The sequence below is a fragment of the Aristolochia californica genome, unplaced genomic scaffold, assembly GCF_029961685.1.
Source record: "Aristolochia californica isolate CCGP_79_NKW_82.1479 unplaced genomic scaffold, dmAriCali1.0.hap1 SCAF_6, whole genome shotgun sequence".
Taxonomy (NCBI): domain Eukaryota; kingdom Viridiplantae; phylum Streptophyta; class Magnoliopsida; order Piperales; family Aristolochiaceae; genus Aristolochia; species Aristolochia californica.
Window position 1 is genome coordinate 5,146,673 of NW_027182257.1, and position 110,041 is coordinate 5,256,713.

The following is a 110,041-nucleotide window of genomic DNA, read 5'->3' on the forward strand; positions in this document are numbered from 1 at the left end:
TATTGGTCTACTATTTGACTCAGCGCGACTCAGTATTTTTTCTATGGCTAGATTATTATTTTGAAGTATTAACAGATTATTCCTTGGTCAGCATATTATTTGGAACAAATACTTGCATTGGATTTTTTTCATGGGTCATTTTTACAAGGATTATTTTGGTTCGTGTTATATGATCCCAAACCCATTTCAGCTGCTGCTATTGTGTCTCTTTGGACGAGACATTATTATTGAAGAAGAGGTGGCCTCATACCATCATTTATTTGTCCCCTTCAAAAATATCAAATGTCAATAGTTGGGATTCCATGACGGAGGAACTTAATACCCCATCAAAAATATCAAATATCAATAGTTGGGATTCCATGACAATGGAACTTAATACCCCATCAAAAATATCAAATGTCAACAATTGGGATTCAATGATAGAGGAACATAACACCCCGTCAAAAATATTAAATGTCAACTGTTGGGATTCCATGATGGAAGAACTTAATACTCCATCAAAAATATTAAATGTCAATGGTTGGAACACCATGATGGAGAAGCTTATTATTACATCTATGTTATACACCCCCCCCCCCCCCCCCCCCCCCCAAATTGACCAGTTGGGCCTCATGGAAGAGGGCACCAACGTGAGGGGGAGTGTTGGAGGATGGAAAGACTATCATTTTATACAAAAGATTATATATATCATTTGCAACAAGTTGGGAATTCATGATGTTCTCTCACCTGCAACTTGTGGGGGAGTGTTGGAAGATAGGGCCCTAACCCACACGACAAAGAAAGGCTCACATATCCAAGTGTGTTGGAAGATGGGCCCAAGCCCATAAGACCAAGGAAGACTCACACATTCAAGAGATGTGAAAGATGGGTTCAAGGCCTATATATCAAGGAGAAGGCCCATAGACACATACAATGATGGCAGGATGGTAAATAAAGGTCATCTCATAGAGATGACATTGATGTAATTAGGTTAAAGTTCTAGGGTTAAAGCCCTAAACCCTAAGTTCAGGGGTATTATTGTAATACAATAGAGGTTTAGGGGGAGTGATAGGAGATCAAGTCCATACCCTCTTCTTCCTATTGTTTTCTCTCAAGGATCCCTTTCTTTTTTTCCCAATGAGCTAAATCCATGGATTCCTAAAAATCAATAATTAGAGGTATATTGATTCCAGATTATGAAATTAATGTTTCTAATTAGGATTGAGGATTGATTAAGTTATGAAGTTTCGTATTATATTGGAATCAAGCAGGACAGGAAGTATAATTGGCTTAAGATCTGAAATTGAAGCCCTTATTTGGATTTAGAATAATAGAGTCCTGAAAATTTCATGTCTTGTTTTATAATAAGTACGACTAGAAGATTTTTGAGTTTGGATTTCTGAAATTGATATCTCTTATTTGAATTAAGGCTAAATTGTCTCTTTTGGAAATTTTTTTAATTTATTATGGGGAAGCATGATAGATACGTAATGGGATTGGGGCCTGAATCTTAAAGTCTTAAATATGAATTAAGCTAATAAGGCTCTGAAGTTCCATAGCTTGTCCCAATTAAGCATACTTGTAGGAATATTGTAATTTAGGTTTTGAAATTGAGTGTGTGTGGTTTGAATTTTAGGATGTTAAGAATTTGAGATTTCATTTATTATAATTAGAGCTCTATATCATTTCGAATTGGGCATAAAATGGAGTGATAGGATTTTCTATATGAGTTATGGAAAGACTCTTAGTGAGGTTAAATTTTTTATTGTTCCACTCTTATATACTTATTGATGTTCATTACCTTCAGTAATAAAATTTAAATTTGAGATTGTGGGAGTTACATGTTAATGCTTAGTCTTATTTGGGATTTTTGATAAGTTCATCTTTTAATTTATTATGAACCAATGGGAATGTCTCCCTCTTTATGAGAATTCTACAACCACTTGATATGTAGGTATGAATTCAAATTTGAATTAAATTAGAAGCATTTCAAGTTTTGAAATTTCATGGTTCCTTGCATTTTATGTATAACTAGTTGAGGGTAAATTTGGGATATTGAATTTGAAAATTGAGATTTAGGTTGGAGTGGCTTAAGTTTCTGGAATTTCATATACTCCTTCAGCTTAGGCATAATTAATTGGGTATTGAACATGGTTCTTGAAATTGAGGACCTAAAATCATTTATGCATGGTTAGGCTTCCTGAGATTCTTGGTTTTGTTTAGTTTGTACAGTATTAATTAGGTATAGAACAGGGCTATTGAAATTGAGGGCTTGAAATAATTTATGCATGGTTAGGCTTTCTGAAATTCCAAGTTCTAGATTTATTGGGTATTAAGCAGGATTATTGAAATTGAGGGCTTGAAATAAATTATGTATGGTTAAGCTTTATGAATTTTCAGGTTCTGTGTACTTTATGTTTGATTTACTGGGTATTGAGCTGAATGGTTGGAATTGAGGGCCTCATTTAAATTATGCATAGTTAAGGTTTCTGGAAATTAAGGTTCTATTTAATTTGTGCTTGGTTAGTTGGGTACTAAGTTTGGATTACTGAAAATCTAGAGTTTGAAATTGGTTTGGGATTTTTTAAGCTAAAAAAATCTCATGTTTTGTTCATTTTAGGCGTAGGTGGGTGTATAATGAATTTGAACCTCAAACATCAATGATCTTATTTTAGATCAGGATTAATAGGTCCTTAAACTCATGTTTCATTTTGTTTCAAGCATTATTAGAATATTATATCATTTTTATTCAAGAAATTGATAGTTTAAAATTAAATTAGGAATGGTTGTTCTGTAAATTCTTGTTTCATTTTGGGTATAGTGGTTCAATTTTTTAAAATTGTTGTTTTATAGGGTAATGAATCAGATAATTCACCAGAAACACTCTGAGGGCTTGATATCAACAAAAAGATGGAGTGAGTAATTTTGGTGGATGGATAAATTTTGGAGATAGTCTATGACATATGCTATTAGGAAGCCTCACAATGGAGATGGAAATTAAGTCTACGGCACAATGGTTGTTTGTGAATCATGTGATATATGTCTTTTCAGTATTGTCTTTAGTTTCAGGTGTATGCTATGAAAATGGATAAGATTTTGAAATAGAGCTGAAGTGAAGGATGCTACTATAATTTACTTTATTGTGTTAGAGGTAATTTTGGAAAGTGATAAAATGATTTATTTTACGCTATTAAAATTATGCCTACATGCCTTGTAGTAGACCACTCCTTCAGAGGGGTTAAATGTGACATAGTAAAGCTAGTAGTCTTACTTTGAGATTCTTGCATTATGATAGTCAGAGAAATGAGTTGGTGCCATTGATGTTAAATGTATGTGTGGTTGCATGGCCAAATTGATGAGTTGCCATCATTGAGGTTATTTGCATGTGTTATAATTACTATTATGAGTTCCTTCTTTAGTAAGTTTGGTTAAGAATGAGTGGATTTTTAATTAGGACGAGAATGAGTAGTTAGACAAAGGTTGATACCCTTCCAATTGGTTGTTGTTGAACTAGTTATTATTTGTTCCAGTTATGAGTTTCTTTATATATTATACCTTTATCAGAAAGACTATCGTGCCTTAATTCTACAAGTTTATAATCTTCATGTTAGGAGAAGATGCAAGTATACCCATATGTAAGAACTATTGAAGAACATGTATGAAAGAGTCTCACGTGACTCTCACAACAAGAAGTCTCATAGAGCCAAAATTCTTATGGTGGAGTCTTACAGAAGTCTTTTGGAAGGAGGTCTCAGAGAAGAGTCTCAGTTAAAGGTGTTTTAGTTATGTTAGTCTTCTATTTATATTCAATTATTTAATTGATCTAGGACTTATCTTTTAGTGTTTAACTTTGGGTGTAATTTGGACAATAGTAGTTTAATTGTAATTGGATTATACTTTTTTCCTCTATTATAAATAGAGGTTCATGTACTCAATTACATCAAGTTAGTGAAGTATTTCTCTTTTGTAGAAATTTAACACTAATGATAGTGTATAAAGGAAATTGGACATGTAGAATGACTAGGTTGTTATTCTTGTGTTGAATGAGACCTTTAACTAATTTTTTATAACAAAAATTGAGAATTATGGATTAGCAGTAAATTTTATGTCTCAAGTAATTGTTATCTGCAATATTGAAAACTACGTGTATATACATAACGCCCTCTTTTAATATATGTAATAATAGTGAATAAAAACATTCGGGACTTGGAGTAAGAATCTTGTTGAACAATCAATAGTGCTATGTGTGTTTAAAGGAACACAAGTACATGAGAAAAATGTTTAGGAATAAGGAATGGAGAGTTGACACGGGTTGTAAACACGAGTATAATAAGAACCCAAGTAGAGGGTAAGGTGCCTCAAATTAATGCATGTGGACTTGATGGAGTATTCAACGAGGGCATATCATGAGATTGTGTTATAAAATACAAGATCTTATACAACGTATATTTGAAAAGTTGAGGATGAATTGGATTCATGTTTATGCTAAACAATCTTCATGAGGTATCTATGTTGGATTGGTGTTATTATTAGACAGTACCCATGGTGTTAATGGAATGATACTTGTAGGAGTGTATATATAGAATTGCTTGATGGTTGGAGTATGCAAGAATTCATAGTTGGGTTAAATGGTTAAATTTTATAGAAGCGTGTATAATTTTTAAGTTTGAATATGTGTCATCTTCTGTAGTGATAAATAATCTTTCTTTTTGGGATTCTTATGTGACCAAGAGTGGGACATAATGTGCAATAACTCAACACTTATGTGGATACTTTTTAAGAAATCATAAATTGGAGATTAGGTACATGTAAGAGTTTGAGGTTGTTAGACAATTATATGCTTTTAAATTACAATTGGAGAGTTTGTACCCAAGATATCTGGAACAAGTACAAGTATGTGATGTAAAGTAAGGAGTCTAACACAATGTCTTTCAAAGTGTGTATATTTTTTTGTGAATTTAGGAGTATTTATTTTAGAGTATGATAATATGACAAGTATCAGAATGATAAAATTGTGTAAGTAATCAAAAAAAAAAAAAATTATCACCTTAAAGGAGTGTCATGTCAAATGTTCTATGAGTTCTATGATCTTAGCAACAATGAATTTGAATCTCATGTGTTTGATCATCTATCATTGTATAAGTGTTTAGGGTTTAGGGTTAAGGATTGAAATTTTTAAGCTATTTTTTCTTCATTGCTTTTAGCATTGTGAGACTAAAACAAAAGGTAAATACACAAGCACATACAAGACTCTCTCACATGCAAGGCGCCTTTTCAAAATTTTTAAAAGGTCCTACAAATATTTGGAGAGGTTCCAAATTTTTTGGTTTTGGAAATATTTGAATAAGTTGAGATGCCTACATGAGTTGTTCAATGAGTTAGACAAAGGCGAGTGACATGGCTTAGTGGCTTTTGTTTGAATGTCTTTATTTTATGGGATTGATAAGCCTGATTAAAGATATAATATTAAACTACCTGGACTTATTCATCCTAACTTTATATGTTTCTAATCCATCTGCATTAATGTTATAAGTTCCAAAACAAAATTTTATTTCAACCGGAAAATGTCACGTCCGTTGGCGGCCATTATTGCTTGTTTTGTAGAAAAAGTGAACTTCGAAGAACTTCTGTTAATAGGAATTCTCGCTGCTCCCAAATGCTGTCTTTGGAAACTTCGCGTCTAGATGAGGTAGCCTTATCGTGAGTTGAGATCCAACCCAAAGCAGATAACAACTCCCTTATCGTTTTCCATTAATTTTATCTCGAGAACCAGCCACTACCCCACTCGCACACAAAATGTTTGATCATTTTCGAACCACAGGAACCTCAATCAGTCATCAGAATCGTTCACAGAAAAAAAAAAAAAAAAAAAAAAGGGGGGATGACAGAGTTGCAGGCAGACCTCAAAACGTACTAGTGCTTTGTCCATACTCATTCACATGAGCTCCATTTCTTGTTTCAATAAAGAAGAAAAGAAATACTTGATCCCTTGCCTGTAATGTATCCGTTTCGAATCATCTGCGTACTTCCAGGAGAAGTTAGATTTGCTGCTGTTTTCATGGGAGTTGGTGGTGACAGGTAGTTTCAACCACAGGAGAAGAGACGCAAACTCGATCCCCTGTATTCTTTTAATTAATCCTTTGTTTAAGCGAAGATACGAGACAAATGAAATCGGGTTGACCCCACCCGGATCCCTGCACATCCGCCACTATCATGAAATTCCGAAAACCGAATTTGAATTTGCAAGAGATTATCATTATTGCCATGGAATTCAGGGGAGCGACAAGGAGCTGTGGTTTTTATAGATGACAGAGATGGGTTTGGTTTCTTCCTCTCTTATTGCTTTCGTTTTTGGCTCCCAGAGCGTCGAAAAGAAGAGTGGGCTCTCTTGGAATCATTCCACTTTTGAAAATAAAAAGATGAAATCATGAGACGTCCAATCTAATGGTGCCTGCCTGGTTCGCAGATGCAGTCGTCTACTAGCTAGTCGGCTTCCACTTCCACTTCCGTTTCTACTCGTTTCGGACTCGTGTTAGCTGTGGAAGAACGACAGAATGGGCCCCATTGACCTCTTGATCAACCTGGGCTTCCGGGCGGTCAATTCCAAGGCTTGACCTCGAATCAAGCCTTCCGCCATTAGAATTGCACCTCTGTTGTAAATCTGTCTCGACCGAGACTCCCGTGTATGATCATCAAAGACTCCAACCGGCTTTTAATTTTCTGTTTCAATGAAGTAGATTTTCGAGGTCTCTACAAAGACTGGTCCAAGTCTTCGATAATACAAATTTGGAAGGCGAGGCTTATCCTGATTTTGAGACTCCATGACCAGTGAAAAAACGAAGTTGACAAGGACTCCCATCTCTGTCTTTCGGCATGGTTCACGAGAAGAAGATCGTATGCAGGGTGTGTCTTAGTGCGTCCTCCACTAGAGTTTCTTCTCTTCGATGGCCAGCACAGCGGCATCTTTTGCCTCCTTAAATCTGAACGTCTTTCAGATACGGCAGCCCGTAGCATGTTTTTAAGTGGCTGCTCCTGTTCATGACGACCAAATACCTGCTTGGCATTTGCAGTAAATCATGGCCGGCGTAACTGCAGATTGCACGCCAGAGCTTTGTTGTTCAGATCGTGTAGTGAACCACAGACTGCTGAACTGCTGCATTACGTTGCGTGTTGTTTGTTGTTCGATGGGACCCTTGACTACCACAGAGAGCACTGACACAACCAGATGAGTTGTTGGGCGTTGGCCACTACGTTTTAACAGCCCCAGTGATGCATCTTCAAGATATAATAACAAGATAAGAGAATGTGTCACACTACGAGTAGGTGCTTGTGCAACACATCAAACATGGGGAAGTTAATTCCTTCCAAAAACAACAAATGTTTTCGCATTTGGGTGGAATGGAATTTGAGTGGGGAAGTTAATTCCTTCCAAAAACAACAAATGTTTTTGCATTTGGGTGGAATGGAATTTGAGTGGGGTTGTTAGACATTGGAATGAACTGAACCACACGTTTACAATTGAGTAAGGGTAGTATTTATATAATTTAGAATAAGCAAGACAAATACAACATGGGATAAATCTAATGGGTTCTTATCCGACATGAGCCACATCCAAATTTTTCATGTAATAAGGATCATCTTCTTGAAGCTTAGACTGCTCTAAAGATTAAATCTGCAAAAACCCAAATATGTTTATCCCTTATCATGCCCTCCTTAAGATAGGCCACTTGTTAGAAAGGCCAATTTTGTCTCGTAGTAATTGAAACTGAGAACATGGCATAGGCTTCGTAAGGAGATTTGTTTCGAGGTTTCTTGAAAGCAAAAGTATAGAAAAAACTAAACCCTAAACCCAATGATTGAGGTGAAGCTCAATGGCGATGGCGATGACATATGCAGAGCTGAGCGAAGGGCGGAGGGTCCGATTGGCGGCGATGACAGTGACGACAGGTGGGTTGGTGGCAGCGGGGTGGAGAGAGAACAGCAAAGGGTAGATGTTTTGGCTGATAGGGGCAACAGTGGAGGCGACAACAATGGCTGATCGGCGGTGTGGGATGCGTCATCGACGGGAAGTCTAAAGGACGATAGAAGGAAGAATGGTTGAGGGTGTCAGGGAATGATGTTGTGCAGGTCGGGCCCAGAGTTCAAGGAGAGGTTTTTTTCTCAATATCGGCGAAGAGTGAGGTGGATGGAATTGAGAGCGAATCGTCCAGGTGATTCAGCTTGGGAGGGTATGGCAGAGAGTGAGTTACAGGTGAAGAGGCAATGTAAACTATTAAATTTTGGAGGACGACAGATGCAGAGGGATTGACTTGCTCTAATACTATGTTAGATATTGAAATGAATCATATTGGAGTATGAATTGAGTCACACCTTTACAATTGAGTAAAGGTGGTATTTATACAATTTAGAATAGAGAAGATAAACTTACATGATAAGATAACAATAACATGGGATAAATCCAATAGGATCTTATCCGATAATTGAAGAGATTATACATATCTCTTATCAAGGGTGACATAAGCCACATCCAAATTTTCATGTAATAAGGATTATCTTCTTGAAGCTCAGACTGCTCTAAAGATTAAATCTACAGAAACCCAGATAGATCTCCGAGGGAATAAGTTCAGAATGGAGTTAATGTGACAAGAATTTACATCACTGGGATCTCTTGATGTGAAAACTCAGTCTATCTCGTCAATCCTTACCTCTGTATCCCCAGCTGATAAGAGAAATGTTCGTTGACCTGGTTCAGAGATGGCCAACAGCCGACACTGTTTTCTGCTACATATATGTGAAGATTCAAAAGTTAAAAAAAGTAGCAGAATTCCATCTGTCAACCTGTGAAGACATTAATTTCCTCAGGCCACCCGTAAGGAATATGTGGAGGGTGGGAGGCTTAACTCAAGGTCTTCTAACCAGGGGACCACCTGCTCCCGCTGAGGCAAACAGTGGGTCCTAGAGATGGATCCCACTGATTGCTGTGGTGAAGTTAAGGACTCACAATAGTTGAGTTTGTCATTAGCCCATTGTAGACCTATGATGTTTTCTTAGTAGGAAGAAAGATAGAAGGGAATAAGGCATAATTATGGATGGACTTTGAAATCTGGGTGTGTTAGGAGGGTCTTTTCAGAGAGAGAGAGAGAAGAGCTGCTAGTGAAGTTACTGGTGAGAGAGGGTGAGTGGACGATGAAAATGGAGGGGAAAAAGCATCAATGGAAATACATTTTGGAAGGATTAGAGAGCTTCATGATTTCCTTGGAAGGGCGACAGATAGGGAGTGGCAATACCTGGGACCCATCCACTCATTTCTCTCTGGACCATAAGTACATAATATTAACCCTAATTTTATTTATAAACAAAGAAGAAGCAACAATTCCAATACAAGTACAATAACGAGAATCAGACGTGGCTGAGAAAACCCATATTAATGGCCGGCCCTAATTCCATCTCTTGTTGAAAGGATTGATCTCTCCGTGCATACTGGAAGCGTTGCTCTATTCGCTGGGATACATTTAAATACACTTTGATTTAATTTGTCGGAAGTAGTAGTTTATCGTTTACTTAATACCGATAAAAGTTGGAACTTTATACTGTACATATATTAGTGTAAACTCGCAGTTTTTAAAACTTTTAAGAAGATCAATCGATTGTAAGAACACGAGAGGGAAAAACTAAAAATCAATTCTGATTTTGGATCACAATTCACAGCCGCCCCCCTATCAGCCTCTCGTCCCCTGCCGGAAACCTAGTTACCGCCAACCGGTCCTGGACAGGAAGCCATAAGTCTTAGTGCAGCGGGAAAGGAGAGAGAGAAGAGAGAAACGGTTGAAAATCGATGAGCTTGGCGATGATGGAAGGAGACAGAGGAAACCCACGTAGGTTCGAGCTAGAAGGTTCGTTCTCCTGTCCGCAGGAAATGCACGGGATGGAGTTGGTGCAATTGGAAGAGAATCAAGGTCTAAGTTTCGTGATTCCTTCTCATAGTAATCCTTATCCTCCCCAGGTTCCTCTACCCTTCAACAACCCTGTAGCATTCGTCGACGGCCATTTATCCAAGTCATGGAGTCATGATCAGGTGATCAAACGAGAAACCTAAAACAACTAACCCATATTCGACTGGCGAAATAACAAACAGTAGTACTAATGATCCATTAAATTTTGTTGGAAGCCTCTCTGCGATACGTCTGCTAAGGTTTTGCTCGTGTTTTCTCCAATCGTTTTCTTGTTCTTTTATTTGTTATCAGATTCAGAGCTTGGATCCCAAGGGTGGGAACGATCAAAATTGCACCAGCAACGAGGGAGGTAGTTCATGGTAGGACTTCCACTTTTCTGCTTTGCTTCGCTTTTCCGTTTCTTTTTGTGCGGATGTAGCTGTTGTAGTAGTTTACTAATAAATGTGAAACTTAAGCTCTGTGATGATTATCTGGGTTGAACGTGTTCTGGGTTTGTGGTTTTGGTTGACATTCAAGTCGGAAGCCGAAGATCTCTTTGCACTCTTTCCATATTGTTTCTGAGTGCTTGTTTGAAATGTTCCTCTTCGGGCCTCTCTTTTCAAAGCTCTGCATGATAAAGTCTCCACTTAGTTTCGCTTTTTCAAGAGCTGCTGCCTCTTCCTTCTCTCTACTCAACCTCATACAAAGTCTGCTATTTCTTGGAGGTGGAGAAACTCGTCCTCGGAGAAGAGCAAGGTGAAGGTGCGAAGAAAGCTTAGGGAACCCAGGTTCTGTTTTCAGACAAGGAGTGATGTCGATGTCCTTGATGACGGCTACAAATGGAGAAAATACGGCCAAAAAGTAGTGAAGAACAGCCTCCATCCAAGGTAACCTTTTTTCTGAATCTTCATTTTTTAACACAATAGGCCAGGAGCTAAATTAGCAGATTGAACTCGTCTACCCTTCAGAACATTCGACTGTAACAATGCTTTTGGCTCATGAATTCACGAAAGTTTCTTTAGTTTGGGATTTTCTGGGTCTGGTTTCACAGGTTCTTATGATCCTTGACGACTTTGATCTGTTCCACATTGTGAGGATTCCCATGTTTACAGTCAATAAAACTTCCCATCATTGATGAAAATAGTTTCTGGCCATTTCCATTTCATGAAACTGGAAAAACCCCATGCATTAATCCTCTCTTATAAGCTTTTATTTATCTCTTGAACCAATACCCATCTGGACCAGCTAACGTAACAGATGTTCAGAACTAAATGCTTGGAGATTCTTCCCTATATCAAACATTAATATTACAGTATCCACTTTAAGTTACAGAACAATAAATGCCTCAACTTATTCTAAAAAATTTCTCATCAGTGGAAAATGATGTTTCCACTTCCATGAAGAAGGATGAAGCATTTTCTTGAAAATGGTTAATTTCTTCCGGAAGTGCCTCTGCGAGCTCATAAGAACAACAATAGCTGCTGCTTATGTTTGTCCATTTCTACCAAAAGCTAAGTTGTCTTTTCCTCGATCGTTCCTTCCCAGTGAGTACTGTTTGACTCTAATGTCTTGTCTAGGGTTTTTATATGGATCTTAATGGCCATTTTGCAACAAAGGATAAGAAGCCAGGCTTTGGGTTTGCTTTGAGTACAGAAAAAGCTCCTTCATTGAGTTCCTTAATTATCTGAGTGAGGTTCTGGGTTCCCAGCATCTAACCATAATTGAATCAGCAAAAGTTTGAGATTGAAACATAAGTGATTATGAGACTGAATTCTTTGTTTTCTTCGAGGTTTACCAAAGAGATCAGCAATAAATTAACTAAAGAAAATGCATAATCTTTGCTAATGAAAATGAGACAAACTTCGAGAGGACAGATGAGAAGAGATTATTTTTGTACTTAAATCGTGGATTAAGTCATGAAGTGCTAGAAGAAAAAAGAGGCAATAATGATAACATGTTTCAAAACGTGTATTCTCTGCACAATATTATGCTTGTGGTGCTATGTACAAACTGTTTATCATGTGATAGTAAAAAATGGAATAGGGAATGAGCTCGCAATGCTCTAATTAACACTCCTCTGATGTCTCCAAGCAATATATCTTTCATTTTTAGCAGATCTGAGGATTTACTTGAACAAGCGGTCGACGAGATCTCATATTATCTTTAGAAAATACCCTTCTCTTCCTCTCATTCCCCGTATGTGACCGCCTAAGGCGTGGAAGTTGCAGTTATATTAGAAAATGAAAGGGGAAGGAGGCTGATCATACAAAAATAGGAAAAGGATATAAGAGTTTTTTTTTTTTTTTTTTTGGGTACTGAAATGACATCCTTGACATAGTTTTTGCACCTTCATAATTAGTTCTTTCATGTACATATATGGTTTATAAGGAACCTCTTATTTTGGAAGAAATTAATAGGAATTCTGATTCTGCTATGAAGTTGTTTATTGACTTTTCTGAACTCTGAGCTCTTATATAAATTAATCTTTTTCAATTTTTTCTAAAGAATTTAGGTATGATTTGGTTAATCTCCTTGGGCGACTATAAATCCATCACCATTGTTATCTCCTTTACACCTTGTGAAGCACTTGATTTCCTTATCAAATCAAACAAATTTGCATACACGACCTGTTTCTAGGTCAATTTTGAGAAATTTACATGAATGGGTGGGTGGCAGACAAGAGCTACCCTCCACTCTTGATGAAGAATGGCAAGGTTCACTTTTGTCATGATCCTCATGTTATTAACTTACAGTAGGTCCTAAGTAAGAATTAGTTTATCAATAATCTTTAGCTCTCAAGTTATCCTCTGAATTATGAATCACCTTGGATTGTAACTCTTCTCATTTCCAACTTGAATTTTCCAATTGGTTTCCACAATCTGCAGGTCTTTCATGGATGAAATATGGCCTGGGAAATTCATTTTATAGTACTCTCATGCATGATTACTGCTTATCAAGCTCTATTTCCCATTTGTTGTTAACATTTTCTTGAAAAACCAAATTATGCATGCTTATATGATCATTATTAACATTGAGATTACTATTACTAACCATTTTTAATACTGGGGCAATACACCAGGAGTTACTACCGGTGCACACACAGTAATTGCCGAGTGAAGAAGAGAGTAGAGCGATTATCCGAGGACTGTCGCATGGTGATCACAACATACGAAGGGAGACACACCCATTCTCCCTGTGACGACACACAATCCTCTGAACATGAATGCTTCAATTCATTCTAATGGTTCAGTTTGACTATACAAGCGACGCTGTAAATTTACATGAATTCCTGACTAGGTAGCCAAACGAAAACAAGTTGATAGCTCCATGGGAGGTAGAGCATCTGGCGTCGGGCTTGGAATGGAAAATTATGTATAAGATTTTTACTTTGTTCTCTTTGTCCTTCACGTTCTTTTGATCTCGAATGGGAGAGTTTCTAGCTCAATAAACATCGAAGTTGAAAGGTAAAGAGAACTTTTCTTAATATAATAAAACCAAGATAAATTGGAGTGTTGTTAATTATCAGATTCAGCTTTCTTACTTTGTTTGGAATGAGTTCAGAATTAGAAGTTCTCAAAGGAGGAGGAAGGAGGAGAGCTACCCTTCCCCCTTTCTGTTTCCTTCCCAAAGGAGGAGAGCTACCCTCCTCCAAACCAAGTAAGACAGAGGAAGGAGAAGGATGGCTGCCCTACTTTTATTAAAGCACAACTAAGACGACAACAACTTATCCTCCTCTTCTTTTAGTATTTTTAAAAAATAACTTAACATTTAAAATTGTTATAATCGTCAGTATTTTTAAGTTATATAACTAATAATAATTCTTCTAGCAAGTTTGAATAATAATTACTTATTATATGACAAAGATAAATTGAATTAACCATATTTATTAATTTTTTTTAAAATATTTTAAATAAATGGTTAAGTTATTATATTAAGTCACAAATTGGTTTGTTCACTTTAGTGTCAAATGTTACTCTTTTCATTTGGGCTTTGTGTGTCCTTACATTTTTGTGAATTCTTATTTTCTAAGTGATTTTAAACTAATATTTAATGTGAATACTACTAATCCCATAATTAACACACTAGATTTACATTTTTGTGTAGTTCATAATCCAAACTTAGGATGCTACATCAACTCTCAAGGCACTTGTACTTTAAACTTGAATCCATTATATCAATAACTTACAATTCAAGGCCTAAAGGCTAACTATAGTTTTTGCCCATAAAATGAACTTTTACAACTACACTCTAGGCTACACAAACCTAAATCCACAAATGGATTTTTACAACAACTTACTAGGACACAAAGGCCTAGATCTTCTAAAGGATTTCAACACCTCAACCTTATTCACAAAAGACTTTCTCAATGAATTTTGTTATGCTAAAGTCTTGGCTACGCAAGGCTTAACCTTGACACATATAAAGGATACTTGTTTACAATTCATCACATACATAAAATGTCTCTCAATTAGCTGATTTAAAAATTAATATTACAAAAAAAGTACAAACAATTTGATGCGCCCAATCTATGAGGGAGCAATTCAAATAGTCCTTAAATGACTTGATTTTAAAGTAAAACCCTTATAAAAAATTTAGAATTGGTTTTTCAAATTTGAGGACAGGCTAAAAAGCAATTCAAAATTGTTTCTATGTGAATTGGTTTTTAATGACTTGTTTCAATCTTAACTATCTAGTTGATTTGAAAGTAAGAAAACTCTAGTTCAACTACACTTGACCAAGCACAATTAATGGATTTTAAAATAAAAGTTTGTAAGTAGTTAGATTTTTAAAGTTAGCCCAAACTTATGTAATTCTCTCACATACATCTTGCTAGAATGAGTATGACGATTTGTACGTAAGAATGCAATGATTCTAGAAATTATAGAACCAAACATTGAAATATATACCTAGCTCCTTCAAGAATGGAGAAGTTATTATGCCCTTCAAAGATAGAAATCCAAACTCCATAAGTTGGTTTAAAATGAAAGGACACTTGTTGTAGAATTTAGGATCCCATGAGAAAAACTTTAGATCAACAAGGAAGAAGAAGAACAAGAGAGAAAAGAGAGGAGAAGAAGAAGAACGTAGAAGGAGAGAGTTTGGATTAAGGAAAGAAGGGTTTGTGTCAAATAAGAAAGAGGGAGGCTGGATGAATTTGTGGGAGAAGAGGAGAGGGATTCAATGCTCTACCTCTTAGCCAATGCCTTTATTTATAGTTTTAAAATGCCCTTAAGGCTACAACTTGATAAAACAAAAGACATAAAAGGAACACGTATTTACACCTTTATGCCATCTTTATGGAAAATACCATATTTTACACATATGCCACGCCTTTGACTTGTGGCCTTCTTGTCTTGATCTTGTGGGCTTCAGCCCTTCTTCCAACACTCCCCCTCAAGCTGGAGGAGAGATACATCATAAATACCCAACTTGCCACATATAAAAGATAGGATTTTAGATGTAACGGGTTTAGTGAAAATATTAACTACTTGCTCTTGAGATGAAACATGTTTGAGGGAGATTATTCCTACTTAAAACTTTTCCCATATAAAGTGACAATCCACCTCAATATGTTTAGTTCTTTCATGGAAGACTGGATTTGAAGTAATATGAATGGCTGCTTAGTTATCACAATGAGGACCCATGAAACCTCTTTTATAAAATCTTAATTCGGTAAGAAGGGTCTTAATCCATAAGAGTTCACTAACTGTATGGGACATAGCTTTGTTTTCTGCTTCAGCGCTAGATCTTGCAACTATATTTTGCTGCATACTTTTCCATGTAAACAAGTTCCCCCCAATAAGAGCACAATATCCTGATGTAGATTTCCTATCATCAGGTGATCCAGCCCAATCTGCATCTGAGAAACCTTTTATGTTAAAGTGCCCATTTTTTTATATAACAATCCTCTTCCCGGAACTCCTTTTAGGTATCGCAATATTCTCTCTAAGGCCTTCCAGTGGGTAATTTGTGGTTTGTGCATGAATTGACTCACCACACTTACAACATAAGATATGTCCGACCTAGTTACCATGAGATAGGTCAATTTTCCCACGAGTCATTGATATTTGCCAAATCAATATCTTCTCCAGTCGTGGCACACAATTTTATATTTGTGGTGTGTCAATTGATCGACAACCCTTCATTCTTGTTTCTTCAAGGAGATTCAAGACATATTTCCACTGAGACAATATTATCACATGCTTGAATTGAAGAACTTCTATGCCCAAAAAATATTTAAGCATACCCAGATCTTTAGTCTTGAATTCCTGACATATCATATTTTTCATTACTTATATGCTCTGAGCACCATCACCGGTTAAGATAATATCATCAACATATACAGCCAATAATATTTTTCCTTTGATAGTATCTTTAAAATATACTGAATGATCAACTGAGCACCGATGAAATCCAAACCGTAGAAGTACTTGACTAAATTTATCAAACCAAGCCCGAGGAGAATGTTTAAGCCTATATAAAGATTTTTTAACTAGCATATTGACTCCCCCTCAACCACATAACCAGGTGGTTGAACCATATAAATTTCCTCACATATATCACCATTTAAAAAGCATTTTTGATACCCAATTAATATACGAGCCATGATGAGTTAGCAGCAATAGATAAGATGATACGTACCAAATTCAATTTGTCAACAAGAGAGAAGGTCTCCTCATAATCTATCCCATAGCACTGAGTATAACCTTTAGCAATGAGTCGAGCTTTAAGACAAGCAACCGATCCATCCGGGTTATGTTTCACCGAAAACACCCATCTACAACCAACTGGTCTTTTACCTTTTGGGAGTGATGCTAACTAGGTTTGATTTTCATATAAGGCGTGAATTTCTTCATCCATAGCCGCCTTCCATCCTGGATGCTTCAGAGCCTCCTGATATGACTGGGGAATGGAAGTAGTAGAAAGAGAAGCAAGGAACTTAAAACACTCGGAAGACAAGCGATGGTGAGACATAAAATTGGAGATAGGATGTGAAGTAGTATAGGAACGACGTTTCTTTCTTAAATCAATAGGTCTAGTATCAAATTCAGGCCCAAGCATAGGAGGAGAAGGACTTACCTCTGGTGGATTCGACAACTCCACAGGTGAAGGTACAGTTGGTGCGTTAGGGGGTGGATTAATATCAACATTGAAAGGCACAAGAGGACACGAAGTGGTAGAAGGAAATGTCCATCCTGGAGGAGCATCATGGGTGGAGTAGAAGGAGGTGTCCTCAAAGAAAGTCATATCCCGAGAAACAAGAATCCTTCGAAGGGTAGGATTGTAACAGACCTAACATTTTTGGGTGCAAGAGTACCCCAAAAAAATACACCTCATAGACCGAGGATCAAGTTTATTTTTCTATGGAGAAGTAACATGAACAAAACATGTACATCCAAACACTTCAAGAGGAAGAGAAAACAAATCTTCACCATGAAATATAATAGAGTAAGGAGTTTTATTATGAAGAACCGGTGAAGCTAACCTATTAATAAAAAAGCATGATGTAAGTATAGCATGAGGCCAATAAAAATAGGGTACATTCATGGAGTAGAGAAGGCCCTGAGCAACTTCAAAAAGGTGACGATTCTTCCTTTTAGAAACACCATTTTGTTGAGGTTTTAGGCACATGATGTTTGATGGATAAACCCATTACGCTCACAAAATTATTTGAATTCATTAGAAGAATATTCCTTAGCATTATCAGACCTAAGGATTTTCATTTTCTTCCCAAATTGTGTCAATACCATAGCATGAAAATTTTTAAACAGAGAAAGAATTTCTGAGCGTTCTTTAAATAAATATAACCAAGTCATTTGGGTAAAATCATCAACAAAAGTGACAAAATATTTAACTTGAGAAATATTTGAGACACATAAAGGTCCCCATATATCAGAATGTATTAACTCAAAAGGAGTAGCACTTTTAGTTGTAAGACGAGGAGAATATGTACTCCTAATGTGTTTACTTAATTGACAAACCTCATAACTACAAGTAGAAAGTACTTTTAAAGAAGGAAGAAAAAAATGAAGTGAAAAGCTAAACGAATGACCAAGCCGGTTGTGCCAAAATTGGGCCTCAGATGTAGTAGATGATAGGGTAGCTAATGGTGGAAGAGTGAAGTAGTTCAAACCCCCTTTTTCATGGCCACCACCAATCACCCGCTTCGTAGTGAGATATTGAAATATACAAGAAGACGGCGAGAAGATGATAGAGCAATTCAACTATTTTGTTAATTGACTAACATAAAGCAAATTTAAAGGAAATTGAGGGACAAACAAAACATCTTGAAGAGGAATAGACAAGGTAAGAGAGGAGGAACCTTTCCCATGGACCTTGGTTTGGGTACCATTAGCACTAGTAACAAATTTCTGAGGAAGACAAAGAGCTAATGACTGAAACAAGTGTTTGTTACCAGACAAATGTTCGGAGGAGGCCCTAGAGTCAATGATCCAAGAGGAAGAAGATGAAGAGTAAGAAAGCATACCTGAGGCAATAGTGGTAGCGGCAGTAGATAATGGAGGAATGAAGGATTCCATTAAAGACTTTATCTTTTGAAATGCAACATAGTCTTCAGCAGTGAGAGTCACATTTATGGAATGGGAGTCGGCCTTTTCTTCATGTTTCTCAACATTAATAGAGACTGGGTTAGCCGTGGCCCAATCAGGCTTGCCATGAAGTTTCTAGCATGTTTCCACAAGGTGGTTCTGACCACCACAGTAAGTGCAAAGTTGAGACTCAGTATGGGTATTCGGACCAATTTGACCACCTCTATTTTTTGCGCCTCTCATATTTTTGCCCCGTCCTCGATATGAGGATGATGTACCTCAATTGTCAGAGAACATAGCTAACGGAGCATCAATAGGAGAAGGAGGGTATGGATCAGGGATCCGTAGTAACGTTGCACTGATGTTATCAGAGGATGGAAGAGCAAAGGAACTTAGAAGCTGGGTCTTCGTAACCTCAAGGTAAGGCTTAATATTTGACAAGCAAATAGCAGATGCCAATGCCTATCGTTGTCATTCTTGAACAACAATGTCAATGGAGTATGGCTGAGCTATTTTCCATTCTTCGAGTAGGCCCCAAAACCAGGCTAAAAACTCATGAATGTTATCTTAGTGTTTAGTATGCAGCATACTTTGTAAGACATCATATACGCTTTGTAATGAGGCAGTACTCGAGTAGAGCTTAGCACAAGTGTCTCAAATGTCCTTGGCTGTTTCCAAGTGGACCACATTGCTAGCTACATGCTCTTTCATACTATTGATGAGCCAACTGATAACCATGTTATCATTTTTAACCCACTTGTGGTAGGGATTTTGATAACATGACTTAGAAGGTCACAAGTAATGAGAACCCTCTGTACCGATTGTGACCAACTAGGTAATTGGAGAGACCTCTTAATGGAATCGTAGTAATGCAGAGTATGTCACTCTTATTAGTGGTGTGTCCACTCTTCATGATGAGGTAAGGCAAATGTGGAGGTCAAGGGCAAGGGCCTTCTTCAAATAACAATTACTATATGTAATTTGAAGAACCCGTGGACCAAATCAGACACCAACAATAGAGGGAAAAGGAGAAAAGAATTTCTTCACAAGAGTAAGCACCAAATTATCAACAAATTTGTGTTTTTGGCAAGTGAGAATAAGATCCAGCCATCACTCAATTCTTCTTATATTCTTAAAGGAAAAAACAAAGAGGAGAAGGTAGATGCAACTACTTAGACCTTAATCCAAACTCCAACACAAACCAAAATAAAAAAATATTTAGAAAAAACTTAGAGGCAAATCAAGACACTTGGAAAAAAATTTATCTTCAGCTCATAGGAATACTTCTAGATAAAAAAAATGCAATTGTTGGAGTTCAAGAGCAACAAAAATAATAGGGATAAGTGAGTGTTGGAATTTCATCAAACATATAATGAGCATCTAGCAACATAACACAATCCCATGAACAACATCAAGTGGGACAATTTACAGCAACATGTACTAGAATTTTACCTCAAATAAAATTGATCCAAGTTACATAAAGGTAACTGAATCTCAAAACATCAATCTTGATAAGACACAAGTAGTAACTAATCTTGATCAAGCTTGTAATTGTTCTACAAGAAGATCAAGATTATAACATCATTTTAGTCATAAAAATAAATCTTCACAACAAATGAAGATTATCTTGACTTGATGTGATTCCAAGTTCAAGAAGAAGGGAAAAAAACGTAAACAAGGAGTATTTAAATAAGAAGAAAAAAAATATAAAGAAGAAGAGAATTAACTTATCTCTTCATGGTTGAACCCCTTCTTTTACCAAATTCTTGGACATATTTTATAACTACTTCATCAAGTGGGATCCTAAACTTCTGGTTCTGATACCAAGTAGATATTAGGATCCCATGAGAAAAACTTTAGATCAACGAAGAAGAAGAAGAAGAGAGAAATGAAAGGAGAAGAAGAAGAACGTAGCAGGAGAGAGTTTGGATTAAGGGAAGAGGAGTTTGTGCCAAATAAGAAAGAGGAAGGCTGGACGAATTTGTGAGAAGAGGAGAGGGATTCAATGCTCTACCTCTTAGCCAAAACCTTTATTTATAGTTTTACAACGCCCTTAGGGTTACAACTTGATAAAACAAAATACATAAAAGGAACACATATTTACACCTCTATGCCATCTTTATGGAAAGTACCATATTTTACTCACATGCCACTCCTTTGGCGTGTGGGCTTCTTGTCTTGAGTTAGTGGGCTTGAGCCCATCTTCTAATACTTGTTAGTGGTCGTCGGTGCTTTGGCCAAAGAGTTATCATTTGTTTGGGACATAATCAACTTAAAAAGAGAGGTTCGCAATGTGTTTGAAACGAACCATTTAAATATGAAATGGACACTTTATCCTTTTGTAGAACTCGAGGAATTCTTCAATAAAAATCATGAGAAAATACTTTAAAATTTTATATTTGAGTGGTTGAACACATAGATAACTCACTGAACAAACCTTGGAAATCCTTCACCACAACTTTCTAGGCTACGTTATTCAAATAAAATATTTAAAACAAATAAAGTACAAACAAGATAGGCATTAAACTTGGAGAACTTGAGGAAACACAACCATGCTTTGTTGTAATGTGTCATTGATTGTAGAGTTGGCTTGCCCAAAAGCTCACTTCCTTAGTTTGACAAAGCCACCACCCCAACAATTTGAGAAACCGGTGATGAAGCTAGTAGTAGCAACATGTATTAATCACATTAACGAAGTGGAAATTTTTATTGCATTTCTGCCATTAGGTTTTCTCCCCTTGTGAAAATTATGTAAAAACCCTTTGTCTTCCCACTATATAAAATTTAGTTGACATGATAACATGCAATATAACAACTTGGATAATGGAACTCCATCAACCTAATGCCCAGATGCTTTTCTTTACCCAAAACTACAAGAAAATTGGTTTTCCCCAAAAAAGACTCTACCGACGGATTTATTTCACTGTGATAAGTCTTCCAATTCCACCAACGAAATTTAAATTTTTTATTGTAAAAAAAAAATAACCAATGATTTTTTTATACTAATAGAGTTCTACCTCTTCTAGTGTTATAAAATTCTTTCTCAGACGAATTTGTCTTCTCCTAGGAAAAACAATTACCAGCAAATTTTTGAATTCACTGGAAAAGAGACCTTTTTAGAAAAATTGGTTTTTACTGGTAGATATTTTAAAATCTTCTCCAATGAATTTAAAATTTCAATAAAAAAGGGCTATGTTCCAAAAAAAATAAAATTCTCTAATAGAGGAAATTAGGGTTTTGTATACACCCTTTGTTCCTTCCTTCTTTATCTCCACTTCTCTTCCTCCTCCTAGCCTACCGATGCAAAAGCAACTTCTTGTTGTAGTCACCGCTTGTTATGCCACTACACCACTCTCATTGGATTTCTTTCGTGCCACAATGCTCTCCTACTACTGTTGTACGCTTATTTTTTATCCATGTGCCACATTGTCCTTTGTTGCCACCTTGTTGTTGGGATAAAAATGGTTTTTTTTTCATTAGTGGAAGTCAAAAAAAAAATTTCTAACAGGGGCACTTGGATAGTGTAATGCATGAAACAATATGTTCATTCACTTAGAAGAGGTATGCATCAATTTGAATAGAAGGTTATGTATTATTTCCCACTTTAAGTAAGGTTACTTCTACTCATTAATGATGAATGAATTCTTCAGTTCATTGTAGTAGATGTATTTTCAACTAAATGGGGTAATTGTTTTAAGTACCTAGTATCTGGGATAGTACATAGGATTATTATTGAGGAGTGAACATTTTCACATTTCAAATCGTGATTCTTGTTGTCTTAGCTAGCACCATGAGATAATGATACATTTTGGTACCTTGGTTGATGAAGTCGAGTATGTGATGGTAGTACAATTAATCTAAAATTTTCTTTCCAGATAGATGTTTTGGCATTCACTCTTATAATTCTAGGACATAATGGTTTTGTGTAATTACACTAGGATAGAATGTAACGGTTTTGTGTAATTACACTGGGACCGAATGTAATGGTTTTGTGAAATTTTTTCCTATAATGCAATTAAAATGCATGATTAATCCTAGGGATCAATGGGCTCCACAGGTGATTAAGGTTTTCCTTTTCTTGCTTTGTATTGTTTCACTATATATTGTTTTACCACACACAAAGATTGTCCTAAATACCAAAGAATGTGTTTTTGTTGAGGCCATTGTTGAACCGTTAGTTATATAGTTAGTATTTTGTAGCACTCTTCATGGCCAATACTTTGGTGTTACAGGAAAGTATTTTTTTCCTCTAGGTATGGGGAGACTCTTGTGGCTCACTCCCTAGATAAATATAGATAAGATTTTGTTTCACTTTGTTGTTAATATTTAAGCACTATAATGAGACTTTGTTTGCTTCCTATAAGCTTTTTGTTTTGCAAAGATGGGTCCATGATTGTACTTTTTCAAATGTAGTGAGAGTTTTAGAATTGAAATAATCTTTGGCCTTAAGAAGTTTGAAGATTTTATGATTAAGAAAGAGAGAATTTATTTTTTTAAATAACTCACCTAGTAAAGCAAGAAACATAACAAACTTATGAGCAACAAATCAAGCAAGTATTATAATCCATTAACAACACCTCCTTGCAAGCTGGGTGGAAGACATGAGTACAAGTATTATATTATTGAACTAATTCAGACTCCAAAGTTGGTTTTCCCATTTCGAGGTTTTTTAGGACAATGTTTGTATACTTGGAAGAAATCGGTAATGGAGTAGTGTACTCCTCGAGTAGAGTGGGATGGTGTAGAGGAATGGCCTCAAGTGATGGCAGTTGGCTGTAAAAGAAGAAACAATTGGTTGCTATGAAGGTATTGTTTTGTTTTGTTTTTGTTTTTTTTTTTTTCCGTCAGGACAATTGGCTGTAAAAGAAGGAGCAACAGGTTGCTATGAGGATTTTTTTTTGGATGGTAACAAATTTTTAAAAAGATAATAAAAGGGGGAAAATAAGCTATAAATTGTCCAAGTCAAAACAAGAAGTGAATCAAAGAGCAAAGAAGGCCAATAATTTAAGCAAAGAAATCCAAAGAGAAAACAAGAGGTTGAAGAGAGATATCAGCTAGAGAATTAGCAACTCCTTGGGTAGACCGAGGGACATACACCCAAGAAACATCCAAAGAGGAAGTAATGTCCAAAATCTGGTCAAAATACCAATGAAAACTGCAAGTGGAATCTAATACATCTTGACCCCAAGATATAATAATCATTGAAGAGTCTCCTTCAATAACAAGAAGAAGGAAGAACCGACCTCTGAAAAAATGAGTACCTTGAAGGGTAGCCCATACTAATAGGGGTCAAATAGGAAAAAAGAATTTATCCTCCATGGTCTCTAATAACACCATTGATACCTCGCAACCTCAAATAGTTTCTGGCATCCAATTAAATCAAGGGACATGAATGGTACCCCCAAGAAACATTCAAGGAAGGAGTAAATTTCAAATTTTGGGCAACAAAATACCAATCAAGTCTCCAAGGGGAACCCAATATGTTTAGGGCCAGGATTCAACTACCGAAGAGTCTACTTCAATAATAAGAAAGGAGAACTAAAAGGCAAGTGCCTTGAAGAGCATCCTAAACCAATAGGGCCTAAAAAGGAAAGAAAAATCAATCCCCCGTGCTCTCTAATAACACCAGCAATACCTTTTCATAGGGAGAACTAGGGGAGGCACCCTCTCCACCAAGCTCATAGGGAGTGAAGAATAACAATTGGCTATGACCATCAGTTACAGTAAATACTAATAGTATCACTCACATAATCTTTAAAGTCCTTGAAATTGAGCCCTTGAGATAGTGAGTTGGACTTCTCAATGACAACTCTAAAAATAAGAGAATAGGGGAAAACTACAATCATTTCTTTTCAACCAAATGCTCCAAATAACAACAGCCCTTGCAGTACCAAAGAGGCTTGCCTAACCTAGGAAAGGGGAAAGGAGAAACCTCAACAATCTAATCAGCCACACATCTAGGAAATGAAGGAGAAAGTCAAACCTCCTACAATAAAATCTCCAAATATCAACAAAAAATTTGCATGCCACCGAGGGGGCTGAAAATCACGTTTTCTAAGCCGATCACAAGTAAAGATTCTCCTTTTCAGCACAGTCCAAAGGAAAGCCTTCGCCTTCGAGAGGTAATAAATCTTTGATAGTTACAAGGTGGGACCAAACCCACCATGACCACACGAGTTGGCATGATGAGTCACCACATGAGGTGGCATGATGAGTCAACAAACAAACTGGAATCCTTATCACATGAGTTGGAAGATTTGGCAATCTTCCTTGATTAATATAATTGATTTATATTCCCTTGATTTAATTAGATTTGGATAATCATGATTCATGTAATTAAGAATATTATGGATCGTAACTTATCTCTGAAGTTTCCCTAAATATGTAATGAAAATATTATAAATAGGGGTTGTTGAATGTAGGACCCCATGATTGAAACCTCGAGCAAGATGAGAGGGAGAAGAAAAAGGGCAAAGAGAGAGAGAGAGAGCTCAGGTAGAGAGGAGAGAAGAGAAAAGAGAAAAAAAAAGTTTAAGCTAGAGAGTGACTCTTCCACAAGTTGAGAATTGGAGAGCTTGATTGTTCAACCAAGACCCCTATTTATAATATTTCCATTACATATTTAGGAAAACTTAAGAGATAAGTTAGGATCCCTAATATCCATAATTACATCAATCATGATTATCCAAATCTACATCAATTAAGGGAAGATAAATCAATTACATTAATCTAGAAAGATTGCCAAATCTTCCAACTCATGAGATAAGAATTCCAGCTCGTGTGATGACTCATTATGCCACCTCATGTGGTGACTCATCATTCCAACTCGTGTGGTCATGGTGGGTCCCACCTTGTAACACTCCCCCTCAAACTAGGGGTGAGAAAACATCATAGATGTTCAACTTGTTACAGATGGTGGACAAGATCTTATGAGTGACTGATTTCGTGAGAATGTCTACAACTTGCCCTTGTGAGGAGATATGTTTGAGAGATAATATTCTGATTTGGAATTTTTCTCGTATGAAATGATAGTCTACCTCAATGTGCTTTGTTCTCTTTATAGAATCCCAGTTCAATAAGAAGGAATCTGTTCCATAGAAGCTCACTAACTGTGTGTGTCATGACCCTATATTTTGCTTCTGTACTAGACCTTGCAACTACATCATGGTCATTGCATCTCCATGTAACCAAGTTCCCTCCAATCGTTGTACAATATCCTGAAGTAGATTTTTGTCATCCAGGGATCTGGCCCAGTCTGCATCTGAGAACCCTTCTATGTTGAAGTGACCATGGTTCTTATAGAGAAGCCCTCTTCCTGGAGCTCCTTTCAAATATCACAATATTCTTTCTAGTGCTTGCCAGTGAGTAAGTTGTGGTTTGTGCATGTATCGACTCACCACACTTACTATATATGATATATCCGGCATTGTTACACAGAGATAAATGATCTTTGATATTTTTCAATATCCACATCTTCTCCAGTGTCTGTAGATAATTTTTTATTGGAATCCATAGGGGTTTCTGTTGGTCTACACCTCATCATTCATGTCTCCTCTAGTAGATCAAGGACATACTTCCTTTGAGATAGTATAATCTCATGTTTGGACTTTAGTACTTCAATACCCATAAAGTATTTAAGTAGTCCTAGATCTTTTGTCTTGAATTATTCACATATTTTTTCCTTGGTTTCCTAAATGCCTTTGGGATCACTTAAGACAATATCATCAACATATATTGCCAAAATCACTTTGTCTTTAGGTGTGTCTTTAAGAAACACGGAGTGATCTACGGAATATCTATAAAATCCGGCCTGTATGAGTGTTTGGCTAAATTTATCAAACCATGCACGAGGAGACTATTTCATACCATAAAGGAATTTCTTCAATCGACATACCGACTCCCCCTCTACCACAAATCCAGGTGGTTGTTGCATATAATTTCTTCCTTTATATCCTCATTGAGAAAAATATTTTTCACATCAAGCTGATAGACCGGCCAAGAAGAATTAGCAGCAAGAGATAATAAAATATGCAATGAGTTTATTTTGGCGACATGAGAGAATGTTTCCTCATAATCAATCTCATTACAATGTGTAAAACCCTCAGCAACGAGGCGGGTCTTAAGGCGAGCAATTGACCCATCCGGATTGTATTTAACTGTAAAGACCCACTTACAACCAATAGGTTTTTATTCTCATGGAAGAGGAACTAGAGCCAATGTCTGATTCTCATAGAGTGTCTACATTTCTTCGTCCATTGTCGCCTTCCACCCTGGATGTTTTAGAGCCTTCTGATAGGACTGTGAGACTGAGATAGAGGAGATAGACACAAGAAATTGACAACGTGAAGAGGATAAACGATGGTGAGACACAAAATTGGATATGGGGTGAGAACTAGAGGGTTTAGTGCAAGTTTTGGGTTATTTTCTTAAGTCAATGGGTTGAGTATCATATTGTGGTCCAAAAGGAACAGGAAAATAGGGGCTTACCTCGATAGGATCCGCAAACTCCGCAGATGTGGTGTTAGCCAGCACTTCAGGGGGTTGAATAGTTTCTGTAGCATAGGGCACAACCAATCGATGAGAGGTTGGTACAAAAAAGAGACTTGGAGGAGTATTGTCAGAGTAGTAGGAAGAGTCTTCAAAAAAAGTTACATCTCGGGACAAGTAACCTTTGGAGAGTGGGATTATATCAAATATAACCCTTTTGTGTGTGAAAGTATCCTAAGAAGGTACACTTGACAAAGGGTTCAATCAAGCTCTCCACTTCTCTACTCGTGGAAGAATATCTCTCTAGCCTAAAGTCTTTTTCTCTCTTTTCTCTTCTCTCCTCTCTCTGTCTCTGTCTCTCTCTCTTTTCTCTTTTTCTTCTCCCTCTCTCATCTTGCTAGAGGTTTCAATCATGGGATCCTAAATTCAATACCGATTAAGAGAAGGAACCTAGAGTCTTCATCTATATTTTTCAAAAGCTTGAAATATGTTAAGGATGTCGAGAATTTACATGAGGATTTTGGGGACCAAAACAAGTTTATCTTCTCCTTTGCCATTGTAATAAAACTATTAAATGAAAGAAATAAGCCTATCAAGCTCCTTTTGGTCAAGAAGTTTGTTGTCCACTCTCAATTCAAATGATCAGAAGTGAAAGCAGGAAATTTTATGGTATAGTTCAATAGCATGAATTGAAGAAAACATTGGTTTAAGAGACTTGTTATAGATCCATATGCCTTTCCAAAAAAAAACCCCAAATTTTCCCAACTGAACTCCAAATCTAATTGGGCTCTTAAAGAGATTTATATCGATACATGGAGCACAACAAAGAGTTGAGGTATTTTTGAAGGACAATAATAAAAAATAACCAACAATTTTGGGGAATATTATATTTGAAACAAATGATTCTTCTTCATAGGGCATGCTTCTTCAAAGTCATTTTATCAAAAATGCCTTATGAGGAGGCAATGGTGACAAATATCTAGCCATCACTTGTCATTTGGAGTGCAAACTTTATTGCATACACCCACATGCATAAAATAGGCCGTAGGTGAATTATTAGTAATTTAAGGCATATGTTCAATTGATAAGATTTAAACTATCTAATGAGAAAATCCTAGAACAATTAACCATATGTAATTTTCACACCTTCAATTCATATTTATGAATGTGATTCTTGTTTATGTGTGCAACAAAAAAAACAATATAAAATCACAAACAAATTTTGACATCATCCAAGTGAAAAATTTATGATTCATGTACATAAGAATTTATAATTTTTACTTTTTTCTAAAATATTATTCATATAAATGGCAAAATTGAATGTATACTAGCCAATATCTAGAAGGGGTATTCCTTGTTCGTAGGGTTAGGGTTTTCTATATAAGTCGCGCTCCGGCTCCCTACTTGTCTTTAGCAACGGGTTCTGTGATCAGCTGTGAAGCAAGAGGTTGATTTCCAGAGCCAGAGATGGAGCAGACTTTTATTATGATCAAGCCCGATGGTGTCCAAAGGGGCCTGGTAGATTTTCTTGTCTTGTGTCCTTTTTTTCTTCAGTTTCACGTTATTTTGTGCCCTACGATATCTGAAAGGTCTGGAAAAAAATTTCCATCTATTGTGATGTGGTTTGTTTTTACTAATTTAATTATTTTTGTGATGAACTAGGATGCGTAGATTTAGATTCTGACCTTGCACCTAATGGTATTTGGATTTAATGATCTCTTTCTTCTGTATTCACAATTTGTCGGAAATAAAATTGTGCTTCTATTTTTTAACAGGTGGGTGAGATTATCGCCAGATTTGAGAAGAAGGGTTTCACTCTCAAGGGTATTTACCTTTTGACTTTTGTTTTTCTTTGTTACTTGAATTAGTCTACCTCCTGGGACCTCAGTTACGATCATTTGGGGTCTGAATACAGGTCTGAAGCTTATTAATGTGGACCGTCCATTTGCTGAGAAGCACTACGAAGACTTGTCCTCGAAGCCCTTCTTCAATGGACTTGTGGAATACATCATCTCTGGTCCTGTGGTTGCTACGATTTGGGAAGGTAAAAATGTCGTTACAACCGGCCGCAAAATCATTGGCGCCACTAATCCCTCCGATTCTGCTCCTGGGACTATTCGTGGTGATTTTGCTGTTGAGATTGGGAGGTAAACAAATTCTTTTCAAGTACATGACTCTCTGTCTCTTCCCTCTGAGCTGCGATTTTTAATCCTATTAAATAATATCTTCTTAGCTTAAAATTCCTTTGGATTATTATTTGGGTGAGATTGGTGGGTGCTAATAAACACTTGAAGATATTTATGAATTGATTTTTCTCGAACCTTTTGTCACTTTTTTTTGTGCGCATTACAACACACTATTAGCTAGAAAAAGCAATACAAGTGTTTCATTGAATGTGAAGCAATTAAGAGGTGTGGAGAAAGTGATGGGGAGGATTGGGGAAGAAAGACAAATAGTAGATATGAAAAATGCCGTGAGGCTATGGTATCTTCACTAACACATTTGACTTGAGCGGAGCTCCTTACTTTCAAGAGTAATCTCTGTATCATTGGTCCTTGTTGGTATATTATTGTTGCTTTTTTACAATCATTATCTTTATGTCTTGGTCTCATGGGGTGACAATCTCACCCTATAGTTGATATGGGCATACTTAGCTATGTCTTCTTTTTCATTATCTCAACTGAAGGTAGCATGGCTCTGAGCGACCTTGAATGAAGCAATTTATTCTTATATTTATCTCTAGTACATTCACTTTCACGATGTTAAGGAATTGTCCCGCATAGATTTGTGAATAGAAAGATGTTGAGTTTATTAGTTTGGAAAAAGGCTTCTTAGGTTAGCTAATCATTTTGGAATGGGCCTTGGACCTAACTTCACACACCATATGGTTGGATAACCATTGTTTTTGTTATCAGCTTAGATTGTTGAGTATCTCCGGTACGTGCACATTCATCATGTTGTCAGAGAACTAGTACCTGCTTTGAGAAGCTTTTATGGGCATATCTTTGTCTTAAATTTCTCTGTTTTTGAACTATTCTTACAAGCTAGGTAATCTGCCTACAACTTTTGAGTGTGTTTATATCACTGATTGGGTTATTCCTAATGACATTGTAAACAGTTGATTGTTTTATAGCCATCTGAATATTTCAAATGAGTATGTTCCTTGATGCAGGAATGTCATTCATGGAAGTGACTCTGTGGAGAGTGCAAGGAAGGAAATCGCCCTTTGGTTCCCGGATGGGCCAGTAAACTGGCAGAGCAGCCTTCACAGCTGGGTTTACGAGTAAACCAACTAGTTACTGTTTTGGCTAGTTGTTTTAGAATGATCTTCTTCATCTTTGTTCTATGAGTACAAAACATGTTGGTAAATCCAGCTTCTTCATCTTCATCTTTTTAATTAAGCAAAAAAACAAAAAATGGCACTTATGCTTTCTAAATAAAAAAATGTAATAGTATTAAATAATTAATTATTAAAAAAATATTTTAAACATTAACTACTTGTTTACCCTAAAATTCGATTGTGTTTGGAAATATAACATCTAACTAGGTTGTACTTGAAATTACCCAAAATTTTAATTTTTAATTTTATTATTAAATTAACAAAGAAATGGGGCATAACTTTCTAATTTTTTAATTTTTTATTCTGATTGTTGTTTAATCATCAAAAGAATCTTATATTTCTTTTTTTATTTTTTTATTTTTCAAAAAAAAGATACTTAGATATATGTAACGGTTCAATTGGTGGGGTTCATTCTAAGTGCAATTTAAAAATTCAATAATCATGGTAACATCATTTGGATGTAGGAGTGTGTTTTAGTCTCTCTCACTATGGAAGGTCAGGTGTAGCTTTCCTCACCATTTGCTGGGGGAGAACCTTGGTCTGTTTCACTCTGGGCACCATCTTGTCGTTTTAGGAAGGGGATGGGATGTTGGATAAAGTGACGAAGATTGGTCCATCTCCTTGCACCACTGCGGTCCCATTACACAGGCCACAGTATCAACTCATGCACGAGACCACCTATGTCGACATATAGGGAGGAAGGTAATTTAAGAAGCAGTTGTCGATTTGGCTCTGGTTTTACCACGTCAATGTTCGAAGCTCTGAATAAATGAAGTGATGTCTTCTTTCACAGAGCCTCATTGAGATTTCCACGATATTGTAGTTCGGCTGACTGGTTGGAAGAGGAGACAAATGGAGTTCTGTTCTACTGGTGGTGTAGAGAAACTACTCGAAGGGACATTTTCATGAACAGTTATAGTAGGCTCTTTGCACGAAATGGTCTAGTCGTCAGATTATTTGTGCATTTTATAATTTGTATTAACAAATAGTCTTTAAAGATAAAATGAAATACGAGTCTACATTTATTGATTATGAAACAAAATCTTCTGCAAAAGTTAATAAATAATGATACAATTAAATATGTTACTTTTTGTTTCAAAGGTGATAACTAATTTTATGTATAAATAAATGCTTCCATAGTCTCTTCAGCCAAAGAAGTATGATGTCATCAATAACTCCATGACCCATACTAGAAGCAAATGCAGAATCAACATTCGTAATTGGAAGTGCAAAAGCATCTCTTGTAATATTTGAAAGAATTGGAAATTTTACCCCTGTAACCTTTCCACAACAACAACACATCAAAACCAGCCTATGGACAATGAATCTCATTGACACAAACATCTTGTAAAACAGAGTACGCTTAACCCAGGAACGTCTAAACAACAATCAAGAATAAGAAGAAAACCAACACTAATCTATCACAAATACAAGAAGGTTTTGTCCCACCACACACTCTTAGAAGAGCTTCAATGGCTTTTGGACTAAATAGAAATACAGGATAAGAAACTAAAACAAAACAGAGTAACAAGGAAGAGGTCTGATTCTGGATAGTTCATGCTACTTAAGAACTCCTCTATTTATAAGCATTGCAGCACTCAATGGCTGCTGCATGCTATGGCTGCTTCACGCAATGGCTGCTGCATGCAATCCAGTTGACCCTCATGAAGCTTCCCCAGTTCTAACTTGGGTGATGCAATCCCTGGACCCCGCCGCCAGGGGGCCAGCCCCCTTGGACCCCTGTCTTCCTTATTCATTTTACAGTTTCTTCACAAATAACCATTGCGGTCACAATTTGACCTCATCAGCATCTAAGCCGGATCCGCTAACTAATTTACTCACTATTGATATTGGCACTCCTCATAATTGGGAGTCAGAGAATACATTACATTAACAGTAACTTGTGAGAGGTGGACATTGACACACTAACAAATCACTCTTCATTTGTGATCCCATGTATGATCTAGTGCTTAAGAATTTTACAAAACCTTTTCTCAATTGCTTTCTTGCATCACAACCATCCTTATAATCATCAATTTGCTTCCCATAACTCTTAGCTAGAGTAAACGCCCGAAACTCTTATCCACTCTCACTACTCCTACCACAGACAAAGTTTTTGCTACTTCCTCTTATGACTTTTGGGTGTTTTTGTTTTGTACATAATTTTAATCCTAGTCAAACCTTACTTGATGCACGAGCTTTTAAATGTATTTTCCTTGTATATGCCAAAGTTCAAAAGGGATATATATTATTACCTGAGATTAATCTCCACCTATGTCACTTTTTTTAACATAAACCATTGTACTCTCGAAAAAAATTCTCCTTATGTAGGTTTTCATCCCTTTGAAACACCAAGACCTCTTGTGCCATTTGATGATCAATTACTTCATCCAAATACAAAACACACTTCTCCTCCTGTGGCTCCTCCATCACCTGGGTTGTTAGGTTTGAGGTAAGTCCTCCTCCTAGTCCTTCTGTTCAATTTGGTCCTCAATATGATACTTATCTCACTGCCCTCCAAAAAGAACCTCACTCATGTGTTCCTACACAACCATCTACTTCACATTCTATAACCAACTTTCTCTCTACTCACCGATTGTCTCCAAGTTATCATTTCTTCCTTGCAGCTAATTCTTCCATCTCTGTTCTTAAAGATTTTCATGAAGCCCTACAACATCCAAGATGGAAAACAGCCATGGAGGGGGAGATGTCAGCCATACATTGCAACTACACTTAAGATCACGTGACTTTACCATCCATAAAGAAGCCCGTTGGATATTGGTGGGTTTTTACCTATTTTACAGTAAACAAGGTCATCCATCTTTACTATTTTACAGACACTTGTTCCAAGTATACTTTGACTCAAAAATTTATCGTGTGAGTTTTGTCAATTAAACAAACATCATATAAGTGTTTTTTGTTCTCATTCAAATTACTCATTTGATAGTCCCTTTTCTTTAATAAATATGATCCATAGAGACCTCTTAATATATCAAATATAGTTCATTCTTGATATTTTTTATATTTGTTGATGATTACTTTTGTGCCACTTAGTTATTTTTAATGAAGGATCACTTTGAAGTACTTAACTATCTTCACCTCATTCCATGTCATGGTAGAGACTCGGTTCTAGAAACAAATAAAAATATTTCAATTTGGTAAAGCCAAAGAGTACCTCTCTCACTCAATTCAATCATTTCATCAATAAAAGGGCATTACTCATCAAACCTCATGTGCCTACAACAAAATGGTGTAGGTGAAAGAAAAAATAGACATCTTTTAAAAGTAGCTTGAGCCCTCTTATTTTATATGAATGAAGTTCTCACTACTTGTTATCTCATCAATAAAATGCCCTCTCCTATTTTACAAAAATCTTATCCACTCTCTCTACTCCTACCACACACAAAGTCCTTTCTACTTCCTCTTATGACTTTTGGGCGTGTTAGTTTTGTACATAATTTTAATCCTAGTCAAACCTAACTTGATGCACGAGCTTTTAAATGTATCTTCCTTATATATGCCAAAGTTCAAAAGGGATGTATGTTATTACCTGAGATTACATCATACATTTATCTCCACATGTGTCACTTTTTTTTTAACATAAACCATTCTACTCTCGAAAAAACTCACCTTCTGTAGGTTTGCATCCCTTTGAAACACTAAGACCTCTTGCACCATTTGATGATCGATTACTTCATCCAAATACCGAAGACACTTCTCCTCCTCTGGCTCCTCCATCACATAGGTCGTCAAGTCTGAGGTAAGTCCTCCTCCCAGTCCTATTCCATTTGGTCCTCAATATGATACTTACCTCATTGCCCTCTGAAAAGAACCTCGCTTATGTGTACCTAAACAACCATCTACTTCACATTCTATATCCAACTTTCTCTCTACTTGCCAATTGTCTCCAAGTTATCACTTCTTCCTTGCAGCTATTTCTTCCATCTCTGTTCCTAAATATTTTCATGAAGCCCTACAAGTTGACATATCTGTTCCTAGATATCTTCTTTGTAGTAAGCATTATTAGTCAATACATGCACCATCTCTTTATATCATATTGACATGCCTTGAAAGAATTCTAAGATACCTAAAAGAGAGTCCTCGATAAGGGCTATTATACAAAAACCATGGACACATCAACATAGAAGGATTTGCTAATGTAAAATGGGTAGGATCAATGGATGAAAAATATCCATTTTCAGGTATTGCACAGTGGTAGGTGGAAATTTGGTCGCTTGGAAGAGTAAAAAATAGTCAGTTGTAGCCTAGTCAAGTGTTGAAGCAAAATACCGAGCTATGACCCATATAATTGTTGGCCCAGGTGGCTTCTCAAGAGGGCAGAGAATTGAGAATTACAAGTTAAAAATTTCTTAAGTCATGGAAAGTAAAATCATGCAAATATGAAATTTAAAGCATTCACACACCACAATAAATGACTCAAGATATTTTGTTATCGATGTTCCCTTATCGCCTAAGAACCATTGTTTGGGAAACTCCACTAATCTAGCTCTATTAGCTAGAATTTCCATCAAAGATATTTCGGCCATCTTTAAACCACATATAGCTCAAATACATGGTTTTACAAATAAACTCCCCAAAATATTAGCTAGATTCTGGCTCTATCTATGGCCTTTCTATCTAGATTCAAATAGGTTCTAGATGAACCATTCAAAACACAAAATACAAAAAAAAGGATAAAAAATTACACCTTTTTCTCAATTGGAGAGAACCTTCTCCTTGAGAAATTCAAACCTCCAACTTTGTAGCTCAATGAAAATGATGGACCTTGTCTAATGCAATAACCTCTTTTCTTCCTCCTATTTTCTCCCAATAAGTCTCCCTCTCCTTTTTATCCATGACCTAATTCCATGGAGTCCTAAAAATCAACATTATCTTCAAAATCAAGAAGGGAGTCAACGTATCGTCAACACAGGTGGCTTCTCAAGGCGAGGGGGTGAATTGAATTTTTACAATTGAAAAATTAAGTGTGCACAAATTAAAGATAATGCAAGTAATTAGAAATTACTACAGACGGCAAATAATATCAAATATTTTGTTTTTGATGATTCTCTATTGGTATTCACCGCCCAACAACATTAGTTGAAATTTTACATAAAAGAAATTTCGGCTCTCTTTTGGAGGAAATAGAAATTTAGAAGAGGGAGAGGGTATAGGATGAGGGCGGGGGGGGGGGGAGCATAAAGCAAAGTGATGAACGAGAGGGGTTGACGAGGGTGTGAGCAATGGAAACTACATAAAGCAAAGTGATGAACGAGAGGGGTTGACGAGGTGTGAGCAATGGAAACAGCATAAAGCAAAGTGATGAACGAGAAGGGTTGACGAGGTGTGAGCAATGGAAACTGAAATCTTATGTTGAATGATGGAATTTCACTTTCCATCATTCTTATGGAGAATGGGGTGATCTTGATTCTCTAGGTAAGGTGCTTTCATCGTTACTTTCTCTACACACTATCGTTTTAAAGGCACTTTCCACAAAGAGAATGAATTCTCCCGTCACTTTCCTTGCGCACTAACAGTACCTGAAGTGGCTTGTTTGAGCTCCCTTTTCCTAGTCTTCACGTGAAACTATAGATCCTGGTGTCATTAAAAAAGTTAAACAAGTGGACGGTAGACACCCTAATTCCAAACTAATTAGAGCAATAATAATAATCACGGAAGAAAAAAAAACAAGCATGAAAACAACAAGATTTATATAGGTTCGCCTCAAGGTAAGATTACGTCATATATTTTGCCGCTGCAGTAATCCACTATGAAGATGAAATAGTTTACGAGAGAAATCATACACATTTACATGTTTTTTTTTCTAACCTCTCTCTGGCGTAACTCAAGATCCTTCTCGATGATAATAAAAACCCTAATAGTGGTGCCCCCAAAAATAAAGGAAAAATTAGGGCAACCACAATACAAGAGTAAAATCTCTAAACTGTCTTTAATGAAACAACAATCAATTTATCATAACTAAACTCCACAACTTAACAGTGATGTCGTTACAAAAGTCAAACAAGTGGACAATAGAGTTCAGCTCTAGCCCTTCAACCAAGGCTCCTTCCATGAATCTGTATGATGGTTGGAGCAGCTTTATAGCATTTGCACATGCTTAAGAGTTCTCTCACTTCAATCTAAGTCCTGGTTTTCCATTCTCCCTACACTATTTTATCTCCCATGTTGATGTCTCCTAGATTGTTAAACTGGTCATCTCAAGTGTGTTTCTTTGAGAAGCGACACTGCAAGCATGAGTTGGTCTGTGCGGTTAAGATTATTGGATTTCTAAATGCTCGCCTTATTGCAATTTCCAAAGTAGCAACAGTAATGCACAATGTTAGGTAGAATTCTGCTCTTCTGTAGATTCATAGAAGCAATAAATAATGCATCTCCACAGGTTCAGACACTGAAAGCAGATCTCAGAACACTTTTTTCCTTTTGGCTCTGTTCTCCTTTTTCCATGCTTGGAAAGGAAGAAGGGACGAAAGTGTCCCATCTCATTTGAACAAGATTCTTCTACATAAAAAGTACCTGCCCCTACATTTTTCAAGTTTTCGGTACTGCTGTCCACTTTGAAACCTACAATTCTACGTGTAATTGCACTACTCATGTCTGATATTGACCCAGTTCTCTTGTGCCTCTGAAACGCGTGCACTGAATGAATTCAGTCATAGAACCAATCTGCGGCAGGATGTATTAAATATATTTTTTCGTTAATCCCTGCTTGTCCATGAGAAGCAAAACGATTCGTATGTTGATAGTAGTGACTGTTACAATTATATATTATAGTTTGTCAATCATTTTGTTAAGAGATACACACGTGTGTAGGGGTGGTATGGCTAGTAAATAAGGATAACTTTCATAGAAATGACATATAATTATAATTATACAAGCTAGTGTATGCCCTCTTATATTTTTTTCCTTTTGAAATATGTAACCCTAATGGCATTGTAGTCATTGTAAATACCTTCACACAAGTATAAATATAGCTTCAAGGTATGGGGTAGAACATTCAATCATCTTCCTTGCTCAAATTCGTCCATACACCTCTTTTTTTTTTTATCTTCTTTCTCTCCCTTGGTTTCTTCTCTCCTCTCTCCCAAGAGCTAGAATTCTTTTATTCTCTCCTTCCCTTGAGATCTCTTGTATTTATGTCTTGTAAGAAAAAAAGAGGAGTTTCTAGTTTTTTCTTAAGTCTTTCTTTCCCCATTCTAGTTTTCATTAGATGTTTTACTCTCTTACCGTATGTTTCTAATAGAAAATTATATTCCATTGGAAATATCTTTGAGTCTAGTTTCCAACCCAAAAAGAATAGTTGAAATCAAAATTTTCTAGAAAGAGAAATTGACATCTGTAGCCACAAAGGTCAAGCCAAAAAAAGTTTCGTGTAGTAACAAAAAGCCTCAACTTTTTTAATGGTTTGTACCAATATTACAGAGGATTTATATTGAGAAATAAACCTCAAAAGAAAGCTATGTGATTCTACTTTCTATTCTAATAAAATTGTTCTAGAGAGGGATACCTACATTAGAATAAATTGTTTCTTAATTCAATCGTTCTAGAGAGGGATACCTACATTAGAAGAATCAAAGGTCATGTTGGCTGTTAAGATTTACTTTAAAATTTCTTCCCTTAAGGAGAAATCATGTAAATATTCTATAAATCTGGTGATTGTATAATCCCGTTAATCACTTATAATTCTTCCATGTATATTCTGTAAAACGGCTATTTAGGCTGATGATGTGAATGAGAAAATATAACTGAAATTGAAGTATTATTATCGACTTAGTATTAGAGCAAAAAAATCCTTCTCTTTCTCGTCGCCGGAGAACAGAGTGAAAGCTTTGTCCCGTAGTCTCTCCCGTAACCGAAGAACAGAGTTGCCACTCTGTCGTCGAAAAAAAAAATCAAAGCAGGTCGGCTCTGTGAACGAAGAAGACATTGTTTGTGTTTCTCTTCGGCCATCGTTGTAACACAAAACAGCTGCCACCCGAACTCCCGAAATCCGCTGACGAACCGTTGCCAAACCACCTCCCAGCGATCGGCACCAGCGTCATCGACGCAAAAGACGAAGAGCCGCACCAACGTCTTGAGCTCGATTTATCTCCGTTGTCGCCCCCACTCTGGCGGACCGTCCGGACAATGCCGAGGACTTAAGCCGAGCCATCTCTCGGCCTTCAAGCATACAGCCAGCCGGAACGTCGCCAACGAAGAAGACGCTGCATTGTCGACGAAGAAAACGAAAGTACAAAAAAAAAAAAAAAATTGCTTCCGTTAACTTAAGTCCCGCATTTTATTTTCCTAGCGGGTCACGACAACTTCTTGAAACGGACCGGAAACAGAGTCCCGGACCTCTTTTCGGACCGGACCAAAAACAGATACCCAACCCCGGTCAACCCATTGGATTACCGAACCAGACCAATTTTCGGATCGGACCGGATCGACAAAATTTATTCAAAAAGTGGACCAGACCAGTTCTCTGACCGGACCAAAATCAAAGACCCAAACCAGGTCAACCCAGTGAACAGAAAGCGGACCGGACTAGTATTTTTTGGGTGATCATCACCGGTCTACCGATCTTCTTACATCATGTCGAAGGAATCAAAACCAGAGCGCATTTGTACTCAGTGTGGTGAGAGTGAGCACACAAAGTCAAAATGTTATGAACTTATTGGGTATCCAGAATGGTGGGATCCTACTAAAGCGCCTCGCAAAAGGAACACTAAACCAAATAATCATGTTTCCGCTGCAGTAGCAGAACCCTCCACCTCTGCTACATCCAGTAAGGTTTTTAATACTTCCACTCCTAGTAGAAATAGTAAATGGATAATTGATTATGGTACTACTGATCATATGAGACCATCTGAAAAAAATATCGTAATTACAAAAAATTGTACTCCCTCTCACGTTATTGGAGAAGGTTCCATCACCCTCACTGAAAATCTGAGTCTTGATTCTGTATTAGTTGTTCCAACCCTCAATCATAATTTATTATCAGCGGCTCAAATAACTCGCACTTTACATTGTATTGTGATTTTTTGGCCTAACCATTGTGTGTTCAAGGACATTCAAACTCGGAAGACAATTGGTTATGGTACTAGAAGGGGGAAACTCTATTACCTTGATCTGAAACCAGAGAGTTCTCATCAGTTAGCTCAAGCATTCTCCGTGAATAAATCTGCAGAAAATGAGATTTGGTTATGGCATAAAAGGTTGGGTCACTCATCTTTTGGTTATTTAAAGAAACTGTTTCCAAAACTATTTGCTAGATTATCTGTTTCAGATTTTAAGTGTGAGGTATGTGAATTGGCTACAAGCCATCGTGTTCCATTTCAAATAAGCATAAATAGGAATCCAGCACCCTTTATGACTATCCACTATGATGTATAGGGTCCAACAAATATAGCCTCTCTGAGTGATAAACGGTGGTTTGTGTCATTTATTGATGATCACACCTGGATGACTTGGATTGGCTTAATGAAATAAAAAAGTGAAGTTAGTTTACTGTTCAAACAATTTCACAAAATGATAGCCACTTAGTACCATTCTATAATACATACTCTCCGTAGTGACAATGGTGGAGAATTTGTTAATCAAGGTTTGAAAGAATATCTAGATGATCATGGTATTAGTCATCAAACTACTTGTTTGTATACCCCTTAGCAAAATGGGGTTGCAGAGCGAAAGAATCAACACCTTCTTGAGGTTGTTCGTGTTTCCTTATTTAAAGCTCATATGTCGACTAGTTATTGGGGTGAAGCCATCACAACTGCAACTTATCTTATCAACCGAATACCCTCAAGTGTGTTACAATTTAAGACTCCCTTGAGTGTACTTCATGAAACTATAAGTTCACCTATTGTGCCGAATCTGCCACCTAGAGTTTTTGGGTGTGTATCCTTTGTTCATCTCCATAAGCCATTGAGAAATAAATTGGAACCCCAAGCTCTCAAGTGTGTCTTTGTTGGTTATGCACAACATCAGAATGGTTATCGTTATTATCATCCTCCCTCTCGCAAATTTTATGTCACTCTTGATGTGGTATTTCATGAAGATCACATGTATTATTCTACTCCCGAATCTTCAATTCAGGGGGAGAACAGGATTGAATTGCAGACCCTTAATCATCATTTGGATATCTTGGATACTACAAGTGTTAAGTATTCAGATTACAGCAGTGAACATCAAAATGATACAAATGAGCATGATTCACAAGATGGAGACAGACAAGACCAGATTGAAGTGATGCAACCAGAGTCTTAGCCGACATCTTCCCCCCTTCATAGTGTACCAATGGATCAATTGCCTTCTAAGTCCGAGTCCATGTTTGAGCCTCAAGAAAGTTCCGAAACTCAACTAAGAGTGCTACCTCATCGAACCACTAGAGGAAAACCTAGAGTCAATTATTAACCTCTTCTCACCTCTAAATCTCAGTATCCCATGCATAATTTTGTGTCTTATCATATATTGTCAAAGGCAAATGAAGTATTTGTGAATCAATTATCTGCTATATTTATTCCTAATAGTGTGTAGGAAGCCTTGAAAGATCCTAAGTGGAAAAAAGCCATAAATGAAGAAATGAGATCCCTCCAAAAGAATTCAACATGGGAAATGGTTGACCTACCTGTAGGAAAGACACCAGTCAGAAGTAGGTGGGTATTTACCATTAAATATAAAGTCGATGGCACCATTGAAAGGTTGAAAGGCAAGGCTTGTCGCCAAAGGATATATTCAAACCTACGGGATCGATTATATGGAGACATTCGCACCAGTGACCAAAACCAATATTGTTCGAATTCTACTATGTCTTGCTGTGAATCTTGATTGGCCCTTATATCAGTTTGATGTTAAAAATGCATTTTTGCACAGAGATCTCCAATAAGAAGTATATATGGAATTACCTCCTGGATGTATTATGCAAAACAAAGGAAGCAAACAAGTATGTAAACTGAGAAAATCACTATATGGTTTGAAGCAGTCCCCGAGGACGTGGTTTGGAAGGTTCACAAATTTTATGAAATCTATCAGATATAAGAAAAGTAACTCAGATCAAACTCTCTTCATAAAATATAACAAGGAGGCCATCACAGCTCTTATTGTGTATGTTGATGATATGATAGTAACTGGGAATGATCTAGAAGAAAAGAAAGAATTGCAAAGTCATCTTGCTAGAGAGTTTGAAATAAAAGATCTTGGCTACTTAAAATATTTTCTTGGTATTGAAGTGTCAAGATCTAAGGAGGAAATTTTTTTATCTCAACGAAAATATGTTTTGGATTTATTGAAAGAAACTGGTATGACAGCATGTAGTCCAGTCAGTACTCCTATGGAAGAAAATTTGAAATTGGGAACACATTCAGATCAAGTCCCTGCTAACAAGGAATGTTATCAGAGACTACTTGGGAGGTTAATGTATCTTGCACATACCAGACCAGACTTAGCTTATGTACTAAGTGTGGTTAGTCAATTTATGCACTCTTCAAGTGAAGAACATATGAATGTCGTCAACCGTATCCTGCGCTACTTGAAATCATTTCCAAGGAAAGGAATTTTATTTAAAAAGGGAGGTGACTTGAAAATTGAAGGTTATACTGATGCTGATTGGGCTGGGTCAATAGAGGATAGACGGCCTACATCTAGATATTTTACATTTTTAGGTGGTGGCTATATCGTCAGTTGAAGCCGAATACAAGGGAATGGCCAAGGCAATATGTGAATTATTATGGAAAAAAAATCTTATACAAGAACTACATATTGAGCAGACAAGTCCTATGAAATTATACTGTGACAGTAATGCAGCATATGATATTGCTCACAACCCAGTCCAGCATGATAGAACTAAACAAGTTGATGTTGATAGACACTTTATTATAGAAAAGTTAGAAGCAAGAATCATTGAAGTCCCTCGTGTTCGATATGAGGATCAACATGCTGATGTGCTAACCAAGGCAGTGTCTTACTGAGCTTTTAACAATTGTCTTGACAAATTGGGCATGAGTGATATCTATGCACCAACTTGAGGGGGAGTGTTAAGATTTACTCTAAAATTTCTTCCCTTAAGGAGAAATCATGTAAATATTCTGTAAATCCGGTGATTGTGTAATCCCGTTAATCACTCATAATTCTTCCATGTATATTCTATAAAATGGCTATTTAAGCCGATGATGTGAATGAGAAAATATGACTGAAATTGAAGTATTATTTTTTACTTTGGTATCCTATTGCATGCGAAAATCCGAATCTAAGTCGAACTTTTTGCTTCACTTTTTGAGTTGCTAATGTTTGTTAAGTTTCCTACTTGTTTTCAAAATCTAGTCAAGATTTTACCAACTTGAGTATCTTTCCTTCCTAAATTTTTTTTTTGTTTGATCTCACTCCATCCTAGTTTCCTTAAGAGAAGTCTTTCCTGTTATGAGTTTAGTTTCTTTTTTGACAAAGTCTAAAATTTTTGAATTATAGTCTAGATATTAGTGTCCTAAATCTCCCTTATTCCAGAATTTATCTCTTGAATACTTTGTTTCCAAATTGGTCAAGTTGTTGTTTAAAAGTAATTGCCTTATATGAGAAGTCTATGTTTAGAAAGTTTATATTATGTTGTTCCTTGTCAACTCTTTCTTATTGGAGAACTTTATTTGAGTTTCCTCAATTATCATGTTTATAGAGGAATTATTATTTTTACCTCCCTCTTGAGTAAAACTGGTCATTTTTTATACATCTATTGGCCTAAAAGCGTCTCCTTCTTACTTGGAAGTATGAAGAGCTGCATTGTGTGCCTCCTTCCTTTTGAAGTATGAGAGCCGCTATCTTTTTTTTTACTTCCTTCAATTTGTGTTTGTTAAAATCACTTCAAAGCAATGCCTATAGACCCAGTATCTAAAATATATAGGAGTGTGTCCAACATCCAGTTTAAGTCAAGTCTTTTATTTATTACCCAAGGGGTGATTTGTGTTTGATCTAACCTTAGAAAGTGAGTAGTCTCTTTTTTGCGCCCTATAGTTCGGTTATTTTTATGCCATTGAAATTGACCAAAGTGTGTTTCAGTCTATGACCTTTTTGACTATTATATGGAGTTTTATCATATGGCTAGGAGTGATTTTTCTTCTCTCACCATTATATTATGCAAGTTGAGTTGTTGGTAAAGAACAAAGAGATCCCCAACTTGAAGGAGAGAAGTAGAAGAAGTACAAGAAAGAGTTAACCAACGATGAAGAATTCCACATGTTGTGGTATCTAAGGGGGAGACAAGATGAGAACAAGATGAAGACGATAAGCAAGATATGAACAAGAAAAAGATGAATCAAAGCAAGGCAATCAAAAACTTTTTTTTGAACACACAAGTTTCTTGACCAAGATTATTTGCAAGTGAGGTTACAAACACTAGCTTGAGGGGAGTATTAAGAGACACCCACGTGTGTAGGGGTGACATGACTAGTAAATAAGGAGAACTTTTATAGAGATGGCATAAAATTATAATTATGCAAACTGGTGTATGTCCTATTATGTCTTTTTCCTTTTGAAGCATGTGTCCCTAAGAGCATTGTTGTCATTGTAAACACCTTCATACAACTATAAATATAGCTCCAAGGCATGGGGTAGAACATTTAATCATCTTCCTCTTGGCTCAAATTCGTCCATACACCTCTCTCTCTCTCTTTTCCTCTTCCTTCTTTCTCTTGGTTTATTTATCTCCTCTCTCCCAAGAGCTAGAATTTCTCTCTTCTCTCCTTCCCTTGAGATCTCTTGTGTTTATGTATTGTCCCTAGAAATCAACACGTCTTATTCAATTACCGAGACCAGGAGAGTTTTTGTTGCTTCCTAGTTGTTAGTGATTTTACCAAGAATTTATCAACTTGGTTCATGAATTTTTTTCTTCAGTTATTTGGATTTGGGAACCTCCAAGTCAATTCACCTACCATAGGCTAATTCCAATGATCTACTAGGAGTGTTATCTAGGTTCTCTCCTTATTAGTTAATGCTTATCAAATCATTGCTCTCTTGAATCGAAGTATGTGTCCTACAAAGTGATATAAAATTAGTTTATTATAACTTGGGTAAGAAACTTGCTCTCTTCATGTAGAAACAAGTGACTTTGAGTACCCAAATTGATCCTATAGTTCATTCATCGGAAATCAACTTTAGGTTATCCTTAGGTATCCAAATTTGTTTTACTTATCTTAGTTCAAATCTTCTTGTTGAGTACCCAAAGACATTAGCAATGGCATCCACTATTGTCGTATGCATCAATTGATGTGTCCTTCACTACACTAGATTTTTGCGAACCTATAAAAGTTCCTTTTTCACAACTTTTATTTCATGTAGGGGAGGGACTTCACTTTAGTTAATTTCTCTAAAGATTGGAATTAATATGTGACTTTCTTCTTTGCTACCCAATTGTAACATTTTAGCAATTCCTTCTCCTCTTTTTTATCTTTATTTATTTTTTACCTTGTTGTCGTATTCAACTATGTTCAAGGGACACAAGGATTTTCTATGATCACAGGCTACATATTGAACTGTGATTTATTTACTCTAGAATGAGTTTCAAATTCTTACCTAAGTTGGTAAAGAAACACATAAATACAATTATTTTTATTAGTTGTTCACAACTTAAAGCCGGATGGTTAATCTACTCTGAAAAATGTCTCCAAGATTCATAATATTCCACACCCATCACAGACACTATGAAGCAAACTTTGCTTGCGATAGTACTCGAAATTGGAAAGATGGAGCATTTTCCTTTTAAATTGTCTCATTTTGGATGATTGTATCTTCTTAAACTCCTTAAGAGAACTTCGTATTTGTGATGTTTCCTCTTAATGAAAATTCAATTTGGATTGAAAAAAGTCTCACCTCCCTATGGGTTATTTTTTATGCAACAATGATGGCAAAGTGTTACCATCTATCTGATTGAGCCTTACTTCATTTGATCAATCCGGTTAGTTAGGAATTTGGAATTTGGAAGAGTTAGGCAACATAAATAGATATGGTTGATATCCCTTCAGCCACGCCATAAATAAACTAATAATTAATTAATTACTATTATATGCCACCAGGCACCAACCACCAACCACCTCCTCATCCGCACTCCCTCTCTCGCTACCTTCCCCACGCTTAAACGAACGATGCTCCTTCACTTGGCAGCTCCCGCGTCTCTCACGACTCCTCTCCTCGCTTCTTCTCGATTCTCTCTCCTCCCACTCCGCAAAGTTCCTGTAAATTCCTCCACCCTCCCGTTTAATTCCCGAATCCCCTCCCACCTCCTCCGCCCCATGAGCTGGCTCGGAAAATTAGGGTTTGGAAACCGGACCGCTGCCACCTTGGATTCTTCTTCGGCTTCTTCGATTGCCCAGGGGCCCGATGACGACATCCCCGCCCCCGCCCAGGAGTTCGCGCAGTTTGGCGCAGGCTGCTTTTGGGGTGTCGAACTTGCGTTCCAGAGAGTTCCCGGCGTCACCAAGACGGAAGTCGGATATTCTCAGGGCCTTATACATAATCCGACTTACAACGATGTTTGCACAGGTACCACGGACCACTCGGAGGTTATTAGAGTTCAATACGATCCTAAGGAGTGCAGTTACGAAACCCTGTTGGATGTATTTTGGGCTCGGCACGACCCTACGACGCTAAATCGTCAGGTAGTTTACTTCCATGGGATTAAATTCTGTAGTGATAGTAATTTTATGGGATAGAATAGTACTTCAGCATGATACATCTTGCTCGCAATTCTTTGAGTCTTCTACCGGTTTCTCCCTTTGACCCTACCGTCTGAATTGTCTTGGCCTTGCCAAAAAACAAACGTCATGGTTTGCCACCTTGTAATATGACAAATGTATAGTCTGAAGTATGAAATTTTGGAAAGGCAGGTATTATGTGTATGAATTGATACGAAAGCATAGTAGTGTCATCATGCAACACAATGTGAAGCTTGCTACTGCAGTGTATACTTTTTTGATAACGCAATATGATAGTATGCAGTGTAAAACTTGTAATTCAAGTATAAAATTTTAAATCAAAGTATGAATGCTTGGTGTTTAAATGGAAATTGTGTGCAAAGCTACTGATGTACACTCTTCATAACCTCTGTAGTCTCGTCATCTGATAGATACTACACATTTTCCTTTCATTTAATAAACAATATAGCGGTAATTTGGTAAACTTAACTGCATTTTATATGAATAAAGTTTTTAATTTTATATTCGTTTATAATTGGATCAATGAAAGGGTAGATTGATATCGACTCCCCTATCTATATTTTTAACCATGCTTTCTTCTTCTTGTTTACTTGGTAATGCCATGACCAGTGTTTTTAGACCCATGATTTCCACTGTTATGTTGGGAGGAAGCAAATATCAGTACTGGAGGTCAAGATCTTTTTTTCTTTTTTTCTTTTTTTTGAGAACTTTGAGAATCAAGGAAGCTACTTTCCACCTCAGTGTCTAAAGGCAGGGTTAGGTAGCTTGGAACTGACCAAGCAGAATAAATCTTCCAAAACTTTTTGACCAACCGCCACTAATGTAGTTAAAGCAAATAACACGGAACTCATGAAGTAGATAACATCATAACTGAATAGCTGTTTAGCTGGACTAAATATGCTCTTAGAAGTACCTAGTTACTTATATGTTCATACATATATGATTGGTCAAGCTAAGAAGTTATCAGTTGTTACAATTATCTGTCAGGTAGGATATGGACATTTCTACCTAGCTTGATCAGTCATGTTGACAGGCTCCCTTGATGCTTCTATATAGGATATTTTGTTCAGTTATGAAGTTGCTTATTAGTCTCAGAGGCATCAGTTCCCATTCTCCTATACTGTTTTTCCTTTGAGTTACTTGTTGGATGGTGATGGATCAAGAACCTGAATTGATGAGGAAGGAGACTCTTTTTTTAAAGTTAAGAAGTCAATTTCCTTGAGAAAATGTTCATGCATTTTATTTTTTTTCTTTCTGTTCTTTTTCTTCTTTTTGGTTAAATCTCTTCAAGCATCTTGGGGTGAAGAAGGTTTACATCATAAATATTGAACATCTGATGTATGGTTAAAAATTGACGCATACATGAATCCAATGCTGGTGGAGCGTGACAAGAAGAAATATAAACTCGATATATCTTAAAAATGGCAGTGTGGGAATCCCTCTTTTGTGTATTCTTTTCTTCCATTTTTTTAATAAATATAAGTTGGCATTTTTTTTAAGAACTAATGGATCTTCTTAAATTGTCAAATTGGTGGTGTTAACTATGCATGTGGACCTCCTAAAATTCCAAGGGGAGGATCAACTAGGGCTGGCTTATCATGTTTTTACAATATGATTCAATGTTCCATGTCAGTGTTACTTTTGTTTAGTTAAAAGTACCAGTTTTTTTCCTTTTTCTTTTTAACATTTGTATGAGTGGAGTGTACACTTATGTAGAAGATGGAAGTTGATGGGAGAAATATGTGAAATGTCTCCACAGTTAAGAAACCTGCAGCTTTTTTATTCAGACATTTTTAGGCTTCACTGAGTTGAGCAAGTTGTTACATGGCTGGAGACATGATTTTTCCAAGAAGTGCCTTCAAATCTAAGCTGTGGACTTGCAGGGGAATGATGTGGGGACACAGTACCGATCTGGAATATACTATTACACGCCAGAGCAGGAAAAAGCTGCAAGGGAGTCCATGGAGAAGCAACAGAAGGTCTTGAACAGAAAGATTGTGACAGAGATTCTACCAGCAAAGAAGTTCTACAGGGCCGAAGAGTATCACCAGCAGTACCTTGCAAAAGGGGGTCGATTTGGTTCCAAACAATCTACTGAGAAAGGATGCAACGATCCCATTCGATGCTATGGCTAAAATTATGAATCATTTGAGCAAACTATTCCACGGTTCAGTGGTGGAAGGTCTCTGTTCAATCCTCTCTTCTTGCATAATAATGCAGCTTGTATATGTATTGTAATGAACAAATAGGGGCATGGTTTGATATAAGTGGGTTTCTCTCTTTAACGTGTATTCATTTCATGAGTGAACTCTTGTTCATGTTCAAAAATTTTCCATGCCTCCAAGCCCTGTGGCTGTGATAGATGCGTCACCAAATTCCAACACGTAATTATCTGATCCACAATTGCTTAGCATGGGCGTATTTGTTTAAGGTGAACCAGAAAGGTATATTAACGAGAGCGTGAGCGTCTTTAAGATATGATATTAACTGAATCAAAATAAATACGACATGGGATAAATCTAATAGAATCTTATCTGATAACTAAAGGGATTATAATTATCCTTTATTATACCCTCTCAAGGTAGGTCATTTGTTGGATAAATCAATCTTGTCTGGCTGTAAGAGTAGCCATTTGGGAGGATGGAATTGAAGAGAACGTATCGTCCAGTGAAGAGATGTGGAAAAGCAGCGGCACTGGTAGTGGTTGGGGTGGACATAATCGCATCAACCAGTTAAGAGATGTAGAAGAGAAGCAACACTGGTAACAGCTGGAGCAAACAGAATCACATAGTCTAGTGATGAGATAGAAAAGCAGTGGCACTGGTAACAGTTGGGGCAGATGGAATCGCATTGTCTAGTGAAGAGACGTAGAAAAACAGCAGTACTAGTAGTGGCTAGGAGAGCAACGACACTTGTAATGGATGACGTAAGGGGTCTTGTGTAGTACCAGGGAGTCTTGTGCGGCGACGGTAGGGGAGCTGTCGTGATGATGGCGGTGGAGGAGATAGAAAACCGGGAGCGATTGAGAGAGACGGAGACGGAGAAGAGGGAGAGAAAGGTGTGAAAGCTTCGACTGTCTACACGGAGGAGATTTTGGTGGGGAATCAGCAACGGGAGAACTGAGCGAAAGCTCAGTTCGATCCCGTTCTGCGGAACGGCAGAGTGTAGTTTCAGTGCAGGAGAGAAGTGTGGTCGGTGCTGTCGAGACGCAACGGTGATGGCCATTGATGCAACACAGATGTGTGGTGTTGGGTGATGGGAGAGGAGTCAGACCAAGGACGACGGTGGGAGATAGCGAGACAAAGAGGCACCGACAAGACCCGGTGGGGATTGAGAGTGGTGGTTGCCGGTAGGACGTGGCATTTAGTAGCTAAGGCACCGATGTGATCTGACAGGGAGAGAAAAAGTCTATCAATGAGAGGTGGCGACAACCGCTTTTGGTGGTTTGCTGTCGTTCGGGAGGTGCAACGGGCGGAGGTCGGGCCCAGCATGACTGTGGAAGAGGGTGAGGTAGAGAACGAGGACAGAAACTCTTTTTTTTCAATATCGGTAAAGAGCGAGGTAACGGCGAAGGGGGAGAGGGTGAGGGGGATGGAATAAGAGTGAATCATCTGAGTGGTTCAGCTTGGGAAGGTGTGATTGAGAGTAAGTTACAGATGGAGAGGCAATGAAAGCGTAAAAAAAAATTGGAGGATGGTAAATCCAGAAGATCGATTTGCTCTGATACCACGTTAAATGTTGAATTGAACCACACCTTTACAATTGAGTAAGGAAAGTATTTATATGATTTAGAATAGAAAAGATAAACAACATGATAAGATAAATATAACATGGGATAAATCCAATAAGATCTTATCCGATAATCGAAGGGATTATGTTTATCCCTTGTAAAAAAAAGTTTACAAAAACAAACAATAAAAGAAGACTCCCGTTTTAATTCATTTAAGCATAAAGTAAAAGCTCTTTTCTCCTTTTTTCATGCTTGGAAAGGAAGAATGGAAGAGCTCCAGTATTACTGAAGAAAGGAGAAACCCAAAAAGGCGTAATCTTATCCCTCAATTTGGCATCATTATGTGAACAAGATCCTCTCCTCCATTATGGACCTGCCCTTACATTTCAATTCTATATTGCTGTTGCGCCCTTTGAAAGCTACAATTCGACGTGTCATTCCCGCTTGGTGGAATCTATGGCGAGAGTTCAGAAGAAAAACGTTCCCACATGTTGATAGTAGATGTGAATCATCTTGTTCAATTGCCAAGACCAAGTGAGCTTTTACGGTTGCCTGCCTGTGACTGCTTTTCACCTTGAATCTATCAAACTTTGGATTTCATGACTTTTGTTTCTTTAGTTATTTGGATTTGGAATCTCAAAATCAATCCCACTACTCAGAACTAATATAGAGTTATTCTTAACATTTCTTGGCTTCATACTTTTAGTATAGTTAGATAAAATAACATGCAGATCACATATAATAATTCGATCGAGTTGAGTCGATTAAATTCGATTATAAGACTAGTTCAATCGTACAAAAAAGAAAAAAAAGCAGCCGCCTTATGATCCGATCTCTCCAATGTCAAAGGTCTTAAATCTGTTTCCGATCCTTGTTCATGTCCACCATAACAATGGCTACCCACCATTGTCACCCATTCCATAAACAAAACCCCAACCAGAAGATTCTCATTACTTGATCCGATCATGACAAGCAGGAAGACTTGAAGATGTTAATGCCTCCCGTACTTGCTCTCACCCAGAACAAGAAAAAAAAAGGAACGAAACAGGCCTATACTCTCTGTAACTTTCCCCACATCAAATCTCCCAGTTCTCCACCACCGCCCGTAGCAGAATCGAAAACGACGACTACTTAGTTGAAGCTGAGTGGACAGCGGAGACGGGAGAGGCTAAAAGCGATGAAACCTCTGGTGCATGGGTCACCTGGAATCAACCCATGTGAGGCGGTCCAACGCAAACATGCTTTACAGGTAATTAAGTAATTGTTGCGCGGAAAGGGAACCGAAGGAAGCCATCCCCACGTCTCTCTCGCCATTACCACCCATTTGTTCATTCACTCCTTCTCAGTGGATGTCTCTTTCTCTTCTCTCATAAAGGCTGCAGAAGCCACGACGAAGAGTTCTTCGTCAACCTCCATTAAAGAAGAGTGAGCTTTCCTTTTCCTTTTATTAGTTTGGGCCCCTTGTCCCTTATGCCCTGCGGTACTAAGAGCCTTCTCACCGTGGTGCAGTCTCTTAGATATGTATGCGGGAGACATGTAGCCATGGGTGGTCATCGACGGCGTCAAAGTCCATGACATATGGAAGACCACTGTCCGAAATCTGAAAGATCAAATCCAACTGCCCCAAATTAGTTGCTTAATTCCCGTGAATGCCCTCCGTGTATATTTCCGTTGAATTTTTGGACACGCATTCCTCCGATCTCCGCTCGATTAAATAAATCAGTCAATCTTCGTAGTTCGTACAATGTCGTTCTGTTCGATCTCTCTAATAAAATGACACCTCCGAGGCAGACGTGACGGCCTGAACAGCTCTCAATAGTCCAAACACTGAAGGCCGGAGAGTGGCGGAGTCTTCTAACAACTCAGATCTTGCGACTTGGAGAGTTTACCGAGAGTTTTTTTCCGGCCATCTCCGTCCTGCTTTATTTTTTCTTTTTGTTAAAAATATGGTAGGTGTTCTTCCATGACTGGGGCTTTGGTAGTCGTTTCGGTGGCTTGTTTTGTGTTGTTTCTGGATCAATCGAGCCTGCCGAAGAGTAGCTTTTACATTTTGATGAGGCTGGTTGTTTTGGGGCAGGGAGCGAGTGTTTGATGTTAAGGACTAGTGTTGAGTGTTTCGGTGATGCTGATTTGGATTGAGAATTTATTTTTCAATTTTGTCCAGAACTCAAGCCATTGGAGGAAGCAGCCCTAGATGTTCCCAATTAACTTTGGTTTTTCCCGACGATGAGCTGATATTTGGTGCTTTCGCTTGGGATCGGCTTTGACTGTTTGCATGAGAAACTACTAGGGTGTTGCCTATTAACACAAAGGTTATTTCCTTCTAGTGATTCTGCATTGTTCGTCTTGCCTAATTTTTTTTTCTTTTCCTTTCTTGTGAAGACGCTGGAATCATCGAATTGTTTTTTTTTTCTTCAAGATTTCAGTGTGATTTGAACTGCACGGAGAGAATTTGTGGTTTCGGTATATTGATTATCGCCCCTGGCAGTACACACTTAGTCTTTCGATTTGAGACATTGACTTGAATTATAGATGATGGTCTAGTTGGATGTGGAGAAGTGGCAATGGACGAACGCGGAGGATCGTTTGTTGCTGTCAGGAGGATTTCTCAAGGATTAGAGCGAAGCAGTCATTGCCATTCAACCTCTGGTACGTCACTGATTCTATTCTCTTCAGACCGTTTCGAATCCCACCTCCTGACAGTCATGACCATAAAACACGAAGATCGTACTTCTTTGTGCGTCAGTTTTTATTCTTTCGACTTATTTAGGGAGATTGATTTGCATACTGCGTATATGTGGGCGATGTTATTCCCAAAAAATACAAATAAAAATAAAAATGTGGGATGTCTTTTTGTGCCTGTTTGGGATACAAGAACTTTTTCCTTGTTTGCTTTTCTGATAACCGTTTTACTTTATCTCTTGGAAATGGTCGTCTCTCTCTGTTTCAGATGCCTGGGTCGTGACTTTTTGGTGTTTTGTGTTCTCTGAATGCGATAAAAATAACTGGATTTGAAACTTTCAGGTGTGGGAAGGGGTTTTGAAGGAACTGCCTTTGATGGAAAAATGTTTGAATGCAGGAAAAATTTGTGACCGTTTGAAGTTGGCAATGCTTAATGGAAAAATTACTCGAAATTTTCATAATTGGCTGGTTTCTGTATTTCCCACTTTAATAGAAGTCTATAAGCATGTGCAAGAAGGGGGACCTAATTCAAGTATACCAGGAGGATATCTGATATTTCTGTCTAGTGTGTCTTAATGCTTCTAGATGCCTTCCAGGGGCTATACATCCAGGTCATTAAGAACCTTGATTTCATCTTGTAGCGCTGGGAATAAGTTATCCATTTTTAGTGGTGTGTGACCTGGAGGGTATGTTTCTTGTTAAATTGGTTCCTCTGAGTCTTGTTTTTCATCTATGAAGTGTTGACATTAACATCTGTCAAGTGTGGACAAAGATTACAGTGACCATTACTTAGATCCATCTTTCTATCATGTTAGATTTTAGTTAATTTGGTTCACAAAATATGAGGTGGACATGAAGATTCTTTTTATGGCAATATCCACTGCCATGATTAGGTATTGTCTGAGATCTAGGATTCACAGGAACATGGTTTAACATTGAGTAGACATATAATAACACCATCTGGAACATGTAGAGACATTTGATGCACAGCAGAGTGCAATATATCATCAGAAAATGGCTCTGTATTAGAACAGCTACTATATCATTCAGAAAATCAACTGCCAGAGAGGTTTCTTGAACAGTGTAGTATGTTCAATTAATTCCCGTTCATCATTTGAAGGGAATGCTCAAAGCGAAGGAAGCCAGCTACTAGGACTGACATCCAGGCCACATAGGAGCTGGGAGTGGGCTTCTTATTTAGGCATTTCCATCCTTCTACTCATGCTTGATAGCAGAGCCCAGAGGGTCAGGATTACTCTTAACTGTTCAGGATCCACAGTATCTAATTTACCTATCTAGCTATCTCTATGTTGGTTCGAGTGTTTTTTCTTGCCTATAATATCCATAGACTACATTGTTTTACTTCTATTAAAAGTGTAGAGTGCATGATTACCAGAAGTACTAAGATCCTGTTAGTCAATGTTCTCCTAAGAGTTCCTCCCTAAAACTTCGCCTTTATTTCCATTTGGCTCTAAGTGACCAAGTTTTCTGCAGTACATTCAAATTGTTGTGTTTGGATTTAGATCGTATGCCCAGTAAAGTGATCTGTGGCTTTCCTTGTTTCATTGCAACTAAAGCATGAATTTCGTTTTATTGTATTAGAATCAGTATAGAGAGATAGGTTTTCTCGATACTTTGGAACTTTGTATCGATTTGCAGCTCCCGTCAATTAGCTATGATGATTTACATTTGAAAAGTTTAAAGTTATTTTATTTTCGCCAGTCTTGCATTGCTACAGCTGAGGTTGTGGCAGGATCAGCAGCATGGATTGGGAGAGGTCTTTCTTGTGTATGTGCTCAGAGGAGGGACAGCGATGCTCGTTTGTCATTCGACTTGACTCCTCCTCAGGTAAAACTTCTTGTTCTTATAAAATTTTTCTTTCCATTGACACTTCATGATTTTCTGAGGTTTTGTTTTGCCAAATTTTGGAGGTGAAAGAATGGCTATTTATTACTAGTAAACCTTCTCTCTAGTTGTTCTTTTGAAGTAAATGATTTGTTATCTTTAACACCAAATGCGAAATCAGCCATTGGGAAGGGTCTTCAAAGGAGAAATTAATGTTGAACTTTGATGTGATTCTCCTTCTATGGCAACTGATGATTTTGTGGAAAGAACTGATTCTTCTTCATACCTGGATATCACCTGATCCGGCAACTATGTGTTAAACTCCATAGATAGTTGTTAAGGATAGCAAGGCATCTAAGCTTGATACCATAGAAATATGCCTATTGAATTTTGACTTGGAACAGCATTACCTGAAAGATTCTTTTAATATTCATGATCCAATTCAGAAATCATATCACAAGAAAATTGCAAGATGATGCATACCATTGGAATACTGATAGCCACAAGCCCCTAGTATTGAAATTTTATCAGATTCACCTACCTGGCATCTAGTTTTTGTGAAATAGAAGACAAGCTATCTTGTTAGAGTCTGTAATACGGGTATACGGACCCACTAGTTTAATGTAAGTCCTCATGTTGTGAAATATTGCCTAATAATCCTCATACTAAAGTAGCAAGTTCCTAGCATGGATACCATAATTTAGCATTGGAACCTATTGCATTGATCAACGGTGGGATGATTGGGAGGGGTTCTACTGAGACTATAGGTCCATATTACAGAAAAATGTGATTGTCTTTTAACAAGGGTGTTTTTGTTTCTTTTTAATTAATTTAGATGCTTGTTGAGGGTGGGATGATTGGCTGGGTCTGTAGTTCCATAATACAGAAAGATGTTGTTGGAAGAGCCCGCATATCTAAGAGTATTGTAACATGGGCCACACAACTAAGGAAGACCCACATATCTAAGAGTATTATAAGATGGACCCAAACACATAAGAAATAGGACCCCCTATGATTACCACGAGCTGTCATCTTATCACATAAGTTGGAAGATCAAGAAGGACTCAAAAAGATAACCACAAGCCGGTTGGAAGATCAAGAAGGACTCACAAAGATAACCACGAACTGGTTAGAAGATCAAGTGGGACACAAAGATAGCCCACGAGCTGGCATCTTTATCTTATGGTCACGTCCTCAAAGAAGAGTTTTAGTTTGAGTTATGTTTGTCTTCTATTTATATTGAGTTATTTAATTATGTTAGGACTTATCTTTAAGTGTTAGAGTTTGGGTGTAATTGGGCCAAAGGGAGGTTTATTGTAATTGGACTCTACTACCTTTCTCTATTATAAATAGAGGTTCATGTACTCTGATTATAATAAATCAATGAAGTATTTCTCTTTTCCATAAATTCAACATGGTATCAGAGCAAGTTCTGTGAGTTGACTCGGTCAACCCACAAAGCTAATGTGATTTTTTTTTATCTATTATCTCAAGCAGTTTAGGTTTCATATTTTTCCTTTTTTCAGTCCCTACACCTGTTAGTTTTTTTATGTTTTTCACCTCTATATTGAGCTTTTCATATTGCAAATTATAAATTGACGGAAAGATATTCGAGTCTACTTTCCAAGGAAAAATGATTTTTTTTCCGATCAGAGTTATCTACAAAGAGATATCGATATTTGAAGCAGCGAAGGAAAGATTGCAAAAAAGGTTCGAGCAGCAACATAAAGCTTCAACTTCTGAGGTATTTTATGTTATCAAGAACAAGACTTCATATGGAGAATTATATATCAAAAGAAAGATATGTAACTCTACTTTCTTACCCATTCAACCAATTCTCGATCTGAGTTATCTACAAAGAGAAATTGATATTTGAAGCAGCGAAGGTCAAATTGCAAAAAAGGTTCGAGCAACAGCAGAAAGCTTCAACTTTCGAGTTATTTTATGCTATCAAGAATGAGACATTATATGGAGAATTATATATCAAAATAAATATTTGTAAGTCTATTTTTTTACCTATTCAACCAATTCTCGATCTGAGTTTTTTATAAGGAGGTATTGATCTTGGAAGAGTCAATGGTCATGCTGGCTAAAGGAGAAACAACACTTAGTTCGGCTAGATTATAGGGACCGAAATCTATCAGATTATTTATCTTTTGATAATTATATTTTATGAAGAGAAGTTATACTTGGATGAAAGGTATTTAAGTCTAGTTTCAAAAAGAGAAAATTTGATATCAATTTGATCTATATTTAAAGATATATTCGCATTGGAAGAATCAAAGGTCATGTTGGTATCCCGTTGCATTGAAAATTCCGAATTTAAGCCAATTGTTTTGCATCACTTTTTGAGTTGTTATATCAAGAAAATATCTCACTTCTCCCTGGTTTGAAGACTTATTACTACATCTATGTTATTTGGGTTTATTGCTACATCTATGATATTTGGTTCAAGCTAGGATCATTGTCATTACCTCCTACCCAACTTGAGGGGGAGAAGTACAAGAAGTACAAGAAAGAGGTATTTTATTCCATATGTTGTGGATAAGTTTTATGTGACCAAAATATTCAAGAAAAGGGAAGCACAAATGAAGCTTGTGCATCTAAGAAGAAAATTTTATATCGGATTATTTCATGAGTCCTTTTACAAGGTTTATTATTTTGGTTCGTGTTTTGTGTTGGAAGATGGTCGTATTATATGGGACTAAACCCATTTCAGCTGTAACTATTGTGTCTTTTTGGATGAGACATTATTATTGAAGAAGAGGTAACCTCAGTATCTATGTCACATCACCGTGGCGGAGGAGCTTATTACTACATCTACTACCCGTGAGAGTTGATGTCTGGGTTAGGACACTGTGATGAACGAGCTTATTACTACATCTATGTTACATCACCGTGATGGAAGAGTTTATTACTACATCTATTTTGTACCCCCCCCTAAATTGACATTTATTACTCCTACCACTTGAGAGTCGTTGTCCTGTGGAGGGACACGGTGATGGAGGAGTTTTATTACACTTTTGAGTATTGCGTATAGACCCACTACCTACAGAAGATAAGAGTGTGCCTGGAGCACTGTCATACGGCTTGGAGCGATTTTACTCACTTATCTTATGCTAGCTGGGCCTCATGGAAAAACCAATGGAGGACTGGAAAAACCACTAGCGTAAGGGGGAGTATTGGAAGACATGGAAGACTGCCATTTTATACAAAAAGATCCTATACATCATTTGCAAAAAGTTGGGAGTTCATGATGTTCTCTTACCCCCAACTCGAGGGGGAGTGTTGGAAGAACCCACATATCTAAGAGTATTGTAAGATAGGCCACACGACCAAGGAAGACCCACATATCTAAGAGTATTGTAAGATGGGCCACACGACCAAAGAAGGCCCACATTTCTAAGAGTATTGTAAGATGGGTCACACGACCTGATGTGAATAAAGACTGGTTTTACTCTGTTACATTGTGGGACCCACCATGGTTGCACAAGCTGGTAGGACCCACAATGAGAACGTGGGATGCCAAAAAGAGTCCTCATCAGAAGGAGTTAGAATTTTAGTTATATTAGACTTCTAGTTTACGTGCATTATCTTATCATGATAGGATTATTTTTAAGAGTTAAGTTTAAATGTAATTAGAACTCTACTACGTCCTCCACTATAAATAGAGGACCTGGTTCACAGATGAAGACATTTTTTTATGATTATTCATTTTGTGAGTTATTCACTTTTCCGAACTTATCATCGTTTCCTTGTGGCGTTCAAAACCGACTTATCAAACGGATTTTCCATACCCATTTGGGGCGTCTTCACCATACCAAGGTTTTTGCTTTGCTAAGCAACGGGTTGCAGTTTCCATCAAACTTGAAAGGTCTTGGGGTCGATTTCCAGATTTGGTATTGGGTTTCGTCATGGGTTGATGTGGTTCGTATCAGTTGGTATCAAAACTTTGGTTCATCGGGTTTGCCTATCCTTTTCTTGTTTATTTTTCTTCCTTGTCAAAGTCGTGTGTTTTAGGTTTAGGTTTTCAACTAGTTGTTGCCGAGAAGAAGAAGGAAAAAAAAATTGAACGACTGAGCTAGTTGTTGCCGAGAAGAAGAAGGAAAAAAAAAAAATTGAACGACTGAGCTAGCTGTTGCAGAGAAGAAGAAGAAAAACAAAAGATGAATGACTGAGCTAGCCGTTGCCGAGGAGAAAAGGAGAAGACTGTCGGCGTCGTTGCCGAAGAAGAAGAAGGAAAAAAAGAAAAGAAAGAGAGAAGACGCTGCTGTATAGGCTTGTGGAAGAGAAGAAGAGAAGGACGGAAGAGTTCGGCGTTGTCGGCAAGGAAGACAGAGAGCTGGCCGTTGCCGGAGGAGAAGATGGAGTTTAGTTGCTTCTCTGTTCATGTCGTTGCCAAAGAAGGAGGACTGTTCGGCGCCGTTGCTGAAGAAGAAAAAAAATTTGGCGCCGACGAAGACGATGGCCACTGAGCCCGTGGGATCACCAAGCTCTCGGCCGGTTCTTCCAAGCTATTCTGGCGGTCCTTTATCCTCAGAAAACCACTGGGTTGCCATCTCTAGTCTCGGTGCCGTGAGGAAGACGAAGACTGTCTCCCGCTCTGTTCGATGCCGTGAGGAAAACGATGCCTGTCACCCGCCCTGTTCGGTGCCGTGAGGAAGACGACGATTGTTGAAGGATCGTGCTCTCGCTAGATAAGTATCTGAATTACGAAACTACATCGGATTTTACTGCAGCAAATTTTTTTTCCGCACTGTTTCGGATCTGCATAAGGTTGAAGACGACACTGTAGCCCGATTAAATTTTTTCCTAAGTTAGGAAAAATTTAATCAGCGCTGGGTCCCGCCTCTTCAACCCAGCGAGCTGAGTCTCGCGTCGGACCGGGCCGACTGAACCGACCGGGTTGTCTGAACCGAGTTTACTTGTGTTACTTACCAAGTCAACCAAGGCCAATTTGGACTGGGTCAACTCAGTGAGTCAACTTGGGTAAAAAAAAAACTGAGTCTCACGCTGGACCGGGCCGTTTGAACTGAGTTTGCTTCTGTTCCTTACTGAGTCAACCCAGGCCAACTCGGACTGGATCAACTCAGTGAGTCAACTCGGGTCAAAGCGAAAAAAAAAAAAGTGTTGGAACCATTCTCTTTTGCATATTATTCTGACCTTGCTTGCAGATTTCAATTATGTTACAAGATTAAAAGATTCCATCATTCGGTATTCCGAATATGCAAATGCAAGCATTAATGGGGGAGATGAGACGGATGATGAGGGCGGAGTTAGAAGATATACATGGGAGGTTGGATAGTGCAGAAGAGGGAACACAACAGGGGCAACCATCATTTGTTCCGAACAACCCAAGGAGGAACAGGTTGCACCGAAGGGAAGTTGAGGATATGGGTGAATTTGACGATTTAGAGGAGTCGGATAGGATGTTAGTGGGCAACCATAGGAGATATGGCCGGAATAGAGAAGCTAGGAATCGTGTAGATAACAACTTGGGAAGTATCAAGCTGAAAAATTCCTGCGTTTCAAGGAAAAAGTGATCCTAAAGCATACCTTGAGTGGGAAAAGAAAATGGAGTTGGTTTTCGATTGTCAAAACTACACTGAATTAAAGAAGGTAAAACTCGCTGCAATTGAATTTACTGATTATGCTATTGTGTGTTGGGACCAGTTGTGCATCAATAGGAAGCGGAATGGAGAACGTCCTATTGAAAATTGGTATGAGAGGAAGAGAGTGATAAGACGACGATTTGTACCAAGTCATTACTATCGGAATCTATACCTCAAGCTGCAAGGTCTCTATCAAGGTAACCGAAGCGTTGATAAGTATTATAAAGAGATGGAGATAGCTATGATTGGAGCCAATGTGGAGGAGGATCGAGAGGCGACAATGGCTAGATTTTTGAATGGTTTAAACCGAGAGATTGCTAACACAATCGAGATACACCATTATGTGGAATTGAAGGATTTGGTGCATATGGCAATCAAAGTTGAGAAGGCAACTCAAGTGGGGTGGTACATGGCCAAGAACAGAGAATTCAAATGCAGCACCTTGGAGGTCAAACTACCCAATGAAATAAGAAAATCCATCCACCTTCAAGGCCAAACATGAGCCCAAAACAGTTACCACTACCATGGATTCTCAAGGTAAATCAGCCCCTATTTTGACTCATTCTAGTGAGATTAAATGTTTCAAATGTCAGGGGAGAGGACACATAGCTAGCTAATGTCCAAACAAGCGATTTATGGTGATCCAGGAAAATGATAAAATTGATTCCAAAGACGAAGCTGATCTAGATGACATGCCACCATTGGAGGATGCCCCTATAGGAGATGAGGAGTTCGAGGCAGATAATGGTGAGATGCTTGGACTAGTCGCACGACGTGCCTTAAGCTTGCAAGCTAAAGAAGAGGAAGCAGAAGTACAATGGGAGTATCTTTCACACTCGCTGCCATGTGAAAGACAAGGTATGTAGTGTTATTATCGATAATGGTAGTTGCACTAATGTTGCTAGTACTTCTATGATTGAAAGTTTAGGGTTCACAACTCTTAAGCACCCTCGTCCATACAAGCTGCAATGGTTGAATGATAGTGGTGAAGTAAGGGTTACGAAGCAGGTTGTTGTACCGTTTCGAATCGATAAATATGAGGATGTGGTATTGTGCGATGTGGTACCAATGCAAGTTGGACATCTCCTCTTAGGAAGACCGTGGCAATTTGACATATGTGTACAACATGACGGCTTCACCAACAAGTACTCATTCGTTTACAATTAGCGGACAATCACTCTAGTTCCGATGACACCAAAACAAGTATATGAGGATCAAATGAGGTTGCAACAATTGAGTAAGGTCGAACCTAGTGAGGATTTGAAGACAAATCCTTCTCAAGAGGGGGGGAATGATGTGAACAAAGGTTGTTTTACTCTGTTACATTGTGGGACCCACCATGGTTGCACGAGCTGGTGGGACCCACCATGAGGACGTGGAATGCCAAGAAGAGTTCTCATAAGGAGTTAGAATTTTAGTTATATTAGACTTCTAGTTTACGTGCATTATCTTATCATGATAGGATTATCTTTAAGAGTTAGAGTTGAATGTAATAAGGACTCTACCACGTCCTCCACTATAAATAGAGGACTTGATACACAAATGAAGACAATTTTTGATGATTATTCATATTGTGAGTTATTCACTTTTCCGAACTTTTCAAGGTTTCCTTGTGGCGTTCAAAACCAACTTATCAAACAGATTTTCCATACCCGTTTGTCGCGTCTTCACCATACCAAGGTTCTTGCTTTGCTAAGCAACAAGTCGCGGTTTCTATCAAACGTGAAAGGTCTTGGGGCCGATTTCCAGATTTGGTATCAGGTTTAGTCACGGGTTGACATAGTTCGCATCACAACCAAGGAAGGCCCACATATCTAAAGAGTATTCTAAGATAGGCCTAAACACATAAGAAGTCGGACCCACAAAGATAGCCACGAGCTGGCACCTTTATCTTATGGTCACGTCCTCAAAGAAGAGTTTTAGTTTGAGTTATGTTTGTCTTCTATTTATATTGAGTTATTTAATTATGCTAGGACTTATCTTTAAGTGTTAGAGTTTGGGTGTAATTGGGACAAAGGTAGTTTTGTTGTAATTGGACTCTACTAACTTCCTCTATTATAAATAGAGGTTCATGTACTCTGATTATAATAAGTCAATGAGGTATTTCTTTTTTCCATACATTCAATAGATGTGATGGTCGTTTAACAAGGGTATTTTTGTTTTAGTTCAATTTAAATTGATGGAAGGGGCAAGTGTAATTTGAAATTAGAGGGATGTTAATATTCCAGGGGGTTGGGGGTGCGGTATAATATTTGTCAATTTTCTAGATGGCGTTTGTTAAATTTTATATTTATGTTCTCCAAGAATCAGATTCTTTTTGAACGAGTTGGAGAGTGTGAGAGAGGCGATTTGGGCGATTTTGGGCGATTTTGGAGAGAAACTAACGTTACACGTAACGTGCGCCGTTAGCTTCGATTGTGCAAACGTGCGCCGCTTTTGAAAAATGAGCCGAGATCTTTCTCCGATCACCGTCCCCGCGGCTGGTGACTGGAACCCTCGACGGCAGACTTCCGGCAAGGATGTCGACTCCTTCTTCAACAGCGATCAACAGACAGAGGTTGACTTTCCGAGAAGACATAGAAATTCCGAACCAGAAAAACATCAAGCCAGACGCTCGGAAACCTTGAATCTTCCCTCCGACGAGCCAACGGAACCTCCTACGGAAGATTTTGAAGCCAGCTGGAAGACGGATCTCCCAACGAAAGAAAAGGAACCCCCCTTTCTGTTTCAGCTACGGAAAAAAACAGATTTACAGTGGAGAAAGTAGCTCGGAGCTCCGGACAGCTGATTCGCATCTCCTCTACCGTCGGATCGAAGATGTCCTTCATCTGTGTCCCGATGGAAGCCGCTTCAAGCTTCGTCCTTCAGTTCCAACGAGTCACGAACGAAGCTAACCGAACCCGTGAACTTTGGACACGGGATTCGATTTTCTTCCTATCGGTTAACTCCTTTCGGGGACAAAGAGAGTGCCGTGTCGTCCATCGGAGTGGCACAACAGTGCTCGCCAAGTTCTATATTCCCGAAGCCACAAACTTGGGATTTGGCTGGAAGGAGTTCAAAGAAGCCTCTCTCCGGCGCAGACTTCGGCAGGGGGAGCCCCCAGATCCAGTGGCACCACCCGAGCCTTCCCCCTCCCCTTATACCAAAAGCGACAAAACACTCCTCTGAGCCCATTCCCTCCTCCCCCCCCCCCCACCAACCAGCCCTCCCCTTCCTTCGAAATTACCTAACCCCCCTAACCGAGCCATTCATAACCTCTTTTCAGAACACCATGTTCCTACACACCTTTTTCCTTCAAAAAAATCCAAAACCATCCAAATCCCTCCCAACTTGCTCCATAAAGGGCGACAATCTCTGATCTGCTCTATCCTAGTCCACACCTCCTCCAATATCGTCAAATCCAGCATACTTCAATGGCTGATTGATGAGCTTCACCTCCCCTACACACCCAGAATTTCCTACCTCAACCCCCATTCTTGGCTTGTTCACTTTGAAACCCAGCAAGAGTCTTCCGCGGCCCTTGCTCTCACACCCCTCAGAATGGCTCTCCTTGAATCCTTCTAGTTAATTTGGGCAATGGGCTACAGTCACCGGCCTCCCTGTGGAACTATGGCATAATGAGGTCTTCACGAGCATCATCTCGGAGTTTGGTGACATAATCACTCTGGACCCCCTTACTGAGCAATGGCATCGTCTTGATGAGGCCTGGATCCTCATCAATCCTATCCATTCTTGCGAAGGACGCTACTTCCGATGCATTATGGTGGATAATGCCCAATTCTGGATTCGTATTGAGTTGGCAGATATGCAAGATTTCAGAAATGTGACCTCGAGTCCTACAACTAAATCCAAAGATTCTCCACAACCTGTCCACACATTGAGAGCAGCAACCCCGACCTCTTCTCCCCAGAAGATGTGTCCTGAACCAGCCAGTCTTACAATTGGCGATGACTCTATTCTAGCTGCCTCCTTTGTTGTCCCTCCCTCCAGCCTGCCATACCACCCACCCACCAGTCCATCTCAACCCATCACCGATACTATCCCTGATAGAATCTATTCCATCCCCCAGATACCTACAATTGTCATTCACCTTCCCACTTTACCCCCCGAAATAACCACACCCCCTCCTTCCCCCCCATTAAAAGCCCCACAGGCCTCCCTATAACCCCATCCCACAGTCCTCACCCTTCAAACCACCACTCAAATAATGAACTCTCCCCCTCCACCGCCTCCGAGATATTCCCACCCCAAAATTCCTCCTCCTCCTCCCCTTGCCACCTACCAGAGCTGGAATAGAGGTCATCCGAGACAGCTTCTCCAGGATGATCCTAGTGCTACTTCTAGATACCCTTGCAATCCAGAGATAGGGACTTCATCCTTCCAGAGACGGGTGAAAAAGCTCAGAAGTATGTGGCTGCTCTTCAGATAGAACAACAAAAATTCGACCTAGAAACCTGGGCACAGATAGTGGAACTTGCCAAGGCGATGAGCACCGTCTACACGGAGCCCCCCAGGGGAGATAACCACCTGTCTGAGAAGTCCAAGAAGAAGACTAGTGATCAATGATCATTATCTCTTGGAATGTTCGAGGAATTCGATCCGTGCGTTGTCGTGCCGCAATTTGGGACCTCCTTGCCTCTACCAAGACAAATGTTGCTATTCTTCAAGAAACTAAGGCAACTTCTCTGCCCCTTGGATATATTCGTGAATTGTCGCCTCAAAAGGAGCCCGGATGGATTTTTGTGGATGCGATTGGATTGGCTGGTGGCATTCTGATTGTGTGGGACACTAATACCATTGAGGTGATTGATCGCTACTGTGGCACTTACTCCCTCGGAATCAAATTGAGAGACAAAGGATTGGGGAACATTTGGTGCCTTGTGGGTATGTATGGTCCTACTAGACACCACGAGAGACATCTCTTCTGGGATGACCTTGTGAGGACTTGTCAGAGGTGGCCCATTCCTTTGATGCTTGCGGGAGATTTCAATGTTACCCGCTTCTGCCACGAGAAATCCCCGCCCTCCCGTAGAATCTCTACCTCCATGAGGCTATTTGTAGACTTTATTGGCAGCTGGGATCTTGATGAGGTTACCCTATCTGGGAAGACCTTCACTTGGTCTAATGGCAGACAGCCCCCCGTCCTCTCCAAGCTTGACCGCTTCTTAGCCAACAACGACTGGCTTCAGTCCTCTCTGAAGAGGAATCTAGAAGCCTCTCTTCCTCAGAAGTAACTCAGAGATACACCCTTCAAAGGCAAATGCAGTCCTTCGCTCATAGTGAGCTCGTGCACTGGAAGCAACGTGCAAGATTTAAATGGCTCGTTGAGGGGGATGCCAATACTAAATTCTCCCATGCAGTCGCCTCTGCTAGGAGAAGAGCCAATTGCATCACCGCGCTCAGCGTCAATGGTGAGAGTACCTCGGATCGATCCCTTATTTCAGACTCACTAGTGAACTTTTTTGCAGAATTATACTCTGCTGGCCAGCTAGTTCGCCCTTTCTTCGAAAGGGTTCATCTCCAGGCTATTCCTTCAACCGCAGCTAGTCTCATCGAGCTCCTTTTCTCTAGTAAGGAAATTGAAAAAGCAGCATTTGGTCTTCCTTTGGATCGTGCTCCGGGTCCGGATGGTTTCAATGGGGAATTCTATCGTCGATGCTGGCCCTTCATCAGAGATGATATTGCCTGCATGGTCCACTTGTTCTATCAACATGGCATCAGATATAGGAGCATCGGAGCTTCGTTTATTGCCCTCATCCCTAAAAAAGAAGGGGCATAAATTCCTTTTGACTTTCGGCCGAGCCTCACCATTGGTCCTTACAAGGTGATTGCGCGCCTCCTTGTCAATCGCCTCAGGGCGGTTCTCCCTATTGCCATGCATCATGGCCAGAGTGCTTTTATCAAGGGAAGAAATATATTAGACTCGGTCATAGCATGTCACGAGCTCATCCACCATTTTAAGGCTTTAAAGCTTCCCAGATTCATCCTAAAGCTTGATTTTGAGAAAGCCTTAGACAGAGTTAATTGGAAGCTTTTGGACACTCTCTTGGGGAAGATGGGATTCGGAGAAAATTGACGCTTCTGGATTCAAAGTTGCATCTCCTCTGCAAGCTATTCCGTTCTTCTCAACGGAACGGCTTGCGGTTATTTTAAGGGATCTAGGGGAATTAGGCAGGGAGACCCCCTTTCCCTTTTGCTCTTCAATGTGGTAGCGGAATACCTATCATCTTTGATCTATTCGGCCAAAAACCTGGGTTGGCTCCTCCCCATGACGGAGTATGCAGCCTTTGATGTGCCGATCCTTTAGTTTGCAGACGATACAATTTGCTTTGGGGTTGGTACTATAGATCAGATCCGAAAACTATGTGCTGTATTGGGACTATTTGAATGGGCTTCTGAACAGAACATTAACTGGAAGAAAACCACCCTCCTAGGCTATCATATTGACTCACCTGTGCTTCAGGGAATGACTGACTATTTGGGGTGCTCAATGGGAAACTTGCCAGTTACATATCTTGGACTACCACTCTTTGACTCTCGGCCTTCAGCGACGCTTTGGTCCCCCCTTATTGAGAAATTTGAGAAGCGGCTAGCTACCTGGAGGGGCAAGATTTTATCTACGACTGGGCGGCTCACTCTCCTCAAGTCTTGTTTGGCTGGACTGTCAAACTATTTATTATCATTTATGCACTGTCCGGCCTCCGTTTGCAATAGGATTGACGCCCTCCGTCATCGTTTTCTCTGGAGAGGATCAGAGGACACCTTCAGATACCATTTGGTGAGTTGGAAGGATATTTGCATGCCTCGAAATCGGGGTGGTTTAGGCATTCGGCCTACGAAGGAGATGAACAATGCCCTTTTGCTCAAATGGATTTGGAACTTCAACATCAAGCATAACAGTCTATGGGGTGATATGGTCTGGTTCTATCTTCAACCTTCGGGTGCCTGGTGGAGGGAGGAAGCTCTCAGTGCCTAATAAAATCAAATTCTTTGTGTGGACGGCCATCAGGGAACAGATCCTCACTTTTGACAACCTCCATAAAAGAGGTTACACCGCCCCCTGATCGCACTTGTCCCCTTTGTGGTGTGTGCGATGAGACAGTCTAGCATGTTCTCTTACATTGCGGCTTTTCATGGTAAGTCTGGATGAAGATATTTCAGAAGATTGGTCTCCAAATGGGGCTACATCAGGACCTTTTTGGCATCTTTGAGATGGTTATGGGGATACGCCTTCCTAAGTTGGGCAAGATAATTCTCTAGGCATGCCTTACGCATGTCCCATGGTGTATATGGCTAGAGCAAAACAACTGGAGATTCAACTCCAAGGCTAGCAACCCGGATAGTATAGCTTCTTAGACAGTGGGCCTTATCTCAAGCTGGCTACATTCTAGGAAGGAGTTTGCTTCTCTATCAGGTGTCTCCCTTCGAGAAAATTGGGGTTTGATAGCGCACATGGCGGACCCCTGTAGGAATCCGGTTATGGCCACCTGGGATCCTCCCCCTTACGACTGCATCAAACTCAATTTTGATGGCACTGCTTTAGGCAGTCCTGAGCTGGCTGGAGCTAGTGGTGTTTTCAGAGACAACAGTAGAGACCCTATTCTATCCTATGCAAGGCCGGTGGGTATTGCTGATTCAAATACTGCTGAAGTGGGTGCTCTTCTATTCGGCCTCCAAATCTTTAAAAAGTGGCTCCATGGCAAGCTGATTATTGAAGGCGATTCAAAAACTATCATCAACTGGTGTTCAAAAGGAAGCTCCCCTCCTTGGCGCCATTGGCCAATCACTGATTGTATTGCTGACATTGTGTCATCCATTCATTGTAATTGGAACCTCATTCCTAGATTAGCCAATTCTTTGGCTGATAAGTTGGCAAAATCCGGAACTTCCCAGCAATCTCTAATTGTTTGGGAAGGCTTCCCCTCGTGTAATCTGCTCATTTGAGCTCTCATAATAAAATTCAGTATCATTTAAAAAAAAAAAATTATATTTATGTTCATAATCTCTTTTCTTCAATAACAAGTATTTTCATGTCTTTCCTTGTGAACAATATCTTTGCAATTCAAGTAACTAATTTCAAACTCGTTTTTTTTTATGTGGTTGTGGAATCTCAGGAGGAATGCTTGCAACGGCTACAAAATAGAATAGAAGTCACCTATGATAGTTCAAAGCCTGAGCATCAGGTATCTGAGAACGAGATTTGAAAAATATGTATAAGAAACCTCATATTAATGTATTTCCCTTTGAAGATTCGATTCTCACAAAGTATGGTTGATTGTTTCTTGTCCATGTATTAAATATTCATATAGTGCCCTTTTTCAGGAATAGTGGGCATCATTTTTTTCCACTCTTTACCAAAATTCATCAAGATACATTCCGGTTTTATTCCTCAGCTTTTCTATTATAGAGTTCTTGTTTTCTGAAATGAGAGCTACCTTTTCATTTTAATAATTTTCTATTCTCACAATTTATCTTGCTATGTACTTTACCAAACCAAAGAAAGCAATCCTTGTCTTTTCACTCACTGCTTGAACGTTCAAGAAAATTTAAATAATATGATTACAGTGATCCTTGTTTTATATTCCTTTCAAACCTTAGTATTTAATTTCTGTCATTCCCTTCAAGTATTTAAAAAAGGAGCCAACAGTGAAACTTAAATTATAAATGATATTTTTTAGCCTTGTTAAACTTTCTTGAAACATCGTCTATTTGAGCTCAAGAAAGTGCTTGGGCAATCAAATGTTAGTTAAAAACTATTTAAAAAGATGCTAGTAGACAGCAACTTAACCTGGCCTAAACTTTCTTTTATTACCTACTCCTCTATTGTGCTACAGTGATTATACTAGTTCGCACGTGGCACACCTGGGTAATCATCAGTAGCACAGATGGGTAAAATGAGCACAAAAATGCTGGATTTTTGCACAAAAAATGGCAAAAAGGACAGCTGTATTGTTAGAGTTAAATTTTAGAAAATTTTGTGCTTGTGGGGTTAAAAATACACTGCTGAACTGCTTCAGGAAGCCTTGAAGGCTCTATGGTATGCTGCTTTTCCTGGACAGGAACTTCATGATTTAATATCTGAGCAGTGGAAGGAAATGGGGTGGCAAGGAAAAGATCCATCCACAGATTTCAGGTACCAGCATTCTAAATTTTCCAAACTTTAAACTACTTTTCAGCTAGTAAGCTGTTTAAAAAAATCTCTGCATTACATCTTTACAGGGGTGGTGGTTTCATTTCATTGGAGAATTTGTTGTACTTCGCTGAAACCCATCCGGTATGTTGTTTCATTGTTGTCTACTATTGTTTACCTTGAAGTCTGAAAGTAGGAATAGTAGTTAATGCTTAGAATGTACTTTCAATTTTGATGTGGGAGAGATTTTGCTCCTTCTGGTTTGTCTTTTTCTGAACATTTGAATAATTTTAGGCCATCTGTTTTCCCCAAAGATTCAAATAAACGGCTGTTACTGTCTTAGACCTCACAGTTAACTAAACTATAGTTCAGCCATGAGCCAGTACAGCTTGGCATGTAATTGGACTCAAAACATCAAAATGAATTTTCATAGAACCCATTACTTATGAAAAAACTAATTTTTTTTTTCTGTATGATCACCAGTTTTGCATGCCAACGAAGAACTAAACGTTCTTTTCTTATTATGTTCTATTACTGAAATAAGCAAAGAAATTGGCCTTGGATTCCTCTAAAAGAACTCTGTTGCCGTCGAATGTTTAATCAGATGAAACATGTTAAAAATGCACTTAAGTCTTCTTTTCTGTTTGGACCAAAGATCTATCCTTGTAATACTGCTTCTATTCATTTTTTGTTTGGTCGATGCTCATGCACAGAAAGCTTTCCATGATCTTCTGAGGAAGCAGGATGGGGACCGAGCCATGTGGGAGTACCCATTTGCAGTAGCTGGTGTGAACATCACATTCATGCTTATTCAGATGCTTGATCTCCAAGCTGGTATGGACATACCTTGCATATTCTAACTGCAACCTACTACTAAAGATAACATGTTTTTGAGGACTGCATTGAATGTAGTAGTTGAAACATGAGAAATGTTACTATTTGAATCGGTGTAGACAAAAGTTGATAAGAAAGAAATATATTTGAATTGTGCAGGACAATTTCAAATGTAATATATTTATAGTCACAGAAAGAAAGAATTCTGAATGGATGTGGTCAGTTTGGTTGTTTTGCTAATGAGAAAAATCTTCTGTTTCTCAGCCAAACCAAGGACGATGTTGGGGGCAATTTTCTTGAAGCTACTCTCAGGTATTTTATAGTAGTTTTTCAGCCAATATCTTTAATTGTAAGTTGTTGATGAATAAACATCTAATTTTCATCGACGATGTGCATTTACTTGCACGGTTATTCATATTTTTGCATTTTGGAAGATGTATCTATGTCTCTATTACCTTTAACTCCTCAAAGGCTGTATATGGGCCTGAAATGTAAAATCTTCTGCATTTATAGGCCAGAATTGTTCTATTAATTGTTTTGAGTCATACTTTGGTTAATTTGTTGCTTTGTTGATAAACTTCACAGAAAACGAGTCTGCCTTTGATCTTCTTTACTGCATAACTTTCAAGTTGATGGATCAACAATGGCTCGCTATGCACGCATCATACATGGATTTCAATGTATGCCTGCTTCAGGGTCGTATGTTGGTTGGATGGATTTTTCATTTTATAACTTTCTCGTTGTTATACTCATAGCTTGTGATGAAGTCTAGTAAAAATTATGTCACTGAAGTTGTTATTTTTTAACTTTCTCCATTTTATATTTCTAGCTGGTGATGAAGTCAACACGACGGCAGCTGGAACGAGAGCTGTTGCTTGAAGACATCACACGTTTGGAAGACATGCCATCCTACAGCCTTCTTCTCAGGTAGTTGCCAAGCGATACCAAATTTGGGCCTTTCTTTGGTATTTAACGAGGCTTTCCCATAGATTTGCCGGTGGAGAACCCTCCAGCATGGTCTTCTCTCACACTTATTCAGCCGAACATGGCTCTGTTGGCGTGCCTTTTCCTGTTTTCCTGTTTGTAGTACTGTTATCCCCCGGTTTCAGGCTTCCTTTCCGTGCTCTTGACTACATATCATACAGTTGAAAAGATTTGCTTCCTGACCAAGTTGGATTTAGGGATTTTAATGTTGACTGGTACAAGTATTCTGCTTAATTTTGAACAGATTATTTATCCTTTCCACTTCTTACTCCATGAACTAGAATGTGCCTTACCTATTTCATTTTCCACTCAAGATCCCGGTTTTCCATGTAGACTTGTGTAACTGTTGTATTTGATATTGAGAAGTGCATTTATCCTTCCCTTCAAGTGATTGCCGCTCCTGAATTCCAACAACTCGCAGAGGTTATACTCTACTAAAGGATGGGAGATTTAACTTTGAGCATGTGAGTATTAACTTGTTGATTTGTTTGTACATTGAACTTTTTTGAGTTGAAAATCTGTTCCAATTGACAGGCTACTGATAATTGATACAGAAAAATCTGCTCAATATGCACCTGATTCGATTCGCACATGAATACATCACTTGTAAAAGTTGTGTACTATCGAGTAGGGAACTTCTAGCCAAAGAAATAGCCGACAAATTACAGCGAAGGTCTTACCGAAAGATGTACTTATTGGGATAAGCATCGGCTGGCGAGAGCAGTCCGACAAGCCTTAATCCAGAACGAATTATTATGGTCAGCACAAAAGACATCCGTGACTTACCTGAAAATGTTAATGTGTCGGTTACCTTGCTCCACAGAAGCAGATGACGTAGAATTTCGTAAGAAACAAGACACTCTAGCCATCGTCTCTGAGTACTCCATTGGCCACAGTCCGCCAAGCCAACCACACAACTACAACTAAACAAAGTCCAGCAAGTAGAGACCTAGACAGCAATCGTCCATGGTTACCATCCATCAAAGCCACCACTTCTTCTTCTTCTTCTTCTTCTTCAAGTACAGAATCCAAACCCAACTCTTATCATGGTGCCAAAACATCTTTCTTCTTAAAAAACTCTCCCCTCGAAAGTAACCTCACCTCAAAAAGTCTTCTGCATTAATGTGCGCGTATTTGTCCAACATCTTATAGGGCTTGGGATCTTAGTTTGAGTTCATAAAATTTGAATTTTTAAGTAGTACCCCTTGCAGCCTTCCCTTCTTCTCAAGGTATAAATCCGATCCGCACCCAATTTTATTATGGATCCATAATCTTTTTAAATCAAGTGAATTAACGTGGGTCTAAATAAATTTTTCTAATTTAAAATCTAATTTCTCAATACACCAATGGTAAAACATCCTTTTAAAATTTGGAAGGAGAACTGGGAAAGAAAAAACACCTGAACGCATACAAAATTTGATTAAAACCCTCCAGAAAATTGAACCCCTCTTCTCTCTTGTCGCGCAGAATACATACTCTTCACCAAGGGATGAAAAAAAAGAGCCCTCCCCTAATGCATGCTCAAAAAAGCCCGGTTGGACTTCCAGAAGAGCTTATTCCCCTGTGAGCAATCCAACCAGGACAGGAAGGTGATATCCACAGAAAATGTTTGGTATATATTCATTGCACATCAGTGAGAAAACATCTCTCCTACACCTGTGTCATTTACAAATTATCACGATTCATCCAGGAAAAAACAAGGAAAAGTGTCGTCAAAGATTGGGAAATTTAGTATTCATTAGCCTCTATAGACAAGAGGAAACGAGTTTTAGAGTAAGATAAAGAACTCTCTCCAACTTTCAACTCTTCAGTTCCTCCTCTTCTTCTTCTTGTCAGACTTCTCACCGGCGTTCTTCAGCTGCATTCGCGGTAAGACCATGACAAACATATGAATCATCAGAGCTAGAAGTGCAGTATCAAAATCAAATCCGAGCCAAACATGCTAGTACTTACCATGATAATAAGGATTCTGACAAAAACAGCAACGAAATCTGTGAACAAGGTCAGAGCATGCTTCACATAATCCAGATCCCCATAGTGTGCTCTCTCAATTATATCTTGAGTGTCCACAACCATGTAACCCAGGAAAACCAGTAGACCAAAGTACAGCTGAAGAATTGGGATAAGAGAAGAATCAGCAACCTCAACAATGTACCAAAAAGATTATAATGAAGTTGCAGAAAAAGTTAATATACCTCAAATTTGAAGATGGCCGTGGAACCTCCAAAAATTGAGGACGCAAAGTGCAGCCACATGAGAATGGATAGGCCCGCAGAAAGTAAACCCCCTAGGTAGAGGAACTCCCGTCGTCTAGCTAGGGTGGCTGCTGCTGAGAAACATCCAAAGGCCACAGCAGTCCCAATGAAGGCACTTATGAGGATGCTGCATATGATAAGATAGAATTCAAATTTTTGTAACCCTCTTATTGATGCCAAAATACATGAACATAATCTGATCACACTAGAAGGCATAAAGAAAGCGAAAATAGCATTGCATACTCAATTTCATACAGTTATGCGTAAGGGCTAGAAATATTTCAGGGAAAACCATGAAGATGGGAGGTTTAAAGCAGCTACATTCAATATCTGATTTGTGTGTGCAATCTTACACTCAAGCTTAAAAAATATTTGTAAAAAATCACCGAACAGAGAACTTAACAAGGAATGAAGATCCGAAGGCATAGACCACATAATAAAAGTTACAAATCAGAACTCTTAAACAGACCACCTATTCGTTCAGGTATAAACCAACCACAGTATTCATCCAGCTATAACCTGATAAAACCTTCAAGATTCCCAGATAAACCTAATAAAACCTCCAAGATTCTCAGATAGAATAAAGAAAAGTAATTATGAGCCCATACAGAAATCCCACAAACGTATTGTTGTCCAAAAGGCTACATAAATTACAAGGGAAGAGGATGGGGACAACGATCATTATAATGGACGAAAGCGAGTCATGCACCTTGCATAATACATGTCGAGAATTGTGCCACATGACAAACTTACATGCAGCAGGAAGTTGATATAATCTTGGTTAATGTAAGGTACCAAACAGCAACAACACAAATATAATCTGTCACAGAAATTCATGGAAACCAAAAATCCAGAAGCAGAGGCATGCACTACATCACAGAATCCACGTAAATGTAAAAAAACAAAATTCAGAAGCAGAGGCATGAACTACAAATGTAAAAAAAATGGAGAAGTTGCCCACCTTTGATCAAACTCAATAGCTACATCAATCAGAGGACCAACAGAAGCACCTTCGAGAAGGGAAGCTAACATCAAAAGCCCTACTCGCTTCCTCTGTTCAATAACAAGGAAAAAGGGGACCAATATCAGCCCTGACAGGTAAAAAACTACATAAATAAATTCTTAAAAAAGTTCAGAATAGGCGGAGACGTACCTCTTCGTAAGGAGATGACGAGAGCAACCAGATAGTGCTTCCCATGCACCCGAGGAGGGTTAACAAACCCCCAATGTTCCACAGGAGATGTAGGTAAACTCCCACAGCGGAAGCGACCAGAGCGCAACATAGAGTTAGATAAACCTGCAGAAACAACAACAAAGAACACGGTCGAAAACCTGGAAATCTATTCAAGGAAAAAACAGCACAAAAACAAACGAGAGAGAACCCAAATACCAAAAAAAATTGAACAGCAATAGAAACTTGATTTAAAATTCAAGAAAGAGACCATCGGATAACAGAAAATAAACCAAAAAAAATGTCTAGGTTGGGTCAATTCTCAAGATAAAAAATAAATTACCACGAAACATCCTTCAAAAACAAATCAAATAACCGAAATCGCAATTGAAACCACGAGAAACAATCACATGAATCGATGTGTCAGACCTCCACGAGGGCCTAAAAATTTCAACCCCCTAAATCTTGCACGGGCAACGGTCAGCACAAATAGAACCTCAGGAATAAAAAGAAAAAAGCCCATGGATCGACGAGGGAGAGAAAATTCAGGAAGAGTTCCTAATACCTGTTTGAGATGATTTTGGACGAGGGGAGAGATCTGCCGAAAGTTCTTCAACGAATCGGTGTTCCAACTTCTCCCATTCGATGATTGAGTCTGGAAAAACGACGAGAAGGCGTCCATCTTCGTAAGCAGTAAGCGGCAAAATGGGAATGGCGTCGACACGAGAGAGACGAATCCCAAATCTGTTTACTTGGAGAGGGAAGATCTGATAAAAGCCCCAGGGGAGAAAAGAATATTTATAGCGGTTCCAAAACCAGCAGGTTCTCGATGACTTCAAGAGAGAAGAACTCAACAGAATCGTATTAGATAGTCCACCGATCTATCTCTTATTTACGAAAAACCCATTCTAAGTGTCCCGTGGGCCGTCTGCGTGATCCATACTCTAGATTCGTGGCAAAGCAAATGATGGCATTTTAGTGGATATTATGTTTTATGGAGGGTATTCCTGTAAATAAAAAGTATCTAGAGTTTCTGGAGACTTCCGCGCGGACGAAGAACATGTGAGAATGAGGACTCGTTGCTCCTCGGAGAACATATTTAATGACGCAACCGAAGCCAACAAGAGCTGCTCGATCTCGATCCAACGGCTGCCGTTGCGTCATTCACGTGACACAACCACTGGAAAGGACGATTCTAGATACGTCTAGAATCGGGCCGAGTCAAACTCGACGATGCCGACGTTCGAACTTCGCTTGATCTAACGACCCGCGTAAAATTATACTATAAAAAATTTGATAAAACTGATTTTATGAGAAAAAAATTGGCCCATATCCTCTCCTCTGCGGTTCTCTTCCAGATTTTATAAACCCCTCTTCCCTCTACCATCTTCGTCGGTTACTTCTTTCTTCTTCGATTCTTTTCGTCTTTTCTCCCGTCTTCCTGAACCAGAAGTGCCATATCTTTATAACCATAGCTTTAATGGATGAGCCGACTTGGAGCTCGCCTTGATATTCACCACCAAGCTATCTCTGGCATTACACAGCTCTCTCTTATTTTTGTTAAACTTGAATATTAGTTTGAGACATTTGACGGTTTGGGAACTTTGGGTTGAAGGGGGAGGATGAATTTTTATGTGCTTTGCTTCATCCTCACCACTTTGGGGTGGTGAGAACTGAGAAGGGAACCCCGCCTCCTCTCGGGAGACCTTGACGACCTTGCTTCAGATTACAGCAGTGGAGTGGGGACTGATGGCAACAAGGAATGGATGATTACAATCGCAATACAATTTGCTTTGTTCAATTATCACCCGCTTTCTAACATACTCACCTACCCCGCTTCCTCTCTTCTCTCCCTACTCGCCGGAACTCCACACCTAATCCCGGACTCCCTGCTGGGAATTACATTCTTTCTGTTGCCCTAGGGTCTCCCGCAGTGCGAACTTGGCGCTTGCTTCCGTCCCCCATTTTTCATTATGCAATCTCACTATCTCGATGCCTGCCAGAATCCCGGTATCCTTCAATCCTTCCGAGGATTACGTCGTCAAAGTTGCACTACGATTCTGAATCATCCAGTACCTCTTTCCGTAGAGAGATTTTCAAGGGTTTCTTGCAGCTTTAATGGTGAGAAGGGAAAGCCAAGAGCCGGCAGCCATAAACAGAAGGGCAACGTAAAGTTCAAGAAGAAGGAGAACGTGTGGAGCATTGATAACGAGCTCGCCAAGGCTAAAGCGAGGGAGGAGAGTGAGAAATCGATTAGGAGGAGACGAAGTGGAAAGAGAGTGAGAAAAGTAGAGAAGAGAAATAAGAATGGTAGGGTTATGGTTTCTGGAGCTATGTTAATGGAGCTCGAAACTGTTTTACAGACGCAGGTAGTTATTTGACCGTATCGCTTCATTCTTAAGAAGTCAAGATTTTATTTTGTAACTTCTGCACAGAGGAGCTTACTCTTAAGTGTGTAAGATGCACTCTTTTTCTTAATCTGCTAGTTCTGACAACTGATGCTCAAATACATCATGATCCTTTCGTTCTAGATAACTCAATAAATTTTAGTATGTGAAATTTAAAATGAAATTTCTGAATTTCAGGAACCTGTAATAAGACCTGCTTGGAATACATTTGCTAGTAGTGTCAGTGGAATATGGAAAGGAGTAGGAGCAGTATTTTCACCCTTCACAGCTGAGATGGAGCCGATTGGAATTGGTAATCAAAGCGAACACTTGTATGATTGTTACACTCTTTGCCGCATCGAGCAGATTCTTGCAACCTGTCAGATTCACAGAAAACTCAATTGGGTGGCTTTAAATCCTCACGGTGAGCGTAGGCAGCTGATAGAGGGAGATGGCAAACCGATTGACAATTTGCCTAGTTATGAAGATTTTGACTTGAGGAAAAGTGAGGTATTGGAAGAAGATACCATGGGCATTGAACCAGGCCTTGTTTTCTTTGAGGTATGATACCATGGGCTATCTATAACACACACACACACACACTCTTTGAAGAAGGAAGTTGCTCTATTCCTGTTAAGTTGAGTAATGCATTTGATAAAATAAATAGCTCTCTCATTTGATGATTGTGAGGTTTGAACTTGCAGGATGGATCATATTCAAGAGGTCCTGTTGAAATACCAGTTGGAGAATACGAAGAGTCAAAATATTTTCTTTCCCCAACTTTCAAGTTTGAACAGGTAGTTGTTTGCTACATTGCTTGTTTCATGACTAGATTGTTCTCTTACAGCTTATCTAATATCGCGGAAGCACAGCACTTCACTGCACTGCATTGGTAAATCCTGTGTTTGAAATCTATTTAACTGTCTTATGTGTACTCAGTGGATATTTTGGACTAAAGAAATAAAAAGGGTCCAGGACCCAGTTGGGATAGTAAGAAACTCTGTATCCATCCATGCCTTATTATTTCTCAAAAGGTTTTTTTTTGTTTAATATGTCTATGTTCTTGGAGCTTAATTGAAGGTGTAGAGGCCCTGATTGTAGTTGGCCAGTAAAGATATGATGATTTTGTTAATCTAACCTATTTCATCAGTAAGGTCCTTTTTACTTCAACATGTTTCTAGTCTCATGGTTGTGATTTTTCTTTTGTTGATGATGTAGTTTTCTTTACTTGAATAATTTGAGTATTTAAGGTCCGATGTTGTTGAAATGGTTGACTGTTCTTTCATGATTCAGTGTTTGGTTAAAGGGTGCCACAAAAGGCTGCGTATTATACATACCATAGAGTTCAATGAAGGCGGTTCAGAAATACAAATAGTAAGGGTAGCCGTATATGAAGAGCAGTGGATCTGTCCAACAAGCATTGAGGATCTAAGGTAAAGTCTGCCTAATGTTTTGATCTTGTATTGCGGGAGGCTAGTTAATGTCTGGAAAAGCAATTACTGGATGGCTTCCTCGGGCTCATTGTACTCTAGAACCTCATATACATGGCCATTCATTTGATGCACTGCATATAACCGGCAGCTGATTCCAAAGAGCCGAAGAACTATACCTGTTCAATTTGATATTCTATTTTGTCTCCTGTAAAGCAATTACTCGTGCTTGCAACTTTGTCATCGATTTCATCTTTGAACGTTTGTCATGGAAATGTGTCAATGACTCTGTTTAATTTGATGTTTTTAGCAGTGATGGGGGCTTCGATTTGCAGCCATTTTCTCAGCGAAAACGGACCCAACCTTCAGACCAAGCTGGATCTTGGAAGGTCTTTGAGGTCAGTGCAACTCCAATATTCAGTGAAGAGTCAGCAGCAGATGATGGCAAACTCCCATATGTGTACCTCTGTATGGAGACCTTAAAGAAGAGGACTTTGCCTGAAAATCCTGTTTATTTTGGAGAAGAAGAAGTGCTGGATATGCAAGATGTGACAATCCTGTGGCTACCAGGTGGTGTTATTGGATATGTGGATGTGAAGAAGGATGGAATTCTGTGTGTTGGCGTGGGGTGGTATTCTGATGAAGGGACCAACCTTGTGATGGAGAGAGATTATGGAACAGACGGAAAGCTCAAAGAGGTCCGATGGAAAACTGAGGTGAAAAGAAGGTGGTCTGATCCAATACCGGTGTAGCTTCTTCACTATCCTTATTTGTCTACTTGTAAACATGTTTTCGTTCCTTCCAACTAAAGGAAGAAGAAAGTAAAAATTCAGTAACAATCTGTTGGTGCAGAAACATTGTTTTGCATTTTCATTACTATGCCTGTAATCAAACGGATTCGTTGAGAGGGTCTTCGTGTGAACTCTCTTCTCCTTCGTAGCAGAGGCATTGGCGTGCGTGACTTTTGTCACACTTAAATCCAAGCTCCTATAATGATCCACAATAAGATTATAATAGTTTATTGTAAAATTATCAAATCCTGCCTCAAATGTTTTAATATTTAATACAGTCATCTACATATTGAAATTATTGATACAACATATTCACATTGTTAGTGAACGGCTTTAAGGTTAACGAAGACGGGAGCAGCCCTTGAGAAAGGATTTACAGGAGGGCCATGGCATTGCACTTTGCCATTCATTGCTTACAGCGTGGATGGTGCAGTCCTTCACAGCCTCAACTCGACCGAGACAGAATTGCACTAAATTAGCTCTGAGATTCTGCTGGAGGCCGTTTCAGCAGCCTCTGCTTTCTCAAGGCCTCGCAGCATGGTGTGAAAAACTCATGCCTAAGAGCCTCCTCAGCACTGATCCTCAATCTTGGATTAACGGTCAAGCACTTATCGACAAGATCAAAGAGTGACAGTGGAACTTGATCAAGAATGTCAGGTCTCTTTGTATTCAACGCACACCACTTCCGAAGCTTCACTGATGGTAAAGACTGTACATCAAGTAGTTCCTGCAACAAGATTGAGAATCTTAAACTAATGCGTATGAAACACCCAAGGAGGAATTATATTTGCCTTCTCTTCTTTGTCTATACCTCAGGGAAAGAACATTCACGGTTGTGCAGCTTAGCCACTTCCCACAATTCTTCACTTCCCCTCAATTTTGCAATATCTTTTATATTACTGCCAATATTAGTAAATTGACAATGTTGGACCAATGTAGAGGATCAAATAATAACAATAGAACCATGAGAAGAGGGAAGACCATACTGTTCAGGATCACCAACAAATGGAGTTCGTCCTATCATAAGATATAGTAAGGTTACCCCAGCAGACCAGATGTCAACCTTAAGATCTTGATGTTGGGATTTGAACAAGACCTGCAGAAACAAACATCAGAAATTAAAAGCTTACTTAAGTTTCAAAAGCATGTACAAGTTCATCAAATTGATAGCATTGAGATCCACCAAACCTCCGGAGCACGGAACCCCTTAGTTCCAACACAGGGTCCTTCTCTATTCCGTTTTCCCTCCCCTAGAAAAGGAAACCTAATTCAATGATTACAAAGGCAAATAGGAATTTGTATTTATAGTTCATAAGGGAAATTCTTGCAACTAAATTTGTGACAAACATACCTCTGTTCTTCAAGTGACCTGCACCAAAGACTGAAATACCATTTGAGATCAAAGGCATTGGGGAGAGATAAACTAAACTCCCATCCACATTTCCAGGAGGTGCAGCAACCCTCTTTCTCCGGGAAGCAGGAATGTTTATGTCCTTGTGATTTGGGTTCTGCAGAGCCTCTTGGACCAAATTGATGAGCTCCTTCCTACCTTGACATGGGACTGGCTCCCTTAACCTCTCGGCTGAAGGAGTCCTTGTGCTGGTTACCCCGGAAGCATCTCCACCTTGGCTTCTGCAATTATTTTTACAGCTAATATCTGTCAAAGTCTTCAGTGGAAGGGTGACTTCCCTTTTCTTTATGTTCTTTGCTCCATGAATTAACAACTTGGAGTCCTTAGCTGCTCCTCTACTCTCAAGAAATTTACTTTGGATCATTTTGTTAGCTCTTTTTATACTAGGATCATCCTTACTACATGGACGAGGAACATGATCTAAAGACCCAATGTACTTCTTTTTTCCCAGCTTACTACTTGCATAATACTTCTGATAGAGGTCCTGGAAAGACAAGATACAGCAAACCATCAAATTATACATCCAATCAAGAAAAATTGAAGAGTCACTGGAAGATGGATTACCAACCGTGGCTAGATTGAAATCAATAAGATACCCTTTATTAAGTTTACGAGAGAAGAGGAAATTGCCAGGTTTGACATCTCTATGCACTATTCCCTGAAAAGTTGAAAGATGAAAACTTATGAAACAACCAGAACATAAAAAATAACTCAACAGAAAATTAAAATCCTGTAGGACAGTCTCTACCTGCTTATGCAATCCAGCAAGGGCTTTAAACATGCAGTAGCCATACCAATGGAGCTCAGATATTTTTATTTCTCTTTTCAGCACCTAAATCAAATTTTGAATGAATATTAAAATTAATAGAACAAACAAACTGTTTTGAAAGTAAGGCCTGTTTAACTAACCTCTGGCCTGTCATGCTCAACATGCTCCAGAACAAAGCACTCTGAGTTTCCGCTCTTAAAAGAGCCTTCATACTTTATGACAAAGTTTCGACCTCTACACCATAAAAAAAATGACTAGACAGATTATTTAACAGCACTATGAATCTAAGAAGGATGATATTGCCCCACAGACCAAAAGAATGAAGCTTCGTTTCCTTACCCAAATCGCTCCAGCATCTTCAATTCGTTGTTCACATGCTGGGAAGGTGCATTTGTGTGTGGACCTGGCAGAGATAAATTAAGAAATACATCTTAGAACTGCTGAGCACTAATCCTCTAGTATTGCACCAAATGGTATAGCAATGACCTTATGTAGCCATCCAAAACATCAATAGAACAGCCAGCAGACCACCACAATGAGTACCCAAATGCATATATACAACAGCAGAGAAGAACAAGTAAATTTTCACTTACACTTGACAGCAAATATTTTTCCATCATTCTTTCTTCTTGCCCTGTAGACAGTGCCATAACCACCTGTATTTGATGATAATGCAATGCTATTAGATAGAGATAGACAAAGAATCCTTGACCAAACAGCCAACTGAACAGAAACAAAGCCACTACCTGAACCTTCTTCTTCCTCTACAATGAAAGATTCGAAATCTGGCAGTAGTTTTGGCCCCGGTATCTATGGTTTCATCATCAACCATCAAAATGAACAATGTGAATTACAACAGGTGCAATGGACTTTCATTAAAAGTTAGAAGTTGAGTTCTAGAGAGAGAGAGAGCTTACATTAGGAACTTTAGAAGTTGAACCTGCCTTAGGTTCTTTAGCACGTTCAGGATTCTGGTTGTGTTTTCCTTTTTGTTTAAAAGAGAGATACTTTTCATGTTTCTCAAATGGCTCCTGGTTATGGCTAATATTACCCTTATTCTCATCTCTTACTGAAGAAGGAATTTGTTGTCCTAGTAGAGAGGCCTCTCCGTGCAGTTCATCAGATCTTCCCGATGATATATTAACTAACTTGTGAGAACTTAAATGCCGAGCTGTTAGAGTCCGTTCAGGGTATACTACTTTTTTAGGTGCTTCATACCTGATTAAAACTTCTGTCCCACCAGGGACTTGGACTGATTCCAATAGTGTTCCATCACTCTGGCATACGTCCTGCACAGACACTTCAGGGCCTTCTCTGGACGCACCCCCATCAATGACCTCTTGCTCTTTCCTGCAATGAATCTCCATTCCAGAAGCTCCATCACCTCCCATCACTCTATCGAGTATATTACATTCCTCAAAACAAATAGTTTCTGTGGAAGCCAACTTATTTATAACCCTTTCTTCAAGTTTTGTCTGGGCAAAATTGTTATTTGTCTGAGTTTGTTCCAAAAATCTCTGGTTCTTCGGCCTATATAATGAAAAAGCTGATCTGGTCTCCAGGTCAAAATGTGGTACACAATGCTCTGTTGTATTTTGTTGATTTATCCCAGCAATAGTATTCTGAAACTGAGATTGGGATTCTGGTAAATGGACAGAATCTGATATTACGATGTGCTCAAGCATGCCTCCTGTCTCATCAAATTGCATCCGAGAATCATTTTGGTCATCTATGCACTGAATAGACTTTACAATGCCAGGAGACAGTACCATACTTGAGGCAAGAAGTAAATGAGATGATGATCTGACATAGTTCAAAACGGAGGCATTTGCAATAACGGCTGTGTTGTTAGAATGCAGACTAAGGTCTTTTATCATATCATCTGCAACATTCACAGGTACCTGCCAGAAAATTAGATTTATTATTAAAAGAATTAAATTAAGAGCTTCAGCCACCCAACATCCACAACTTGAAACTTAGGATGGACATGGAAGATGGCAGGCCAAACCAACTAAAAGAGTAGATAATTTGCCAGGCTCAGTCAGACATTATATTGCATGACTACACCGTTTATTCTAGAGCTTCTACTCATGGAGCAGAAAACAGTTGGTTTGATGTGATAAAAAAGGTGATAGAAAATAATCATTACTGTAACACTAGAGAATGAACATCTGGTTTAGTCTTCCATGTTTTGGATTTTTTCTTTTTTCATTCCTTTTGTGACCAGGAAATTTTATGTGGCATTTAATCATCAGAATCAACAGAATGTTTGCAGGGAGGCACCTTTTGATACCCAAGACCAGAGGGGAAAACAGAATTTTTACTGTTGCAGTCATCCTTGATATAAACATTTAGGCTGTCCTTAACAACACTTTAAAAAGTTAAAAGAAATATCAGCAAGATACCTCCTTCCAAAGGAACTTTCAATTTTCAACTCAAACCAAATGCTTAAAGCTGAAACAAGCAATGCAACAAATTCAACCTTAATAATTGCAACTACGCAAGAAGAAAAAGGAGCATAAACAAATGTTACCCTTGAAGGGCAAGCCCGAACCGTGTCACCTAAAGGCAATAGATCACGAGCTCCATCTGTTTCAAGTTTCAACCCGAATCCATCAGCCCAAAAACAATTTAATAAAAGGAGAGATTTACCGGGTTCAAAAGGAAAAGGCAAAATTATTCTGTTTTACCTAGGTCAGAGCACACAAACAGTCTCCTTTTGACATTAGGCAATGCATTCAGATCAGTCCCTGACCGCTTCCGCTTCCTAGAGTAAGTCGTGATGTGTTCACTCCACAATCTGGTACTTCCACAAACTCGAACGCAATTGCGCGGTACAAATGATGCAGCTGCGTTCGAAAAGAACTCACTGAAAGCCGAGAAAACAGACCTAGAAATGGTTACAAAGTGGTTTGCAGTCAGGAAAAGAGGCGAATCAGGAATCCAGCAGAGGAACTCGATCAAATCTGGCGAAGCGGAAAATAAGGTGCATCTGGCGGCGAGTTCTGCTGGCTGAGCGGGCCTTCCAAGTCTTAACAAATCGGAAAAAAGGTGCCATGCTTTTTCTCTATCCATCATCCCCGTGTTAGAGAAATCACACTCAGTTAAGTAAGCCGACATGGAGATCTGAAGAAGAGAATCTGCAGCTGAATGCGTAGCTGACGACGGAGTTCAGATCTGGACTTCGCCCTCCTTCAACTGTGCAAATCTGTTGACACGACAAGGGAATGGTGCGCACCATAATCTCGAGAATTTAGGGTTTGTTCTCATAATTTTTTTCCGCGCAAAAATCAGTTTTCCAGCAGAAAAAAAAAACATGAAGACACGATTCCCTTATAAAGGCCTGAAAGGGAAGATCGGAGATCAAAGCAAAGAAGCAGAGGCAACGCCTAACCAGTAGTCAAGCAAGCGAGAGAGACCGTCCTTTCTTTCTCTGGCAGATAAAATTTTCGGAAAGGAAGAAGCGCGAAATGGAGTCTTGAGTGCTTTCGGATTTTGAGATGACCACGTGCCCAGTTCCCGCGCTTGGTCTTCAGCGAGCGGAGGCACGGAGAGTTCATCAGTTGTGCCTTGTGCAAAGCATGACCCCTTTCTCTTTGCATTCAAGGATGGATATCGGGTCGGGTCGGGTCGGGTCTTTCAAATAATGTCAATGACATAAGTTGGTCTAAGTTGTTTCCATGTGTGAAATATCAATGACATAAGAACATTAAAATTCTAAACTTTGATGCTTTGCTTTTTCCTCAAATACTTTCTAATATTTCCTTCCACTTTCTACTTATTTAAATGGGTAAATCAAACCAAAGAGAACCATTAACTTGATCTAAAATTCATTATAGAGAAATCGAACTCTGACTCTTAAGTCCCCACTTTTAACTTGCTCCAACTTTGACTATTACCACAACTCTTACTTGGGGTGGAGTATTCCTACAATCCAAATCAACCCTACTTTTAATCATAGTTACTATTTTTCCCTTTTAAGTTCATTAAATATCATAGAATTTTTATTTTAATGATAAAGACTATTTCGTGACTAAGTTTCAAGCATTGTTCTCTTTAAAGAACCTCAAAGATTCAGCTATGACCGGTATTGCTTTCCTCATTCATTGTCCCATAGTCCCATACATTTATAATGTGTGCACCCAATTGAAGATCGAATTACTCATTTGTGCTAGGTCAACAATAATCACTGGCATCCTTGGTACAAAAGTATAGAGGTATTCTCCCATTCTTGATAACAAAGATTGCTAAGATGTTTTGATTATAATAGACTAGTTGAATCTAACTTCGACTACAAAGCATTCAACTTGTGGCTTGAGATCAGCAATGATCTGGCGTGACTTCAAATTTTTTGTTGATTTCATCATTATGGACTATGGGAAATCGAACCTAGCCATCCTAGGGTATTCACATTCCTTTTTCTACAAGCTTCGAGTCTTCATTGAAGTAGACCACCATACCTTTAGTCTTTTTGTCATCAGTTGGTCGTGGTATGTTTCAAGTTTGTCAAGTTTAAACCTCCTTAATTCCTCCTCGAGGGATTTCATTTTTCCCATGGAAAAAGGCAAACCCCCAATTAATATGTCAAGAAAATCGAGGTGAAAAGTACATCACCCAGAGAATATACTTCACTCCAACTTTCTATACAAAATGAGGAAAACTTAAATTCTACAATTCATAGTGGAATTTAATTTCTTTCACATTCTTTATTCACAATCTCCGAGCAATAGTTCTCCTCTGTTATGCATAACTTCTCTTTTCTCCTCTTCCACCATCATCCAACCACATGAAGTGAGGTAAGCTTCTCTGTTCTCATCTTCTCTCCTCTTTTCTTTTCTTTTCTTTTCTTTTTCTGTTTTCCTTTGTTCTTTGGGTTTTTTTCTAAAACTGGTGAGATTTTTTAAAATATTCGCAAGACTGCTAGTGGGCAATAAATATTTGTAAGATTGTGGGTTCTACATTCCATGTCATTATTCGACATCTCATGATATGTGACAAGGCTATTAGTCATGGAAGATAACAAATAATAAAATTTCATGATAAAATAGAATTATACATACCTTTTATGAAGATTTCTATATATGCAAAAAAAATGATAAATAAAAAATATTTTACAAGTGATAAGGTTGCTCCTTTCAACCAGACAATTATTTTAATATATTTCACTTGTAAGACTGTAGAGGATTTTATAGACCTTTAGGATGAGCAAGAGTCATCAACAATCCAAAATTGTCAATCTCTAGAGGTGAATTTGCTAGCCATTATTCCCTCTATGGATCTTTATATAGATTTAGCTAGTTTACTTTGAACCCTAAACCTTAAAGCTATAGTAATTTTGAATTGACTAGAGAAACTAAAAAAGAAAGTTAAACCTTGTCATTAAAATTCATGAATTAAAATTTTATTTTTGAAACCACAATTCTAAATATCTCCTACTTGGTTTCAAAAAATGGGATTTTCAAACAACATATAAAATCCATCTAGGGCTAAGGCATATTTATGTTCTTTCACATACATGTATAGTTAATCTAATCCTACACAATATACATTTCCAAAATTTAAGGCCGGGGAATCTACGAAACTTCCATTAGTTGTTAGGTTCAGTGAGAAACAAACCTAGGGATGGTGAGGGGGGTTGTTGAATAGGTTTGTTAATTTTTGTTACTTGTAAATTTGACTCCTTTTTAATATGAAATCCTATGTGTGAGTTTATACCTTCAAATAATCCAAAGTGCTCAAGTAATTTTATAATTGAAGCACGAATACAATCAAAGTGGGTGTGGAAGCAATCAACCACAAGGCATAGTAGTTCATAGTTCCTGTCTTGGACTACTAATCTACTCCAAGGTATTTTGCACATTGGAGATCCACTACTATGCTTGGGTTGCTAAGCGACACTTATCATAAATTATCTCTAAGGCCAATTATAATGCTATCTATGCAGAGATTTCACTCAGTAGACCACAACAACCAACTTATATAAGCTCATCTTCACATACAACCTAGATCAACAAAAAGATTTTTAGCAGCAAATAGACAATCCTACCAAGACTTAGATAAGGATTTGCATCAATAGCTCAATAGGCCCACCTGTTCTACACCCAAGACCGTGATTTTCAGTACCACTTGCCTACTCAAGGGCTTATGGTCCACAATAGAAGCAATAATGCTTACCAACCTTTCCCCTTCATGATTACAATAGCGAACTAAGTAGTAACTTCGATCCACAAAGGATTTTATAGTAGCTAATATAAGGCACACATGCTTCTCTCAATTAATTTGACATCAGGGCAATCTTGCCTTGCCAAAGGTGTGAACCAAATTGCAAGGTTTACTTATTTAATCTTTAACCCATTAATATTGCCTCTCTAACAGGCAGATTTCACAATTCAAACACAAAGAATAGACACACCATTGCTCAGTACCAATTCTATGTAAATAGAAGCATGATAGGTCATTGAAGGACCAAATTTTAAAATTTAAGCTCAATAAAAATAGCCATTTTTCAACTAGGGAGAATATATCTAATCTATTCAATATAATGAATGATTTCAAAGTTTAAGTTGATGGTTAATTATCTTCATTACGATTTTCCATTTTTCATTAAATTAGCTATGCATATAAACTTGAACAAGGGATGAATTATACAAAATACTTTATGACTGTTGATTGACTGTAAAGTCTAGAGTCTCACTCCTCTAATGATCACTACAGTCCATGCTTTATGCCTCCTTTTGATTGTTACAAGTCAAACACCTCAAGTTGGTAACTAATTTCAAATTACATTTTCATAGCTCGGTTGAGTGAATGTTTACCACTCATGGTGATTAGGTGATATTGGGTACCCAATTTTGTTTGGGTCCCATAATCCTCATCATTGAAGTCAAAGTTCTAGCTACTCTTAAATCTTCAAACTTACTTCACCCCCTTAAGCTCAGATTTTCTTACTAAGTATTCAAATGCATAGTGTTGAATTTATGGAAAAGGTGAAATACTTGACTGAAAGGATGAGATGAGAAGGAGTCAAGTGAGGTGAATGAAGAGAGGAAAGAACGGATGTGAGAGAAAGAGAGAGAGAGAGCGAGATAGACACATAGAGGAGAGAAGAAAGGGGAGAACAAGGGTTGTGGAAGATATCCAAACCCTCCCCCTTAACCTTTATTTATAGATGTCAAGAGTGTATAAATTACAAGTATACCCTTCACCCTAGAGAGAGTGAAGAAAAGACAAAGAACATAAGATATTTAAAATAATGCCACCTAAGCTTGTCTATGACTTTCAACACTCCCCCTCAAGCTAGTGGTGAAAAAACATCTTATAACCCCAGGTAGTAGAGAGAATTTTGGAGTTGACAGACTTCGTGAATATATCAGCAAGTTGTCTATGAGTTGAGACATGTTTAAGGCTTATGATATCTGCTTGCAACTTTTCTCTCACAAAGTGACACTCCACCTTGATATGCTTAGTTCTCTCATGAAATACTGGGTTGGAGGCAATGTGGATTGTTGTTTGATTATCATAATAGAGTTCCATAGGGCCTAGTTGTGGAATCCCAATTTAGCTAGAAGAGATTTAATCGATAGAAGCTCACTTACCGCATGTGCAATGGCTCTGTATTATGCTTGTGCACTGGACCTTGCAACCATATTTTATTTTTTACTCCTCTATAGAATAATTTGCCTCCGACTAGAGTACAATATCTAGAAGTAGATTTTCTATCATCTAGTGATCCAACCCAATCCGTATCAACAAAGTTTTCAATATTGAGATGACCATGACATTTATATAAGAGCCCTTGTCCTGGTGTCTTTTTTAAGTACCTGAGAATTCTCTCCTTCCATTGAGACATTTGAGGTTTATGCATATATTGACTAACCACATTGACTGCAAAAGAAATATTTGGTCTAGTCACAATGAGATAGATAAGCTTGCCAACTAGCCTCTGGTATTTGCCAACATCAACTTCTTCTCCCGAGCCAGCAAATAGTTTTGTATTCGTCTCCATGGCAGTGTCAACAGTGTGACATCCCATCATTCTTGTTTCTATAAGAAAGTCAAGAACATATTTCCTTTGTGATAAGATAATACCATGCTTAGACTTAAGAACCTCAATACCAAGAAAATACTTAAGAACTCCCAAGTCTTTCATCTTGAATTCATTTCATATCTTATTTTTTACTTGACTGGTGCTATCAACATTACTTCGTATCAAAATAATATCATCCACATAGACAGTAAGTAGTACAACTACGTTGAAAGATGGGCCTAAGCTCACATGACCAAGGAAGGCCTGAAATGGGCTTAGGCCCAATAACACGTACCAAATAATGAAACTTCTTAAAAAGGGATCCATAAAATAATCCGTTGTGAGTCCATCTTGTTGAATTTATGGAAAAGAGAAATATTTCATTGACTTATTGTAATCAGTGTACATGAAACTCTATTTATACTAGAGGAGGTAGTAGAGTCCAATTACAATAAAACTACCTTTGTCCCAATTACACCCAAACTCTAACACTTAAAGATAAATCCTAGCATAATTAAATGACTCAATATAGATAGAAGACAAACATAAATCAAACTAGAACTCTTCTAGGACGTAACCATAAGATAAAGATGCCTTTGTGAGTCCTTCTTGATCTTCCAACCGATGTGATAAGGATGTCAGCTTATGGTAATCATTGTGGGTCCTACTTATGTGCTTGGGCCCATCTTGTGGGCCTTCCTTGGTCGTGTGGGCTTCGGCATATCTTCCAACACATCTGAAGATTGTGCACCAAATAATATGTTGACCAAGGAATAAGCTGTCAATACTTCAAAATAATAATCCAACCAGAGACAAGGAATCGAGTTGAGCTAAGTGAATTAGTAAACCAATATGGCCAAGTTGCAAAAGAAATAGGTATAAAACTCAGCACCCTGGCCCGTATAATTGAGGCCAAAAACAAGTGGACCAAGTCAGGTTGACCCAGACCTGAGTTGACCCATACTCGAGCAAACACGGACTGAGTTAAAACACAAGCCCATAACCTCTTCTTCCTCCTGTTTTCTCCCAATGGGTCTCTCTCTGTCTCTTTTCTCCATAAGCTAAATCCATGGAGTCTTGAAAATCAATAAATCCTAACTCCGATTTTTTTGGCTTGACTCTACTCGTATTAAGGCCATATTATCTTCCTTATCCTGAATTTTTTTTTTTTTTTGAGGAAAGCTCTCTACTAAATTTAATTATTTTCAAAAAGTTCTCAAGATTGATCTTACGTGTTACTCCATGTTGGAAGATGGGCTCCAGCCTACACGACCTAGGAAAGCCCACATATCTAAGAGTATTATAAGATGGGCCCAAGAACATAAGAAGTAGGATACACCATGATTACCACGAGCTGACACCCTTATCACATAAGTTGGAAGATCAATAAGGATTCACAAAGATAAACCACAAGCTGGTTGAAAGATCAAGAAGGACTCACAAAGATAACCACAAGCTGACATCTTTATCTTATGGTCACATCATAGAAGAGTTCTAGTTTGAGTTATGTTTGTCTTCTATTTATATTGAGTTATTTAATTATGCTAAGTCTTATCCTTAAATATTAGAGTTTGGGTGTAATTGGGACAAATGTAGTTTTATTGTTATTGAACTCTACTACCTTCCTCTATTATAAATAGAGGTCCATGTACTCTGATTATGATAAGTTAATGAAGTCAATGAAGTATTTCTCTTTTTAAAAAATTCAACATGGTATCAGAGCAGGGTCTATGAGTTGACGTGGTCAACCCATAGAGGTAATGTGATCCTTTTCTCTAAACCTAAAACCCTAAGTTTAGGTTTGTAGTTATTTTTTAAGTCCCTAAACCCATATTTGTCTTTGAGTTTTTCACATCTATAATGAGATTTTCATATTACAAATTATATATTGAGAGAAATATATTCGAGTATACTTTCCAAGGAAAAAATAATTTTTCCAATCAGAGTTATCTAAAAATAAAAATCAATATTTGAAGCAGCCAATGTCAAATTGCAAAAGAGGTTCGAGCAGTAGTAGAAATCTTCAACTTCCGAGGTATTGTTTGCTATCAAGAAAGATAATTTATATGGAAAATTATATATCAAAAGAAATATCTGTAAGTCTATCTTCTTACCTATTCAACCAATTTTTTATTTGAATTATCTACAAAGAAAAATCAATATTTAAAGCAGCAAAGGTCAGATTGCAAAAGATGTTCTAGCAACAGCAGAAAACTTCAACTTCCAAGGTATTTTATGCTATCAATAACGAGGATTTATATGGAGAGATATATATATAAATAAAGATATGTAATTCTATTTTCTTACTTATTCAACCAATTCTCGTTATGAGATTTTTATAAGGAGATATTGATCTTGGAAGAGTCAATGGTCATGCTGGAAAAAAAAGGAGAAACATTACTTAGTTTGGCATGATGACAAAGACTGAAATCTATCAGATTATTTATCTTTTGATAATTATAATTTATGAAGAGAAGTTATAATTGGATGAAATTTATTTAATTCTAATTTCATAATGGGAAAATTTCATGTCAATCTGATCTATATTTTAAAATATATTCGCATTGGAAGAATCAAAGGTCATGTCGGTATCCTATTGCATTAAAAAATCTGAATTTAAGTCAATTATTTTGCATTACTATTTGAGTTGCTATATCAGAAAAATACCTCACTTCTCCCTGGTTTAAGGGCTTATTACTACATCTACGTTATTTGGGCTTATTGCTGCATTTATGATATTTGGTTCAAGTTGGGATCACTGGCTTTACCTCCCAACTTGAGGGGGAGAAGTAGAAGAAGTATAAGAAAGAAGTATTTTATTCTAGATATTGTGGATAAAGTTTACGTGACAAAAATATTCAAGAGAGGAGGCGTACAAATGAAGCTTGTGCATCTAAGAATAAATTTTTATATTGGATTATTTCATGGGTTCTTTTGACAAAGTTTATTATTTGGTTCGTGTTATATGTGTCAGAAGATGGTCGTGTTATATTCAGCTACATCTATTATGCCTCTTTGGGGACATTATAATTGAAGAAGAGGTGGCCTCATACCATTATTTATTTGTCCCTGTAAAAAATATAAAAAATGTCAACGGGGGGGATTCTATGACGAAGGAACTTAATACCCCGTAAAAAATATAAAAAATGTCAATGGTTGGGAACAGAGGAACTTAATACCCCATCAAAAATATCAAATGTCAGCAGTTGGGATTCCATGATGGAGGAACTTAATACCCTATAAAAAAATATCACAGTTGGGAAATCATGACGAGCCATGTCAAAAAAAATAATATCACGGTTAGGAAACCATGACGGAGGATACCCTGTAAAAAATATCACGGTTGGGAAACCATGATGGAGGATACCCTGTAAAAAATATCACGGTTGGGAAACCATGACAGGGGAAACTTATTATTACATCTATGCAATAAGACCAACCCCCCCCCCCCCCCCCCCTAAATTGGTCAGCTGGGCCTCATTGGAAGAGAGCACCAGCGTGAGGGGGAGTGTTGGAAGATGGGAGGACTATCATTTTATACAAAAGGATTCTATACATAATTTTTAGCAAGTTGGGAGTTCAAGATGTTCTCTCACCCCCAACTTGAAGGGGAGTGTTGGAAGATGGGCTCCAACACACACGACCAAGGAAGACCCACATATCTAAGAGTATTATAAGATGGGCCACACGACCAAGGAAGGCCCACAAGATGAGCCAAAGAACATAAGACGTAGGAACCACCATGATTACCACAAGCTGACATCCTTATCACATACGTTGGAAGATCAAGAAGGAGTCACAAAGATAACCACGAGTTGGCATTATTATGCTAAGGTTTATCCTTAAGTGTTAAAGTTTGGGTGTAATTGGGACAAAGGTAGTTTTATTGTAATTAGACTCCATCGCTGGCATTTCCATACCGAGATATAGATGCCCCGATTACATTTTTTGGAAAGTCTCGTGGCTGTATTACCGTTGTGTCACCATTTTTTGATGATGATTTCGTTGCGATTTCTAGAGTTTCAACAATCAATAGCGTTGCAGGGAAGAAGGAGACGTTGGTTCTGAATTTAAATCCCACCAAGATAGATAGTGATATTTTAATATTCTGCCCGAGTCTCAGATCGAACTCTGCCGAGTCGAGTCGGACCTAAGTGTTTCGGTTCTGTCTAGGTTAACTCAAGCTCTCTCGGGTTAACTATTTGTTGTTCTATCTAGTTAACCCAAGTAAACTCAGATCGAGTCAACTCGACATTGGTCAACTCGGTCTAGGTCAACTTGACTCAGCTCACTTGATTTCTACCTCAGTTATACATGTCTGGGTCCTGAGTTCTATACCTATTTCTCTCATGAGTCAGCTATATTGGTTTGATATCTGACTCGGCTCAACTCGATCCCTTATCTCCGGCTAGATTATTATTTTGAAGTATTGGCAACTTATTACTTGGTTCCAACATTTTATTTGGTGCACCTGGACTATCTACAAATTATTTTATGGGTCCTTTTTAAGGATTATTTGGTATGTGATATTTGGGCCCATGTCCATTTCAGCTGCTACTATTATGTCTCTCTGATTGAGACATTATTATTGAAGGACTTTTCAGTTGTTGATTGTTGTCAGTATAGGTTATTTTGATGAAGAAAAAAATACATGGTGGCCCCAAAATATTATCTTCTGATGATTATCCTTTATCCCCTTATTTGGCAGATTTAGTCCTACCATTTGAGAGTTGGGTCCTATGTTGGGAGACCGTGATGGAGAATTTTATTACTACACTTCCGAGCAATGCCTATAGACCCACTACCTACAAAGGATAGGAGTGAGCCCAACATCCAATATGAGTCAAGTCTATTATTCACTCAATAGGTAATTTTTTGTGCTTCAGGGGAAGGGTTTGAACACAATTCTATAACCTCATTCTTCATCCTATTTTCTCTCCAACATGCCTTCTCTCCTTTTGTTCATGGTGTCATTCATGAAGTCTTGAAAATCAACAGTATCAGAGCATTGATTTTCAGAACTCGTAGCTATGCATTTTTTCATTTTTTTTTGTTACAGACATCTACCATGATGAATTTGACACCTTTAGATCACTTTGAATGTCACCACTCTTACTGGGAAGAGAACCACTAGAGGAAAGCAACATAGACCTTTCTTACTATTTGGTATCAGTTTTGCTAAAATAACGGCGAAGGTCAATGTTACAATTTTTTAGTAAGAGAAATGAAAACTTTCCTATTCATGTATGAATTCATTAACTAGGGTCACCCTGACAAGCTCTGTGATCAGATCTAGGATGCATTCCTTGATGCCTGCCTCGCCCATGACCCAAATAGCATGGTCACTTATGAGACCTGTACTAAGATCAACATGGTCAAGGTCTTTGGTGATATCACTAGAAAGGCTAATGTTGATTATGAGAAGATAGCCCGTGACACTTGCTGGTCCATTGTTTTCGTTTGTGATGATGTTGGCCTTGACGTTGACAACTTCAAGGTGTTAAGTTGTGGAACCTAATCAACACCCTATGCTGAGTTGGTATGCGGATTATTAAGGGTAATTTGGAGATTTCACATTTGCAATCAAGTTGGGGAATTTTGGAAAAATATATTAATTGTTGTTTCATTAAGAGTAGTTTGAGAATTTTACTCTTGTATCGCGGTTGCCCTAATTTTCTCTTTATAATTGAGGGGCGCCACTATTAGGGTGTTATCATCGCTGAGAAGGAGCTGGAGTTGTAGCTCGAGACAGGTTTGAGAAAACACCTATAAGTGTATGCAATTTTTCTTGTAAACTATTTCATGTTTATAGTAGATTACTGCAGTGGTAGAAGATAGGATGAAGTCTCACCTTGTGGCAAACTTGTATAAATCTTGTTGTATTTTCGTGCTCTCTTTTCCTTTTTTCTACGATTATTATTGTTGCTTTCATTAGTTTGGAATTAGAATGTCTAATTCCTAACAAATGGTATCAGAGCTTTGGTTCATGATTGAGAGCAATGATTGGTAGAGAAGGATTGGCATTAGGAATCAACAAGTTCGATGGTATGGATTTTGTGTTTTGGAGAATGCAAATTGAAGATTATCTTTACAGCAAAAAGTTGCACACACCACTTCTGGATATGAAACCAGAAGGTATGAAAGATGATGAGTGAAATATTCTTGATAGACAGGTGTTGGGAGTAGTTCGGTTAACACTGTCGAAGAACGTTGCTCATAACGTGATGTTGGAGAAAACCACAACGGGGATAATGAAGATTTTGTTTGACATGAATGAAAAGCCTTTTGTAAATAATAAGGTACATCTCATGAAAAAACTCTTCAATTTAAAGATGACAAAAAATACATCAGTGGCATCTCATTTGAATGAGTTTAGCACGATTGTCAATAAATTGACATCGGTTTAGAATAAATTTGATGATGAGCTTTGTGCTTTAATTCTTTTGGCATCTTTGCCAAATTGTTGGGAGCCTATGAGGGTTGTGTTCATCAACTTTGTAAGCATTGGGAAGTTGATTTTTAATGATGTTTGGGATACTATACTTGCGGAGGTAGTTCATAGAAAGGACTTCGGATAATCGTCGACATCTAATTCTGCCCTACATGTCGATACTAAGAGCATGAACCTCGAGAGGAATTCCAACAAAAGCAATGGTAAAGGGAAGTTAAGGAATGGAAGAAGCAAGTCCAAATTCGGAAGGAATGTGGAGTGTTGGAATTGTGGCAAGTCTGGTCACATAAAGAAGAATTGCAGAGCACCGAAGAAGGATGAAAAGAAAAACAATGCTGCAAATGTGGTGACTAAAGAGGTACAAGTTGCTTTACTCTTGTTGGTTGATTGTCCTATTGATACTTGGGTGTTAGATTCAGGAGCTTCTTTTCACACCACCGCATATTGTGAGATCATGGAAAATTATGTTGTTGGAGATCACGGGAAGGTGTACCTTGTTGATGGAGAACCTTTGGATATTGTCGGTATTGGTAATGTCAGTTTGAGGATGTCAAACGGGTTAGTGTAGAAAATTCAAAAAGTGAGATATGTACCAAAATTGATGCGTAATTTGATCTCAATAGAGCAGCTTGATGATTAAGGTTATAATGTGACTTTTAATGATGTTGCTTGGAAAGTCACAATAGAAGCCATGGTTGTTGCACGAGGACTTAAAACTGGAAGTCTTTATATCACTTCCAGTTGCAGAGACACAATTGTAATTTCTGATGTTGTTACTGATTCTAACTTGTGCCATTATAGGCTTTGTCACGTGAGTGAGAAGAGAATGAAAGTGCTTTAGTCCAAAGGGAAGCTACCAAGTTTGAAAACTATAAACAACAGTTTGTGTGAAGGCTGTACTTTTGGTAAGCAGAAAAGGGTTAGCTTTTCTAAGGCTGGAAAGGAGCAAAAGACAACAAAATTGGAGTTGGTTTATTTCCTAAAAAAAAATCTGATGTCTTTGATACCTTCAAGAGATGGAGAACAATGGTTGAAAATGAGACAAATTTGAAGGTGAAGTGTTTGTAGTCAGATAATGGGGGAGAATACATAGATGATGATTTCAAGTGGTATTGTGCTGATAATGGAATCAAGAAGAAGAAGACCATTCCTAAAAAAACTCAACAGAATGGTGTGGCTGAGCAGATGAACAAAACTTTGAACGAGCGTGCTAGGAACATGAGATTACATGCGGGATTGCCAAAGATGTTATGGTCTGAGGTATTAGCACCACTACCTATTTGATCAATAGAGGGCCCTCAACACCATTAGATTTCAAAATACTAGAAGAGGTCTGGAGTGGCAAGGAGGTGTGCGAACAAAGGTTGGTTTTACGCTGTTATATTGTGAGATCCACCATTGAGTCACAAGCTAGTGGGACCCACCAACATAGGTTGGTCTTACTCTGTTATATTATAGGACCCACCATGGAGGCACAAGCGAGTGGGACCCACCATGAAGACATGGGCAAGATTTACTCTACGACAATGTGGGACCGACCACGGAGGCACAAGCTGGTGGGACCCACCATGAAATTTTGTGGGACCTACAAGGATAACCACAAGTTGGCAATCTATCCTAGAAGGGCAAGTGGTTAAAAGATCTTGTGGGATCCACAAGGATATCCACTAATTGGTAACATATCTTGGAAGATTTCGTTTGCATTATATTAGGATTCTATTTACATCAAGTTACCGTAAGTAGTTTTCTTTAATTGAATGTAATTAGGGAAAAGGTTTATTCTATCTAGATTCTACCACATCCTCCATTATAAATAGAGGACTTGTACATGGATTTGGGACCTTTGATTTTATTCATAATTAGAGTTATTCTTCTTGAGTTCTTGAGGAACTTTTTGAACTTATCAGGGTTTTCCTGTGGCGTTCAAATTGACTTATCAAACGGATTTCCATCCCCGTTTGTGGCATCTTCACTATACCAAGGTTCTTGCTTTGCTAAGCAATGGGTCGTGGTTTCCATCCAGACTTGAAAGGTCTTTGGGACGATTACCAGATTTGGTATCGGGTTTCGTCACAGGTTGACGTGGTTCGTATCAGTTGGTATCAGAGTTTTGGTTAATTAAGTTTTCCTATCCTTTTTTGTTTTTTCTTCTTCTTTGACAACAAAAAAAAAATTCAGAAAAAAAATTCAAAAAAAAGGCAAACGATTGATTTAGCCGTTGCCGAGAAGGAGAAAAAAGAAAAAGAAATTCTAAAAAAAGAAGAAGAAGAAGAAGAACAACTGTTTTAGTGGGGAAGGAGAAAAAAAATAAGAAGAAGAAGAAGAAGAATGATTGATTTAGCCTTGGCCGAGAAGGAAAAGGAGAAAAAAAATGATTGTTTCTCTATTCGTGCCGTCGCCGAAGAAGGAGGTTCTTCTGCGCTGTTGCCGCAGAAAAAAAAAAAGAGAGACATCATTGTAGTCTCGAGAAAACGAAGGAGAAGGAGTTTTGCGTCTCTGTTTGTGCCGTTTCTGAAGAAGGAGAAGCCTTCTCGACTCCATCACCGGTGAAGGAGAAGCTCTGTTTGGCGCCGTTGTCGAAGAAGACGAAAAAAAAAAATTACGCCGATGAAGACGACGGCCTCTGAACCCGTCAGATTATCATCGAGCTTTTGGGAAGCCAGTCTGACATTCCTTTATCCTCTGAAAATCACTAGTTTCCGTCGCTAATCTTCAGCTATGGTTTTAGTGCCGTGAGGAAGATGAAGACCGTCTTCCGCACTGTTCGGTGCCGTGAGGAAGGTGAAGACCGTCTTCCGCACTGTTTGGTGCCATGAGGAAGGTGTTGAAATATTGTTTGTCTCGACCAGGCCAGTCCTTGTATAAGATTTGTGCGGTTTCTTTCCTAACAGGTTCGAGCCTTTTAGTGCACTGGTTTCAACATGGTATCAGAGCAGGTTGGTCCCGTGTTCGAGTCCCGCTCCCACCAAATTTGTCCCGGGTTTTTCCGGTGAATTTGTCCACGGGTTCTGGGTTTTTCTAATGAATTTGTCCATGGGTTTTCCCCGTGCGGGGGAGTGTTGAAATATTTGTTTATATCAATTGGGCCAGTCCTTGTATAAGCTCCGTACGGTTGCTTTCCTAACAGGTTCGAGCCTTTTAGCTCACCGGTTTCAACAGAAGGCGAAGACAACTCTGTTCGGTGTCGTGAGAAAAAAAAAGAAAAATAAAAAAAAGACGACCGCCATATTCGGTGCCATGAGGGCAGGATCAGTTGTTGACAAGGATTCTGAACTTATCGACGCCCGCACTGTTCGGGATCGGCGGAAGGAAGAAGGTTGCCAATTAAAATTTTTCCAAAGTTAGTGACGCCCACACTATTCGGGATCAGCAGAAGGAAGAAGGTTGCCGATTAAAATTTTAATCAGTGCCTGGTCGTGCCTCTTCAACTCAGTGAGCCGAGTTTCGCGCTAGACCGAGGCAACTGAACCGAGTCAACCCAGGCCAACTCGGACCGGGTCAACTCGGGTAGAAAAAAAAAAGAGAGTACTCCCTGGCCAACTCGTACCGGGTCAATTCTGTGAGTCAACTCGGGTAAAAACAAAAAGAGTACTTGACCCATTTTCTTTTGTATGTTTTTCTAACGTTGTTTGCAGATTTTTAATCATGTCGCATGATCAAGAGATTCCATCATCTAGTGTTCTGAATTTGCAAATGCAAGCATTAATGGAGGAGATGAGACAGATGATGAGGGAGGAGTTAAAAGATATACATGGGAGGTTGGATAGGGCAGAAAAGGGAGCACAACGGGTACAAATATCATTTGTTCTGAATATCCCAAGGAGGAACAAGTTGTACCGAAGGGAAGTTGAGGATATGGGCAAATTTGACGATTTCAAGGAGTATGATAGGATGTCAATGGCCAGCCATAGGAGATATGACCAAAATCGAGAAGCTAGGAACCGGGTAGATAACAACTTGGGAAGTATCAAGATGAAAATTCTTGTGTTTCAAGGAAGAAGTAATCCTGAAGCATACCTCGAGTGGGAAAAGAAGATGGAGTTGGTTTTGGATTGTCACGACTACTCCGAATTCAAGAAGGTAAAACTTGCTGCATTTGAATTTACTGATTAGTTCGGGATTGGCAGAAGGAAGAAGGTTGCCGATTAAAATTTTTCCTAAGTTAGGAAAATTTTAATCAGCGCCTGGTCGTACCTCTTCAACTCAGTGAGCCGAGTTTCGCGCTAGACCGAGGCAACTGAACCGAGTCAACCCAGGCCAACTCGGACCGGGTCAACTCGGGTAAAAAAAAAAAAGAGAGTACTCCTTGGCCAACTCGTATCGGGTCAATTTAGTGAGTCAACTCGGGTAAAAACAAAAAGAGTACTTGACCCATTTTCTTTTGTATGTTATTCTAACGTTGTTTGCAGATTTTTAATCATGTCGCATGATCAAGAGATTCCATCATCTAGTGTTCTAAATTTGCAAATGCAAGCATTAATGGAGGAAATGAGACAAATGATGAGGGAGGAGTTAAAAGATATACATGGGAGGTTGGATAGGGCAGAAAAGGGAGCACAACGGGTACAACTATCATTTGTTCTGAATATCCCATGGAGGAACAAGTTGTACCGAAGGGAAGTTGAGGATATGGGAAAATTTGACGATTTCAAGGAGTATGATAGGATGTCAATGGCCAGCCGTAGGAGATATGACCAAAATCGAGAAGCTAGGAACCGGGTAGATAACAACTTGGGAAGTATCAAGATGAAAATTCTTGTGTTTCAAGGAAGAAGTGTTCCTGAAGCATAACTCGAGTGGGAAAAGAAGATGGAGTTTGTTTTTGATTGTCACGACTATTCCAAATTCAAGAAGGTAAAACTCGCTGCAATTGAATTTATTGATTAGTTTGGAATCGGCAGAAGGAAGAGGTTGCCGATTAAAATTTTTCCAAGTTAGGAAAATTTTAATCAGCGCCTGGTCGTGCCTCTTCAACTAAGTGAGCTGGGTTTCACGCTAGACCGAGGCCACTGAACCGAGTCAACCCAGGCCAACTCGGATCAGAGCAACTCGGGTAAAAAAAAAAAAAAGAGTACTCCCAGGCCAACTCGTACCGGGTCAATTTAGTGAGTCAACTCGGGTAAAAAAAAAGAGTACTTGACCCATTTTCTTTTGTATGTTATTCTAACGTTATTTGCAGATTTTTAATCATGTCGCATGATCAAGAGATTCCATCATCTAGTGTTCCAAATTTGCAAATGCAAGCATTAATGGAGGAGATGAGACAGATGATGAGGGAAGAGTTAAAAGATATACATGGGAGGTTGGATAGGGCAGAAAAGGGAGCACAACGGGTACAACTATCATTTGTTCCGAATATCCCAAGGAGGAACAAGTTGTACCGAAGGGAAGTTGAGAATATGGGCAAATTTGATAATTTCAAGGAGTATGGTAGGATGTCAATGGCCAACCATAGGAGATATGACCAAAATCGAGAAGCTAGGAACCGGGTAGATAACAACTTGGGAAGTATCAAGATGAAAATTCTTGTGTTTCAAGGAAGAAGTGATCCTGAAGCATACCTCGAGTGGGAAAAGAAGATGGAGTTGGTTTTTGATTGTTACGACTATTCTGAATTCTAGAAGGTAAAACTCGCTGCAATTGAATTTACTGATTATGCTATTGTGTGGTGGGGCCAGTTGTGCATCAACAGGAGGTGGAATGGAGAACGTCCTATTAAAAATTGGGATGAGATGAAGAAAGTGATGAGACGACGATATGTGCCAAGTCATTACTACCAGGAGCTATACCTTAAGCTGCAAGGTCTCTATCAAGGTAACCAAAGCATTAATGATTATTATAAAGAGATGAAGATGACTATGATTAGAGCCAATGTGAAGGAGGATCGAGAGGCGACAATGGCCAGATTTTTGAATGGTTTAAACCGAGAGATTGCTAACACTATCGAGAGACACCATTATGTGGATTTGGAGGAATTGGTGCATATGGAAATCAAAGTTGAGAGGCAACTCAAGAGGGGTGGTTACGGCCAAGACCAGCTCCATAAATTCAAGTACAACACCTTGGAGGTCAAGATACCCAAAGAAAGAAGAAACTTCATCTACCTTCAAGGCCAACCACGAAACCAAAATAGACACCACTACCATGGATTATCAAGGTAACTGAGCCCCTATTTTGACTCGTTCTAGTGAGATTAAATGTTTCAAATGTCAGGGGAGAGGACACATAGCTAGCCAATGTTCAAACCAGCAAGTTATAATGATCCAGGAAAATGGTAAAATTGATTCCAAAGAACAATGGGAGAATATCTTTCACTCTCACTACCACGTGAAAGAACAGGTATGTAGTGTTATTATCGATGGCGGTAGTTGCACTAATGTTGCTAGTAATTTTATGATTGAAAAGATTGGGTTCACAACTCTTAAGCACCCTCGTCCATACAAGTTGCATTGGTTGAATGATAGTGGTGAAGTAAGGGTTATGAAACGGTTGTGGTACCATTTCGAATTGATAAATATGAGGATAAGGTATTGTGCGATATGGTACCCATGGAAGCTGGACATCTTTTCTTAGGGAGAATGTGGCAATTTGACAAATGTGTGCAGCATGGCAGCTTCACCAACATGTACTCATTCGTGCACAATCAGCAAACAATCACTCTAGTTTTGATGACACCAAAACAAGTATATGAGGATGAAGTGAGGCTGCAACAATTGAGTAAGGTCAACCCTGATGAGGATTTGAGGACAAATCCTTCTCAAGAGGGGAGGAATGATGTGAACAAAAGTTGGTTTTACGTTGTTATATTGTGGGACCCACCCACATAGGTCGGTTTTACTCTGTTATATTGTGGGATCCACCATGGAGGCACAAACTAGTGGGACCCACCATGAAGACATGGGCAAAATTTACTCTACTACAATGTGGGACTGACCTGTTATGGTCCTGGGTTAAGTACCTATGTCTTCCGCTCCTGACAAGCTGATCTTTTGGGTAGTATTGGCTAAGTGCTTAACATTTGGTATCGAACCTAGCGCTACGACGCGGGTTCGATTCCCGTGTGCTGCAAGTTGCGTGTGGAGGTGTGTAGCCCTGGGCGGAGGGACCGACCTAGCGGAAGGGGCGACCGGAGTGTGTTCCCGCACCATGGGCCATCGCTATAAGCGGAAGAGGTGACCTGAGTGTGTTCCCGCACCTTAGGGCCGTCGCTAGAGTGGGCCGTCGTCAGAAATGGGCCGTCTCTAGTGTAGGCCACCGTGGGCGTCGGCCTTGCGATGGTGGGTGTGATGTTATGGTCCTGGGTTAAGTACTTATGTCTTCCGCTCCTGACAGGCCGGTCTTTTGGGTAGTATTGGCTAGGTGCTTAACACGACCATGGAGGCACAAGCTGGTGGGACCCACCATGAGATTTCGTGGGACCCACAAGGATAGCCACGAGTTGGCAATCTATCCTAGAAGGGCAGCTGGTTAGAAGATCTGGTGGGATCCACGAGTTGGCAACATATCTTGGAAGATCTCGTTTGCATTATATTAGAATTCTATTTACATCAAGTTACTGTAAGTAGTTTTCTTTAATTGAACGTAATTAGGGAAAAGGTTTATTCTATCTAGATTCTACCATGTCCTCCATTATAAATAAAGGACTTGTACATGGATTTGGGACCTTGATTTTATTCATAATTGAGAGTTATTTTTCTTGTGGCGTTAAAATCGACTTATCAAACGGATTTCCACCTCTGTTTGTGGCGTCTTCACTATACCAAGGTTTTTGCTTTGCTAAGCAACGGGTTGCAGTTTCCATCCAAACTTGAAAGGTCTTGGGGAAGATTATCAGGTTTCATCACAGGTTGACATGGTTCATATCAGGAGGTAAACCTTTCTTTCTTGAAAGTTTTTGGTTGTGTTTCTTATATTCTTACTGATTATACTATTAAAAATAAACATGACACTAAATTTAAGATATGTTTCTTTATTGACTATGGTTGTGTTGAGTTTGGTTATCGCTTCTGTGATGACCAAAGTCGTAAGGTTATCAGGAGCAAGGACGTTATCTTCAATGAAGGTACCCTGTATAAAGACATGTTGAGAATAGAGTCTGAGAGCACAAGTGATGAGGCCAAAAAGTCTTAAGTGATTCAGTTGAGAGATCTTCCAGTTATTGAGAGGGAGAATATTGCTTAGGAAGACCAGGAAAATATAACCCCATAAGTAAATCAGAACAATCCTGTGACTGAACTGAGGAGATCTACCAGAACTAGCAGACCACCACAGAGGTACTCCCCTACACTAAATTATATTTTGTTGATTGATAAAAGTGAACCAGAGAGTTATGAGGAAGTCGTGCAAGTTGATAAGAAAATCAAGTGGGAGTTGGCCATGCAGGATGAGATGGATTCACTGTTATTCAATCAAACATGGTAGTTGACCGAGTTACCAAAAGAGAAGAAGGCTTTGCAGAATAAATGGGTGTACCGAATAAAAGACGAACATGATGGCAACAAGTGTTACAAGGCAAGACTAGTGGTAAAATGGCTTTCAACAAAAATAAGGCATTGACTACATTAAAATTTTCTCTCCAGTAGTGAAATTGACTACTATTAGAATAATGCTTGGACTAGTGGAAAATGAAGACTTTCACTTAGAGCCGTTAGATGTAAAGACAACCTTTCTTCATTGTGATTTGGAGGAAGAAATTTACATGATGCAACCACGGGGTTTAAAAGCACAAGGAAGTGAGAAAATGGTGTGCAAACTTCAAAAGACCTTGTATGGTCTTAAAAAAGGCTCCAATACAATGGTATTAGAAGTTTGACACTTTTATGAGTAGTAATAGTTTCTTGAGGCACCAAGCCGATCATTGTTATTATGTGAAGAAGCTTGAAGACTCCTATATCATTCTACTGCTATAGGCTGATGACCTATTGATAGTAGGTGCTTGGATACAAGAAATAGATATGTTGAAAAGGGAGTTGTCCAAGAAGTTTGCATTGAAGGATTTGGGTGCTCCAAAACAAATCCTTGGGATGAGGATTACTAGGGACATTGATGTCTTGAAACTGTCACAAGTGAATATGTGAAGAATGTACTGAACATATTCAACATGAATGATGCAAAACCAGTGAGTACTCCTTTGGCTAGTCACTTTAGGCTATCTATGGAGCAGTCACCTTCTACAAAGCAGGAGCGAGCCAACATAGCCAATGTGCCTTATGCTTCTTCTATTGGTAGTCTCATGTATGCCATGGTATGCACTAGATCGGACATAGCTTATGTTGTGGGAGTTGTGAGCAAATATATGAGTAATTCGGGTAAGAAACATTGAGAAGCATTTAAGTGGATTCTCAAGTATTTGAGAGACGCTGTAAACTCAACCTTATATTTAAGAAAATCAAACTTGGGATTACAGGGTTATGTAGATGTTGACATGGATGAAGACATTGATGGAAGGAAGAGTACGACTCGATATGTATACACATTGTGTGGTACAACAGTTAGTTGGGTCTCTAAGTTGTAGAAGATAGTAGCTCTTTCCACTACTGAGGTAGAATATGTTGCCATGACCCAAGCCAGCAAAGAGATGATATGGCTGCAGTCCTTTGGGAAGAATTAGGTGTCAAACATGGAAAGAATGTGTTGTATTGTGACAGTCAGAGTGCTATTTATTTAGAAAAAAATCTTGTTTATCATGCCAGAACAAAGCACATACATGAGCATTTGAGAAGATTCAAGGAAGTCAAAATCCGGCTGATATGTTGACAAAGACTATTACGATTGAGAAATTGAAGTTGTGTGCAACTTTAGTTGGACTTCTCTCTAAGGATTGAGAAGTTGTTGCCACTACAGAGGAGATATTGATGATGGATTAGTCTCCAAGTGGGAGATTGTTAAGTAGTAGAGCCTAATCAATGCTCTATGCTGAGTTGGTATGTGGATCATTAAAAGTAGTTTGGGAATTTTATACTTGTAATCTAATTGGAGAATTTTGGGAAAATATATTAATTGTTGTTTCATTAAGGGCAATTTGGGAATTTTACTCTTGCATCGCGGTTGCCCTAATTTTCTCTTTATAATTGAGGGGCGCCGCTATTAGGGTTTTATCTTCACCAAGGAGTTGGAGGTGCAGCCTGAGAGAGGTTAGAGAAAACACCTGTAAGTGTGTGCGATTTCTCTTGTAAACTATTTCATCATTATAGTGGATTACTGCAACGGCGAAAGACAAGACGTAGTCTCACTTTGATGTGAACCTGTATAAATGTTGTTGTATTTTCGTGCTTGCTTTTTCTTTTTGTCACGATTATTATTATTACTTTCGTTAGTTTGGAATTTGGGCGTCTAATTCCTAACACAAGGTTCTCGTTAACATTGACCAGCAGAGCCTTGACATTGCACAGGGTGTCTACGACCACTTCACTAAGCTCCCTAAGGAGATAGGTGTTGGTGACCAAGATAACATATTTGGGTATCCAATTGATGAGACCCCTGCACTGATGCCCCTCAACCATGTTCTTGCCACCAAGCTTCATGCTCGCTTGACCAAGGTCAGCAAGAATGACACATGCTCTTGGCTTCGTCCTGATGGTAACGCCCAGGTCTCTGTGGAATAACGCAACGGCAATAGGGCCATGGTACCCATCAGAGTCCACACTGTCCTCATCTCCACCTAGCATGATGAACCTGTCACAAACGATGAGATTGCTCGCTGAGTGATCTCTCCTTCTGCAAATAACTTCGTCGACAAACTTGCCATTGCTTCTATTATCTGCTCATCTTGACGGTATTGTTCGCCAATATTTGCTAGCATTTCCATCCTGTAATGGGACCGCCATTACTCAGTTTGTTGTCATTGCTATGTGATTGTCTCTTCTAGCCTTATTGCTCTCGATTCGATCTATTTTTCAGAAAATCATCTGAGATCGTCTCTTCCAATCATCTGAGAGATTGTCTTTTCGAGCCTGTTTGTTCTCTGCTCAATCAATGAAGTTACTGGTTTCAAAAAATTTTCTTCGCTAGTTCCACTATAAATCCTATTTTTTGTCATCCCAAGAGGAAGTTTCGTGTTGCATCTCTGCTGATTCTGTCGTCGTACAAACATTGCTAGGAAGACAAAGATACATTTCTCTTTCTTCTTCTTCAGGATTTATGGCTATCTTCGGGAGTTTAATTTTGTAGTTGTCATCGTTATCTGCTAGATCATTGCTTTTGGTTTTTTGGAAACTAATCTGGCTTTATCTTTGTTATTTTATTGTTGGAAGTTTTGTCTCGTGGTTGTTTCACCGCTGTGTTTTTGTTTCTAGATGACAAATCAACTTGGTGTTTCACTTGGTTCGGAAGCCAGGATTGCGGGGAAGACGAAGACACTATTTTTGCTTCATTTAATCTGTCGAGTCAACCTAGCGATTTTGTTCTATTTTTCCCATGTTAACCTAGCGAGTGGGCGACCAGACTGACTCTGTTCTACTTGAGTTAACCTAGCGAGTCGGGTAAACTCGGTCAGGTTTCATCTTAACTCAGTTCTAGTCAACTAGGTCTGGGTCTACTTAACTCAACTCATTTGCTCCTTGCCTCTATTATACGGGTCTGGGTCCTGAGTTCTATACTAATTCCTCCCATGACACAGCTTGACTCGTTCGCTTGCCTCAGTCTGACTTGGTTCCTTGGCTTTGAATTGATTATTATCTTGAATTTTGGCAGGTTATTACTCGATTCCTTATTAAAGGATGAACTTTCTACAAATTGTTTCATGTGTCCTTATTAAAGACTTTCATTATTTGGTATGTGTTATTTGGGCCCATGCCCATTTCTGTTGTTGCTATTGTGTCTCTCTCACTGAGACATTATTGTTGAAGGACTTCTTAGTTGCGGACTATTGTCACCATTGGTTATTCTGATAAAGAAATTAAAGCACGTGGTGGCCCCAACATATTATCTTCCGGTGATTCCCCATTACCCTCTTATTATCTATTAAAATCACTTTTGAGCAATGCCTATAGACCCACTACCTATAGAGGCTAAGAGTGTGCCCAATATCTAGTATGAGTCAAGTCTATTATTCATCCAAGAGGTATTTTTGGAGCCACCCTTAGAAAGTGAGTAGACTATGTGACCCATAGTTAGGCTACTTTTTCTCCTTTGAAATTGAGTGAAGATTATTTCAAACTATTGGAAGATGGGCTCAAGCCCACACGACCAAGGAAGGCCCTGTAAAACAGAGTAAGCTCAACCTAGGAACATCTAAACAATAATCAAGAAGAAAGCCAACACTGATCTATTACAAATACGATAAGAAACTTTGTCCCACCATACGCTCTAGAAGAGCTTCAATGGTTTCTGGACTGAACAGAAATTACAAGAAGAAACTAAACAATAAAACAGAGTAATGAAGAAGGAATAGCTCTCATTTTCTGGATACCAATGCAGCTGAAGAACACCTCTATTTATAAGTGTTTTTCATCTAGGAAGCTTGTAGAGCAAGCCATCTAGGAAGCTTGTAGAGAAAACCATCTAGGAACCTTGTAGAGCACACCATCTAGGAAGCTTGTAGAGCAAGCCATCTAGGAAGCTTGTAGAGCAAGCCATCTAGGAAGCTTGCAGAGAAAGCCATCCTGTTGTCCTCCACGTTGGCACTTGGTGATGCAATCGTGACACGTGCATACTGTGGGGTCAGCCCCCTTAGACCCCCGTCGGGGCTGACGCCCCGAACCCTACTATCTGTTTTACAGTTTCTTCACAAGTAACCATTGCGGTCACAATTTGACCTCATCAGCGTCTAAGCTGGAACCGTTAACTAATTACTCACTATCGACATTGGCGCTCCTCATACTTGGGGGCCAGTGAATACATTACATTAACGGTAACTTGAGAGAGGTGGGCATTGATACACTAACACCCCCCCTCAATGTTCACCTCTGTTGGACATGTTCTTGGGCCAACGCCCAAGCCGCGAAGATGCTTGTTCATCTGAGCACTCCCTAGTGCTTTGGTAAAAATGTCCGTATGGTTGTCTTCTGTAGGGCAGTACTCCATGTATATGGTCTTCTCTTCAATCAGTTCTCTTACATAGTGATACTGAATCTCTATGTGTTTAGTTCTAGCATGGAACACTGGGTTCTTCACCATAACTATGCAACTTTGATTGTCATAATTTAAGGTAGTTGACTCAGTCAAAGGAATACCTATATCAATCAAGATGCATCGTAGCCACACAGCTTCACAGGCTGCTACACAAACAACTTTATACTCTGCTTCGGTTGATGACAGTGCAACTGTTTGTTGCTTCTTACTAACCCATGAGATGATACCACTTCCAAAAAAGAATCCGTAGCCAGTAACGGATTTTCTCGTGTCAATATCTCCAGCCCAATCTGAGTCACAATACCCAGATAAAATATTTCCTCTTGTGTAAGATACTCCAAAAGTTAAAGTACCTTTGACATATTTGAGGATTCGCATTCCAGCTTGCCAGTGCGTTTTTCTTGGATTATTAGAAAAACGACTGAGCACTCCCACACCATAGCTAATGTCAGGTCTTGTGTTACAAAGGAAGATTAAACTTCCAACTAATTTTCTATAGAGCTTGTTGTCAACCTTTTCAGAGGAGTCATTGATTGACAGCTTGGTATTCACTTCCATTGGGGTGACTACTGGATTACTTTCGGTCATGCCAAAAGTAGATAGCAGTTCTAGAGCATAACGTTCCTGAGAAATAAAGATATGATAAGATTTTTGCCATACCTCAATTCCCAAGCAGTAATGAAGAAGGCCCAAGTCTGTCATGTCGAACTCTTGGCTCAACCATTCCCGAGTCTTCACAATGTTGTCTTCATGGTCACCAGTGATTACCAGGTCATCTACATAGAGTACTACAATGACTCTTTTCTCATGTTCACAAAGAACATATAAGTTTGCTTCAGATTTGCTTCTACAGAACCCGCGCTCCAAAAAGAAAGAGTCGATATGTTTGTACCAGGCTTGTGGTGCCTGCTTTAGACCATACAAGGCCTTTTTTAATTTACATACCTTCTCCTCTACATTTGGTAGTTCAAAGCCTTGTGGTTGTGCCACGTAGACTTCTTCCTCAAGTTTCCCATTCAGAAAGGCAGATTTTACATCCATTTGATGTACCGTCCACCCGTAATGAGCAGAAGCTGCAAGAACTACCCGAATTGTTGTCATCTTTGTTGTTGGAGCGAAGGTCTCATCAACATCAAAACCTTCAATTTGTAAGAATCCCTGAGCAACAAGGCGTGCTTTGTATTTTTCAAGAGTACCGTCAGCCTTGTACTTTGTTTTCCAAATCCATTTGCTGCCAATGATCTTTCGGTTAGGAGGTTTGTCAACAATCTCCCAAGTATCATTCTTTATGATACTATAATACTTTGTTTGCATTGCAGCTCTCCATTTTGGATCTGACATGGCTTCCTCCACACTTACTGGTTCTTTTACCGTCTCGATGATTTGAGTCATCAAAGCCATGTTCAAAAGTTGTTGTCCTGCTTTGTTCTACTCCTCTATTCTCTTTGATCGTCTAAGCCCATCAGGACAAGGGCTTTTA

At 38.7% G+C, this 110,041-nt stretch overlaps 7 protein-coding genes and 1 pseudogene across 14 annotated transcripts; 6 read left to right on the top strand and 2 right to left on the bottom strand.

The window, feature by feature from the left end:
- The first annotated feature begins 9,829 nt into the window (after window positions 1-9,829).
- Window positions 9,830-13,311, top strand: LOC137934380 (probable WRKY transcription factor 12). The gene is made up of 4 exons (XM_068778668.1): window positions 9,830-10,054; window positions 10,224-10,291; window positions 10,637-10,798; window positions 12,991-13,311. Exons 1-4 carry the CDS (start codon window positions 9,830-9,832, stop codon window positions 13,151-13,153), a joined length of 618 nt encoding a protein of 205 aa, XP_068634769.1. The 3' UTR covers window positions 13,154-13,311.
- Window positions 13,312-28,340: 15,029 nt separating this feature from the next.
- On the top strand, window positions 28,341-30,371 carry LOC137933996 (nucleoside diphosphate kinase 1). The gene is made up of 4 exons (XM_068778166.1): window positions 28,341-28,465; window positions 28,723-28,771; window positions 28,863-29,094; window positions 30,120-30,371. The coding sequence occupies exons 1-4, from the start codon at window positions 28,415-28,417 to the stop codon at window positions 30,232-30,234; spliced, it is 447 nt and encodes a 148-aa protein (XP_068634267.1). The 5' UTR covers window positions 28,341-28,414; the 3' UTR covers window positions 30,235-30,371.
- A 14,979-nt stretch (window positions 30,372-45,350) lies between these two features.
- On the top strand, window positions 45,351-48,277 carry LOC137934428 (peptide methionine sulfoxide reductase A1-like). Its single transcript, XM_068778752.1, has 2 exons — window positions 45,351-45,925; window positions 47,866-48,277. Exons 1-2 carry the CDS (start codon window positions 45,413-45,415, stop codon window positions 48,115-48,117), a joined length of 765 nt encoding a protein of 254 aa, XP_068634853.1. The 5' UTR covers window positions 45,351-45,412; the 3' UTR covers window positions 48,118-48,277.
- Window positions 48,278-51,143: 2,866 nt separating this feature from the next.
- On the top strand, window positions 51,144-71,179 carry LOC137934699 (uncharacterized). 7 transcript variants are annotated; one of them, XM_068779189.1, is made up of 11 exons: window positions 51,144-51,661; window positions 51,877-52,024; window positions 52,132-52,361; window positions 54,133-54,242; window positions 67,966-68,034; window positions 68,869-68,984; window positions 69,071-69,125; window positions 69,695-69,815; window positions 70,080-70,127; window positions 70,401-70,495; window positions 70,645-71,179. In XM_068779189.1, exons 3-11 carry the CDS (start codon window positions 52,277-52,279, stop codon window positions 70,744-70,746), a joined length of 801 nt encoding a protein of 266 aa, XP_068635290.1. In that variant the 5' UTR covers window positions 51,144-51,661; window positions 51,877-52,024; window positions 52,132-52,276; the 3' UTR covers window positions 70,747-71,179. The 7 variants fall into 7 exon arrangements, with proteins under 7 accessions (XP_068635290.1, XP_068635294.1, XP_068635295.1 ...); XM_068779193.1 differs by having other exon boundaries at window positions 54,148-54,242; XM_068779194.1 differs by having other exon boundaries at window positions 54,154-54,242.
- A 1,215-nt stretch (window positions 71,180-72,394) lies between these two features.
- LOC137934197 (bax inhibitor 1-like) lies at window positions 72,395-75,014 on the bottom strand. The gene is made up of 6 exons (XM_068778466.1): window positions 74,791-75,014; window positions 74,208-74,351; window positions 74,016-74,107; window positions 72,995-73,181; window positions 72,753-72,908; window positions 72,395-72,657 (listed from the first exon to the last, which is right to left on the bottom strand). The coding sequence occupies exons 1-6, from the start codon at window positions 74,905-74,907 to the stop codon at window positions 72,607-72,609; spliced, it is 747 nt and encodes a 248-aa protein (XP_068634567.1). The 5' UTR covers window positions 74,908-75,014; the 3' UTR covers window positions 72,395-72,606.
- Window positions 75,015-75,565: 551 nt separating this feature from the next.
- Window positions 75,566-79,016, top strand: LOC137934486 (uncharacterized). 2 transcript variants are annotated; one of them, XM_068778855.1, is made up of 5 exons: window positions 75,566-76,594; window positions 76,811-77,173; window positions 77,317-77,409; window positions 77,906-78,045; window positions 78,353-79,016. In XM_068778855.1, the coding sequence occupies exons 1-5, from the start codon at window positions 76,199-76,201 to the stop codon at window positions 78,792-78,794; spliced, it is 1,434 nt and encodes a 477-aa protein (XP_068634956.1). In that variant the 5' UTR covers window positions 75,566-76,198; the 3' UTR covers window positions 78,795-79,016. The 2 variants fall into 2 exon arrangements, with proteins under 2 accessions (XP_068634956.1, XP_068634957.1); XM_068778856.1 differs by having other exon boundaries at window positions 78,356-79,016.
- A 70-nt stretch (window positions 79,017-79,086) lies between these two features.
- On the bottom strand, window positions 79,087-84,407 carry LOC137934643 (uncharacterized). The gene is made up of 14 exons (XM_068779093.1): window positions 83,704-84,407; window positions 83,547-83,602; window positions 81,931-82,914; window positions 81,760-81,823; window positions 81,607-81,669; window positions 81,353-81,416; window positions 81,154-81,247; window positions 80,993-81,076; window positions 80,813-80,902; window positions 80,185-80,728; window positions 80,022-80,083; window positions 79,820-79,929; window positions 79,645-79,732; window positions 79,087-79,560 (listed from the first exon to the last, which is right to left on the bottom strand). The coding sequence occupies exons 1-14, from the start codon at window positions 84,131-84,133 to the stop codon at window positions 79,309-79,311; spliced, it is 2,985 nt and encodes a 994-aa protein (XP_068635194.1). The 5' UTR covers window positions 84,134-84,407; the 3' UTR covers window positions 79,087-79,308.
- Window positions 84,408-94,263: 9,856 nt separating this feature from the next.
- LOC137935001 (S-adenosylmethionine synthase-like) lies at window positions 94,264-106,193 on the top strand (annotated as a pseudogene).
- Window positions 106,194-110,041: the final 3,848 nt, after the last annotated feature.

Coding starts and splice junctions, on each gene's coding strand:
- LOC137934380 (XM_068778668.1), top strand. CDS start 9,830: ATGGAAGGAGACAGAGGAAACCCACGTAGGTTCGAGCTAGAAGGTTCG. Junction 10,292..10,636: donor AACGAGGGAGGTAGTTCATG/GTAGGACTTCCA, acceptor TATTTCTTGGAG/GTGGAGAAACTCGTCCTCGG. Junction 10,799..12,990: donor AAGAACAGCCTCCATCCAAG/GTAACCTTTTTT, acceptor GCAATACACCAG/GAGTTACTACCGGTGCACAC.
- LOC137933996 (XM_068778166.1), top strand. CDS start 28,415: ATGGAGCAGACTTTTATTATGATCAAGCCCGATGGTGTCCAAAGGGGC. Junction 28,466..28,722: donor ATGGTGTCCAAAGGGGCCTG/GTAGATTTTCTT, acceptor ATTTTTTAACAG/GTGGGTGAGATTATCGCCAG. Junction 28,772..28,862: donor GAAGGGTTTCACTCTCAAGG/GTATTTACCTTT, acceptor GTCTGAATACAG/GTCTGAAGCTTATTAATGTG.
- LOC137934428 (XM_068778752.1), top strand. CDS start 45,413: ATGCTCCTTCACTTGGCAGCTCCCGCGTCTCTCACGACTCCTCTCCTC. Junction 45,926..47,865: donor CTACGACGCTAAATCGTCAG/GTAGTTTACTTC, acceptor GTGGACTTGCAG/GGGAATGATGTGGGGACACA.
- LOC137934699 (XM_068779189.1), top strand. CDS start 52,277: ATGGACGAACGCGGAGGATCGTTTGTTGCTGTCAGGAGGATTTCTCAA. Junction 68,035..68,868: donor GTTCAAAGCCTGAGCATCAG/GTATCTGAGAAC, acceptor GAACTGCTTCAG/GAAGCCTTGAAGGCTCTATG. Junction 68,985..69,070: donor GATCCATCCACAGATTTCAG/GTACCAGCATTC, acceptor ACATCTTTACAG/GGGTGGTGGTTTCATTTCAT.
- LOC137934197 (XM_068778466.1), bottom strand. CDS start 74,907: ATGGACGCCTTCTCGTCGTTTTTCCAGACTCAATCATCGAATGGGAGA. Junction 74,108..74,207: donor CGTCATCTCCTTACGAAGAG/GTACGTCTCCGC, acceptor GTTATTGAACAG/AGGAAGCGAGTAGGGCTTTT. Junction 73,182..74,015: donor GCTATTGAGTTTGATCAAAG/GTGGGCAACTTC, acceptor TATCATATGCAG/CATCCTCATAAGTGCCTTCA.
- LOC137934486 (XM_068778855.1), top strand. CDS start 76,199: ATGCAATCTCACTATCTCGATGCCTGCCAGAATCCCGGTATCCTTCAA. Junction 76,595..76,810: donor AAACTGTTTTACAGACGCAG/GTAGTTATTTGA, acceptor TCTGAATTTCAG/GAACCTGTAATAAGACCTGC. Junction 77,174..77,316: donor CAGGCCTTGTTTTCTTTGAG/GTATGATACCAT, acceptor TTGAACTTGCAG/GATGGATCATATTCAAGAGG.
- LOC137934643 (XM_068779093.1), bottom strand. CDS start 84,133: ATGTCGGCTTACTTAACTGAGTGTGATTTCTCTAACACGGGGATGATG. Junction 81,670..81,759: donor AGAGGAAGAAGAAGGTTCAG/GTAGTGGCTTTG, acceptor CATCAAATACAG/GTGGTTATGGCACTGTCTAC. Junction 79,930..80,021: donor AGGGGTTCCGTGCTCCGGAG/GTTTGGTGGATC, acceptor TTGTTTCTGCAG/GTCTTGTTCAAATCCCAACA.